Source organism: Loxodonta africana, unplaced genomic scaffold, assembly GCF_030014295.1.
Source record: "Loxodonta africana isolate mLoxAfr1 unplaced genomic scaffold, mLoxAfr1.hap2 scaffold_126, whole genome shotgun sequence".
NCBI classification, from domain to species: Eukaryota; Metazoa; Chordata; class Mammalia; order Proboscidea; family Elephantidae; genus Loxodonta; species Loxodonta africana.
Window position 1 is genome coordinate 220,058 of NW_026974887.1, and position 144,179 is coordinate 364,236.

Sequence of the window (144,179 nt, forward strand, 5' to 3'; positions counted from 1 at the left end):
CCCATCGCCTCAGCCTATGTGGGTGATCTCTCTAGAAGCATTGTCTCTGCTGCTTCCATTCTCAGATGGAGCATGAGAACCTTGGCAGGGCTGGGAACACCATAACGTGGTTTGTCTACTTGTGTGCCTGCATTACCCTTTGAAGTGCTGCCACCTACCCCAGGGCATTATCAAGAAGCAGGCCTCACCCCTTCCCAATGTGTAGGTCTCTGCTGTCTGACTCCCACTCTTCCCCTGGGTTCCAGTTCACTCAGTGTGATTACTCCAATGAGCTGAGACTCTTACAACAGACTCTTCAGAGTCTCGAAGTTTCAGGGCTTTAACTGTGTGTCTAATTACCTCTTGAAATGAGGTAGGGAAGGTTGAAAAACATAGGAAGATTTTATTTTGAATTTAATGTTTCAATAAAATTTCTTGCCATGCATTTTCAAATGGTTCTGCCTAACAATTCCCTCTGTTCTCTTACAAGATGCAGGACAATGAAGAGGGAATGTTTGTTGTGTCATAATCTCCAGGATGCAAAGTGCACATGGGGTCCATTCCCCCCGATGCTCACACTTGAGCACCACACCCACATGGAATCTCTGCAAGTGTTACTGAGTCCCTCACACATCCACAGTGAACAACTTTCAGATTCTCATAAGCAGGAATTATTTGTGTCCTAAGACGAGGAACTCCTTGGAGACCCTACTGTGTCCTACAGGGTCACTGTGAGTCGGAATCGACTGCATGGCATCAGGTTTTGTTTTTGCTTTTTGGGGGGTTGGTTGATGTCAGCTGCAGGATAGAGTTTAAAAAAATGTTGACAGCATAGCAGGTAAAACCAACCAAATGAAACTGAAATGAAATGTCTTTTTCACACTTACTGACCTCACAGTTCCTTCAAAGAGTTTACTTTCCACTGGGTTCAGAGGCGAGAGACACAGCTTGGGACACCTCCAAAATGATACGTCTCCCTCCTGATGTTAGGTAACATTACATACTGTTTGGCTGGTTTATCATCTGACTGTTCCACAAAAATAGAAGGCCCATGCAGGCAGGACCTTTCTGCTGTGTTGGTCAGAGTATCCTGGTTCCTGGCACCTAAGAAGCTTCCAAAAATGATATGTCTGATTGAATGAGTGGGTGGGTTTTTATAAAAACCATGGAAGAGTTCTGTTTATGTAGTTACAATAGTGAAAACAGGCATAAGGAAATGGAGACTAGGACTCGTATAACTCAAAGTTATGTATAATGAAAACAGAACTTGTTAATGAAGAGATAAAAAAATAAGATGTATTAGTAGAATGTACCCCTTCACTTTGGCTGGAGAAAGAGGTGGTAAAATTGGGTTGTTTTCGCCTACTGATTCATAGGTTGTATATATTTAATTGAAATGTTAGTCTTTCGGGAGTCACAAATATTTCTATTGAGATATAATTCACCCGCCATAACATTGCCTTTTATAATGTGCACAATTCTGTGGTTTCTAGTATATGGACAGAGTTGTGCAACAATCACCACTGTCTAGCTTCAGGATATTTTCAGTACCCTGTAAATAAACGCCCTGCATATTAGTAGTCATCCTCATTACTCCTTTCCTTCAAGACGTACCAACTGCTAATCTACATTCTGTCTGTGTTGGTTTGTCTGTCCTGGATATTTCATGTAAATGGAATCATGTACCACGCAGTCATTTCTGTTTGGCTTCTTTCACCTAGCATAACGTTCTCAAGGTCTGTCCATATTGTGCCATGTATTAGTACCTGATGCCTTTTAATGGCTGAGTAATATTCCGTTTTACGAGTATACCACAGTTTATCTATCAGTTCATGACTTTTGGATTCTCTCCACGTTTTGGCTATTTATAAATAATTCTACTATGCAAATTCTTTTGTAAGTTATTATGTGAACGTGCTTCAGTTGTCCTGGATGCATACCTAGGAATGGGATTGCTATCTTGCATGCTAACTCTATGTTTACCTTTCTGAGCAAGTACCTAACTGTTTTCCAAAGCGATTGGATCATGTTACATGTCCACCAGCAATGTATGAGGGTTCCAGTTTCTCCACATCCTCACCACTTGTGTTGTCCATCCTATTGATTTGAGCCATCTTAGTGGTTTTGAAATAATAGTGCGTTTTGGTTTTGATTCGCATTTCCCTAATGACTAATGAGGTTGAGCTTCTTTTCATGTGATTATTGACCATTTCTATACCTTCTTTGGAGAAATGTCTATTCAAATCCTTAGCCTATGAATTTTTCTTCAGATTTTTACCTGTATTTTTGCTTTCTTCATATAGTTTTTGATATGCCTAACATCTATATCTGTATCTTACCAGTTTTAACCTTCACAGCTTTGGGATTTTTAGAAAATCTTTCTCTTTTACCAATAAAAAGCAAAACAAAATCTCTCATAGTTTCTTCTGAAATTTCTATGGTGGCATATTTTACTTTTGAATATGTGATCCTTTTGGAATTTCGTTTCCTGAAAGCTGTGAGAAAAAGGATGAAAATATTTTTACAGGTGATCTAAATGATTACCAAATTGCTGCAAGCACTCCTTTTTGCCTTTTTGCATAAGCCATATCTTAACTGCATTTTCCCATATTCCATATGCAAAAACATTTTTACAGAAGGAGGCCCGCCATTTCCAGCCATTTCATTTTAAGGTTTTGCTTTGCTGGAATAGAAATCCCTTCGATACCTTTTCTACACAGCTGTTCTCATAGCCAATAAAAATTTTGTGTGAGTAGGACTCCTGTGAATTTATAAGATGAAGTTGAATTTTATAACTGGTTCCATGTGGTGCAGCCCAGCAGAAGGACAGACAGAAGCAGTAGCTCCAGAGGGAACAGAAGCTATAAGAACATGAGCCTCTAGAGATTTGCTGCTGCATTTCACAGAAAGCTCTAGACTTTTCTTTATAAGCTTATCATTATATATGGCCATCACCTTAGAACAGACGAGAATAGTGCTTTTTAAGTGAGGCATTCAGGACAGGACTGGAGAAAAATGTAGAACAAAATCCTAATTCAAAAAAAAAAAGCAAAACCCAGAATTGCTAGCTTGACAGAGACTGGAGAAACCCTGAGAATATGACCCCCAGACATCCTTTTTTAGCTCAATAATGAAGTCACTCCTGAGGTTCACCCTTAACCAAAGATTAGACAGGCCCATAAAACAAAATGAGACTCCTGGGGCATACCAGCCCAGGAAGAAGGACTAGAAGGCAGGAGAGGACAGGAAAGCTGGTAATAGGGAACCCAAGTTTAAGAAGAGAGGGTATTGACATATCTTGAAGTTGGTAAACAATGTCGTAAAACAATATATGTCCTAACTGTTTAATGAGAAGCTACTTTGCTCAGTAAACCTTCATCTAAAGAACCGTTAAAAACAAAAGTTAGGCATTCAGAAGGAGGGTGTTCATTCCCTAGGAAATAGTTAGACTTATGTGTTCTGGTGAACATATGTACCCATTTCTACTGGGTATGTATCTAGAAGTAGAATTGCTTGGTCATAGAATATATGGATGTTCACAGCTGTAGTAGATATGGCCAAAGCATTTTTAAAGTGGTTGTACCAAATTACACTTTCACTAGCAGTAGAATAGAATTCCAGTTGCTCCATGTTCTACCAAATAGTTGGTGTTTCCATTTTTTTTTTTTTTATTTTAGCCATTCTGGTGTGCAGGGTTAGGATCACATTGTGAGTTTTTATTAGAATTCCTCTGATAACTGATGTAGTCCCTTTCCATATGTATGCTGGCCATACAGAAATCTTTTATAGAGCGTTCAAGTATTTACTTGGCTTTCTATTGAATTCTTCTTTTTTTTTCTTTATGAATCATCCTTTGTATATTCTGGAACCAAGTTTGTAGTAGGATGTATGTATTGCAAATAACTTCTGCTTCCACATGAATTCACCCTTGTAGCTTGTCATCAACTTTCAAATTAAAAAGCATGCCTTTTACAAAAACAGGCAAATGTATAGAGACGAAAGTTTATAAGGGTTCCCAGGGGCAGGAGGGAGGGAATAAAGGGGTGTTATTGCATATGGAAACTGAGTTTCTGTTTACAATGATTGAAAAATCACACTGATTAAGGGTAGGGTTGCACAACCGATTAATTCCTTTTAATAGTGTGTACACCTGTACAACTCGTTCACTTGGCAAAGGTTTGTGTTATATTTACATCAACAACAAAAATGTATAGCTGCTGAGGCAAAATGATAGTACTGAATTGATGAGATGTATTCTTTTATTATACTCTTCTCTATTTTCTCATTTGTTTTTATAAGAAGTTACTGTTAAAATCAAAGGAAATAAAACGTTTGCATGATGAAAGTGGACAGCAATGACTATTCCACCCATTGTGTCCCTCTGAAGTTTAAATGAGGAACTACATGCCTCCAGCAGACGCCCAGCCTTACTTAGCACTCAGGAAATATTCATTTCTCCCTCTCCTCTGACTCATGGTCTTCTCCCCTTGTTTATTTGCTCTTTTCTGTTTCCAACTGGCTGCATATGACCACCAGGCTTCCTGACTCCATCATTCTGCTTTCCATACCAATGTTATTGTAACCTTGGGATCTTGGGCAGTGGTGAAAGTTACACACTGTCCCTGCTATTACGAAGGGGACAAGGCAGTGCAGGTGGGAGGGGCAGTGGGGAAATTCGGCTTAGAGAAAGGACAGACCACCTTCCAGGAACCACACTGACCTTCAGAGAGCTTTGTTGGCTGTGGTTCACCTGGCCAGCTTGTAGGCGTCAGGGTGCCCTAGGGCTCGGTGTTTAGTCCTCTCTCTCTATTGACACCCTCTGTCTGGAATGCCTCAGTGTGTCCACAGCCATTGGTCTGTAGCTGAGGACGTGAGATTTACACCTCCAGCCATTTCAGCTCCTCCTGGGTGCAGACTTATAGTCAAATATCAGCTTAAATCTCTGTATCGGCCTCTTCATGTATAAAATGTGCATTATAATGGTACATTCCTCATAGGGCTATCATGCAGAACAAATATCTTAGGAAAGGAGAAGCCCTTACAAGAATCCCAGCACCAGCGCATGTACTCAGTAAGTGTTAGCTGTTAGTATTATTACCTGACATCTCCATGTGGATATCTAACAGCTATGCCATGTTATCAAGGCCACGAAACAATTCTGGTCCCAACTCCATTCCACACTTATCAGTGAATTTCCCAAGGCTTCAGTGATGGGAGTCTGTGTGTTTTTCCACACAATGGACATGGGTGCGAAAGGTTGGCCAGGGTCTTCATAATAAGCTGCTCCAAAGTTCATATGAGTGGCCATTGAGACAAGTTACAACCAACTAATGCGGGAAAAAAATAGAACCACTCCTAGCTGCTCATGCTAGTATTCTCAGTCCAGAATATCTGGTGAGGGCACTATTATGGACTGAATTGTATAACCCCAAAAGGTATGTTGAAATCCTAACCGCCGTACCCGTAAATGTGACCTGATTTGGATATAGAGGATTTTAAAATTATATTAATGAGGCCATACCAGTGTAGGGTGGGTCCTAAACCTAGTCCCTTCTGAGTTATATAAACAGCAGAATAGACGCAGACACACTCAGTGGGAGAGGAAGACAGACAATGGAGCAGATGCACCTACAAGACCAGGAACACAAAGGGTGGCTGGAAGCTGCTAGAAGCTAGAGTAGACATGAGCCATACCCTGAATTGAGGCAGGTAGCCTCCTGAACTGCGAGAAAATAAATTTTTATTCTCTAAAGCCACCCAACTGTGTTATCTTTTTTTTTCCTACGGCAGCACTAGGTAACTAACACACATACCTGTGCTTATAAATCCAGCCCAGTGTAAAATAGTGCTCTCCCCTCCGTGGTCTAACCCACCTGGATCCCGCTGTTTCCCTGTCAGTGTCCTCTGCTTTCACTGAGAGCTGTGACAGAGTTGTCTTGATGCCGCTGCATAGACATTAACTTTATTTTTTACTTTGTATTTATGATTAACTAATATTAATTCTAATATTTTCTATGGTTTTTAAATTTTTCTGTGGAGACATTCCTATAATCTATGAATAATAAGAGTTATACGTTTTCTTTTTGTACTCCAGTGTTAAATATTTAATAGAAATAATGAGAGAAAGCATCCTTATTGCTAATGAATATTAAAGAGAATGTCCCATATTTCACCAGGAACTATCATGCTAGTTGTAGTTTTCCACATTCGGGAACTCCTTTTCTGTTCCATGTTTGCTCAGAGTTCTTATGTCTCAGTGTGGTTGGATTTTATCACTGCCTTTTCACCGTCTCTTGAGGTGAGCCTATGTCTTTTCTTCCTTAACCTACACATGTGGTGAATTAAATTGTTAAACCTTTAATGTTCACTCAAGCTTGCATCCTTTAAATAAACCCCTTTGATCATGGCGTATTACCTGCTTTATACCTTGCTGGATTTCTTTGCCAGCATTTTATGTAGGTTTTTGCATCTCAATTGCTTACTATGCTTGTCCTGTAACTCCTTTTACACCTTCCTTTTCTAATTTGGTATAAATATTAAAGTAGCCTTAGGGAACAAGTTGGGAAGCATCTCATAGTTTTCTCTTCTTTAATGACTGTGTACAAGATTGAAATGATCTGTTTTTTGCGTGTTTGCTGGAACCTGCCTGAAAGTGATCTACCAAACCCAAAACCAGTTGGCCATTGAGTTGATTCCATCTTTGTAGGGAGATCTTGAACTACTGACCCATTTTGTGTAGTGATTAAAGGCCTCTTCTGATGCTACTTTACTTAGAAAATTTTCACTGCATGTTTTAGGCTGTTAGGATTTCATCTTTAAATATTATGTGGTTATCACTGTTTTCCGCCTTATCCAGGTCAATTAATCCCAGATTTTCCGTTTTCCTGAAGTGAGAGTGTGTATCTACTCCTGGTACCAATTCCCTAATCTAAGACTTATTTGCAAAGAAAGATACAACCCAGCCTTGAGTCCATAATGTGAGGTTACAGTCTCATATTATGTGATTTTTTTTGTAGTTGTTTTTTTGTTTTGTTATTTTTTTTCTTTTACATATTCCGTAATTGTTCTTTTTCTTAAAATTTTTTTATTTACTTTTTTTTCTTTTTTCATTTCCCACCTATCTAGCAGTTTTAGGAAACCTGGTGGAGTAGTGGTTAAAAGCTACAGCTGCTAACTAAAAGGTTGGCAGTTCAAGTCCACCGGGCGCTCCGTGGGAACCCTATAGGGCAGTTCTACTCTGTCCTTTATGATCCCTATGAGTCGGAATGGATTAGACAACAATGAGTTATTGGTTCTAGTGCTTTTAAGGTTGTGCATTTCAGGTTCAGGTCTTTAATCTAGCTGAGAGCCAACTCCGGGTTCAGTGTGGTGAGGTGCTCAGTTGCATCTGTGCATCAAGAGAAGGCGCTTCAAGAACTAGGGGAGAGGGCGGCAGGGATGCTCAGAGAGGGGCACCCGGGAGAGGTGCGGGGTCCTGGGCAGCCCTACCACAAGCTGGCGGGGAGCAGGAAAGAGCTGGCTTCAGGAGCCTTTTGTGACAGTCCCAGCCCACCCATCCCCACCCACACCTAAGACTGGCCAGACTGGCAGGTCCCAACAGAACTCGGGGACCCTAAGGCCATAGAGGGCGAGACCCAGGGTACATACCTGAGCCTGATCACAGCGCATATGATGGGATAGGAGGGCAGAGGAGGCATATGGGGACTTGGGTCCAGACAGTGGACACAGAAGGGTGAGAACTTGTGGTTAGCGTCAGGATCTGAACGTGGAGGCCTTCGAGATGCACTTCCTGGAGGAGAAGGTGAAGCCACAGAGGCCACACTGCCTGGCACCCACCCTGTCCCCTTCCCAGGGCCCCAGACTGGACTCACCGCCTGCGCTGCCCTAGGAGAGCTCCCCATGTGTGGTACTCTTAGTTTGAGGAGCAAGAGAGCCCGCCCTGGTCTAGGCTAGGGAATTTATTTCCTTTGCTCTCATCATGGGTGTGAGCGGACTCTTGTCTGCACAGACGAAAGACGAATTATCAAAATCAGCTCAAGACTCCAGATTTGACTTAGATATCATAAATTAAAACAGAGAAATACAACTTTAGCAATAAGTGCCTGCCTGGAGCCCAAGTTGCATTAAAAAACAAAAAAACCTGAACAAGATCCCAGAGGGAGTGAGTGATAGGAGCCTCCTTCTTTTGCCGCCCTCCTGTGGTCCCAATCTTTCTCTTTTCCCACCTCCCAAGACTGTATCAACTACTCTGAGATTTTTAGAATAAAGATACCCAGGAATATCACTGCTCCCACCCTGTGAGGATTTCCCCAGTGCTGGGTTAGACTAAGACTGAGAATCCTCCAGAGGCTTCCGGGTCCTGTGTACTGGACGATCAACACACCGAGGTTCAGAGCCACTTCATTTTTCCTGCAATTGGGCATGACCCCAGGACATGTCTCTGAGAGTGCTGACACTTCCAGAAGCCAATGACCCCCTCACTGAGTTTCTCTGTCTTGGTCTCAGGATCAGTCAGGACAGCTTGTCACCTCAGGAGTGTTTCTGTTGAAGGAAACCTAAGCAGAACTATGGGTTTGTCCCTCACACCCTGCAAATCTGCCTCCTCTGAGTGGGGCGAGGAGCTACTGAAACATTGAAATCATTAAAACTAGCAGAAGCCACAGCCCATGGTACTGGGAGGGAGAGAGAGGTGGAGAGGTATAAAGACCCAGTTGTGAAGGCGACCAGCGGCCAAGATGTCCGAAGCCGCAAAGCTGACAGAAGCTGAATGGCCTCAAACCCGCTGCTCCTGAGCCCATTTCTTCTTTCAATGGCAAAAGCCTTTCCCTGCTCTTATGCGACTGGGCTGGAAGGGCCTTTGACTTATAACATGAAGCAGCCTCCAGAGCCTCTTGGGGCAAGTGATGGTCAAGGAGGCTCTGCCCAATCCCACCCTGCCCTTCCCAGTTGTCAGAGGACCAGGAATTTCAGTCTTCCAGCTCCTGGGCTGATCTAGTGACTTGTAACAGGATTTCACTGGACCTCGAAACTTTGGAAGATGGGAAATACTGCCTGGGTCCTGGTCTCATTACAGAACTTACATACAGGATAAGAAGAGGAGTTTGGGGCTTGACACCTGACATCTTAGCAAAGGTTTCAGTTTGTTTAGGAGGGAAGAGGTAAAAGAAGGCAGTGTCTACTATGTTCTTTTCCATGTGTTTAGGAAATCCTCACGAAGAGCCTCTCAGGTTAAGGAGTGATGGGAAATGCCTTGGTTTACTCTTAAAATTTGCCCTTGAGGCATTTTCTTCATGGAGGGCATGTAAAATGTTGTCTATTCAAGGAAACACTCTAATTCTTATGTAGACTTTGTACAGAATGACTATGTATGAAAACTAAACTTGGTACTTCAGCAAAGAGGTTACTTCTCAGGGAAGGCCCATGGGGAAGTTTGTACCAAATTCTGCGGTGCTGCCATTATTCCAAGGAGCCCTGGTGGTGCAAAGTTTAAGTGCTTGACTGCTAACCGAAAGGTCAATGGTTTGAACCCACCCAAAGGCTCAAAGGAGTAAACATCTGGCAATCCTCTCCCATTAAGCTTAAAACTCAGGAAACCCTGTTGGGACAGTATTGCCTTCACTCTGGGCCTCAATGACTCAGAAATCCACTCGATAGCACCTAGCAACAAGAACAACAAGCCATTGCTCCCAATGTGCCTGAAACGCCTCTCTGGGGAAGGCCGGCCTTCAGAGCCAGCTCATGGCCACATCGGAATTGAGACTCATTTTTTGTTACCACACCTTATTTTGGGTCCCAAAATTTAGTTTCCATTTTATTCACCAGACTTGACTACAGACATCTTTCAGATATTGTCAAAATTAATTCTATTCTCTAGTAATGATTTTCTGTCAAGAGTATGTTCCCAAGCATTTCCAAGAGACTGGAAAAACTTTCCAAAGAGTCATGTCCAGCGCCATGTTGTGCAGTGACTACAGTATTAACACAGTATATTTACCCACATAGTTCCCATGTTTTCTGCTTTCCTGAAATACGGGTGAAATTCCAAGTCTACCTCCTGAAGCACTTCCATTAGAGTCTCGTTTGGGAGAAGTCTGGTGGCGATGAATTCTCTCAGTTTTCCTTCGCTAAGAATGGCACTATTTTTTCTTTACTCCTGAAGGTAATGATTGGATATAGAAATCTGGGGTAATGTTTCTGATCTTTCAGTGTTGAAAAAATGTTTTTTCACAACATTTCAGCCTCTGTGGTTTTCTGATAATGAAGAAAGAGTCAGTGAAATTATTTTTCCCATGTGAAATCTATTGTTTTCTCTCTAGCTTCTTCCTGGGTATTTTGTTGATCTTTGTTATTCTGCAGTTGATTATGATGTACTGTATTTTTGTGCAAATAATGCACACATTATAGATATTCTTTGCCAACTGAGCCTTCCCCTTCCCGGGTACTCTTATGAGAATGGTGCCTAATTTTATTTATTTTTTTTATATGTTGGTGTAAAAAACTAGCATAGCATACTTGCAAATATGCCGGTTTGGGGGGAGGGGAGCGTGTGATTTGCAAAAAACACGTAACACAATATTTGCATAAAAATATATTTTCACATAGAATTCTTTAGGATTAACCTGTTGGGGTTTGCTGACCTTCTGAAGCTGTAAGTTTACGTCTTTCATCAAATTTGGAAAGTGTTTGCCCAGTATTTCATCAAATATGTTTTCCTACAGCACACATTTTCTCCACTTCTTCTGGAGTTCTAATAAATAAACAGACTTTTTCTCTAATTCTTGAGGCTCTGTTCATTTTTTTCCATATTTTTTCTCTCTTTTCAGAGTAAATATTTTAAACTCATCTTTTTTTCTCAGTCATCACCATTCTGCTCTTGAAACTATCAAATGAATTTTATTTCTACCATGTATTTTTACCATGTAAAATTTTCCTTTGCAAATAGCACCTATTATCTTTCCATTTATTTAAAAAGTGTCCGTGTTATTTCTTGGAGAATGATTAGAATAGCATTTTAAAATCTGTGTCTTATGATTTCAAGACTACAAGTCTGGCTTAATTTTATGAGAATTTTTTTCTTTTTTGTTTTTAGCAGTCTATTGACCCAGTTATGTTCAGGCTCCAAGTTCTGTCCCATCTTCTGTATTCTATGGTTCAAATGTAAGTTCAATTTTTGAAGGCTTTGCAGCTGTATTCAGATCTAATCTATGTGAGCCCCACTCAGTCTGGAACCTTGATGGTGTTCTAACCCATAGGGCGCCTCTTAAAGGATTTGATAATGCTTCTTAGAGTCAGGGCAATGCAGATGCATCTGGGGGGTGAACCAGGATTTCATAGCAAGTCTGCAGAATCTCTTTCTTGCACAGTCTCCTCTCTTTATTTCTCTGCTGCTGTCTGAGTTCTGAAGGAGTGCTTTCCTGGCCCACTGGCAGGAATGCTGGGGCTTTAATCTCTTCATTCTGTTGTACACATAAGTGACTGGTTCTACCTATGGGGCCAAAGCACTGGATGGACAACCAGCCAAAAGGCTGGCAGTTGGAACCTGTCAAGAAGCACCTCAAAAGACAAGCCTGGTGATCTGCTTTTGAAAAGTCTCAGCCTTTGAGGTAGAATTGACTAGGTGCCAGTTAACAGCAGAGAGAGAGAAAATGTAATGGAGCTTTCTCTACAATATTTGGTTCTTCCATACTCTGGTCAGAGAGAAGGATTCTCCTCTGCCAGAGTTTCAGGTGTCTGCCCACCTGCCCACCTGCCCGTCTCTCTCCTTTATGGACCCTCTATCCCATTTATATGAGAGAGGGCTTCTCTTGGAGCTATTTCTGTCCACAACGGATGTGCAGCTCTGGGATTTGGGCTCATTTAATTTCAACCTCTGGAATGTTCATACTCTTTGTTCTGGTTTCCCGCCACCTCCCCAATCCACCTTCAACAGTTTCCCTTGCAGAATCCTCAGATAGAGTCCCATGCATTTGTCCAGATACTTAGCTGTCAGATACCAGCATAGCCACCGGGGAAGTGCTGGTTGTGGTTGAGGGGGAGGGACTGTACACTGAAGGAGCTGCAAGATCTGGCTGCCTTGTGTGAGCAGGACGGGGGTGTGCTGAGGGACGAGTGCTGAAGGTGCTGAGTCAAGGGGAGTTTAATATAAAGTTGGGTCAAGGAGAGTTTGTTGACAAGGATTTATTGCCGTAGCAAGGGTTCTGGAAATGGGTTTAATATGCTGTGGGATTGCTTTTGGAAGGTTGGAAAAGGCAACGGCCCAAATTCTATGAAATCGAAATGCCAGACCTACTGTGTCGGGTGTTGGAAGAAGAAATAAAAGCCTCCAATATGTGGGCATTTCTTGGAGGTCCTGAAGGACACCCATTTCATCAAAAGAATAAGGAACGTGGAGATGAGGGGAGCACCAGCAACATGGAGCTTATCCAATATGTATCCTTTGCAGGGGGTCCCTGGGTGCCACAAACAGTTAAGTGTTCTATACTAGCTGAAAGTTTGGAGGTTTGAACCTAACCAAAAGAACCTCAGAAGACAGTCCTGACGATCTGCTTTTAAAGGATCACAGCCTTGAAAACCCTATTGAACACTTGTACTATGCCCACATGGGGTTGTCATGAGTTAGAAATGACTTGATGACAGCTAACAAGAACAATTCTCTATAGGATCAGGTTTTAGTGGGAGCTGGGCTGCCTAGTAGCAATGTAAATCCCAGCTGAACAGAGGCCAGGTGGAAGTACTTAACTGTCAGAAACAAGTCGTGTGTAGATTACCATAAAGGTCAGTAGCTCAGAGTATTAGTTATCTCTTGGTGCATAACAAATTCTCCCCAAACTTATCAGGTGTGAGATAAATGGAAAAATATTAAACCCATTCCGATAAATTTGGAACTAGACAAAAATTTTGCTATCACTCAACATAGTTTTTAGGTGAAGGAATAAACTAGAAAATTTAAATAACTAGTACAAGTATTAAAAGAGATATTTAAAATAATGATGATATAATTATATACCTGCATAAAAGACAAATGCATCAAAATCAATGGTTTCTCTCCAGTATAGAATAAGGGTCTAAAATTGGCAAGGGTGGGAAGGGCAGACCGTTCTCTTTCCCTTACTACTTGACTGTACCACACTGTGTCCAAAACTGTAAAATATTTAGCAAAACATTGTTTTAACCAGAGCAGCAAAGGACCTCTATGAGGGAAAACAGTGTATTAAAGTACATAAAATGAAACCTGAATATATGCAAAAATATGCCATATTTTCAAATGGAACGTCTTGTCGATTAAATGGAGGTCCTTAAAACTAATATATAAGTGGAATGCATTTCTAGCCAGAATATTAAGATAGTTGTTTTTGAACTGTATACAGTAATCATATGCTACAAATACTACAGTAGATAACAAAGAATAGATAACAAAGAATATTCCTGTTGTTACGAGACTTGGAGGCAATTTTTGACTCAAAGCCATCCCATTTGACTGCCCCATAGGGTTTTCTAGGTTGTAATCATTATGGGAGCAGAACACCAGGTCTTTCTCCCTTGGGGACACCTGGTGGGTTCGACCTGCCACACTTTCTTTGGACTAGCAGTTGAGCACTTAATCGCTGCAAAACCAGGGCGGTTTTACCAAAGTAAAACATGAAAAAGCAGGATAGTGACAGGTGTCTACCTCTTCGGGTAACAGAACAAATTGATATTACATAGCATAGAAGCTGACAAGTCGACCAATGAAACAAAATCTGTTAAGAAGTCACAATAACTTACAAAGGTCGTATTTCAAGAAAATTATATTTATTTAATAAATGGTGCTGACTCAAGTGATCGTTCTGGGGCACAAAGCTTGCAAAAATGTGATACACAAATCATAGATTTGGGAAATCATGTGAAATGGAGATGACAAGCCTTAATAACAATTTCCATTTTACACAGAAGGATAAAAGTTATGCACTTGAACAATGAGCAGTGAATTCAAACAGTTCATTCAGAGTAAATCCACATGCCCAGTAAACATAGTCCAAGTTCAGAAAATATCAAACTGCCAGTGAAACTGGCACAATTTGAAAATCAGCACCACCTATAGCTGGCTGGGCTGTGGGGAGAAGGATGCCCTGAGAGGTGGCTGGAGAGGTGCATTATGGCAGCCTCTAGGGGAAAGATATGGCCATGACTCTGTACTTTTAACATTCTTTGAATTGGAAATCTCACTCTGTGGAGTCTATTCCACAGAAACAAATCCTGTAGTACACAAAGGATAGTTATTATTAATATGACGAAACTTTGACTGTCCATTGATGGTGGAATGATAGATAACTTATGGTAAAGCTACATCCTCAATAAAACAGGGAGTCATTAGAATGAAAAAGAGTTGTAGTAGTTGAGTGGGAGAAATCTCTATGAAGTATTATGGAAGTATTACTGAAACAATCAAGGTGCAGAGAAGTGTATATAAAATGAGCACATCTGGGTTAAACAATATCAATTGTTTGAATATGCTTGAATACCTGTGTATGTTTATGTGTGTGTATAAATGAGAAGACGAGGGTACATGCAAGTCTGTGTGGGCTTGTTTAAGCAAGGATAGGAGAGACTACTTACCACATTGTTAACCTGAATTACCTTGGATTCACTTGTGGGAAAGAACAGGGGGAGGAGAGTTAGAACATGCAGGAAGAGTGGACTTAAAAAGCATGGATGATAATGTTTCCATTTTAGTGGTGTTATGTATGGACAAATAAATCTGTCTTGAGCAGAGAAAGCCAGAATATTCCTTAGAAGTAAGGATGGCTTTGGACATCTTATCAAGAGGGACCAGTCCCTGGAAAAGGACATCATGCTTAGTAAAGCAGAGGTCCAGGGAAAAAGAGGAAGACCCTCAATGAGATTGATACAATGGCTGCAACAGTGTGCTCAAATATAGCAACGATTATTAGGATTGCAGTGACCGGCCGAGTTTTGTTCTGTGGTGCCTAGGGTCACTGTGAGTCAGAACTGACTTGATAGCTTCTAACAACAACATGTACAAGTCCAGATAAAGTGTACTGAATTGATATCATCTATTTAAATTATTCATGTAAGTTAAAGACCCAAAAATATAGTGTTAGTGCCATATCTAATGACTTACAGAGAATCAAGGTAGAATGTCAAGTGAAAGAAGGGGCAAGAGCAATGTGGATAGAGTGAGACCAAGTTTCCATAAAAGCAAACATCCCAGCAGATGTACTTGTGTACCTGTGACTGTGTATATGTGTCCCTGCAGAGAAGTGTAGGGAAGGACACATATGTGTCTATTAACATTGGATACCTTGTGGGAGTGGGAGCAAATTACATACGAGGGTGGGACCCTGACATAACTTTTTTGTCATACAAATCTGTAATCTCGAAAATGTAATAAAAAACAATTTCAGAACTTTGGAAGTTGATAAACATCATAGATACATGTATATTTTAATGTGTTTCGTTAGATATTTTAAATAGGTGAAAATTTTCTATAATGACAGACAAAAGATTTTAATCACTGGAAGGAGAGCACACCACAGACAGTAATAATCAGATCCAGTGCATTTCTTCTTGTTCTTGGAACCAGTGAGCTCTTCTGGTCTCTATAACTGGAAATGACCAAAAATAATTTTGGGAAGTCAGTAGAGTTACCCCTCAAACACGTTTGCAAGCACATGTCTACAGCTAAATGTAGAAGGCTGGACACCATGTGCGATTCACTAGGTAACTCATGAGGCTCCGGAAAATTCTCTTTCCTGGATGTGCTGGTACCACCTCCTCCCTGCCTTGACCCACTGTATAACCCGCCTTTGTGCATTCGAGGCCCTTTTCAGGTCTGAGCCTAGAGCATAGAGGACATCAACCGGGAAAGTAGCTTTTAAGAAGAAAGATGTTGATCAAAAGACTTCAGAAAGCAGTACCTCCCCAGCCAGCCTCTCCCCAGCCTGGGAATGCCAACCCCTCCCACCCTGATACCTCTGAGAATCTCTGATTTTTTGTTCTGGATCCTTAGGAGACTGCAGAATTTACCTGGTCTGAACACCTTGGCTCTTCTCTGCCTGTGGCCCTCTCCCTCACAGGAGCTGTCTCTGTCACTCTGAGGCATACACACAGGACAGACTGTGGATGGAGGTGCCCATCCTAGAGGTCCTGCCCTCCTTTCCTCTGCCCTCTGAGGTCTCATCGCCCAGAGAGATGGATACATCCCTGTCATGTCCAGGGCTTCCCCACACCTGGGATTTGATGTTGTGACTGAGACTTGGTCTTTTTTGTCCACTGTTGAGCCTGAGCCTGAATTTCCCTCTTCACATCCATACCTGTGTTCTCGCTCTTCTCCCCAGGTTAAGAACCCTCTCCTCTCTTTTGCTTCTTTCATCTCAGATGGCCTTTTTCTTCCAGTTCTTTGACCTCGGGACAGAACAGATTTGACCACGGAGGGGGGGGGGGAATTAACGAGATTTATTGACGTGTCAAGAACTGGAATGTACAGCTTTATTTAAAGGAGAAGAAAAAGTTCCAAAGCTCTACCCCTTACCCGAGGACATACTCTACAAGAAATACCCTGTAAGCACTGGATCAACTCTTATCCAGAAATGGTTAACACCCAGGGGGATTTTTCTACACCACCTCCCACTTACATTCCCCTAATGAGGCAACAACAATGCATCCTAATCAGAACCCCAAATTCACCCTAGGAGACCAGAAGACATGGCTGGGGTGAATTCATTTTCCTTCACCGGGCCCTCCTCTCCTCCTGCCAAGCCTTACCTCTTTCTCTGCCTGTATGCTGCTGGGAAGGGACCCAGAGTCCTTGGTTTAGGGCTTTATGCCCACTGCTCACCTGCAGGCAGGTTTCCTGACACCCTGCCATCTCTCTGATTCTTTCTCCTCCAAAGAACTCACTGATACCCCCTTCACCATCACACCTCACCAGGGTCCCCCTTAGCCTCCCAAGTCCCACTGAAATCCCATTCCCCTTTCCCTACTTACTCTGTGCTCATCCTTAGGGGTCCCAAGACCTCACCATCAAGATGAGGCCTGTCCTGTCCTCTCCTGGGCCAGGGGAGCCTCTGAGGGGACCTGGTGTCTGTGTTCAGCTATCTGGGGCTTCTTCCTTAGGGCTGGAGGTCTTTGTGCCCTTAGGGTGGAAGGCTGGTGGTCACAGGGGAAGGAGGCTAAGATCTTCCAGGGGAGCTGGGTTAAACGAACCTGAATGGAGGTCTCTCATGAAGGGCCCTCGTTTCCAGCCCAAAGGCCCTGCTCCTCCTAGTCCCAGGGTGCTAGCAGGTCTTTAGGTCCTTCCCCCTCTGGCCTTGGTGCTGCACCTTCTGCGGCCTGGCCTGCCTCTGCAGCCTGTCCAGCTGGTGCCTCAGCCTCTTCAATTCTTCTCTCTGCTTCTCCAGCTGCTCCTCCAGGCGCCTGCAGACTGCTCTCATCTCCCTCACCTCCCTCTTCTTGGAGGCCATCAGGTAACGCCTGGCCAGCAGGTGGCAGCGTTGGGGCCTCCCCTGGACTGAGCCTGGCAGCGGCCTCTCCAGCAGCTCTTGAAAGAAGACCCGGCAGCTGAAGCTCTGGCTCACACCATGCGCCGCGTGCGCAACCAGGGCCTCCCGGGACTGGAACAGGCGGCCGCAGGCCACGCAGCGGAAGCCGCGCTCACGGGTCACCAGCCACTCCGGGGTGGCTGCGCGGGGGCTCTCCCCATGCTTCTCCCCTTGGTCGGTGGGGTCCGAAGTACAGGTCTGGGGCCCCTCCTGCCAGGGCTCCAGGGTGCTGACCAGGGACTCAGTGTTGGCCAGACTGGGGGCAGAGCCGATGGTGCTCTCCTCAGAGAGCTCAGCCTCAAAGACCTGGGGCATCTTGCCCACGGGGGCAAAGGAGGTTTTGGTCTGCGAAGCGACCGCCGCCCCCTTGACTGTGCGCATCTGGGTGAAATATGCGCACCTGACCCATTGTTTCTCTGAAGTAGCCCTGTAGCTGGAGGAGTGAGAGGTCTGCTCGGTAGAAGATGAAGGAAAAGGGCTCTCTGATGCTTTTGGAATCTTCCTGGGCCTGGAACTTGGGCTTTTTGCTTGGGATGTTGTTGATTCTTGGGCATTTTCCTCTTGGATAGAGACCTCTGAGAATAGTAGATTTAGTTGAGCTTTCAGGGTCCTTATCCTCACCTGTGACCCCAAAGCTTTGGTCATAGGGACCCCTGGAGGCCTCTCCATCACCATATCCTCCACCTCTGCAGACCCCATGGTTTCTTTCTTCTTCCCCAGAGACCCACCACCCTTTGGGGGCACTGCTGTGGAAGACAAAGTCTCCATTGTAAAGTGGCACTGTTTATGGTAGTTCATTTTTTAAGAAATTATTTTTCTTTAATTCCACATTTATTGAATTCCAATGAATTTGTTCCTTCGGAACTTAGAAATGACCTCATTCCCCTGAAACTTCATAATAAATGTGTGACGTCATTGAAAGAAGTTTTCTATGAGGGTGATTTTCTTAGTAAATTTGGGGTGTAAACGCTCAAAGGAGAGCAATGCTCACCTCTTTTCAACCTCTTTTACTGAAAGGCTGTTTTACGGAGAAGTTATACTTAAAGAGAAGAATGCGTATATTTAGTTAAGACTCTTACGTGTATACCTCTTTCTTGTACCCTTCTTAACCAAGCTACAGTAGGGGATTAAAGTTGCTTTTCTCGGAATAGAAGCCCTTGTCCTTATTAGAGGAACTCCTTCAGCGTGAGGCAGAAAGAGATATCCGTATCTGAGAACCTGATGCCAGAAACCTCAGACAGACAGCACACAACCACCTTAACTGGGTGTGTCTGGGTGGGTTGCCTATGTCAACCTAAAGGTCTGTGTATGTTTGTGAATATGTGGGAAAGACTGTAGACTTCAGGATCCAGAAAGAGATAGAGCTAGGTCATGTGTGTTGGATGGAGGGAAAGCTCCAAAGACAAGATCCAGAAACGGAACCTGCCAGCAGTGTGTTAGAGGGGTACAGAGACCAAGGAGGGAGCAGGAAGCAGGGCTCAGCTACCAAAGGGCAGAATGGGGCAGCAACAGAAAAGACAAAGGTGGTACACTAGTTGGAGAAAGGATGGAGAACTGGGAATGATAGCAGAAACTGAGGTTAGCTATAGTTGGAATTTGAAAATTCTTTCTTGCTAGGCTTTGAAAACATCATGCTGATTGAAGAAAGTTAGTCATAAAAGGACAACTACTGTATGATCTTACTTGTATGAAATAAGCAAATATATAGAAACCGAAGATTATTGGGGGTTGCCAGCTGTGACAGGGAGGCGGGAAGGGTCTGAAATCTTTCACTGTCTCATCTCATGCTGTCATTCTTAATCTCTTTATACTCTCAATACTTTTTCTTTTTAAATTTATAACATTTCTATTACTTAATCACCATATAACTTGAGTTTTAAATTCAAAAAAAGAGAAATGAGTAAGAGAAGGTGCCACTGTGCAATACTTTGTGTCAGCTAGGCATCAGGGAACCAGAGTGACAGAATGCACTTCTTCTTTGCGGAAAGCTTGAGGAGAGTCATGGCAGCTACAATGACCATGTCATATAGACACTCCAGTAAAAGGGCTGGTTAACTAGAACTTTGGAAATTGGGTGAGTGGGTAGAAAGGAATGCATTGCAGAGAAACTGAAGATATATATGTATGTACATATATGTGAATTAAAATAACTTTGTGTAGCTAGTAATTGGCAATGATAATTCATCATGGATTTCTGAGCAGAAGATCCAGGTAATGATACCTGACTTCAGGAAAGTTTGCTTTGGCATTATTGTGCACAGAACACCCAAGGAAGAAATACAGCCCCTCAACGGGAGCTGATGCACTGCTTCAGCAAATCTTAGGATATAAGTTTAGAAGAAAAGCATCATCTCCCGAAGGTCATAAAAGTTGTTTGTGAGTATATACTAGATTTTCTTTTATTTTTTTTTATTGTGCTTTAAGTGAAAAGTTACAATCCACGTCAGTTTCTCATACAAAAACTTATGTACACATTGTTATGTGACCCTAGTTGCTCTCACTGCAATGTGACAGCACACTCCTTCTCTCCACCTGTGTTCCCTGTGTCCATTGAACCAGCTCCTGTTCTCCTCTCCCTCCTCACCTTGACTCCAGATAGGAGCTGTCCATATAGTCTCATGTGTCTACTTAAGCTAAGAATCACACTCCTCACCAGTATCATTTTATGTCCTATAGTCTAATCTTTGTCTGAAGAGTTGGTTTCAAGAATGGTTTTAGTTTTGACAGACAGTGTGGGGGTCATGACCTCTGGGGTACCTCCATCTCAGTCAGACCGTTATGTCTGGTCTTTTTACTGGAATCTGAGGTCTGCATCCCACTTTCCTCCTGCTTCATCAGGGATTCTCTGCTATGTTCCCTTTCAGTGCAGTCATTGGTGGTAGCCAGGCACCATCTGGTTCTTCTGGTCTCAGGCTGATGGAGTCTCTGCTTTATGTAGCCCTTTCTGTCTCTTGGGCACCCCTTGGACACAGTCCCCTGGAGGGACAGTGGCAGGGCTGGCAGTAGCAGTCAGGATGCAGTTTCCTCCGGGGGAGACAGCAAGTCTCACAGTCTACTCACAACTCCGGAACCAGAGAAGAGCAGTGTTGTTGGCAAAAGCTAAGTACTTGCATTCGTTTTACTGTGCGCTCAGCCCCCAAGACAGCTTCAGTAGCTGTAGATCTCCCTGCACCTGAGATAGGTGTTGCTGTGCAGCCTGAGCCATTCTCCTGGCCTTGGAGAAGGAATAAATTAACAATTGGGGGAAAAGATAATCTGCCAGCTCCACTAAGCTGGGAAGCTCAGGACAGAAGAAGCTCCTTTCCAGGCACAAATGCTCCATGGACTTTGAATACCTTTCACCCCTGCATGGACCTGTGTAGGCCCATTTCGGTAGATTAGGCCCTTGTTACTGCAGTGGTGTATGTGCTGGGTATCCAACTTCAACTGTTTCACCTTCTGGTGGAGAGGTGTGTTTTTGATGTTTGACACTGCTCTGCCTATTAAACAGGGTCCTCACCTACCTACGTTGGGGGCCTGAGGACTGGTGGCTCCACCCACATCATCTAGACACCCACAACAGGGGTCCAAGGATAACAGGTGCCTCCCAGTCCTTACAAACAAAAGCGTAGGGTGCCTGTGGTCTGACTGCAGAACCCACCTACCTGTGCACTATAGAAACAGAGGTGCACTTTCCTCACAGATACTTGGGAGATGGTTCTCAGCAACCGTCTTTGTTCAGAGTGTGACCCCCTGCTGCAAGCAGATACCTGTGTCTACAACAATCACCCCTCCCCATATAAGACTATAGGACGTGAGGACCTACAATTGATGACCAACTACCTAGACACCTGAGCTGAATCTATACAAGAAAAGTGAATGGACTCCTAGGCTCATATACCTGGTAACAGGTCGAGCCATCTGGTGACAGGATGTTAAATCTTGAAAGTTGCAAATGATCAAGCAAGCTCACTCAAGCAGCCTATTTGGGCATATCAAAACAAAACAAAGCAAAAAGCTAGGATACAGTAGGCAAAAGTAAAAAAATAAAATAAAATAACTTATAGATGGCTCAGAGACAGCAGTCAATATCAAATCACATAAAGAAGCAGACCATGATCACTTCAACAATCTCTCAAAACAAAGAATCAAGGAATCTTCCAGATGAAGGTGTTTTCCTGGAATTACCAGATGTAGAATACAAAAGGTTAATATACAGAACTTTCAAGAGATCAGGGAGATCAGGCAAAATGCAGAACAAGCCAAAGAACACACAGATAAAGTAGCTGAAGAAACTAAAAAGTTTACTCAAGAACATAAAGAAAAATTTAATAGGCTGCAACAATCCATAGAAAGAAAGCAATCAGGAATTCAGGAGATTAACAATAAAATTACAGAATTAGACAACTCAGTAGACAGAGGAACAGTATTGACGAAATGGAAAGCAGAATTGGTGAGATTGAAGATAAATAACGTGGCACCAATATATTTGATGAAAAATCAGATAAAATTATTTTTAAAAAACATGAAGAAACCCTAAGAATCATGTGGGGCTCTATCAAGAGAAATAACCTATGAGTGATTGAAGTATCAGATTAGGGAGGGATAACAGAAAAGACAGAGAGAATTGTTGAAGATTTGTTGGCAGAAAACTTCCTTGATACCATGAAAGATGACTCATTGAACCCCACATAAGGTAGATCTCAAAAGAAAGTCACCCAGACATATTATAAAGAAACTTGCCAAAACCAAAGACAAAGAGAGAATTTTAAGAGTGGCTAGGAATAAATGAAAAGTCACCTACAAAGGAGACTCAATAAGAATAAGCTCAGACTACTCGAGAGAAACCATGCAGGGAAGAAGGCAATGGGATGACTTATATAAAGTGATGAAGGAAAAAAATTGCCAGCCAGCATCATATTATATCCAGCAAAACCGTCTCTCAAATATGAAGGTGAAATTAGGACATTTCCAGATAAACAGAAGATTAAGGAATTTGTTAAAAAAAAAAAAAAACCTACAAGAAGTACTAAAGAGGGTTTTCTGATAGAAAATCAACAATATCAGATATCAACCCAAGATTAGAATGCAGGACAGAGCAACCAGATATCAACCCAGGCAGGGAAATTACAAAAATAAATCAAGATAAAAAAATGCTCAGAACAGGGAAACAGTGATGTTATTATGTAAAGGATGACAATACTAAAATAATAAAGAGGGAGTGAAAAATGTAGTCATAGATCTTTCACACACAGAGATAGTCAAGGGGATAGAAAGATGTAAAAGTTAGGTTTAAACTTAGAAAAATAATGGCAAATATTAAGGTAACCAAAAAGGAGACTAACAATCCTACACATCGAAATAAAATACAAGAAAAACATAACAACTCGGGAAAAAAAAAAAATCAACAATGAATAAGAGGAAAAGACAATATACAAAGAATAACTACTCAGTACAAAAAATTAAGCAGAAAAAAGAAACTCGACAACATACAAAAAAAGATATCAAAATGATGGCAGAAAACTCATAACTACCATAATTACACTGAATGTAAATGGACTAAATGCACCAATAGAGACAGAGAGTGAAAGAATGGATTAAAAAACACGATCCATCTATATGCTGCCTACAAGAGACACTCCTTAAAGACACAAACAAACTAAAACCAAAGGATGGCAAAAATATATATCAAGCAAACAACAATCAAAAAAGAGCAAGAATGGCAATATCAATTTCTGACAAAATAGACTTTAAAGTTAAATTCACCAAAAAGGATAAGGAAGGACACTATATAATGATTAAACAGACAACATACCAGGAGGATATCACCATATTAAATATATACACACCCAATGACAGGGCTTCAAGATACATAAAACAAACTCTAACAGCATTGTAAAGTGAGATACACAGCTCCACAATAATATTAGCTGACTTCGACATACCACTTTGGTGAAGAACAGAACATTCAGAAAGAAGCTCAGTAAAGACATGGAAAATCTAAATGCCACAATCAACCAACTTGACTTCACATACATATACAGAACACTCCACCCAACAGCAGCCAAGTATACTTTCTTTTCCAATGCATATGGAACATTCTCTGGGAGAGACCACATATTAGGCCATGAAGCACACCTTAACAGAGTCCAATACATCAAAATATTGCAAAGCATCTTCTCTGACCAGGAAGCTATAAAAGTAGAAATCAAAAACAAAAAAAAAAAAGCAGGGAAATGAAATCAACCACTCAGAACCTGAGCATACCTTGCTTAAAAACGACTGGGTTATAGAAGAAATTAAGGATGGAATAAAGAAATTCACAGTATCCAATGAGAATGAAAACACTTCCTACCAGAACCTTTGAGACACAGGTAAAGCATGCTCAGAGGTCAATTTATAGCAATACATGCACACATTCAAAAAGGAGAAAGGGCCAAAATCAAAGAATTATCCCTACAACTTGAACAAATAAAAAGAGAGCAACAAAAGAAACCCTCAGTCATCAGAAGAAATTAAATAATAAAAAGTAGAGCAGAATTAAATGAAATAGAGAACAGAAAAAAAAGTTGAAAGAGTTAACAAGACCAAAAGCTGGTTCTTTGAAAAAATTAACAAAATTGCTAAAACATTGGCCAAACTGACAGAAGAAAAAAAGGAGAAGAAGCAAATTACCCAACATCACAACAGACCCAACTGAAATTAAAAGAATCATATCAGATTAGTATGAAAAATCATACTCTAACAGCTTTGAAAACCTAGAAGAAATGGATGAATTTCTAGAAACACATTGCCTACCTAAACTAACAGAAACAGAGGTAGAACAATTAAATAAACCCATAACAGAAGGAGAGGTTGAAAAAGGTAATTAAAAAAATTAAAAATCTCCCAACAACAACAACAACAAAGCCCTGGCCCTGACAGCTTCCCCGGTGAGTTCTACCAAACTTTCAGGGAAGAGTTAACAGTACTACTAGTAAAGGTATTTTAGAGCATTGAAAAAGATGGAATACTCCCAAACTCATTCTATGAAGCCAGCATATCCCTGATACCAAAACCAGGTAAAGACACCACACACACACACACAAAATTACAGACCTATATTCCTCATGAACTTAGATGCAAAAAACCTCCACAAAATTCTACCCAATAGAATTCAATAACATATCAAAAAAATAATTCACCATGACCACATGGGATTCATACTAGGTATGCAGGGATGGTTCAACATTAGAAGAACAATCGAAGTAATCCACCATATAGGTAAAACAAAGGACAAGAACCACATGATCTTATCAATTGATGCAGAAAAGGCATTTGACAAAGTCCAACACCCATTCATGATAAAAACTCTCAGAAAATAGGAATAGAAGGAAAATTCCTCAACACAATAAAGGGCATTTATATAAAGCCAACAGCCAACATCACCCTAAATGGAGAGACTCTGAAAGCACTCCCTTGAGATGGGGAACCAGACAAGGATGCCCTTTATCACGACTCTTATTCAACAGTGTGCTGGAGCTCCTAGCCAGAGCAATTGGGCCAGATAAAGAAATAAAGGGCATCCAGATTGGTAAAGAAGAAATAAAAGTATTTCTATTTGCAGATGACTTGATCTTATACAGAGAAAACCCAAAAGAATCCTCAAGAAAACTACTGAAACTAATAGAAGAGTTCAGCAGAATATCAGGATACAAGATAAACATACAAAAATCAGTTGGATTCCTCTACACCAACAAAAAGAACATCAAAGAGAGAAATCACCAAATCAATGCCATTTACAGTAGCCCCCAAGAAGATAAAATACTAGGAATAATATTGTAACCAGAGACATAAAAGACCTATACAAACAAAACTACAAGACACTACTAAAAGAAATCAAAAGAGACTTACGTAAGTGGACAAACATACCTTGATCATAGATAGGAACACTGAACATTGTAAAAATGTCTCTTCTACTGAAAGCGATCTATAGATATGCTGCAATTCCAATCCAAATTCCAAGGACATTTTTTAATGTGATGGAGAAACAAATCACCAACTTCATATGGAAGGGAAAGAGGCCCCAGATAAATGAAGCATTACTGAAAAAGAAGAACAAAGTGGGAAGCATCACACTACCTGATTTTAGAACTTATTATACCACCATAGTAGTCAAAACAGCCTGGTACCGGTACAGCAGCAGACACATAGACCAATGGAACAGAATTGAGAATCCAGACATAAATCCATTCACTTATTAGCTGATATTTGATAAAGGCTCAAAGTCAGTTAAACGGGGGAAAGACAGCCTCTTTAACAAATGGTGCTGGCATAACTGGATATCCCTCCACAAAAAAATGAAACAAGATCCATACCTCACACCATGCACAAAAACTAACTGAAATGGATCAAAGACCTAAATATGAAATCTAAAATGATAAAAATCATGGAAGAAAAAACAGGGACAACACTAGGAGCCCTAATACATAGCATAAACAGTACAAAAAACATTACTAACAATGTACAAGCACCCAAAGAAAAATGAGATAACTCCTAATAATCAAACACTTATGCTCATCCAAAGTCTTCCCCAGAAGAGTAAACTGATTACCGACAGACTGGGAAACAGTTTTTAGCTATAACATTTCCGATCAGCATCTGATCTCTAAAATCTACATGATAATGCAAAAACTCAACAACAAAAAGACAAATAACCCATTTTAAAAATGGGCAAAGGATAGGAACAGGCACTTCAACGAAGAAGACATTCAGGCAGGTAACAGATACAAGAGGAAATGCTCACAATCATTAGCCATTAAAAAAAAAATGCCATTAGAGAAATGTAAATCACAACTACAATGAGATACCATGTCACTCCAGCAAAAAAAGGCTGCCATTAATCCCAAATCACAAAATAATAAATGTTGGAGAGGTTGTAGAGAGCCTGGAACATTTATTCACCACTGGTGGGAATTTAAAATGGTACAGCCACTTTGGAAATCAATCTGGCACTCCCTTAAAAAGCTAGAAATAGAACTACCATAGGATATGGCAATCCCACTCCTTGGAATATATCTTAGAGAAATAAGAGCCTTTATACGAACAGATATATGCACAACGATGTTCACTGCAGCACTGTTTACAATAGCAAAAAGATGGAAGTAACCAAGGTGCCCATCAACAGATGAATGGATAAATAAATTGTGGTACATTCACACGATGGAATACTTCACATAGATCAAGAACAATGATGAATCCATGAAATATTTCATAGCTTGGAGGAATCTGGAGGGCATTAGGCTGAGTGAAATTAGTCAGTTGCAAAAGGACGAATATTGTATGAGACCACTATTGTAAGAACTTGAGAAATAGTTTAAACAGAGAAGAAAATATTCTTTGATGGGTACGAGGGTGGGGAGAAAGGGAGGGAGAAGGATATTCGCAAATTTAGATAGTAGACAAGAACTATTTTAGGTGAAGGGAAAGACAACATACAATAAAGGAGAGGTCAGCATAACTGGACTAAATCAAAAGCAGTTTCCTGAATAAACCAAATGCTCCGAAGGCCAGAGTAGCAGGGGCAGCATTTGGGGGACCATGTTTTCAGGGGACATCTAGGTCAATTGACATAATAAAATCTATTAAGAAAACATTCTGCATCCCACTTTGGTGAGTGGCGTCTGCAGTCTTAAAAACACTATCAAGCGGCCATCTAAGATGCATCCATTGGTCTCAACCTACCTGGAGCAAAGGAGAATGAAGAACACCAAAGATACAAGGTAATTATGAGTCCAGAAGACAGAAATGGCCCCGTAAATCCGAGACTACATCAGCCTGAGACCAGAAGAACTAGATGATGCCCGTCTACAACCGAAGACTGCCCCGACAGGGAACGAAACAGAGCATCCCTGATGGAGCACGAGAGCAGTGAGATTGCAGACCTCAAAGTCCCATAAAAAAATCAGACTTAATAATCTGACTGAGACTAGAGGAACCCTGGAGGTCACGGTCCCCAGACCTTCTGTTGGCCCAAGACTGGAACCATTCCCAAAGCCAACTCTTCAGACAGGGATTGGACTGGATTATAGGATAGAAAATGATAGTGGTGAGGAGTGACCTTCTTGTCTCAAGTGGACACATGAGACTATGTGGGCAGCTCCCGTTTGGATTGGAGATGAGAAGGCAGAGGGGGACAGAAAGTGGCTGAATGGACACGGGGAATACAGGGCTGAGAGAAGGAGTGTGCTGTCTCATTAGTGGGAGAGGAACTAGGAGTATATAGCAAGCCATATACAAATTTTTGTATGAGAGACTGACTTGATTTGTAAAGTTTCACTTAAAGCACACACACACAAAAGATGGAAAGAATACACAGAGTCACAGTACCAAAAGAAATGGTCGACTTTCAGTCGTTTCATGAGGTGGCATATGATGAAGAACTGGTAGTAGTGAAGCAAGAAGTCCAAGCTACACTGAAGGCACTGGTGAAAAACAAGGCTCCAGGAGCTGACAGAATACCCACTGAGTTGGTTCAACAAACAGATGCAGCACTGTACATGCTCACTCCACCATGCAAAGAAATTTGGAAGCTAGCTACCTGGCCAACAGGCTGCAAGAGATGCACGTTTGTGTCCATTCCAAAGAAAAGCGATCCAACAGATTGTGGAAGTTATCAAATGTAAATCATAGTATTAGTAAATATGGTAAACAAACAAACAAAGAAACTCTATCTACTCTACAGTGAATATGACATTCTATCCCCAGGAGATCTAGTGAGTTTATGATGTTTTTGTTAGGTGCTGTTGAGTCAGTTCCAACTCATAGCGACCCTGTGTACAACAGAACGGAACAGTGCCCAGCCCTGGGCCTTTCTCATTGCTATGTCTGAGCCCACTGTTGCAGCCACAGTGTCAATCTGTCTCATTGAGGCTCTTTGTCTTTTTCACTGACCCTCTACTTTACCAAGCACGATGTCTTTTTCCAGGGGCTGATTCCTCCTGATAATATGTCCAGAGTACGTGAGACCAAGTCTTGCCACCCACCTTTCTAAGGAGCATTCTGGCTGTACTTCTTCCAAGACAGGTGTGTTCATTCTTCTAGCAGTCCATGGCATATTCATTATTCTTCACCAACAACATAATTCAAGTTTCAGTTCTTTTGCCTTCCTTATTCATTGTCCAGCTTTAGCTGCACATGAGGCGACTGAAAATATGATGGCTTGGTTCAGGCACACCTTAGTCCTCAAAGGGACATCTTCGATTTTTAACACTTTAAAGAGGTCTTTTGTAGCAGATTTGCCCAATAAAATATGTCATTTGATTTCTTGACGGCTGCTTCCATGGGTATTGATTGTGGATCCAAGTAAAATGAAATCCTTGACGACTTCAGTATTTTATCTGTTTATCGTGATTTTTTTCTTGTTCCAGTTGTGAGGATTTTTGTTTACTTTATGTTGAAGTGTAATCCATACTGAAGGCTGAAGTCTTTGATCCTCATCTTCAAATCCTCTTCACTTTCAGTAAGCAAGTTTGTGTCATCTGCATGTCTAGGCTGTTAATGAGTCTTCCTCCAATCCTGGTGCCCCTTCTTCTTCATAGAGTCCAGCTTCTTGGACTGTATGGATTATATGTTTTTTTAAAGACACTGAGTTTTTGGTAATTTACTACGGTAGCCCTTGAAAATGAATACAGAGCCCTTCACCAAGGACAAGTCAAGTTAGCACCAAAAATGTTTTTTTTAAGGGTAGCCACGTAGCATGAGACATGGCAGTTTTTAAAAGTATGAAGTAAAACTTTCAGCTTTGACAAAGAAAGGGCTCCTCTAAGTCCAAGTTCTAAGTCCATTGCTGTTGGGTCAATTCTATCTCATAGCGACCCTAAAGGACAGAGTAGAATTGACCCATAGGGTTTCCAAGGAGTGGCTGGTAGATTCGAACTGCTTGGATAAGTATTGTGAAAAAATACAACCCTGACACACAACTTTTCTGAGCTTAGTATTAAAACAAAACAAAACAAAAAAAAGTTGGTATCGAGTGGATTCTCACTCATAGGGACCCTACAGGACAGAGTAGAGCCTCCCCACAGGGTTTCCAAGGAGGGACTGGTAGATTCAAACTGCAGACCTTTTGGTAGCAGCCAAATGCATAATCATCGCACCACCAGTGGCTTTCAAATCAGCTATAGGCTGATGATCTTCAAATTCTTAGAACCTGGAAAACCTCACAGTGGTATCCACAGCTGGGAACTGTTCTCCACACTTGGATGACCTCAGACATCCAAATCTAACTTGTCCGGAAAAAAATCTTTTGGTCATTTTCTCAAGTTTGTTCCTCCATGGTTTTCCACATGGTAGAGAATGGCTCTGGTGACCATGCGCTCATGGTAGCCTGAATTCTAGAAGTCACCTTTGATTCTCCATTCCCCTCATCCCATACATCTGATCCACCAGCAATTCTTGGCAGCTCAAGCTCCAAAGTTCACCTGAAGCCTGCCCACTGTTCCCACCTGCACTGCCACCATCACTGCTCACCCTGACCACTGCAGAAGCATCCTCACCAGTCCTCTGTATTTGCTGTCTTCAAGTTCTCCTGGGCTACAGTTAATTCCTGGGACACATTCTTTCTCAAGACCATTGAACAATAGAAGGAGAAGGGCATTTAGTTGTATGCTACCTCCTCCGCTTGAGCTGCATGCCCCTCAGAAATCACTTTTCACTGTCCACTCTATAATGTCTCTATTCCAATTTCCTGTCTTTGGCCGCACTGCTTTGATAGCGTGCATGCATATGTGCTTCAGGGGTCATGTAGACAGATGCCCTGGAGGAATTTTTCTTAGTACAATCATGGTCGTGTGCCATCAAGAGATTCTGACTCATATCAACCTTGTATGACAACTTAGAATTGCCTCACAAGGTTTCCTAGGTTGCAGTCTTTATGGCGCAGCCCTGGTGGCACCGTGGTTAAGAGCTCGGCTGCTAACCAAAGGGTGGACAGTTTGAATCCACCAGTTGGTTCTTTGCGGAAAGACATGGCAGTCTGCTTCTGTAAAGACTTATAGCCTCAGAAACCCTATGGGGCAGTTCTGCTCTGCCCTATAGGGTCACTATGAGTTGGAATTGATTCAACAGCAACTGGTTTGGATTTTGTTTGGTTAGAATCTTTACGGGAGCCCATCTCCAGATCTTTTCAACCCCTGAGCTGGTGGGTTCCAACGGCCCACCTTTCAGTTAGCCAAGCACTTAACCGTTGCACCTCCAATACTTAACTCTGCGCCGGAGAGGGCCCTCTCCTGACGTCTCCTGTCTCCTCACCCCGTACACCTAGGCCTTGTCCTTGCTTCTAGACCCCACCCTCCCCTCTGGAGACCCAACTCCCCCACGCCCGCCCCACACCCGGGCCGCTGGGCGGGGCCGGCAGCCATGTTCCTCGCCGTCCAGCCAGTTACTCCCGGAAGTGCTGGGACGGGTGGTGAGGGGCCCGGGCCGGATGGCGCGCCTTAGAGAGGATACTGTTCATGCTGCGTTCCCTGCCGTGTTCTCTGAAAGGTATGAAACTCCGACACCTGGCTGGAGGGACCGGCTCCCAGACTGAACAAGCCCGGCCCCTCGAAGGTGTGGAGGGAAGGCGCCAGGAGGGAGGGTCCCAGTGCCAGCATCCCGGGGGCTCCAGAGGTTGGAGAGTCCGGACGTTGGGTTAGCAGCTCGCATCGCCCCCTCAGGCGTACCCCGTCCCGAGTGATCCCCAGGGGCGGACGCGGCACGGGGGCGGGCGGACGCAGCCACTCTAGGGTCTGCGAGAGGGAGCCTCTGGCCCGGGAGACGCAGCTGGTCTGCAAAATTTGCAGCCCCGTGGATTTGCGGGGGGCGGGGGTGGGGGTCCAGCCGCGGGATCCAGCTGCGGAGTGCCCTCGGGCCTGGGGGCTTGAAGGGCTTGGGGAGAAAGGCCGTGTCCAGGGCTGCGCCCAGGTCCCTACTCTGCCCGGGGCGGGTTTGCGGGCCAAGCTGGGGGATGGGGGCCTGCCCACCCCGCCCCCCACCTGCTCCCTGTGCCAGGGGGGAAACCAAGGCCCAGAGTTCGCCCGGGGGGGGTGAGATTCCAGACTGAGGGCGGGGCACTCGCCCCCATTCCTCCTCCCACCCCCACCAGACTCCGTAGGGTGCCACGGACAGGGGAGAGAGGGATCCCCTGCCCAAGGCTCTGCTGCCCCTTACTGTTTTGGGCACTGTGCCTGGGAGGCTGAGGCACCCCGCGCCCGCGCCCGCGCCCGCGCCCGCGCCCGCGCCCGCGCCCGCGCCCGCGCCCGCGCCCGCGCCCGCGCCCGCGCCCGGCTGGTCTACTCTCGGGGCTGGGGCGTCGGCGCGGCCCCACCGGGAAAGGAAGGGGTCCTGGGAATCTGTGGAGCAGCGCGGGGATCCTACTCCTTGTGGATGCAGCAGCGATTCAGTGTCTGTTAACAGTGTGGATGCCGGGTCCCGCTCCCCCTCTGCGTGGCAGGGGTGGGGTAGCAGGAAGGGGTCCTGAGCAACCATGTTGTTTGTTAACTTAAACGTTTGTGCGGCGCTGTGTACCGGTCGCTGTGGACGCGGTCTCTGGTGCTGAGGGGATTTGAGGGTTCCTCACACTGGCGGGATTTGGAGCCTCTACCCTGGTGGCAGTAGGTTTAGTGGGTTACCCTGGTGGCGTAGTGGTTACGTGCTAAGGCTGCTAGCCAAAAGGTTGGCAGTTTGAATCCACCAGGCGCTCCCTGGAAACTGTGGGGCAGTTCTACTCTGTCCTATAGCGTCGCTATGAGTCAGAATTGACTCGATGGCAACGGGTGTGTTTTGTTTTTTTTTTTTAGGTTGGAGATTAGGTGTCTCTCAGGCTGACATTTGAAAGTCTGGAGCTGACGGTTTATGAGGGTTTCTAAGGGTTTTAAGCGCTCCGGCCATGGGCACCAACCCGATCTTCCAGCACCTGCGGACGGACCGCCCCCCCTCCCCCCCCGGGGGATTGGCTGCTCTGGGACCCGGAGCCCAGAGGGCGGTGAGAAGCTGACAAACGTGAGTGATGTCCTGCAGGCTCCAGTTGGCGGGGCAGCCCTGCTCACATGGTCTCAATACCGGCAATCCGGCAGTCGGCTTCGTGCCTGGGGGTGGTTTCCGAATGTTCCCTCGTGTCCCCCGACCCGTGCGGGGCGACAACTCTCCCCTGGGCGGGTACCTAGTAGAGGCCTGCAGGGCATCAGGGTATGGAGGGGCAGAGCTTGGGCGGGGAGGGCGCGGCCCTGCAGGTTCCTGTACATGACCACGGCAGGGGGGTGCGGGTCGTGAAGGCTGGACCTGGTAGAGGACCCACTAGGTCGCACAGAAGGAGTGGGTTAGGATAATCATAGCATTAACGGGAGTATTGAGAGAGCGCCCTGGGGCGTTGGGTCCCTCGGGAAGAAAAGCTTCTGCTGTCGCCACTGGAGCGGTACCCAGGTCGTCCGGGCTTAGGTCCAGGAGGTTCCCATGCTCAGAGGGCCTGGTGGGCAGAACAGAACCGGCGGTGCGCGCGCCCTCTCGCGGCCTTGCACCGAATCGCTGAAGTCCAGTGTCAGGCGATTCTAAGCCATGGTTTTGGAACTGAATAGTGAAGCAGAGCAAATGATGCAGTGCCTTGATGGGACCGGTGGAGACAACAAGAAGCAAAGCACAGCTCAAACTTCAAAATTCCACTGAGTGTTAGTAGGATTTGGAGGAAGAAAATAGACGGAGAGTCGAGAGGCCCAGAGATGCAGAAGGGTTAGAGGATTAGGGTTAGGGGTTAGGGTTTGGTGTTAGGGGTCCAGGTTTGGGGGTTAGAGGTTTGGGAGTTAGGTTTAGGGGTACAGGTTTTAGGTGGTTGGGGGTTGGGGTTAGGGCTGGGGTTACTAGGCTCGGGCACAAGTGGTTTAGGGTTAGGGTTAGAGTGAGGCTGAGATTGATTCCCCAGTCTTGTGTACCGTCTTTCCTTCGCCAGAGTTACCACCGATCTGTTGTTTGGTTGGAAACCCTGGTGGCGTAGTGGTTAAGAGCCACCGGTGCTAACCAAAGGTCTGCAGTTCGAATCCACCAAGCACTCCTTGGAAACTCTATGGGGGCAGTTCTAATCTGTCCTGTAGGGTCGCTATGAGCTGGAATCAACTCGACAGCAGTGGGTTTGGTTTTTTTGGTTATTGTTTAGTTGGCTTTTCTCTACCCGCTCTTCGTCTCCCTGGTGAACATCAAGGATTGTTTCTGTGCGTAAATGTTTTCATGAGTTTTTATGATAGTGGTCTCTTACTGTATATGACGTTTTGTGATTGACTTAGTGTGATGCGCCCCAGATTCATCCATGGTGTGAGATGTTTCGGAGATTCATCATTGGTCTTTATTGTCGTGTAGTGTTCCACTGTGTATGTACCGTAGTTTGTTTATCCATTCCTCTGTGGACGAGCACTTAGGTTGTTTCCATCTTTTTGCAACTGTGAATAATGTTGCAGTGAACACGGGTGTGCATGTGTCTATTCCTGTGACTGCTCATGGAAACCCTGGTGGCTAGTGGTTAAGTGCTATGGCTGCTAACAAAAAGGGTTAGGGTTTGGGCTTAGGGATGTTAAGGTTAGGGTTGTTAGAGTTAGGGTCGTTAGGGTTTGGGGTTAGAGTTTAGGGTTAGGGTTTTTTGGTTGGGGTTAGGTGTTAGGGTTAGGTTTAGGGTTTGAGGTTAGAGTTTGGAGTTAAGGTTAGGTGTTAGGGGTTGCAGTTTGGGGTTTAGGGTTTTGGGGTTTAGTCGTTAGGGTTTGGTTTAGGTTTTAGGGGTCAGGGTTTAGGTTTAGGGTTGGGGTTGGTGTTGGGTCTGTTTGGGATATGTGGTTTGGGGTTAGAGGGTGGGTGTTAGAGGGTTGGGGTCTAGAGGGTTGGGGGTTAGAGATTGAGGGAGTTAGAGGGTGAGGGGTTAGAGGGTGAGGGGGTTAGAAGTTGAGAAGATTATAGAGTGAGGGAGTGAGAAGGTGAGGGTGTGAGGGGGTGAAGGTTAGGATTTAGGGTTAGAGGGTTTAGGCTTAGGGTTCAGAAGCTTGGGGTTAGGGGGTTAGGGTTTTTGGGTTCAGAGGTTGGGGTTGGTGTTGTGGTTAGGGTTAGAGAGTTAGGGTTAGAGGGTTAGGCTTAGAGGATTAGGGTTAGGGCTAGGGCTTAGGGGTTCAGGTTTAGGGGTTTGGGATGGGTTTGGGGTAAGGTTTTAGGGTTTAGGATTAGAGGGTTAGGCTTAGGGCTTAGAGTTTAGGGTTTTAGGATTTAGAGTTTAGGGCTTAGGGCTTAGAGCCTAGGGTTTAGGGCTTAAGGTTTAAGGCTTAGAGTGAGCGTTAAGGCTGGGGGCTGGGGTTAGGGTTTAGGGTATTAGGGTTAGAGGGTTAGACGGTTTAGTGTTTAAGCTTAGGGTTTAGGGGTTAGGGGTTGGAGTTAAGGGTGTTAGTGTTTAGGGTTTTGGCGTTTAGGGTGTTAGGGTTAAATGTGTTAGGGCTAAGGGTGTTAGGGTTTTAAGTGTTATGGTTTAGGGTTTAGAGTTAAGTGATAGGGTTAGGCTTAGGCTCATTCTTAGGTTTAGGGCTAGGGATTTGAGGTTTAGGGTTTGGGGTTAGGTTTGGAGGTTGGGGTTAGGATTAGGGCTAGGGTTAGAGGGTTAGGGTTAGAGGTTAGAGTTAGAGGGTTAGGGTTTCGGATTAGGGTTTCATGTTAGCGTTAGAGGGTTAGGGTTCGAGGGTTAGGGTCATTAGGGTTAGGGTGGTTAGGGGTTAGGGTTAGGTGTTAGGGTTTAGGGTTTACGGTTAGGTTTAGGGTTTGGGGTTTGGGATTTGAGGTTTGGGTTTAGGGTTTGAGGCTTAGAGTATAGGGTTTAGTGTGTAGGGTTTTGATGTGTAGTGTTTTGGGGTGTAGGTGTTTAGGTTGTAGAGTTTAGGGAATAGGGGTTAGGGTTTGGGTTAGGGTTAGAGTTTAGGGCCTTGGGGGTTAGGACCTAAGGGCTTAGGGTCTTAGGGGCTTTGGGGCTCAGGGCTTAGGGGCTAGAGTTAGAGGGCTAAGGCCAGAGGGCCCGAAGGCCAGAGGGCCAGGGTTATGGTTTGATTCCTGGCTGGCAATTTTTTTCCTTCAATATTTTGTGTAAGTCATCCCTTTGCCTTCTTGCCTGCATGATTTCTGCTGAGTAGTCCAAGTTTTTTATTATTTACTCTCCTTTGTTGGTGACTTCCTTTATCCCTAGCCTCTCTTAAAATTCTCTTTATATTTGATTTTGGCAAGTTTGATTATTATGTGTCTCGGTCACTTTCTTTTGAGATCTACCGTATGTGGAATTCGATGAGCATCTTTCATGATATCAGGGAAGTTCTGCCAACAAATCTTCAACAGTTCCCTCTGTATTTTCTGTTAGCCCTCCCTGTTCTGGTACTGAAATCACTCATAGTTATTTCTCTTGATAAAGTCCCACATGATTCTTTGGATTTCTTCATTTAAAATTCTTTTATCTGCTTTCTCTTCAAATATATTAGTCCCAAGAGTTTGATCTTCCATCTCAGTAATTCTGCCTTCCAATTCCTCAATTGTGCTCTTATTACTTTCTATTGAGTTTTCTGACTCTGTAATTTTATTGTTAATCTTCTGAATCTCTGATTGCAGTCTCTCTATGGTTTCTTGCAGCTTATTAAATTTTTAACTATGTTCTTGAGTAACCTTTTTAATTTCTTCAGCTGCTTTATCTTTGTGTTCCTTGGCTTGATCTGCATTTTGCCTCATTGGAGAAATCCTTGGGCCCTTCACTGGCACGCCATGCAGCTCCACGACGTCCACTCCTGGCCCTGACATTTGGCCGGTGCCCCACTGAACATGTGCTCCGGAGCCATGTTTCTCCACCCATCACTATCATTCTGCCACCAGGGGATATGTGAGTGTGGGAGTCACCATTTCTCACTGGCAGCAGCATCACAAGTCACTAGACTTCCAGGTACCCGCAGACGTAGGCTGCCTTCTGCCTCAGGAAACGTCCCGAATCCTTTATACCAGACGCTGACACTGGGCCACTGGTGGACATTCATTTTCATCCACACAGAGGTCTGGGTGAGGGTCAGCAGGCCAGGTAGGTGAAGTCAAGGCCAGGTGGGCGGGACTAAGGTTTCTTTGCCATCACCATGGAGAGAGTCTCCCCACCGGAAGAGTGGGCAGAGCTTATGATGGGCCTGGTGACAAGACTTAGCCAATGGCAGAGATCCAGTCCACCAGGCAGATGACACAGGGTCCTCCATTGTGACCTAGGACACCTAGTGGCCAAAGGATTTGAGCACACCCTGGGAAAGGCTATGCAGGCACAAGGGAGCCCCTGGTGCGGACTGCTTCACGGCATTGGCAGAGCAAGCCAGGGTCCAATTTTCCCACTTTCCTCAGGATATCAGTATGCAAGACATCCCCACTCACCATCTCTTGCCTCTCTCTCTGTATGTGTTCATTCTCTGAAATCTCTTCTTTCTCCCCCCATGCACTTCACAGCTTGGAGTGCCTGATAGAATGCCTAGAGACGAAAGAGCAAAGGGAGAAGGCCTCTGGCTCTACTGGTTGCCCATGGGCAGAGAAGATCTGCTAGTCTATCTGGAAGGTCTAGAGAGTAGTCATTGATTGGGGAGCTACATCACGGGTGGACCCTGGCCAGGTGAAGCTTGCTGACACGGGGCAGCCTCTCCGGAGACTACTAATTCCGCTGATAACATTCTATGCAAATACCCGGGTGAGTGCCATGGGCAGAAAACATTGACACATACCTGCCAGAGGCCTATTCTGGGTCTGAAGAGTCCACCCTGGTCTCCAGCAACTCATCATCTCAGCACACACTTTGCCTGCACGCATGGAAATTGCCTCTCTCAACGAATGTCTTCACCTGCTAGGAAACACACGAAGTCACTCAGCCAAAGGAGAGCACAGGCAAAGTCAACTGAAGCCCGTATTGTCAAGATTTTGCTTCTGTTGGGGCACAGCCCCCGGTGGCACAGTGCATGCGCGTCACTTCTCCAAAGACAAGGCCGAAATCCGGGCATCCAGGGCCCCAGCAGTCCAGAGTCTGCGCATGGCGGCATATGGATCGCCTCTTTGCCACATACAGGAGGGAGGCCTGTGCCCTAGACTGGCTCCGCTAGAGCTCCACGACCTCAGCTATTTTCCCTGACCTTTGGCCCGTGCCCTCATGATTGTGTGATCTCTAGTTACACTTCACCTCCGACCACTCTGAGTCCGCCACCTGCGGATACCTGAGTATGGAAATTAACATCTATCACTCGCTGCAGTGTCACAGGTCGGTCACTAGGTGTCTAGGCTCAGACTGACCTTGGCTGTCTTCTGCCCAGGCAACTAGCCTAAGCCTTCAAAGGAAATGAGGACACGTGGTCACTGGCCGACATCCTTTAACCAACACTGAGTCCCTGGTCAGCATCCTGGAGTCCTGGCAAGAAGAGCCAGGCACCTCCAGGAGCATCTGGAGCAGGAGACAGGGGCTGAAGAAGCTACCACACCTACTGGTGCTGCTACACATGTGGGTGACCTGGCTGCAGAGATTGCAGGCATGGCCTCAAGGTCAAAGGAGAAAGCACCTGAAGACGTGCTAGGACTCTTAGACTGAGAGAAGCAGGATGTCTGGACTGCAAAATATGCACCCTTCAGGGAAGAAGTTCATTCAGGCTTCTTAAACCCACCTCACCTGGAAAATCCATCCTCTTTTAGCCTTGTGCCCCTTCCACGCCCCCTCTAGTACAAAGAGAGATGCAGCCCTACGGCACCAGGGTGGAAGAAGCCCCAGGATAGCTGTCCGAAGACATGAGGTCCACTCAAAAGCTTCCCCCGCCAAGGAGAGAAGAGGACAAGACTCACCTGCAGATGAGGTCTCAGGGCCCTGAGAATGAGCATAATGTTTGTAAGGAAAGAGAAATGGGATTTCAGTGGGACATGGAAGTCTGAGAAAGAGCCTCTGCAAAGATAGCTCTAAGGGAGGTGTGATTGTGAAGGTGGGCTGGTCACTGAGTTCTTTGTAGTACAAGGTACCAGACAGAAGCCAGACTCTGGGGGGAACCTGCCTGCCGGTGAGCAGCGGGCATAAAACCCTAAACCAATGAGAATCGAATCCCTTCCCAGCAGCTTCTGCACAGATCAGTGATGTTTGCTTGGTCTTTCTCTTTTCTGTGGTCTAACCTGATCTGTTCTGAGATCAGAGAGTTGGAATAGAAAAGCCTGACTGAGATGAAACGAGCAAAGAGAAGACAAGGCCTCCTAAATCTGGTGAAGACAGAACACAGATAACCAAAGGTGAGGATGGGAAGAAACAGATTGAGTTCCAAGTCCCATCCACAGTATCCCAGGGCCTGGGAATCCCTGGAAGTGCCAGAGGTGTGTACTCCCTGGGAGATGTGACCCCAAGTGTCAGAGGAATCCCTATGGAGCAAGGAAGGGAGGGCAGGGCCTCTAGGATGGGCACTTCCATACAGGCTGCCCATGTGAATTTCTCAGAGTGACCGTGACAGATCCTGAGAGGGACAGTTTGAGGCAAAGGAAAGTAAGTTTTCTGAAGAGGGGTGAATTCCACAGTCTCCTGATAATGAAACAGAAATCCCGTCCTGCTCAGAGGTACTGAGTAGGAGGGATTGTGAATTCCCATCCTGCACAGAGGTTGGCTGGGAAGTTCGACTGTCTAAAGACAATGTGGCCAAAGTCTTCTTTATCTTTCAAAGATATATCTTCAACTTCCTGCAAATTCAATCCTGAAAAAAAGCCTAGAATATACAAGTGTGGGTTTTTCAGGAGAGCAACAAGGGGAGAAGGTGATAGTGGCATATCAGAGAAGGAGAACAATAGTCTAAGGGTCCCTGTGTTACTTAACGAATCAAGTATTCTTCCTTACCTGTAGACATGCAAATTCAGTAGATGTTTTAGCAATAACTGCATTAATCCTCACAGAATTCTTTTTGGCCATTTCGAGGCATAGAGACCAGAAGAAGTCATTAGTTACAAGAGCAAGCAATAATTCGCTGGTCTGAATTTTGTTCAATTTCTGTGTTTGCCCTTCATAGATGGATAAAAGTCTCTGAATCTGGCATTGAAGACAGTGTTTTCTCTATTGTTATGGATTGAATAGTGTCCCCCAAAATGTGTGCCAACCTGGCCAGGCCATGATTCCCAGTATTGTGTGGTTGTCCTGCATTTTGTGATCTGATGTGATTACTTATGTGTTGTAAATTCTAACCTCTGTAATGTTAATGAGGCGGGATTAGAGGCAGTTAGGTTAATGAGGGAGGACACAATCTACAGGATAAGGGTGAGTCTTGAGTCAGTCTCTTTTGAGATACAAAGAGAAAAGTGAGCAGAAATGAGAGGGACCTCATACCACCAAGGAAGAAGTGCATGGAGTGGAGCATGTCCTTTTGACCCAGCGTCCACGCGCTGAGAATTTCCTAGGCCAGGGGAAGATGGATGACAAGGACTTTCCCCCAGAGCCACAAAGAGAGAAAGCTTTCTCCTAGAGCTGGTGCCCTGACTTCAAACTTCTTGCTTCTTAAACTGTGAGAGAATAAGTTTCTGTTTGTTAAAGGCATCCACTTGTGGAATCTCTGCTATAGCCACACTAGATAACGAAAAAACACATATATCAAATAGTCAAAAAAAAAAAAAGGTTTCAAATACACACACATACACCTATGATGTTATTAAACTTTAAAAAGTTTTACATTCTTATAACACATTTAACAAGAGATTTGTATACAGAAGTTATAATAAGAGCCATCCCCACATAAGTATATTGTACCTGCTCCCCCAAAGTGTCCAGTGTCCAAAGATACATATGTACCCTTTTACACACTTCTTTTTGCCGGGACACATGTAAGTACATTCATTTGTTTGTTTTTATGGAAATTAGGTCACACTCTACCCATGTTTTTCTCTGAATCACTCTTCACTTGACAATTTCTCATGGTTCCTCTAAATCAGCAGACATGGAAGAAGCACTCTTTTTGGTTCTTCCTATTTTTAACTCCCACCACTCTTCTGTCAGTTTGTTGTACTGTGGTGGCTTGCATGTTGCTGTGATGTTAGAAGCTATGCCACCGGTATTTCAAATACCACCATGTTCACCCATGGTAGACTGGTTTGAGTGGAGCTCTGGATTTAGACAGACTAGGAAAAAGGACCTAGTGACCTATTTCTAAAAACAACTGGCCAGTGAAATCTTACAAATAGTACTGGAACACTGTCTGATTGAATGACAGAGGATAACCCCTTAGGTTGGAAGGCACTCAAAATATGAGTGGGGAAGAGCTACCTTCTCAAAGTAGATCCCACTTTAATGACGTTTCCTGATGGGGCACAACTCATAATGAGAAGAAACTGATGCAAATATCCTTTAATAATCAGAACGTGAAATGAAGGAAGTATGAATCTAGGGAAATTGGAAGTCATCAAAAATGAAATGGAATGCATAAAGGTCAGTAATCCAAGGCATTAGTGAGCTGAAATAGCTTGGTTTTGGACATTTTAAACTAGACAATGATATGTTCTACTATGCCAGGATTGAGATACTGAAGAGAACGGCATCATATTCATCGATAAAAAGAACATTTCAAGATCTTTTCTGAAGTAGAACACTACGATCAATAGGATAATATTCACAGGCCTACCAGGAAGACCAGTTAATAAGACTATTATTCAAATTTACACACAAATTATGAATGTGAAAGATGAAGAGGTTGAAGGTTTTTACCAAGTTCCGCAGTTTGAAACTGATCAAACGTGATGCATTCATCAATCAAGATGTACTGATAATTACGTAATTAGAATGCGAAGTTGAAAACAAAGCAGACAAATCAGCAGTTGGAAAATAAGGTATTGATGATAGAAATGACAATGAAGCTTACATGATAGAATTTGGCAAGACCAATGACTTATTCATTGCACATACCTTTCGTCAGGAACATAAATGGTGATTATACTCGTGAACCATTCCAGGCAGAATAGATAGGAATCAAATTTGTGGAAGGTGATGATGGAGAAGGTCAATACCATGAGTCAGAATCAGGCCAGGGGCTGACTTCAGAACAGATGATCAGTTGCTCATATTCACGTTCAAGTAGAAGCTGAAGAAAATTAAAACAAGTCCATGAGTCAAAGTATGCCCTTGAGTATATCAAACCTGAATTTAGAGACCATCTCAAGAATAGATTTGATGCACTGCACACTAATGATCGAAGACCAGATTAGTTGTGGGATGATAGCAAGGACATCATATATGAAAAAAACAAAAAGTCATTAGAAAGACAGGAAAGAAAGCAAAGACCAAAGAGGATGTCACAAGAGACTCTGAATCTTGCTCTTGAATGTACAGTAGCTAAAGAGAATGGAAGGAAAAATAAAGTAAAAGAGCTCAACAGAATACCTGAAAGGGAAGCTGGAGAAGACAAAGTATGATAATAATAATGTGAACAGATCTGGAGTTAGAAAACCAAAAGGGAAGAAAACACCTGGCATTTCTCAAACTGAAAGAACTGAAGGAAATATTCAAGCCTCTAGGTGCAATACTGAAGGAAGGATTCTATGGGCAAAATATCGAACAACACAGGAAACATCAAAAGAAGACGGAAGGAATACACAGACTCAATACGCCAAAAAGAATTGGTCGACGTTCAACCATTTCAGGAGGTAGCATTGGATCAAGAGCTGATGGTACTGAAGGAAGAACTCCAACCTGCACTGAAGGCATTGGCAAAAAACACGGCTCCAGGAACTGATGGAGTACCAAATGAGATGTTTCAACACAGGGACGCAGTGCTGGAGGCGCTCACTTGACTATTCCAATATATTTGGAAGACAGCTACCTGACCAAATGACTGGAAAAGATCTATATGTGTACCCATTTCAAAGAGAGGTGGTCCAACGCAATGCGGAAATTATCGAGCAACGTCATTAACATCCCACGCAAGAAAAATTTTGCTGAATATAATTTAAAAACAGTTGCAGCAGTACACAGACAGGCAACTACCAAAAATTCAAGCTGGATTCAGAGGAAGACATGGAACGTGGGATATCATTTCTGATGTCTGATGGATCTTGGCTGAAAGTAGAGAATATCAGTAAGATGTTTACCTATTTTTGTTTCCTATACAAGCACACTCAACTGTGTGGCTCACGACAAATTATGGATAGCTTAGCAAAGAATGGGAATTCCAGAACACTTAACTGTATTCATGCGGAATATCTACATAGACCAAGAGGCAGTCATTTGAGTAGGGCAAGGGGATACCGTGTGGTTTAAAATCAGAAAGTTATGTGTCATGGTGGTATCCTTTCACCATACTTACTCAATCTGTATGCTGAGCAAACATTCTGAGAAGCTGGTCTCGAAGAACAAGAACATGGCATTAGTTTTGGAGAAAGATTCACTAACAACCTATGATATGCAGCTGATACGACCTTGCTTGCTGAAAGTAAAGAGGACTTGAAGCAGTTACTGATGAAGAGCAACCACTACAGCCTTCAGTATGGATTACACCTCAACATAAAGAAAACAAAAATTCTCACAACTGGACCAGTAAGCAACACCATGATAAACAGAGAAAATACTGAAGTCATCAAGCATTTCATTTAACTTGAATCCATAATCAATGCCCACAGAAGCAGCAGTCAAGAATTCAAACAATGTATTGCATTGGGCAAATCTGTTGCAAAAGACCTCCTTGAAGTGTTGAGAAAGAAAGATGTCACTTTGAGGACTAAGGTGTGCCTGAGCAAAGCCATGATATTTTCTATCACCTCACATGCTTGAGCAAGTTAGACAATGAATACGGAAAACCGAAGAACTGATTCATTTAAAATATGGTGTTGGCAAAGAATACTGAATATACCATGGACTGCCAGAAGAATAAACAAAACCATCTTGGAAGAAGTACACCAAGAATGCACCTTAGAAGCAAGGATGGCGAGACTTCGTCTCACGTGCCTTGGACATATTTTCAGGAGGGACCTGTCCCAGGAGAGGCTCATCATGCTTGGAAAAGCTGAGGGTCAGAAAAAAAGAGGAAGGCGCTCAACAACATGAACTGACACAATGGCTGCAAGAATGGGCTCAAACATAGCAATGATTGTGAGGATGGTTCAGGATCAGGCGGTGTTTCATTCTGTTTTACACAGGATCGATGGCATCTAACAGCCACAACTAACATATGTATGCATATATATATGTATGTGTGTATGTGTGTGTGTGTATATATATATACCCATTGCCATCGAGTCGGTTCCAACTCATAGTGACCCTACAGGACAAAGTAGAACTGCCCCACAGAGTTCCCAAGGAGCGCCTGGTGGATTCGAACTGCTAACCTTTTGGTTAGCAGCTATAGCTATTAACCATTATGCGACTAGGTTTTCCATATATATATATTCTCTTCACTAGTTTTGCATCTCTAGAGATCCCAGCTAAGACATTTGGTACCTACTGTGGTTCTAGAGGAACCAAATCTTAAGGATGAGTTTTCTGAATTGATTCTCAAGTCTGGCTAGTCTTAAAGGCACTGATGACTGTCTCCAGTAGTAAACAGGCTATTGCTAATCCATGGTGGGAGGTGACAATAGAAATACGCAAAATACTACTACCACTGGATCAAATATTTGTGAGAGACAAGGCTCTGCCTGATTACATATTTGATACTTTTCTATAATTTTGTCAGAATAAGAATAATAAGGAAGCTGCTTGGTTAGTCCTGCTTTTGCTAGTCACACTGGTGAATGAAAGAAATGGGCTCAAAGCTGAAGCACCACATACAAGATCTGAAAGCTGCCACTTGTGCCCAGAAAGAAAACCATATTTCTTATAGTAACAAGGCTAATGCTGCCAAAAATAAACTCAGATTCTTATCATAAGAGTGACTGAATTAAAGCGCCAGTTGAATATCCAGCCTCAAATGGTGTCTGAAGTTAGAGTGAGGGCACTGATTGGGAAGAAATGGGATCCTGAAACTTGGGATGAGGACATATGGGCAGACAGTCAGGAAGCGGGGGACAATGAACCTCCAATTTCTGTTGAATCGCTCTTCCTAACAGAACCAGACCTCTTACTCCCATCTGAAGAGATTCTCTAATTTTGCCTGCTAAGGCACCCTTCCCAGTAAAACAATTATCCCTTCCACCTCCATCTAATGAGATTACCCTCAGCTGTGCCTGAAGTGTCTTGTTTGAGTTATCTCCTGGGGTGGTATCTGGGGCATTGCCTGGGGCATCACCTTAGGCAGATGTCTTATAAGACACGGCTGAACATCCCACTGCCACTGCCCATTTTTGCTTCTAGACCTATACCTAGACTTCAGTCCCAACAAGCCCCAAAAGGTGAACTATGAAGTGTGACCCAGGAGAAGGTATGCTAAACTCCAAAAGAACTGCTTGATTTTTCTAATACATACATACATACAGAAACCTGGTGAACATGTGTGGGAATGGCTATTATGGGTGTGGGATAATGGTGCAAGCAACATAAAGGTGGATTAGTCTGAGTTTATTGATATAGACCCAGGAAGCATAGATTCTTCATTCAGTGTTTCAGCTTGAGAGGTTAGAAAAGGACGTCATAGTTTATTTGGTTGGTTTACTGAAGCATGGATTAAGTGGTGGCCTACAATAAATCAAGTGGAAATGGCAGATCTGCCATTGTATACTGTAGGAGAAGGTAACCAAAGGCTGAGGGAAACTGGCAGGTTAGAATGGATTTATTAGGCTGGACCCACAGACCCACACACGGAGTGCCCAGAGGGCTTTCTTTGTACCATAGCGGTGAGGTACAAATTTGTGCAGCAAGCCCCAGCATTATTGAAGACTTCTGTGGTTGCTATTTTATGTAAGTAAGAGTCCACAGTGAGAACTGCCCTAACTGAATTAAGACACCTAACTACAATGCAGTTGACTGGACCCCGTGGTGGTAGCAGCCAAGTGGTGGCACTCAATCAACAAAGACAAGGTGGGTGTGGTTACCATAACAGACAGTAGAGTCAAAGCAGTAATCAGAATAGTCTGCTCACATGGATTTATGGCAATGGCTACTTAGTCATAGTGGCCCTGGGAGTGAAAGAGCTGGGAAATGTACATCTCCTGGTACCTAGTGTCTTAGATATCTAGTGCTCCTGTAACAGAAATACCACAAACGGATGACTTTAACAAAGAAAATTATTCCCTCACAGTCTAGGAGGCTATAAGTCCAAATTCAGGGTGCCAATTCCAGGGGAAGACTTTCTCTCTGTCACTCCTAGGGGAAGGTCTTTGTCACCAATCTTCCCCTGGACAAGAAGGTTCTCAGCACAGGGATCCTAGGTCCAAAGGATGCACTGCTCCTGACACTTCTTTCTTGGTGGTACTGAGGTCCCCCTGTCTCTCTGCTCTTTTCTCTTTTATATCTCAAAAGAGACTGACTTAAAACACAACTTAATCTTGTAGATTGAGCCCTGCCTCCTTAACATAACTGCTTCAAATCTTCGCTCATTAACATCCTAGAGGTAGGATTTACAATACATTGGAAAATCACACCAGCTGACAAAATGGTGGATAATCGCACAATACTGGGAAGCATGGCCTAGTCAAGCTGATATATACATTTTGGGAAGACAGAGTTTAATCCGTAACACCTAGTATGCAGCTATCCACCTGTTAATGCCTTTTTCTCCACACCTGTTTGGAAGTATCACCAGAAACAGTGTGCCTTCTCTCTGACCTAAGTATATAAGGACCAAATAATATAGAGGAATCTCTGTTACATTTTCTCCATCTTACCAATATTTGGCCTCATAGGCAGACCCAGTCACTTAATTGCACGGCAGAATGAAGAGATTAAAGCCCCAACATTCTTGCCAGTGGACAAGGAAGGTAGCTGCTCAGACATCAGAGAGCCTCAGAGAGACAGAGACCAGGTGGCTCAAGAGAGGGATACCATAAAGTTGTTTTTCATACCCCCCTCCACTCCCATAGTTGCATATGCTTTGCTCTGACTCCAAGAAGTAGATCAATCCTTTGAGAACTGCATTATGGGTTAGAACACCAACAAGGTCCCAGACTGAGTGACACTCCCATAGATTACAACCAAATATCATCGCAAAGTCTTCAAAATCTGAACTGACATCTGAGCCACAGCATCCAGAAGTTGGGAAAGAACCTGCAGCCTGAACATAACTGGGTCAAGTGATTGCTAAAACAAACAACATCAACATTTTCTGTAAGATTGAAGTAAGACATAGTCTTGGAATCATAGACAAAAACTTTAAAAAGCTACTTTAACCACGCTCAAAGAAGTAACGGGCACACCTTAGAAAAATAGAAAAATACATAGAAACCATTCACGAATGAAAATTTTAGACAGGAAAAATAGAGATAAAAAATTCACTTGATCAGCGGAATGCTGTTGACAGACAAAAGGATCAATGAGATGAAAATAGTTCAATTGAAAATATCCAATCTGAAAACAGAGGACAAATATTGAAAAAAAAAATGAACAGAGCCTCAAAAAAATCCAAAAATATCTAACATTTATTTACTGGAATTCCATAAGGTGTAGAGAAAATATGTGGTGTAGAAAAAAGTATCTAAAGAAATACTGGCTCAACACTTTCCCAATTTGTTGAAAGACATAAACTTACAGATTCAACAAGCTATGCAAACTCCAACAAGTTAAACTCACATAATTTTACGCCCAAATGCCTCACTGTCATTTGTGGAATAACAAGGACCAAGAAAATATCTTCAAAGAAGCTAGAGAGAAAACAACTCATCTCACACAGGAGAAACAATTGGAATGACTCTGTATTCATCATCAGAAGCCATGGAGGCCAAAAGGCTGTGAAAACAACATTTTTTCAACACTGAAAGAAAAGAAACATTAACCCAGTGTTCTATAGGCTGTTATTTCCTTCATGAGTAAAGGAAAAATACTGACATTCTCAGGTGAAGGACGCTTAAGAGAATTCATCGCCACCAGACTTGTTCTAAATGAAACACTAAGGAAGTTCTTCAGGTGGCAGGCTTGGAATTTCAGGAATTATGGAAAGCAACAAAGTGGAAAGTACCTTCTGAAGTTTGCCGTTCAGCCAAAGATTAGACAGGTCTATAAAACAAACAATAACACACGTGAAGAAAGTGTTTCTTAGTTCAATCGTGTGTATGAGACCAAAAGTGCAAAACCTGCCCAAAAGCACAGAAAAGAGGGCAGGATGGAACAGGAATCATGGCGGATGGAAACGGGGAACTGGAGCATAGAAGAGAATACTGACACATCATGAATATTGCCACCAATGTCACAAAACAATTGTGTATAAATGGCTGAACAAGAAAGTAATTTGCTCTGTAAAGTTTCAAATAAAGCACAATAAAAAATTTTTAAAAAGTGGTAGGTATCTGGGTAAACATATTATGCCAACCCTGCTGTCACTGCACAACATGGCGCAGGACTCCCCTCTTTGGAAAGACTTTCTAGCCTATTGGAAACACTTTGGAATATACTCTTGGTGGCAAATTAGTATTAGAGAATGGGATTATTTTGAAAATATGAGATGTCTGTACTCATGCCTGGTGAATAAACTGGATAATAAAATTTTCAGAGCGAAATGAGATGTTCTAACAGAAAAATAGGCCTGAATTCCCACGTGGGCCATGAGCCTACTCTGAAGGCCTTTCCCAGAGAGGCATTTCAGGCACTTCTAGAGCAGCAGGAGCACTGGGGAATGCATGTATCAACCTCCCCCAGGGCCTTCTCTGAGGAGTAAGTACCTGCTTTAGTACTAAGCTTAGGGGTTCATAAATAGTCATTCTGCATAAGGTCTTCAGGTTCAAGTCTGTAATCCAGCTGGGATTCTGTGTGTGCTGCATCTCTGCATCAAAAGAACATACTTCTAGAAGCAGAATGCCAGGAGAGAGGCGGTTGGGCAGTTGGGGGTGGGGGGTGCTGCGCAGACAGGGGTGCCCAAGGGAGGCACAATATAGTCATTCTGCAGCAGGTCTAGTCATTCTGCATAAGAATTAGAATGCTTCTGTCAATGCATAATAGTTTACATACAGGACATAAACAAAGTGACTGAAGGACAAAGTTGAATAGTAAACCAAGCCACTCCCTGTCAATCCTTACCTGAGAGGGTCTTCATCAGGACTTCTGGGGATGGAGAACTACACAGTAAACGCTGATTTATTTTACCTCTTCCTTCCTCAAGAAACAGGAACTGGTGTTAAGATGTCAGGTGTCAAGCCCCAAACTCCTCTTCTGGTCTGTATTTAAGCTGTATAATAAAACTGGGATCAGGCAATCAGCCGTGAGCAGACAGACCCAGAGTATTCCCAGTGCCCCACATCTTTGAGCTCCAGTGAGATCCTGTTCTTAGTCACTAGATTAGCAGAGGAGCTGAAAGACTGAAATTCCGTGTTTTAAGGCAACTTGGGCTTCAAACAGTCACTTATTGCTAAAGTCATATTTCTCTGTGTTAATTTATGATCCTTAACTCAAATCCGGAGTTTGGAGCTCATTTTGATAACTCCTCATTAGTCTGCATAGACTAGATTCTGCTCACAGTCAGTGATGACAATGGAGGAAACAAAGTCCCTAGCCCAGAGGAGGGACTGCTCCCCATATTTGGGGAAATGCCCCTGGGAAGCATCGGCGAGGTGCACTTTGGCCTCTGTGGCTTTGCCTTCTGCTCCTGGAATTGCACCCTGGGGGCCTCCATATGCAGACCCAGAGTCCGTGGGTGACCACAGCTCCCCCGTTCTGGGTCATCGTCCGGACACACGTTGCGATATGCTTCCTGCCCTCCTTTCCAGCATAAGCGCTGCGATCACAAGTGGCAGAACCAGTTCTCAGGTCCAGACCCTAGACCTTGCCCTCCTCGGCCTTAGGCTTCCCCTAGTCCTGGTGGAACCTGCAAGCCTGGCGGATGCGAGGTTAGCACCCGGCTGGGTGGGCTTGGGCCTGTCTCAAAAGGCTCATGGCGCACGCAGGTTCCTCCTCCTTGGAGCCTGTGGGCTTGCGGTGGGCAGCCCGGCATCTCCTGCCTCCCTCGGGCGCCCTCTCTGGGCAGCAGCTCCCCTCCCCCTACCCCACCAACCACCCAACAGTCGCACTGCCTGCTTTCTGCTTCTAGAAGCGCGTTCTTTTGATGCACACATGCAGCACACACAGAAGCTCAGTTGGATTACAGACTTGAACCTGAAACGCACAACTTTAAAACTACTAGACTGGGGGGGGTGGGTATTGGCAGTGAAAAAAGGAAAAAAAAAATAAGAAAGAGAACAATTACAAAAAAAGTATTAGAAGACTGTATCCTCACATTATGGACTCAAGAAGGTTGCGGATAAACAACTGCATAGATAGCATACTGTTGTCTCTTTGCAAATAAGTCTTAAATGAGGGAATTTGGTACCGGGAAGAGTTGCAGAGCCTGACTTTGGGGAAATCTGGGATTGATGAATTGCCTTGCATGAGGCTACAAGCCCTGATAATCAATATTTGAAGATGAGATTCGAGCAACCTAGAACATGCATCAGAATTTTTTCTAAGTAAATTAGCACCAGAAGATGCCTTTAACCACTAAATAAAATGGGTCAGTAGTTCAAGATCTCCCTACAAAGAAAATGGCAGACCTAGATCGTTTCCAGTCAGGTTCCAGCAAACATGCAAGAAACAGTCATTTTAATCTTGTACATAGTCAACAGAGATTAGAAAACCATGAGATACTCCCCTAACTTGATCCTTAAGCCTAGTTTAAAAATGATAACAAATTTTAGAGAAGGATGGTAGAAGAAGAGTTAGAGGACAAGCACACTCAGTAACTGAAATGCAAAACCCTACGTAAGATGCCAGCAAAGGAAATCCAGCAAAGTATAAACCACGTAACATGCCATGATCAAGGCGGTTTATTGTAGGCATACAAATTTGAGTGAACGTTAAAGATTTAGTAATTTCACTCACCACATGCATAGGTGAAAGAAGCGAAGACATATGCTCACCTCAAGAGATGGGGGCAAAGCAGGTTGATAAAATCCAATCACACGGAGAGATAAGGACTAGGAGCAAATATAGAACAGAAAAGGAGTTCCCGAACGTGGAAAACTACAACTAGCATGATAGTTCATGGTGACGTGTGGGACATTCTCTTTAAAATTAATAAACAATAAAATAAGGGTGCTTCTATCATTACTTTTATTAAACATTGAACACCGGAAGTGTAAGCTAGTACAAAAAGAGAAAAAGTATAAATGCTATTCATAGATTATAGGACTGTCTCCATTGAAAACTGTAGAAAATAATGGAATTAATAGTAATCATAAATAAAAAATAAATTGAAATTTCAATGCATCAGCATCAAGCTGACTCTGTCATAGCTCTTAGGTGAAAGCAAAGGACACTGATAGGGAAAGAGCAGGTTTGGGTGGTCTAGACCAAGGAGGGAAGAAAATTATTCTGCACTGGGCTGAACTTATAAGAACGGGTATGTGTGTTAGCTACCTAGTCCCTCCATAACAAAAAATAACACAACTGGGTGGCTTTAAAGAACAGAAATTTATTTTCTCACAGTTTAGCAGGTAGTCGTTCGAATTCAGGGCATGGCTGTAGTGGGAGGTCCTTCCTTGTCTACCTCAGCTTCTAGTAGATGCCAGCAATCATTTGTGTTCCTGGCCTTCTAGAAGCATCTGTCTTCTTTGTCTGTCTTCCTTTTCACCTGTTTGTGTCTGTGTGTATTCTGCTCCTTTTATAACTAAGAAGAGTTAGGCTTAGGACCCACCCTACATTGGTATGACCTCATTCACATAATAAAAGCAGGCCCCCTCTTTCCTAACAAGGTCAGATTTACAGGTACAGGGGTTAGGATTTCCACATACATTTTGGAGGGACACAATTCAATCCCTAACAGTCGACTTACCAGATATTCTGGATTGAGAGTACTCGCATGAACAGCTGAGAGTGGTTCCAATTCTTTGCTACATTTGTTGGCTGAAACTTGTCTCAATGGTCACCCAAAGGAATGCTGGAGCAATTTATTGTGTAGGACCTGGCCAACCATTCCTAATCACATCCATTGTGTGGAAAAACACACAATCCCATCACCAAAGCCTTGAGAAATTCATGGATAAGAAAAGAATGGTGGTTGGAACCAAGAATTGTTTCATAGCCTAGATAACATGGTGTAGGTGTTAGATATTCACATGGAGATGTCAGGTAATAAAACTTCACCCCACACGGAGATGTCAAGGATAATACCAACAGCTAATGTTCATTGAGTACCTACACTGGTGCCAGGCACTCCTGTGCTTTTCCTTTCATGTTTGCTTTCATGATGGCCATATGAGGAATGTATCATTATAATGCATAAAGAGGTCAATACAGAGAGTTAGGCTGACATTTGAATATATGAGTCTGGACCCAGGAGGAGTTTGAATGGATGGAGGTATAAACCTCACGTCCTTAGCTACAAATAGACAGCAGTGAACTCACTGAGGCATCCTAGAGGGAGGGTGTCAACAGAGAGAGGAGCAGGCACCAAGCCCAAGGGTACTCGGGTATCTAGAAGCCTGCCAGGTGAACAGCAGCCAACAAGCCTCTCTGAAGTCCAGTGTGGTTCCTGGAGGGTTGTCTGTCCTTGCTCTCAGCTGCATTTCCCCAGTGCTCCTCCCACCTGCACTGGGTTGTCCCCTTCATGACGACAGGGACAGTGTGTACCTTTCACCACTGTATCTGCATAACATAGACTATTTCTGGCCCATGGAATATACTGACTGAAAGAAAAATAAACAAACGATAAGTACGTAAAATCCTTCGTAGTTGATACCTTGGGATACATTAAGGGGCTTCATGAGTAAGAGGGAGAAAAACTGATCAGGGCTGCTTCTGAGACCATCTCTTAGGCGTAAAGAGTGTTAAACAATAATTAAACAAAGAGATTTAATGACAGAGATGTATGTTAAAAAGATGTAAGTATACGTTGAAGATTACTAGAAACATGCACATTTATTATTGCAACTATAGTCAAATCGTTAAAAAACATATACTACATGCACACAGAATATTATAAAGTAATTTAATGCCCTCATTAAAAAAAAAAATTTATCATGAGAAAAGACTAATGATGAATGAAAATATCAGGATATAATATCCGTGTTAATATACATAAATGTGTGCGCTAATACACACATGAAACCAGTTGCCACTGAGTCAGTTCTGATTCATGATGACACCACTGTACCAGAGTAGAACTGTACTCCATAGGGGTTCCAATGGCTGAGTTTTCGGAAGTAGGCTGCCAGACCTCTCTTTCACAGCAATTCTGGGTGGACCTGAACTCCAACTTTCTGTCAGCAGCTCAAGATATTAACCATTTGCATCAACCAGAGACTCTAATACGCATACATGCCAATGTAAGTAAGATAACAGACATATCGGAACGTTAATAATTTATTCTATGCATTACGTATGTTTTCTTGTTATTTATTGCATACTTTCCCATTGCTTCCAAGTTTTTGAGGAATAGAATGTACTTCTGGAAAAATTCATGAGAGATTTTTAAGTAATGAAATAATTAACAGAAACAGAATGAGTAAATCTGTGGCAAGGCAGCCCATGAACCCAAGATTACAGTAACACTGGTATGAAAAGGAGAATTGTGGAGTCCTGAAGCTCAGTGGTCCCATGCATGCATCAGGAAAGAGGGAAGAGCAAATAAACAAGGAGAAAATACAGTGAGCCAGAGGAGTGGGAGCCCTCTGTTGTGGGCACAGTTTTCTCATGAAACTTTAGATGGACACAATGGGTGGGATTATCCACTTCCATCACACAAACATTTTTATTACCCTTGATTTTAACGGAACTATGTTATAAAAACAAATGATAAAATAAAGTATAATAAAAGAATAAATCTCATAGTGGACTACTATCATTTTCCCCAGCCACTGAGGAGGGCAGGAGACACACACAGGAAAGAAGATGGAGCAGTGTGAAGAATCATGCCTAGGGAAGTAGGCAGCCGTGCAGGACCAACTGGAAGAAATGGCACATTTTTTCTGAGACCTACTCCAGCTCATAACAAATTATGGATAACATGGGGAAGAATGAGATTTCCAGGACACTTAATTGTTCTCATGAGAAACCTGTACATAGAAAAAGAGGCAGTCATCTAAACAGAACAAGGAATACTGCATGGTTTAAAGTCAAGACAGGTGTGCATCTCCATTGTATCCTTTCACCATACCTATTTGACCTGTATGATGAGCAAATAATCCGAGAAGCTGGGCTGTCTGAAGAAGAATAAGGCGTCAGGATTGGAGGAAGACTCATTAATAACCTGAGATATGCAGATGATACAATCTCGCTTGTTGAAAGTGAAGAGGCCGTAAAGCATTTACTGAAGAAAATCAAAGACTACAGACCAACAGCCTAACAACAGGACCAATAAGCAACATCATGACAACGGAGAAAATGTTGACATCACTAAGGGCTTCATTTTACTTGGATCCACAATAAACACCCACGGAAGCAGCAGTCAAGAAATCAAACGACACATTGCATTGGGCAAATCTGCTGCCAGAGACCTCTTTAAAGTGTTCAAATGCACAGATGTCACCTTGAAAACTAATGTGCGCCTGACTCAAGCCATGGTGTTTTCAGTCACCTCATACGCACACGAAAGGTGGGCAATGAATAAGGAAGACTAAAGAAAAATTGAAGGCACTGAATTACGGTATTTGCAAAGAATATTGAATATACCACGGACTGCCAAAAGAATGAACAAATCTGTCTTGAAAGAAGTACAGCCAGAATATTCCTTAGAAGCAAGAATGGCGAGGCTTCATCTCACATATTTTGGACATGTTGTCAGGAGAGATCAGTCCCTGGAGAAGAAAGTCATACTTGGTAACAAGTGGCCACAACAACCAGCTCAAACATAACAACGACTGTGAAGGCGACAATAGGTAGTTTAACATACATTTTGACCCATACGAATTAAAATTTAAACAATTATTTCATGCCTTTTTGTAGCGGTTTCAGAATATACAATTAAAATAAATGTAAACAATTAACAGAAAAAATCTCTGAAAATAAAATTTAATTTTTTTAAGTCACTGCTCCATAGCCCAAATCTAAATGGCTTGATATAAAGCACTGGTATTTGTGATTCACAAAAAGCAGGTGCCAATTCCTGAACTGAAGTGACAGGAGAAACTCCCCATGCTGTTAGAGCCCTGAGTATGGGCCCTAATCCAATAATCTGTCCTCATTAATTCCTTTTCATTTCATCTCTGTGAAAGAGGGGAGGGAGAAGGTGAGAGAGGGTTACATGTGCCTATTCTGTTCTTTAGCATCTAGTTCACTGCCAGGAACAACTATTCATAAGAGGCTACAAAACATTAAAGTACAAATAAGGAGGAAAACCTCCTAGTATATATATGTATTAGGTGGCACAAAGAGTTAAGTGCTCAGCTACTAACTGAAAGGTTGGCAGTTTAAATCCACTCAGTTGCCTTGGAAGAAAGGCCTGGCAATCTACCTCCAAATGGTTACAGCTATTGAAAACCGTATGGAGGGCAGTCCTACTCTGAAAACTCACGGGGTCGTCATGAGTGAAAATCTCCTCAACGGCAACTGGACTGGTAATCTATATATGGCATAAATGTTGGGAAAATTAGTTTCTGAACATATACACGGCATACAGAATACACTGCACATTAGTATTATGTGCCAAAACCCACTGTCATCAAGTCGATTCTAACTCATAGTGACCCCAAAGGACAGAGTAAAACTGCCACATAGGGTTTCCAAGGCTGTAAGTCTTCACTGAAGCAGACTGCCACATCTGTCTCCTGCAGAGAGGCTGGTGGGTTCGAACCACTGACCTTTCAGTTAGCAGCCAAGTTCTTTAGCCACACAGCCACTAGGGCTCACTGCTGTCATGTACAGTGATTACATAAGCAAATTCTGAAACAAACTGCCTGGGTTTAAATCCTAACTCAATCTATCAGCTGGTTGATCTGGGAACGTTACTTTACCTCTCACTGCCTCAGTTTCCCATTTCTAAAATGAGTCTTATTCAAAAGGTTGTTACGCAGGTTAAATAAAACACACAAGGCACTTAGAAAAAGGCCTTACACACAGAATGAACACAATAAATGTTAGCTTTCATAATTATCAAGGGAATACAAACAGCTTAGTTGAAGAAACTTCCATTGAGAAATAGTTGCGTTCCAAAATTCATGTGTAAAGTCATTTACATCAACTGTTAAAGTTGTATGTTTAGATTCAAGTGATTACTGAGGTATGATCTTGAACAGAGTTCAGGGGACTATACAGGCTGACTCTGCATGCCCTTCTCCTGCACATCCATTCCATCTCCCTTGGAGCCCAGACATCATGTTATCAATTAAACCCCTCCCACACTGGTGGTGTAGTGTTTAAGAGCTATGGCTGCTAACCAAAAGGTCATCAGTTCAAATCCACCAGGCGCTCCTTGGAAAGTCTATGGCACAGTTCTGCTCTGCCCTATTGGGACGCTATGAGTTGGAATAGACTCAGTGGCAATGGGTTTTTAATGGGTATGAGTTAACTGTTCAGTGCTTAAAGACATACCCAAAGCAACCACGAACACAAAAGTATAGTAAAAAGTTCTTATTTCAGAATAGCAAAACCTTTTTCTAACACAGTGGTGAATTAGGGTGGACTGTGTATCAAGAGGAGGCCTGGTGGCATAGTGGTTAAGAGCTCAGCTGCTAACCAAAAGGTCAGCAGTTCGAATGCACCAACTAGTCCTTGGAAACTCTATGAGGTAGTTCTACTCTATGCTATAGGGTCTCTATGAGTTAATATCAACTAGGGTCTGTACGGGTTGGAATCAACTTGATGGTGACAAGTTTGATTTGGTTTGGATTAAATTATGACCCTAAAAAACGTGTGTTTCAACTTAGTTAGGCCATGATTCCCACTATTGCCTAGTTGTCCTTCATTTTGTGATTGTAATTTTACTTTAAGAGGATTAGGGTGGGATTGTAACACCACCCTCACTCAGGTCACCTTTCCCTGAGGTGTGGCCTGCACCACCTTTTATCTCGCAAGAGGTAAAAGGAAAGGGAAGCAAGCGGAGAGTTGGGGTCCTCAGACTATCAAGAAAGCAGCACCAGGAGCAGAGCATGTCCTCTGGACCCAGGGTCCCTGCACCTGAGAAGCTCCTTGACCATGGGAAGGATAAGGACAAGGACCTTCTTCCAGAGCCGAAAGAGAGAGAAAACTTTCCCTTAGAGCTGATGCCTTGGACTATTAGCCTACTTTAATGCGAGGTATTAAATTTCTCTTGGTTAAAGCCATCCACTCATGGTATTTCTGTTACGGCAGCACTAGATGATGAAGACAGTGGGTAAAGGTGGAAGGGGTGGATGAAGGACAAAAAAAGAAAAATGGACAACAAGAGAAATATAAGAATTCAGAGAACTGTGAAAATTTAATTCCTGAATATACTTTCTTTCTCCTCCCTGTAACTGTAAGGACTTTTCTCATATACAGCATATATAAGTAAATCCTTGCAATATTTAAAACACTTAGATTTTTGTAAAACTCATTCTCTGAAAACTCATGGTGGCCCCATTAATTTGTGGCTTAAAAACAACTCAGAACTAAAAAGAAGCATAAATAAATAAATAAAGGCACTGCTGTCATTTGCGGGTGATGTTCTTTTCCTGCTATCCACAACCCACACACTTGGGAGTTAATTTTCCAGGGTCAGTGTTCACAGACCATCCTCTTTCTCTCACCCCCACCCCACCACCCTTAATTATTTAGAAAAGGCAGGGCCAGTCAGTGCTCCAAACATCAAGATTTCTCTCTAAAATGCCAACTCGCACTTGGGGAGCAGGCTACATTCTCAGCTATCAGCAATTCCACTAGCCCCTGCAGACAAGGAACATGTCTCCACTGAACTGCTCGTTGTAATTAAAAAAAAAAAAAAAGTAAAAAACTGTTTCTTAAAACCAGAAAAAAAAAAAAACAGGCATTTCCCTATTACCCACCCACCCCACTCTCCCACACCGAGTGCTCCCCTCACCACACACACACTCAAATATTTCCTACCAAGGGTGTGTCCCAAGCACGGGGTCTGGCTCCGCTCTTCTTTTACACCCCTTGGAGGCCTCTGGAGAAACCATACCTTTGGTTGGCAATTCCCTGAACCCTGCCTATTCAAGCTGGCACTTATTCAAAAAGGCAGGTGAGTCTTCAAGTCAGGTTTTTAAAAGGAGTTTAAGAGGAGCCAGGTGATATGCTTACTCACCCTCAAGTTTCTCAAAGGTAATAATTTCTTGAGATGTTTACAATGTCTCAACTATGGGTTAATTAAATCCCTTAGGATGGTGGGCATAGGAAAATCCTGCATCTCAATGCCCCCCACTTTGAAAAAAAAGAGGGGGAATCTCCAAAATTACAAATTTGAATTTCTACATACTTGATTGAACTAAGGAGTAAGTTCCTCATGTGTGTTATTCTTGGTTTGAGCTTGGTGGTGCAGTGGTTAAGAGCTCAGCTGCTAACCAAAAGGTCTGCTGTTTGAATCCAACAGCTGCTCCTTAGAAATCCTATGGGGTAGTTCTACTCCGTCCTATAGGGTTGCTAAGAGTCAGAATTCACTGGATGGCAATTGGTTTGTTTGTTTTTCAATCTTTGGCTGAAAGGTAGACTTTGTTATCAATTTATTAAATCAACTGGTAATTTGCTGGATATTTCTCATACAGGAACTTATGATGTCTTCAAATCCAGCCAATCAGGTTTAGGAAGAGAGAAACTTCTCTACCTTAGCCTCCCTGCCACTCCCACACCTTTTTCATTGATTTCCATGCCCTGTTTAAGTAACATCACTCATCACTTCTCACTGTCTAGGTTATCTGACCCAATTCATGGCAGTCAATTCCACCTGAGCCCTAGGATACCCTCATTTACATACTCTGCCCTGTTCCTTCACCAATGGCTGACCTCACATCTCCCCTTGAATGTCTACTAGGCATCTGAAACTTAATGTGGTTCAAATAAAATTCTTCGTCCAAGTGTCTTATCTACCTCCCAGTCTTCCTTATCTCAGCAAATGTTCTCACTATCCTCTGGATTGTTCAGGACAAAAACCTAGAAATCATCCTTGATTTCTCTCCTTTATTCAAATCTTGCATCCAATCCATTGACACATATTCTGGACTCTTGGCGCTACCTTAAAATAAATCCTGACTCTATCCACTTCTCACTACCTCCACCTTACAGCCACCATCATCTCTTGGTGAAAACTGGACTCCGTGCCACCGATCTTCCCTCTTACAGTCTACATAACAGCATCACCTCAGTGGCTTCTCATGGCAATTAGGAAAAATTCCCAAATCCTTCCCATGGTCTTTCATGATGCGGGGCTTGCCCACCATACTAACCTCATTTCCTAACAGTCTTCCCTCGGTTCACTCCACACTAGCCATGACTTATTTCCTGAGCTTCCTCAAAACATGCCAGAACACTTGGTTATTAAAGGGCCTCAGAAACAACTCTTTCCTTTATTGGCAATATCCTCCCTCCAGAACTTCATACAGCTATTCTCTCCTTTGATATAGGTCAGTTATCTCCTCAAATATCCTGATCCCATAAGCCTTTACTAACTATTAATCTAAAACAGCTCACCCCACTCATTCCCTCACATGCAACTCTGTCTTATTTTCAAAATATTTAGCTCTCCTTGACATTTTTTGTTAATTATTACCTGTAAATGTATTTTTTGTGGTTGAGAATATATGCAGCAAAACATACACCAACTCAACAGTTTCTACCTGTACAATTTAACGACATCGGTTACATTCAAGTTGTGCAACCATTCTTACCCTCCTTTTCTGAGTAGTTCCTCTGTCATTAGCATAAACCCACTGCTCCTTAAGGTTCCTATCTAATCTTTTCAGTAGCTGTTGGCAATCTGATGCCATATAGACAGTTCTTAAAAGAGCATATGCTCAAGGTAGACCATTTTTATTAGTTAAGTAGCTAATGTTCTGGAGCCCTCGTGGCACAGTGGTTAAGTGATACGGTAGCCAAGCAAAAGAAGAGCAGTTTGAATCCACCACCTGCACCTTGGAAACCCTATGCGGCAGTGCTATTCTGTCCTACAGGGTCTCTGAGTCGGAATCAACTCAATGGCAACAGTATGGTGTTTTCTTTTTTATACTTCAGTTTTAAGATGATTCAAGGGAAGGCTTTTGGTGTAATGTTTAAAGATTATCTCACGGCAATAGTTTCAGGAGTTCATTCACCCTCAATGGCTCCAAAAAGTCTAGGGTTCATGAGAATCTGAAATTCTGTTCTGCATTTTCCCCCTTTTGATCAGGGCTTTGCTATGGACTCTTTGATCAAAATGTTCAGCGACAGTAGCCGGGAACCTTCTGGTTCTTCTGGTCTCATGGCATGCTAGATGTTCTTTTAAAAAACATGAGTGGATGCTGGAGGTTATCAAATACTTATTTTATTACACCTATTAGTATAACCACATTTATTTTTCCTGTACATATGGCAAATTATACTGATTCATTTTTGAATGTTAAACTAACCTTGAATTCTTGGGATAGACCCAACTTGGTCATAATATATTCTTCTTTAGAGTATTGCTGGATTTGTTTTGCCTATTTATTTTTATATTTTGCATCTATGTTCATCAGTGACATTGGCCTGTAATTTTCCCATCTTGTGCTGCTCTTGTCAGGTTGTGGTATCAATATTCATTCTACAAGCTTTATAAAATGAGTTTGGGTATATATTTCATTTTATATTGAAGAATTTGTGAAGTATTTCTTGAATATTTGGCAGAATTTGCAGGAAAAGCCATCTGACATGAAGTTTTCTTTCTGAGAATAGTTTGAGCTCCAATTCAATTCTATTAACAACTGTGGAATTACTTTTGCTTCCTGTTTCTTCTTGAATCGTTGTTATTAACTTACATGGTATGATACGTTTGCCTACTTTACCTAAATTTGCAAATTTATTAGCTAATATGGTTCATAACATTCTCACATTATCTTTAAGTTCTGCAAGATCTGCAGTCATTTTCTTTCTAATTCCTGATATTCGTTATTTATACCTTCATTCTTTTTCACTTGATCAATCTTGCCTAAAGTTTGTCAATTTTACTAGCATTTTCTAAGAATTAACTTTAGTCTTCGTTGATCGTCTGTTGCATGTATCCAATCATTAATAGAAACAAAAATTCCTATGAATGTTTGTTTCTGTTTTTTTCCCAACATTTTGAATGGATGTTTAACTCACTTATTTTTCAAAATTTGTTCTTTCCAATTATATTTTTAAGGCTATAAGTTTCCTATATTATATTGTCTGTACTGCACCAATTTTTATATGTACTATGTTCATAATTGTTCACTTCAAAATATATTCTAATTTTCATTATGATGTCTTTTTTAATGCCTAGTATTTTAAAATATCCAAGCACATGGAGATTTTGTATTTTCTTTTTCTAAGATGGTTTTTTTTTTTTAATTATGCTGTACTTACACAGTATCCTCTATATTATTGCAGACTCTTGAAATTTGTTGAGACTTGCTTTATAACACAGTATACAGTTAATTTTTATAAACACTATGTATGTGCATGAGATGAATGTATATTCTTTAGTGGTTAGATAATGCACACACATACACATATATCAATTTGGTATTTTTATACATGTTAAATCTTCTGTATCCTTGACAATTTATGGACTTCTATGTTTCTGAGGGGTGTGTTAAAAATCTATTATGATGCATGATGTCAAAAGGAGCCCCAGTAGTGCAGTGGTTAAGCACTCAGCTGTTAAACCTTTTGATTTGATCCACCAACTATTCCACAGGAGAAAGATATGACAGTTTCCTTCCATAAATATTACAGCCTTAGAAACCCTTTGGAGAAGTTCTACTCCATCCTATAGTCACTATGAGTCAGAATTGACTCAACAGCACATAAGAAAAAATGTATGATGTGATGGAAACTGAGCAGTACGAAGGTATAAGAATTGAACCTACATCCAGGGTCAAAGGATGAAGGACAGAGAAAACAGCAGAGACATCCAAAAGCTTGGAAAAAAGGGGGCTGAGAGGACAATGGTTGGTGGTTTAAGGGCTTTGAAGGGCTACCACATATACTGAAGAATCTGAAGTGCAATATTCTTGCCTAAGGATGAAGACATGCTCATAAAGATCCTGACAAAGCTTTAGGCTTGCACCTCTGGCTGATCTTTGGGCTCCACGGGGGCAGGAAGTGAAGGCTAAGGCAGAGTTTTAGGTGCTCTTGCTTAGCACTGAAAGAACACCCCAGTTCAGAGCCAATCTGCAAAGACTGGGATAATGTTACTTTTTCTTTTTGGCTACAAGCATTTAAAGAAATCACTGTCAGGTCATGAACTGACTGCTGTCATAACAGAACAGAACTTCAGTGTCCACACATGAGAAGACATACAATCTTTGCAGAACTAGTTTGGAAACATCACTAAGCAAATGGATGACTGGCCCTCAACAATTAAAAAAAAAAAAAGCAAACCCTAATGACTGGAGGGACTCTGATTTCCAGAGTTACATTATAATATTTAAGATATCCAGTTTTCAACACACTATTTTAAGTCATAAAAGGAAAAAGAAAAGGATGGTTCATTTGTTAAGAAGAAAGAAAGAAGAGAATGAACACAAAGCATCCCTAAGGAAACACAGATATTGGGATTACTAGACAAAGATTTTAAACCAATTGTCTTAAATTTCCTCAAAGAGCTAAAGAAACCATAGACAAAAAAAAAAAAAAAAAAGAAACCAAGAGAAGAATGTATGAACAAGTAGAAAATATTAATAAAGAAATATTATACAAAAGAACCAAATAGAAATTATAGAGCTGAAAAGTAGAATAGCTGAAATAAAATTTTCATTAGAGGAGCTCAACAGCAGATTTGAGCAAGAAAGCAGGAAAATGTAAACTTGAAAAAGCACAACTGAAATTGTTCTAACTGAGGAGCGTAAAGGAAAAAGAATGAAGAAAATGAACAGAGCCTAAGGGACCTGCGGGACAACATCAAGCATACCAATATACTCATTAAGGAGTCCCAGAAAGGAAAGAAAGATGAAAGGACAGAAAGAATATTTGAAAACGTAATGACTGGAAGTCTCCCAAATGTCATCTAGATATCCAAGAAGCTCAATAAACTCAAAGGACAATAAATACATAGATATCCACAGAGAGACATAATCAAAATGTCAAAAGACGAAGACAGAAACTTGAAAGTAGCAAGAGATAAGTGACCCCTAATGTACAAGAAGAGAGTCTCAACAAGTTTAACTGTTGATTTTTCATCAGACACCATTGAGATGAGAAAATAGTGGGATGATGTATTTAAGATACTGGAAAAAAAATACAGAAACAAAACTATGAACCAAGATGTCAGTATCTAGCAAAACTATCTTTCAAAAATGAAGGGGAAATTAAGACATGCCCAGATACACAAAACCTGAGGGAGTGTGTTAGCAGCAGAACTGCCTTATGAGAAATGCTACAGGGAATCATTCTGGCTGGCATGGAAGGACACTAGACAGTAACTGGAAGCCATAAAAAGAAACAAAGACTCCGTAAAGGTAACTACTTAGATAAAACAAAGTCAGTAATATTTTTATATCACGCCTCTTTTTTTCATATGTGATTTAAAGCACGAATGCATAAAAATACTTACACATCTCTCTTAATGGACACACAATGTATAAAGATGCAATTTTTGTACCAGCAACGTAAGTAGGGGAGGTAACTGAGCTGAATAAAAGCAGAATTTTGTATACTGTTGAGGCTAAATTTGTATTAATTAAAAGAAGATTGTTATAAATATAAGATATTAATTGTAATCCTCATGCTCACCACTAAGAAGTTAAAAAATATAAGGAAAGGAAACAAGGAGAGGATCAAAATTGTACACTTGAAAAAAAATCAGTCAAACACAAAAGTGGACAGTAGTGAAGAAAATGAGAAACAAAATACGTATATGACCTACTATTACAAAGTAGAAGATATAAGTCCTTCCTTATCATGAATTGCTTTAAATATAAATAGATTAAATTCACAATTGGGATCATTAAAGTTGTGTGTTAACTTTGTTGGACCATGATTCTCAGTGCTTTGGCAGTTATGATGTAGTTTAGCAGTCGTAAAACGATGCAATCACTTCCATGATGAGATGTGATATAACGTGATTACCTCCATGATGGGATCTGCTGTGAGTAGCCAATCAGATGTAAGGGAGTTTCCTCAGGGGTGTGGACTGCATCCAATATAGGTGGACTTTCTGGCAAGGCTCTTGAGCTTTTGCTCACTCTGAATCCTGCAGCTGGCTCCTCTTCATCTGATCTCAAGTTTTTGGGACTTGAACTCTCAGCTTACCTTCCAATTTTGGGATTCATCAGCCTCCGCAGTCTGTGAGCCACGGGCTGCCAGCTTACCTGCCGATCTTGAGATTTGTCAGCCTTTGCAGCCTGTGAGCCACAGACCTGTTGTATGACCTGCAGATCTTCAGTTCTGCAGTCCCTGCATCTATGTGAGTCAGGAGAAGCCACCAGGCTGACCCATGGACTTGAGACTTACCAGCCTCTACAGCCTCGGGAGCCATTTCCTTGATATAAATCTATTTATATATAAATACATACATATATATACATCACTGGTTTTGCTTCTCTAGAGAACCCAGCCTAAGATACCAATTAAAAGACAAACACTGGCAGAATGAATAAAAAAATCATTCAATTGCTATCAAGCTGATCTGACTCATGGTGACCCCTCGCCCCATGTGTGTCAGAGTAGTAGTGACACACAAGTGTGTCAGTTCAACGGCTAATTTTTCAAAAGTAGATCGCCAAGCCTTTCTTCCGAAGTGCCTCTGGGTGGACTCAAACCTTCAACATTTTGGTTAGCAGCTGAATGCATTAACCGTTTGCACCTCCCAAGGACTCTATGTTTATTTCTGTATTACTTGTCTTTATACTATATACATACACACACACATAGACATCCATGAGTGGTTCATACAGATGCTTTGGACTTCGACTAGCAGGGCTCTATTAATTATTGATAGAAAAGTACTGATACCAATTACAAATGCGTATTTGTCCATTTCCCCTTTCAGATTCATTAGTTTTTGTATTTTGGAGCCCTGTTGTTAAATATGTACACATTTAGGATGGTTGTATCTTTTTGGAGAAGTGAACCTTTATTATGTTATGTCCCTACCTATTCCCAATAATACTCCTTTTTCTGAAGTATAATTTGTCTGATATTAATATAGTACTGCAGTAGAACTGGATAATTTTCAACCATTTCAAGAGGTAGCATAAGATCAAGAACTGATGGTATAAAAGGAAGAAATCGAAGCTGCATTGAAGGCATTGGTGAAAAAACTATCCTCTCTCCACCATCTTCACTAACTCTGACACCAACTGTCCCTCACACAGCACTCCCTACTTCTCTGCTGGGTTCAATAATTCATTGCAACGGCCACACAGAGCTCACAGTCCATATTCATGATTATGGGGTTTATTAGGGAAGTAACAGTTATAACTCGGGCTCAAAGACACTCAGGATACAGTTCTTCTATCAGGACAGCCTCTTCCCTCCTGTGCTCATAGGTGTGCCTCTGCCTGGCCTTGGGCCTCTCTCCAAAGGCACTCAGCTTTCCTTCTCCCTGGGCCAGCATCTCCTATAGCCGGGTCCCTGTTGCTTGGTCTCTCCTGCCATGGCATCTTACCGTCTTCAGGGTTACAGCTTCCTCTCTCTATCTCAGTCTCCTGCTTCTAGGAGCTTCTCAGTGCAGGGATCTCAGGTCCATAATATATGCTCAGCTCCTGGCTGTTCTTCCTTGATGGGAGTTGAATCCTCCTCTTTGCTCTGGAACTGGTTCTCTTTGAAGGGAAAACTAAACAATCCCCTTGGTGAGCCACAATTACCCTATCACACAGTCCTGCCCAAGCACCAGGGTGGATGTTATAAGACCATGGCTAGGAAGGCCACACAAAGTAAACAATCACATCACAGTACCTTGGACTCATTTTTCGAGTGAAGTATCAAAAATCCCATCGGAACGGATTGGTAAAGAACATAATCAATGGCAAGAACATTTTCATAATTATGTTTTCTGTATTTGGAAGAAATCTATAGCACTATTCTTATTTTGCCAATTCACAGGGATCACAGAGATTAGTGGTAGATATTGCAGTACCAGAAAACTCTCTGGTGAAACAGTCTGTGAGCAGTCTTACAAACGTGGATATTCCACCACAGTCAAAAGAATGACGTTACATTAATCATCAAAGAGAACATTTCAAGATCTAGCCTGGAGTACAATGTTGCCACTGATAGGCTAAAATCCATACACTTACAAGGAAGACCAGTTTATATGACTCTTCAAATTTATGCACCAACCACCAATGCCAAAGACAAAGAAATTGAAGATTTTAAACAACTTCTGCAGCCTGAAATTGATCAAACATGCAATCAAGATGCATTGATAATTACTGGTCATTAGAATGTTAAAGTTGGAAACAAAGAAGGAAAAGTAGTTGAAAAATACAGCATTGCTGATAGAAATGATGCCAGAAATCTCATGACAGAAGTTTGCAAGACCAGTGACTCATCCACTGCAAATATTTTTTTTCAACAACATAAACGGCAGCTATACACGTGGACTTTACCAGATGGAATACACGGGAATCAAACTGACTACACCTGTGGAAAGAGAAGATGGGAAAACTCATATCATCAGTCAGAACAAGGCCAGGGATCGATTGTGAAACAGACTGTCAATTGCTCATATGGGAGTTCAAGTTGAAACGGAAGAAAAGTAGAATAAGTCAAAAAGGGCCAAAGTATGACCTTGAGTATATCTCACCTGTATTTAGAGACCACCTCAAGAATACATTTTATGTGGTAAACACTAATGACTGAAGACCAGGTGAGTTGTGGAATGACATCAAGGATATCACACATGAAGAAAGCAAGAGGTCCTTTAAAAGACAGGAAAGAAAGAAAAGACCATAATGGATGTCGGAAGAGACTCTGAACGTTGCTCTTGAATGTCGGGTAGCTAAAGGGAAATGAAGAAATGACGAAGTAATAGAGCTGAACAGAAGATTTCAAAGGGTGGCTTGAGAAGAAAAAGTATTATAATGACATGTGTTAAGATCTGGAGATGGATAACCAAAACGGAAGAACACACTCAGCATTTCTCAAGCTGAAAGAACTGAAGAAAAAATTCAACCCTTGAGTTGCAATACTGAAGGATTCTACGGGTATAATATTAAATGACGCAGGAAGCATCAAAAGAAGATGAAAGTAATACCCACAGTCACTATGCCAAAAAGAATTGGTCGACCTTCAACCATTTCAGGAAGTAGCATATGATCAGAAACCGATGATACTGAAGGAAGAAGTCCATGCTGCACTGAAGGAATTGGTGAGAAAAAAAAGCCTCCGAGAATTGACGGAATACCAACTGAGATGTTTCACCAAATGGATGCAGCACTGGAATCACTCACTTGTCTAATCCCAAGAAATTTGGAATACAGCTACCTGGCCTATGAACTGGAAAGGATCCATATTTACACCTATTCCTAAGAAAGGTGATCCAACCAAATGTGGAAATTATCAAACAATATCATTAATATCACATGCAAGTAATATTCTGCTAAAAATCATGCAAAAGCAGCTGCAGCAGTACATTGACAGGGAACTGCCAGAAATTTAAGCAGGATTCAGAAGAGGACATGGAAGGAGGGATATCACAGCTGATGCCATATTGATTCTGGCCAAAAGCAGGGAATACCAGAAAGATATTTAAACCTGTGTTTTATTGACTATGCAAAGGCATTTGACTGCTTGGGTAATAACAAATTATGGATAACATTGCGAAGAGTGGGAATTCCAGAACACTTAATTGTGCTGATAAGGAACCTGATCAAGAGGTAGATGTTCAAACAGAAAAAGGTGATACTGCGTGGTTTAAAGTCAGGAAAGGTGTGTGTCAGGGTTGTATTCTTTTACAATACTTATTTAATCTGCAAATAATCTGAGAAGCTGGACTTTACCAAGAACACGACATCAGGATTGGAGGAAGACTCATTAACAACCTGCATTTTGCAGATGACACAACCCTGCTTGCTAAAAGATAAGAGGGCTTGAAGCACTTACTGATGAAGATCAAAGACCGCGGCCTTCAGTAGAGATTGCACCTCAACATAAAGAAAACAAAAATCCTCACAACTGGACCAATGAGCAACATCATGATCAACGGAGAAAAGACTGAAGTTGTCAAGGATTTCATTTTATTTGCATCCACAATCGACACCCATGGAAACAGCAGTTAAGAAATCAAAAGATGCACTGCCATCAGGCAAATCGGCGCAAAAGACCTCCAAAGTGTTGAAAAGCAAAGACATCACCTTGAAAACTAAGATGCAACTGATCCAAGCCAAGGTGTTTTCAGTGGCCTCGTATGTGTGGGAAAGCTGGCTGATGAATAAGGAAGACCGTAGAAGAATTGATGCCTTTTAATTGTGTTGGTGAAGAATTCTGAATATACCATGAACTGCCAAAAGAAGGAAAAAATCTATCCTGAAAGAAGTATAACCAGAATGTACCCTAGCCTAGAAGCAAAGATGGCTGGCTAGACTACATCCTACGTACTTTGGACCTGTTTTCAGAAGGAATTAGTCCATGGAGAAGGATATCATGTACTATTTCTTTGGACTATCTAAGACCTGAAGAACAAAATCTCATGGTCCAAATTAACGTTTTTACTTACTAATTTTCAAATGTAGCCCTGGTGGAACAGTGGTTAAGAGCTTGGCTGAAACTAAAAGGTTTCAACCAGCCTCTCCTTAGAAGCCCTGCTGTGCAGTTCTATTCTGTCCAATAGGGTCACTGTTAGTTAAAATTTAATCCACAGCAATGAGTTATTTAATTTTCAAATATAAATTTTTTGTGTTTATGTCTAAATTCTAAAGTAAATTTTATTTTATAAACTTCCGGTTTTATAAATTTATTTTCTATTATTCAAATTTATTGTTATGGCAGAATCAAATTTAAAAAGTGACATTAATTTTCAATCCAGGCAAAATGAAACGGCAATAACTAAGTGCCGTACAAAAAAGGAAGCCTGCAGAAGATAAAAAGAAAATGATCTGTGAATCCCTAAAGACTATTCCAAAATTCGTTTTTAGAATGTAATAAATCAGCAGAGACTTCTTGCATTAAAGGTACGTGCTTAATGGGTGGGAATCATCTTACTAGTACCACTAGTGCTGAAATTAACGATGGCAATACAAATATAACCGAATTTGTTCCAAATTCTGCAACTATTTCTTGCTGTAGTAAAAAAAAAAGAAATTAGTAATGATCTAGAAAGTGAAACTAAGAATATGAAATTGTCACATCTGCAGACCCCATAAATAACAGAAATGCAGATCCTGCCTTGTGGAATAATTTTCTTCCAATGAAGTAAATTACTGGATCAAAAGAGGCCCAAGTGATTGTCAACATCACAGTTGTCCACTTGTAAATTTGTGTTGAAAATTCCTGGACGGTAAACAAAGTTCTGTAGCCAGAATTTTTTCTAGAGTGCAAAGTTAATGATGAAAATTATAAGAGGGAGTGGCTACTGCAATCTCCATCAGACAGCTCTGTGTATTGTTTTGTTTGCAAACCTACTAACCAAACAAACAAACCCCTCATCCTCATTTAATTCTCGAATTGTTACAGATGAATTTAGCAATTGGTGCAAATTGAATAGGATCGGTAAACATGAAAATAGTTCAATTCACAGAGATCATGTTATCATATTTAAACCAAACACATTGTTCTGGCTTAATTTATGAACTGGAATCACAAATTAATGAACATCAGTATTGAAAAGCCATTTTGTAATGTGTCTTTGTTGTCCTAACAATCACTGAATGTGGACTATCTTCGTGAAAAAGAAATGAAGTCTTTGGGTCCCCACGAAATGGAAAATTTTAAAGTTGGCTTCAACTTGTTGCTCATTTGATCTATTTTTAGCAAGTCACATCTCAAAATATGGTAACACAGGAAAGGGCAATCCATCCTATAATTCTAAAATAATGTGTAAAAAAATTATAATCTTGATAAGTGATGAAGTTCAATCAACTACTGTCAGTGAAATAAGTATAGCTCGATATTTTATTTTGTCTGTGGATTCCACTTCTGAGCCTTCTCATACAGGCCAGCTAAGTATTGTTTAAAGATCCGTATCTCCAACAGATAGAAAACCTGTGTGGTGATTTATCACGTTTGCTAGCTTAAAAAATCTAAAAAATCATACTGGTAAAGACATTGCAAAGCAAGTGTTTCACTAATTACGTGAAGTTTGCAAAATTGATTTTTCTAAGTGCAGAGACCAATCCTATGACAATGCTGCCATTACGTCACTGCATTATAAAGGCATGCAACAGAAAATTCTGGAATGTAATGAATATGCCATTTTCATACCAAGGTGCTGCATATTCACTTAATTTTGTAGGATGTATCACAATGGATTTTTGTAAAAAAAATGATTTTTTCTTCTATTCAGATATTTTACAAATTTTTTGCCATCTGTATTCACCGATGACCTCTTCATAGGAAATGATCAGCATTAAAATGTCTTTCTAATACCCACTGGGAAGCACATGCTATAGCAACGAGTGCAATCCTGGAATCACACACTCAGATTCTAGGTGCCACAGAGAATATTGCTGAAGACCAGTCACAAAAAGGAGATACCAGAACAGAAGCTTAAAACGTCACCAACAAAATGGAAACACAGCCCATATATTTATGTTTGTTATGTATAATAATATATTGCATCATTTTCATTTGATGAGTCAATTCTCCAAGATTGAGAAGTAAATTTATAGACATGCATGGATCTCTACCAGCTATTAACAAGATATTTACATAAGAGAATATTTTGAAAACACAATAAAACAAATACTGCCAAATACTGATTATCAAGCAGTTTATTGTTGCAGAAGCATTAAAAGAAACAAGTAAATGACAGAAATGCTCCAGAAGTATTGAGTGCCAGGGATCAATTTCACACAACCATCCTCACTGACACACCTGAATCTTGCATGAAATGAAGGGTGAAGATGTATGAAGTTCCTTCTGATATTTTTTTCCTTCTTAATGTGAATATAACTGATGAAGAATTCCTGAAGGTACCCAATAAACCAGCACAGGCTTATCCTGACGAGGAAACCCTGGTGGCACAGTGGGTAAGTGCTACGAATGCTAACCAAGAGGACAGCAGTTCAAATCCACCAGGCGCTCCTTGGAAACTCTATCGGGCAGTTCTACTCTGCCTTTAGGGGCGGGATGAGTCAGAATCGACTCGACGGCAGTGGGTTTGGTTTTTATCCTGATGACTTAAGATAAAGCTTTATGGAGAAGTGCTACAATTTCATTCTTACATTAGAATTAAGTTTAGAGATTCAAGACAAATTTTACTCATGTAGGCGTGTAAACCAAAAAACCAAACCCATTGCTGGTGAATTGATTTCAGCACATAGCAACGCTATAGGACAGAATAGAATTGCCCCCATAGGGTTTCCATGGAGCAGCTAATGTATTCAAACTGCCAAGCTTTTGGTTAGCAGCTGAGTTCTTAACCACTGCACTGCCAGTGCTCCAAATATACTCTGGCCCAGTAGTTCAAATGCAACAGCCGCTCCTTGAAAACCCGATGAGGCAGTTCTACTCTGACCTATAGGGTCATTATGCATCACAATCGACTCCAACCCAACAGGTTTGTTCTGCCTACTGCCTCATCCCTATTTCATTTTCTCAGAGATAAGTTTCTGTGATAGTGTCAGATTCAGGAATGTGATGAAAAATGTCTCTTGTAGGGGTGGGGACAAGATGGCAGAATAGTCAGATGCTTTGTGTAGCCCCTCTTATAACAAAGACCCAGAGAAGTAAATCGATTATATATGACAATCTAGGAGCCCTGAACATCAAAGGTGAAGTTACAGAATTGGACTTAGTGGCAGGGGGAGGGGGATATGGTTCAGAAGCAGTGAGAGGTGGACAGATCTGACCCGGCAGAAACCAGCACCCTGCAGGCTGGATTGAATAGCATGTGCGGTGACGCAAGCAGTGACGCTCGGGACATGTTTTTCACATCAGAAGAGACCGAGTGGTAGAAAGTCTACACAAGCCTCCAGAACCAGTGAAAAGCAGTGCTAAGTTGGCAAAAGATAAGTACATGCATTTAAAATGCCACACAAATCAAAAATCATCCCCTTTGGGAAGAACATCTCTCCCATTTATCTGCTTCCTCCCTCTCTGTTTTTAGTCTTAGACCAGCTTCAGCTATTTCTGGGTCCCCTGGGCCAGAAGTAGGAACTATCACATGCCCTGGAGCAGGAACAAACAACAAAAAATAATCTGCCAGCTTCCCTAAGCCAGGAACTCAGGGAAGTCACAGACATAAGGGGTCCAAAGACTCTGAGTGCCTTTCACCCTTGCATAGACCTGTGTGGGCCCATTTCAACAGCATAAGCCCTCATTAGCACACTACAACAGGGTATATACCTGAAGCCTGTTTTCAACTGTATCAGCTATAAAGTGGAGTGGCAGGTTTGGGATATTTGACAATGTTCTGCCAATTAAACAGGGTCCTCACCTACCCACATCAGTGACCTGAGGGTTGGTGGCTCCACCCACGTCACCTAGCCACCCAATTCAGGAGTCCAAGAATAAGTGGTGAATGCCAGTCCTTACAACCAACAGCATTGGGTGACCATGGTCTGGCTGCAAAACCCACACACCTATGTGCTCTAGGGAACAGGGACATGCTTTCCTCCCAGACACTCAGGGGCAGTCATTCCCCCCATAGTAGCCAGACACCTGTACCTACACCAATCAACCCTGTCTATATGCAGGACTGTAGGTGAGAGCCTAAACCACACACTTGGTGACCGACTATGTGGACAACTGAGCTGAATCCATACAAGAAAAGTAAAAGGGCTCCTAGGCTCACATACCTAGTAACAGCTCTGATCACCTGGTGACAGGATGTAAGAGCTTCAAAGGTGCCAATAATCAAACTAGCTCAACCAAGCAGCCTATTTGGGCATATTAAAATAAAACAAGAAACTAGGACACAATACAACAACAACAAAACCAAACCCAGTGCCATCAAGTAGGTTCCGACTCAGTATGCAAACATAAAATAAATGAATATAATAACTCATTGATGGCTCAGAGACAAGTGTAAATATCAAATAACATAAAGAGGCAGACCATGATGGATTCAGGAAGCTCCCAAAACAACAAATCAAGAAAACTTCCAAATGAAAAAAAATTCCAGGAATTACTGCAGGTAGAATTTAAAAGATTAATAGACCGAGCCCTTCAAGAGATCCAGGAGGAGATCAGGCAAAACGAAGAACAAGCCAAGGAACACACAGATAAAACAATAGAGGAACTTAAGAAAGTTACACAAGAGTATAATGACAAATGTAACAGGCTGCAAGAATCCATAGAAAGACAGCAAGCAAATCCAAAAGAGTAACAATAAAGTTTCAGAATTAGACAACCCAATAGAAAATGAGAGGAACAGAATTGAGGCACTGGAAGTCAGAATTAGTGAGACTGAAGATAAAGCTCTTGATGCCAACTTATTTGAGGAAAAATCAGATAAAGTAATTTTTTTAAATTGAAGAAACTCTAAGAATTATGCGGGATTCTATCGAGAGTGATTGGAACACCAGAATCGGGGCAGGGGGTGGAGGGATAACAGAAAACACAGTGAGAATTGTTGAAGACTTCTTGGCTAAAAACTTCGCTGATCTTGTGAAAGATAAGAAGATATCTATCCAAGATGCTTACTGAACCTCACCCAAGGTAGATGCCAAGATAAAGTCACCAGGACATATAATAATCTTGCTTGCCAAAACCAAATATAAAGAGAGAATTTTAAGAGTAGCTAGGGATAAACAAAAAGTCACCTATAAAGAAGGGTCAGTAAGACTAAGCTCGGACTACTCAGCAGAAACCATGCAGGCAAGAAGGACATATACAAAGCCCTGAAGGAAAAAAAAAAAAAAATTGCCTGCCAAGAACTATATATCCAGCAAAACTGTCCCTCAAATGTGACAGTAAAATTAGGACATTTCCAGATAAGCAGAAGTTTAGGGAATTTTTAAAAACCTAACCAATATGACAAGAAATAATAAAGGGAGTTCTCCAGTTAGAAAATCAATAACATCAGCTAACAACCCAAGACTAGAACACGGGACAGAACAACCAGATATCAACCCACGTAGGGATGTCACAAATAAATCAAAGCTAAAACACTGAAAATGTAGAAACAGAGACATCGATCTGTAAAAGATGACAACATTAAGAGAAAAAAGAGGGACTAAATAATGTAGTCATAGATCTTTCATATGGAGAGGAAGTCAAGACGATATAAAGAAATAAAAGATTGGTTTAAATTTAGAAAAACAGAGGTAAATGTTAAGGTAACCCAAAGGAAACTAACAATCCTACACATTAAAACAAGGAAAACATAAATTTTCGGCAAATACAAAAGCAACAACAAGGAAAAAGATGAAAGACTAAAAAGAAAAACGATTCAGCACAGAAAAAATTAATTAGCAGTAAATACAAAGGCAACAAAAATGAAGAGGATGAAAAGAAAATGCACAAAGAACAATGACTCAACAGAGAAAATTAAGTGGAATAAGGAAAATGTCAACAAGACATTCACAAAAAAGAAGAAAATGACAGCACTAAACTCATAACTATGAATAATTATGATAAAGGTAAATGGTTTAATTGCACCAATAAGGAGACAGAGAGTAGCAGAATGGATTAAAAAACATGATCCGTCTGTATGCAGACTGCAAGAGACACACCATAGACTCAAAGACATAAACAAACTAAATCTCAAAGAATGGATATATATATATATATATCAAGCAGACAACAATAAAAAATAAGAGTGGCAATATTAATCTCTGATAAAACAGGCTTTAAAGTAAAATCCGCCACAAAGGAAAAGGAAATACACTATATAATGATTAAAGGGTCAATATACCAGGAAGACAAAATCATAATAAATACTTACATACCCAATGACAGGGCTCCAAAACACATAAAACAAACTCAAACAGCATTGAAAAGAGAAATAGCTCCACAATAATAGTCGAAGACTTCAACATACCGCTTCTGATGACAGACAGGATATCCATAAACAAGCTCAATAAAGACACGGAAGACCTAAATACCACAATCAGCCAACTTGATCTCATAGACTTAAACATAACACTTCACCCAACGGTAGTCAAGTAAACTTTCTTTTCTAACGCTCATGGAGCATTCTTGAGAATAGACCACGTATTAGGCCACAAAGCAAGCATTAACAGAATCCAAGACATCAAAATATTACACAGCATGTTTCCTGACCATAAAGCCATAAAAGTCAAAATGCTGTCGTTATCATACATTTTAATTTCTTACATATTTTAAACCCAATAAAGTCTATTCTTATTATGTTATGCAGTCAGTAATCCTCTATTTTTACCCATTTCATTAACTTTCATTCCTTCTTGCATCTTAAGCCTTTTACCCTATTTTCTTTCTGCTTGAAGAATACCTTTGGAATTTTCTTTAATGTGGGCATGCTGATGTTAACTTATCTAGGTTTTGTTTGTCTGAAAACAAAAGGTCTTTGCTCGTTCATGAAGGATGTTTTTCCTCAGCATAGAGTTCTGGGTTGCCATGGATTTTCTCTCTGTAATTTAAATATACCATCTTATTGTCTTACGGTTTTCACTATTTCTGTACAGAAGTCATCGGTCAGTTTCTTTGTTTGTCCTTTAAAGATAATCTTTTAGTAGTGTTCAATTATTTGCTTTTTGTGGGGTTTTTTGTCTTTAGCTTCAGCAGTCCTACTATGAATTTCTTTGTATTTACCCTACATGGGTCTTATGAGGAAACCCTGGTGGCGTAGGGGTTAAGCGTTACGGCTGCTAAGCAAAAGGTCAGCAGTTCGAATCCACCAGGCGCTCCTTGGAAACTCTACGGGGCAGTTCTACTCTGTCCTGTAGGGTCGCTTTGAGTCAGAATCAACTTGACAGCAGTGGCTTTGTTCTTTTTTTTTTTTTTTTTTTTTGGTTTGGGTTTTGTAAGTCTTCTAGAATCTGTGACTTGATATCTTTAATCATTTGAGGAAAATTCTCAGCCATGATCTCAGTTTTTCTGCCTCATTCTTTTTCTTCCTTCTTAAAGTATTTTATGCTAGATATTCTCATTGTATTCTCTGTATCTTATTCCTTTTTATATTATATATATTTTTCCTTTTGTCTTTGCCTGTATTTTCTTCCAACATGTCTTCCAGTTCACTAAATCTCTCTTCAGCATTTGTAATCTGCTGTTATATACATACATTAAGATTTTAACTTCAGCTATAGTTTTCAGTTGACTTTCTAAGTTGATCTTTTTCGTAGTTTCTAGTTTTTTGCCAAATTTCTAAGTCTTGCCTTTATTTCTTTGAACATAATAGAGTTATTTCACTGTCTTTGTCTGATAGTTCAAATATCTAGTTTTTCTGTGGATCTCATTCTGTTATTTGTTGTTTCTACAGGTTTCACTCTTTTCTTTCTTTTTAAAAAAAATTGTTGATTATATTAGAGAGGCGAGGCCAAGATGGCAGAGTAGGGAGATGCTGCCAGTGATCCCTCTTACAAAAAAGACCCGAAAAAACAAGTGAAGCGATTATATTTATGACAAGCTAGGAACCCTGAACATCAAAGGCAAAGTTAGAAAATGGACTCAACGGCAGGGGGAGGGAGAGACTATTTGGAAGGGGAGAGGAGTTACTGGACCTGAATTGCCAGGAACCCTCAGGCACCATTCCCTGGAGCGACTGCAGTGAGGCTGGCAGTAGCGTTCCAGAGGCGCTTCACTCAGGGAAAGACAGCTAGTTGCACAGACTACTCACACCTCCAGAACAAGAGAAGAATGGCACTCTCGGCAAAAGCTAATTACTTGTGTTTATTTTACCACTCCTCAAACTCCCAAGCCGGTTTCAGTGGCCGTCAACTTCCCTGGGCCTGAGATAGGCCCCGGTAGCACTCTGAGCCATTCTTCCGTCCTTGAAGAAGGTATAAGTTCACAACTGGGGGAAAGATAATCTGCCAGCTCAATTAAGCTGGGGAGCTCAGGACAGAAGTAGCTCTTGTTCAGGCACAAACGGTCCATGGGCTTTGAATATTTTTCACCCCAGCATGGACCTGCGTGGGCCCATTTCAGGAGAATAGGCCCTTGTTGCCAGACTGCAATGGTTTCAGCTGGACGGTGGAAAGATGGGTGTTTGATGTTTGACACTGCTTTGCCTATTAAACAGGGTCTTCACCTACCCACATCAGGGGCCTAAGGACTGGTGGCTCCACCCACAATACCTGGCCACCTGTGACAGGGCTCCAAGGGTAAGTAGTACCGCCCAGAACTTACAACCAAAAGCATTGGGTACCCACCGCCCTTCTGCAGAACCCACCCGTGTGCTCTACAGAACAGGGATGCACTTTCCTCACAGACACTCAGAGCACAGCTGTCAGACCCCTGCCTTGATCAGAGCCTGACCCCCTACTGCAGCCAGATACTTCTGCCTACACCAATAACCCCTGCCCCTCTAAGACTGTAGGACAGAGCCTGTACCACACACTTTATGACCAACTACCTGGGCACCTGAGTTGAATCCATACAAGAAAAATAAATGAACTCCTAGGCTCCTATACCTGGTAACAGTGCTAGCCATCTGGTGATAGTACATTAGAGCTTCAAAGGTGAAAATAATCAACCTAACGCACTCAAGCAGCTTATCTGGGTATACCAAAACTAAACAAAGGAAGAAGCTAGGATACAAAAAGCAAGCATAAAACAAACTAATACAATAACTTATAGATGGCTCAGAGACAACAGTCAATATCAAATCACATAAAGAGGCAGACACGGGGGCAGGACCAAGATGGCTGACTAGGTAGAAGCTTCCGCTTATCCCTCTTGAAACAAAGACTTGAAAAAACAAGTGAATTAATTACATAAAGGACAATCTACAAACCCTGACCATCAAACACAGAGCTAAGGAGTTGACCTGAGTGACAGGGGAGTGAAAAGCCACACTGCAGCAGCGACCGCTTCCGGAGCCAGAGTCCCACGCCACAGCATTGAGCCCTCGCGGTTTCCTGGTGTCAGAGTGGTGGGGCTGATTGTGGCTTACTGAGACAGGGAAGCACGGATGTAGGCCTAACCTCAGGACCAACCTCAGAGGGGACCCAGGCAGCACACACAGGCTCCACACAGACGCGGCTGGCAGGGAAATGAAAAACCACGGGGAAGCAGCAACTGGTTTTGGAGCCTGGAGTGCAGCGCCCCAGAAAGGAAACCTTGGTGCTGGGTGTTGGACTAAGTGTAGGGGAGCTGATTGTGGCTTCCTGAGATGGTGTGAGCATGGACGCTAACCCTAACCCTCTGGGACAGTCTCAGCAGGGATACAGCCAGCACACGCAAGCTACACAACGCTCTGGAATCTCAGAAAAAACAGTCCTCACCAAACAACATAAGTAACTTTGTATATTTTGCCAGGCTACTCTCTTCTATATATCTGATTCCACCCCTCATTGCCCCAGCCAGCTTCATTAAGACTGGAATTCCCTGTGCCAGAGAGTGAAGTGCACTGCTCGATTTTTTTTTTCTTCTTTCTTTTCTAACCCATTCTCCTGGCCTGAGAAAAGTACCATTTAACAATCAAAGAAAAAATCCTTCCCTGACTTCCCTAAGCTGCAATTAACAATACAGAATCAGCTCCATCCAGGCATTAAGAGACCCATAGTCTTTGGCTTTCACCCTACAGGTAACTAGGTGGCTATTATAATGCAGAGGCAATTCTGATAGAGATCTGACCATAATTGTTTTAGCTCAGCAATGGAAAGGCAAGTTTTGGAGGTCAGATACCTCTGTACCTATTAAACAGAGCCCTCACTGGTCCACACCAGCGAAAAGAAGGCTGAAACTCCACCCACACCACCTAGCCACCTGCTAGAGGGGTCTGAGAATAGTGACGTCTACCCAAGTATTGGGTGCCTAAGATACAGCTGCAGAGCTCACCCACCAGAGCACTCTAGAGAATAGAGCCACACCTACCTCACTGACACTTGAAGGAAGGCTGTCAGCATCCTGCCCTCCTCGAAATGTGACCCCCTGCCACTAATAGAAACTGGCACATACAACCATCACCACTACTCCTCTAAGATAATAGGTGAGAGCCTACACCACACACTAGGTGACCAGCTATCAGGACACCTGAGCTGATTCTATTCAAGAATAGTGAATGGACTCATACACTTATATACCTGGTAACAGCTCAGGCAAGCTGGTAATAGGACGTAAGTGATTCAAAAGCTACAGCAATCACGATACCACAATCTAGTAGCCCATGTGGGTGTATTGTAACAAAACAAAACAACAAGACTCAGTGAGCAAATATAAAAGAAAATATTACAAAATCTTATAGATGGCTCAGAGACAGCAGTCGACATCAAATCACATGAAGAAGCTGACCATGATTGCTTCTACAAAGCCCCAAATCAAAGAATCAAAATCATTCCCGGATGTAGATACATTCCTAGAATTGCCAAATGTAGAATAAAAAAAAAATTGTATACAGAATGCTTCAAGACATCAGGAATGACCTCACAAATGAAATAAGGCAATCTACAAAAAAACCAAGGTATACACGGATAAAGCAGTTGAAGAAATCCAAAAGATCATTCAAGAACATAGTGAAAAAATTAATAAGCTGTAAGAATCCATAGAGAGATAGCATTCAGAAATCCAAAAGATTAACAATAAAGTCACAGAATCAGACAACTCAATAGGAAGTCAGAGGAGCAGACTCGAGGAACTGGAATGCAGAGTGGGGGAGCTGGAAGATAAGACAATTGACACAAATATAGTTGAAGAAAAATCAGATAATAGAATTTAAAACTATGAAGAAACCCTAAGAATCACGGGGGACTCTATCAAGAATAATTTGCGTGTGACTGGAGTTCCAGACAGGGAGGGGTAACAGAAAATACAGAGCGAATAGTGGAAGATCTGATGGCAGAAAAATTCCCTGGCATCGTGAAAGATGAAAAGCTATCTACCCAAGATGCTCATCGAACCTCATACAAGATAGATCCCAAAAGAAAATCACCAAGACATATCATCAAACCTGCCAAAGCCAAAGATAAAGAGAAAATTTTAAAAGCACCCAAGGATAAACGAAAAGTTACCTACAAAGGAGAATCAATAAGTTTGCACTACTCGGCAGAAACCATGCAGCCAAGAAGGCAATGGGATAACATATATAGAGCACTCAAAGAGGAAAAACTGTCAGCCAAGAATCATACATCCAGCAAAACTCTAAAACATGAAGGTGAAATTAAGATATTTACAGATAAACGCAAGCTTAGAGAATTTGCAAAAACCAAACCAAAACTGCAAGAATTACTAAAGGAAATTCTTTGGTCAGAAAATCAATAATATCAGATACCAATACAAGGTCACAGAACAAAACATCCTAATATCAACTCAGATAGGGAAATCACAAAAACAAAATAAGATTAATTAAAAAAAAATTACTCAAAACAGGGAATCATTGATGTCATTACGTAAAAGATTACAACAGTCAAAAAAGAGGGACTAAATACAGGAGGCATAGATCTTACATATGCAGAGGAAACCAAGGTGATATAGGGTGAAACAAGTTAGGTTTTTACTTAGTCAAACTGGGGTAAATATTAAGGTAACCACAATGAGGTCTAACAATTCCATACTTCAAAATAAAAACCAAGATAAACATAACGACTCACCAAAATAAATTCAACTACTATAAAAGGGAGTAACACACATTCTACAAAGAAAACTCAACACAAAAAAGTAAATGGAAAAATGAAATTGTCAAAAACAGGCAACAAAATGACAGCACTAAACTCATACTTATCTATAATTACACTTAATGTAAATGGACTAAATTCACCAATAAAGAGACAGAAAGTTGCAGACTGGATAAAAAAACACGATCAGTCTGTATGCTGCATAAAAGAGACACACCTTAGACTTAGAGACACAAATAAACTAAAACTGAAAGGACGGATAAAAATATATCAAGCAAACAACAATCAAAAAAGAGCAGGAGAGGCAATATTAATTTCCAACAAAACAGACTTTAAAGTTAAATCCACCACAAAGGATAAAGAAGGACACTACGTAATGATTAAAGGGACAATTTACCAGGAAGATACAACCATATTAAATATTTATGCACCCAATGATAGAGCCGCAACATTCATAAAACAAACGTTAACAGAATTAAAAAGTGAGATAGACACCTCCACAATTATGGTAGGAGACTTCAACACAACACTCTCGGTGAAGGGTAGGAAATGCAGTCAGAAGCTCAATAGAGACACAGAAGATCTAATTGTTACAATTAAACAACTTCACTTCATAGACTTATACAGAACACTCCACCCAACAGCTGCAAAGTATAATTTTTTTTTTAGTGCACATGAAACATTCTCTAGAATAGATCACATATTAGGTCATAAAACAAGCCTTTGCAGAATGCAAAACACTGAAATATTACAAAACATCTTCTCTGAACAAAAGACCGTAAAAGTAAAAATCAATAACAGAAAAACCAGGGAAAAGAAATCAAATGCTTGGAAACTGCACAATACCCTGCTCAAAAAAGACTGGGTTATGGAAGACCTTAAGGAGGGAATAAAGAAATTCACAGAATTCAACGAGACTGAAAACGCTTCCTATGAAAACCTTTGGGACACGGTGAAAGCAGTGCTCAGAGGTCAATTTATATCAATAAAGGCACACATATTAAAGAAGAGCCAAAATGAAAGAACCGTTCCTACAACTTGAACAAAGAGAAAGAGAGCAACAAAAGAAACTGTCAGGCACCAGAAGAAAGCAAAAAATAAAAAGTACAGCAAAATTAAATGAATTAGAGAACAGAAAAACAATTGAAAGAGTTAACAAGGCCAAAAACTGCTTCTTTGAAAAAAATTAACAAAATTGATAAAACACTGGCCAGACTGACTAAAGAAATACAGGAAAAGAAACCAATAACCCGAATAAGAAATGGGATGGGCCATATCACAACACATGCAACTGAAATTAAAACAATCATATCAAATTACTACAAAAAATTGTACTCTAACAAATTTGAAAACCTAGAAAAAATGGATGAATTCCTAGAAACACACTGCCTACCTAAACTAACACACACTGAAGTAGAACAACTAAATAGACCCATAACAAAAAAAGAGATTGAAAAGGTAATCAAAACACTCCCAACAAAAAAAAGCCCTGGACCTGACGGCTTCACTGCAAAGTTCTACCAAACTTTCAGGGAAGACTTACCACTACTACTGAAGGTATTTCAAAGCATGGAAAAGGACGGAATACTACCTAACTCCTTCTATGAAGCCAGCATAACCCTGATACCAAAACCAGCTAAAGACAACACAAAAAAAGAAAATTACAGACCTATATCCCTCATGAACATAGATGCAAAAATCCTCAACAAAATTCTAGCCAATAGAATTCAACAACGTATCAAAAAAATAATCCACCATTACCAAGTGGGATTTATACCAGGTATGCAAGGTTGGTTCAATATTAGAAAAACAATTAATGTAATCCACCACATAAAAAAAGACAAGAACCAAATAATTTTATCAATTGATACAGAAAAGGCATTTGACAAAGTCCAACACCCACTCATGATAAAAACTCTCAGCAAAATAGGAATAGAAGGAAAATTCCTCAACATAATAAAGGGTATTAGTACAAAGCCAATACCCAACATCATCCTAAATGGAGAGCCTGAAAGCATTTCCCTTGAGAAGGGGAAACAGACCAGAATCCCCTTTATCACCGCTCTTATTCAACATTGTGCTAGAGGTCCTAGCCAGAGCAACTGGGCTAGACAAAGAAATAAAGGGCATCCAGATTGGTAAGGAAAAAGTAAAATTATTTCTATTTTCCAACGACATTATCTTATACACAGAAAATCCTAAGGAATCCTCAAGAAAATTATTAAAATAGAAGGGTTCAGCAGAGTTTCAGGTTACAGTATAAACGTACAAAATCAGTTGATTCCTCTATATCAACAAAAAGAACATTGAAGAGGAAATCATCAAATGAATACCATTCAGAGCAGCCCCCAAGAAGATAAAATACTTAGGAATAAACCTCACCAAAAACTAAAACCGCTATACCAAGAAAACTGCAAGGTACTACTGCAAAAAAACAAAAGGAACCTACGTAATTGGAAAAACATACCTTGCTCATGGATAGGAAGACAACATTGTAAAATTGTCCATTCTACTAAAAGCCATCTATAGATACAATGCACTTCCGATCCAAATTCCAATGACATTTTTTAAAAAGATGGAGAAACAAATCACCAACTTCATATGGAAGGGAAAAAAGTCGTGGATAAGTAAAGCATTACTAAAAAAGAACAAAGTGAGAGGACTCACTCTGCCTGATATTAGAACCAATTATACCACCACAGTAGTCAAAACAGCCTGATACTGGTACAACAACAGACACATAGACCAATGGAACAGAATTGAGAATTCAGATATAAATCCATCCACATATGAGCAGCTGATATTTGACAAAGGCCCAGTGTCAGTTAATTGGGGAGAAGACAGTCTTTTTAACAAAAGGTGCTGGCGTACCTGTATATCCATCTGCAAAAAATGAAACAGGACCCATACCACACACCATGCACAAAAACTAACTCCAAATGGATCAAAGACCTAAACATAAAATCTAAAACGATAAAGATCATGGAAGAAAAAATAGGGACAACATTAGGAGACCTAATACATGGCATAAACAGAATACAAAACATTACTAAAAATGACGAAGAGAAACCAGATAACTGGGAGCTCCTAAAAATCAAACACCTATGCTCATCTAAAGACTTCACCAAAAGAGTAAAAAGACCACCTACAGACCGGGAAAAAGTTTTCAGCTAAGACATCTCCGCCCGGCACCTGATCTCTAAAATCTACATGACTCTGCTAAAACTCAACCACAAAAAGACAAACAACCCAATTAAAAAATGGGCAAAGGATATGAACAGGCACTTCACTAAAGAAGACATTCAGGCAGCTAACAGATACATGAGGAAATGCTCTCAATCATTAGCCATTAGAGAAATGCAAATCAAAACTACAATGAGATTCCATCTCACTCCAACAAGGCTGGCATTAATCCAAAACACAGAAAATAATAAATGTTGGAGAGGCTGTGGAGAGACTGGAACACTTATACACTGCTGGTGGGAATGTAAAATGGTATACAACCACTTTGGAAATCAATTTGGTGCTTCCTTAAAAAGCTAGAAATAGAACTACCATACAACCCAGCAATCCCACTCCTCGGAATATATCCTAGAGAAATAAGAGCCTTTACACAAATAGATATATGCACATCTATGTTTACTGCAGCACTGTTTACAACAGCAAAAAGATGGAACCAACCAAGGTGCCCATCAATGGATGAATGGATAAATAAATTATGGTATATTCACACAATGGAATACTACACATCGGTAAAGAACAGTGACGAATCTGTGAAATACTTCATAACATGGAGAAACCTGGAAGGCATTATGCTGAGTGAAATTAGTTGCAAAAGGTCAAATAGTGTATAAGACCACTATTATAAGATCTTGAGAAATAGTTTAAACTGAGAAGAACATATTCCTTTGTTGTTATGAGAGGGGGGAGGGAGGGGGAGTAGGAGAGGGGTATTTACTAAAGAGATAGACAAGAACTACTATGCGTGAATGGAAGGACAACACTCAACACAGTGGAGGTCAGCACAACTGGACTAAACCAAAGCAGTTTCCTAAATAAACTGAACGCTTCAAAGGTCAGCAAAGCAAGGGCACATGTTTGGGAACCATGTTTTCAGGGGACATCTAAGTCAACTGGCATAATAAAATCTACTAAGAAAACATTCTGCATCCCACTTTGAAATGTGGCGTCTCGGGTCTTAAATGCTAACAAGCGGCCATCTCAGATGCATCAATGATTCTCAACCCACCTGGATCAAGGGAGAATGCAGAACACCAAGAACATAAGATAATAACGAGCCCAAGAGACAGAAAGGACTACATGAACTAGAGACTACATCATCCTGAGACCAGAAGAACTAGATAGTGCCGGGCCACAACCAATGACTGCCCTGACAGGGAACATAACAGAGATCCCTTGAGGGACCAGGAGAACAGTGGGATGCAGACCCCAAATTCTCATAAAAAGACCAGACTTAATGGTCTGACTGAGACTGGAAGGACTCTAGTGATCATGGCCCCCACACCTTCCGTTTACCCAGTACGGGAACCATCCCCAAAGCCAGTTCATCAGACATGGATTGGACTAGACAATGGGTTGGAGAGGGATGCTGGTGAGGCGTGAGCTACTTGGTTTGGGTGGACACTTGAGACAATGTTGGTATCTCCTGCCTGGAAGGGAGATGGGTGGATAGAGGGGCTTAGAAACTGGCAAAACGGCCACAAAAAGAAAGAGTGGAAGGAGGGAGTGGGCTCTCCCATTGGGGGGAAAGTAATTGGGAATATGTAAGAAGTTGTGTATAAGTTTTCATGTGAGAGACTGGCTTGATTTGTAAACTTTCACGTAAAACACAACAAAAATTATTGAAATAAAAAAAAAGCTGACCCATGATTGCTTCAACAAGCTCTCAGAACAAAGACTCAAGGAATCTTCTGGATGAAGGTGCAATCCTGGAATTACCAGATGCAGAATACAAAAGATTAATATACAGAACTCTTAAAGACATCAGGAAGGAAATGAGGCAAAATGCAGAACAAGCCATGGAACACACAGATAAAGCAGCTGAAGAAATTAAAAAGGTTACTCAAGAATATAATTAAAAATTTAATAGGCTGCAAGAAACCATACAGAGACTGCAATCAGAGATTCAGAAGATAAACAATAAAATTACAGAGATAGAAAACTCAGCAGAAAGTAAGAAGAGCACAATTGAAGAACTGGAAGGCAGAATAACTGAGATTGAAGATAAAGCACTTGGGACCAATATATTTGAAGAGAAACCAGAGAAAAGAAATTAAAAAATGAAGAAATCCAAAGAATCATGTGGGACTTTATCAAGAGAAATAACTATGAGTGATTGGAGTACCAGAACAGGGAGGGCTAACAGAAAATACAGAGGGAACTGTTGAAGATTTGTTGGCAGAAAACTTCCCTGATATCATGAAAGATGCTCATCGAATTCCACATACGGTAGATCTCAAAAGAAAGTGACCAAGACATATAACAATCAAACTTGCCAAAATCAAATATAAAGAGAATTTTAAGAGAGGCTAGGGATAAAAGAAGTCACCAACAAAGGAAAGTAAATAATAATAAACTTGGACTACTCAGCAGAAATCATGGAGGCAAGAAGGCAATGGGATGACTTATATAAAATATTGAAGGAAAAAAATTGCCAGCCAGGAATCAAACCATAACCCTGGCCCTCTGGCCCTCTGGCCCTCTGGCCTTAGCCCTCTAACTCTAGCCCCTAAGCCCTGAGCCCCAAAGCCCCTAAGACCCTAAGCCCTTAGGTCCTAACCACCAAGACCCTGAACTCTAGCCCTAACCCAAACCGTAACCATATACCCTAAACCCTACAATCTAAACACCTACACCCCAAAACACTACACACAAAAACCATACACACTAAACCCTATACTCTAAGCCCGAAACCCTAAACCCAAACCTCAAGCCCCAAAGCCGAAACCCAAAACCTAACCGTAAGCCCTAAACCCTAACACCTAACCCTAAACCCTAACCACCCTAACCCTAACAACCCTAACCCTAACGACCCTAACCCTAACTACTCTAGCCCTAACCCTCGAACCCTAACCCTCTAATGCTAACCTGAAACCCTAACCCAAAACCCTAACCCTCTAACTCTAACCCTCTAACCCTAACCCTCTAACCCCAACCCCCAAACCCAACCCCAAACACTAAACCTCAAATCCCTAGCCCTAAACCTAAGAATGAGCCTAAGCCTAACCCTAACACAACCCTAAACCCTAAACCATAACACTTAAAACCCTAACACGCGAAACCCTAACACCCTTAGCCCTAACACATTTAACCCTAACATCCTAAATGCCAAAACCCTAAACACTAACACCCTTAACCCCAACCACTAACCCCTAAACCCTAACTTAAAGCCTAAGTCATCTAACCCTAATACCCTAACTCTAAACCCTAAAACCTACACCCTAACCCCAGCCCCCAGCCCTAACCCTCACTCTAAGCCTTAAACCCTAAACCCTAAGGCCTAAACCCTAGGCTCTAAGCCCTAAGCCCTAAACCCTAAGTCCTAAAACCCTAAACTCTAAGCCCTAAGCCCTAAACCTAACCCTCTAACCCTAAACCCTAAAACTTTACCCCAAACCCATCCCAAACCCCTAAACCTGAACCCCTAAACCCTAGCCCTAACCAGTAACCCTAAACCTCTAAACTATACCCCTAACCCTCTAACCCTAACCCTCTAACCCTAACCACAACACCAACCCCAACCTCTGAACCCCCAAACCCTAACCCCCAACCCTAAGCCTCTGAACCCTAAGCCTAAACCCTCTAACCCTAAACCCTAACCTTCACCCCCTCACACCCTCACCTTCTCACTCCCTCACTCTATAATCTTCTCAACCTCTAACCCCCTCACCCTCTAACCCCTCACCCTGACTCCCTCAATCTCTAACCCCCAAACTCTAAACCCCAACCCTCTAACACCCACCCTCTAACCCCAACCCACAAATCCCAAACAAACCCAACCCCAAGCCTAAACCTAAATCCCTAAAACCTAACCCAAACCCTAATGACTAAACCACAAAACCCTAAACCCCCAAAACCCTAAACCCCAAACTGCAACCCCTAACACCTAACCTGTAACTCCAAACTCTAACCTCAAACCCTAAACCTAACACCTAACCCCAACCCAAAAACCCTAACCAAAAAACCCAACCCTAAACTCTAACCCCCAAACCCCAACCCCTAAACCAAACCCTAAGGACTCTAACTCTAACAACCCTAACCCTAACATCCCTAAGCCCAAACCCTAACCCTTTTTGTTAGCAGCCATAGCACTTAACCACTAGCCACCAGGGTTACCATGAGCAGTCACAGGAATAGACATATGCACACCCGTGTTCACTGCAACATTATTCACAGTAGCAAAAAGATGGGAACAACCTAAGTGCTCATCCACAGAGGAACGGATAAACAAACTACGGTACATACACACAGTGGAACACTACACGACAGTAAAGACCAATGATGAATCTCCGAAACATCTCACACCATGGATGAATCTGGAGCGCATCACACTAAGTCAATCACAAAACGACATATAGAGTAAGTGACCACTATCATGAAAACATTTACGCACAGAAACAATCTTTGATGTTCACTAGGGAGACGAAGAGTGGGTAGAGAAAAGCCAACTAAACAATAACCAAAAAAACCAAACCCACCGCCGTCGAGTTGATTCCAGCTCATAGCGACCCTATAGGACAGATTAGAACTGCCCCATAGAGTTTCCAAGGAGCGCCTGGTGGATTTGAACTGCAGGCCTTTGGTTAGCACCGGTGGCTCTTAACCACTACGCCATCAGGGTTTCCAACTAAACGACACATATGTGGTAACTCTGGTGAAGGAAGAGACGGTACACAAGACTGGGAATCAACCTCAGCCTCACTCTAACCCTAACCCTAAACCACTTGTGCCCTAGCCTAGTAACCCCAGCCCTAACCCCAACCCCCAACCACCTAAAACCTATACCCCTAAACCTGACTCCCAAACCTCTAACCCCCAAACCTGGACCCCTAGCACCAAACCCTAACCCCTAACCCTAATCCTCCAACCCTTCTGCATCTCTGGGCCTCTCGACTCTCCGTCTATTTTCTCCCTCCAAATCGTACTAACACTCAGTGGAATTTTGAAGTTTGAGCTGTGCTTTGCTTCTTGTTGTCTCCACCGGTTCCATCAAGGCACTGCATCATTTCTTTGCTCTGCTTCACTATTCAGTTCCAAAACCATGGCTTAGAATCGCCTGTCACTAAACTTCAGCGATTCGGTGCAAGGCCGCGAGAGGGCGTGCGCACCGCCGGTTCTGTTCTGCCCACCAGGCCCTCTGAGTATGGGAACCTCCTGGACCTAAGCCGGGACCGACCTGGGTACCGCTCCAGTGGCGATAGCAGAAGCTTTTCTTCCCGAGGGACCCAACGCCCCAGGGCGCTCTCTCAATACTCCCATTAATGCTGTTATTATCCTAACCCACTCCTTCTGCGAGACCTAGTGGGTCCTCGACCAGGCCCAGCCTTCAGGACCCGCATCCCCCTGCCGTGGTCACGTACAGGAACCTGCAGGGCCGCGCCCTCCCCGCCCAAGCTCTGCCCCTCCACACCCTGATGCCCTGCAGGCCTCTACTAGGTCCCCGTCCAGAGCAGAGTTGTCGCCCTGCACGGGGTGGGGGGACACGAGTGAACATCCGGAAACCACCCCCCAAGCACGAAGCCGACTGCCCGTATTGAGACCGTGTGAGCAGGGCTGCCCCGCCGACTGGAGCCTGCAGGGCATCACTCACGTTTGTCAGCTTCTCACTGCCCTCTGGGATCGGGGTCCCAGAGCAGCCAATCCCCCCGGGGCGGGGGGGGGGCAGTCCGTCCGCAGGGGCTGGAAGATCGGGTTGGTGCCCATGGCCGGAGCGCTTAAAACCCTTATAAACCCTCATAAACGGCCAGCTCCAGACCTTCAAAAGTCAGCCCGAGAGACACCTAATCTCCTCCAACGTAAAAAAAAAAAAAAAAAAAAAAAACACGCTGCCGTGGAGTCAATTCTGACTCACAGCGACCCAATAGGACAGAGTAGAACTGCCCCACAGAGTTTCCAAGGAGCGCCTGGTGGATTCGAACTGCCAATCGTTTGGCTAGCAGCCTTAGCACTTAACCACTACGCCACCAGGGTAACCCACTGAACCCACTGCCACCAGGGTAGAGGCTCCAAATCCCGCCAGTGTGAGGAACCCTCAAATCCCCTCAGCACCAGAGATCGCGTCCACAGCGACCGGTACACAGCGCCGCACAAATGTTTAAGTTAACAAACGACCTGGTTGCTCAGGACCCCTTCCTGCTACCCCCACCCCCGGCACCCAGAGGGGGAGCGGGACCCGGCATCCACACTGTTAACAGACACTGAATCGCTGCTGCATCCACAAGGAGTAGGATCCCCACGCTGCTCCACAGATTCCCAGGACCCCTTCCTTTCCAGGTGGGGCCGGGGCCAAGCCGACGACCCAGCCCGGAGAGTAGACCAGCCGGCGCGGGCGCGGGCGCGGGGTGCCTCAGCCTCCCAGGCACAGCACCCAAAACAATAAGGGGCAGCATGGCCTTGGGCGGGGGATCCCTCTCTCCCCTGTCCCTGGCACCCTACGGAGTCTGGTGGAGGTGGGAGGACGAATGGGGGCGAGTGCCCCGCCCTCAGTCTGGAATCTCACCCCCCCGGGCGAACTCTGGGCCTTGGTTTCCCCCCTGGCACAGGGAGCAGGTGGGGGGCGGGGGGACAGGCGCCCATCCCCCAGCTTGGCCCGCAAACCCTCCCCGGGCAGAGTAGGGACCTTGGCGCAGCCCTGGACACAGCCTTTCTCCCCAAGCCCTTCAAGCCCCCAGGCCCGAGGGCACTCCGCAGCTGGATCCCGCGGCTAGACCCCCCCCCCCGCAAATCCACGGGGATGCAAATTCGCAGACCAGCTGAGTCTCCCGGGCCAGAGGCTCCCTCTTGCAGCCCCTAGAGTGGCTGCGTCCGCCCGCCCCCGCGCCGCATCCGCCCCTGGGGATCACTCGGGACGGGGTACCCCGGAGGGGGCGATGCCAGCTGCTAACCCAACGTCCGGACTCCCCAACCTCTGGAGCCCACGGACTGCTGGGACTGGGACCCGCCCTCCTGGCGCCTTCCCTCCACACCTTCGAGGGGCCGGGCTTGTTCAGTCTGGGAGCGGGTCCCTCCACCCAGCTGCCGGAGTTTCATACCTTTCAGAAAATACAGCACAGAAAGCAGCACGAACACCGTCCGCTGTAAGGCGCGCCACCTGCCCGGGCCCCTCACCACCCGTCCCAGCACTTCCGGGAGTAACTGGCTGGACGGCGAGGAACATGGCTGCCGGCCCCGCCCAGCGGCCCGGGTGTGGGGCGGGCGTGGGGGGGTTGGGCCTCCAGAGGGGAGGGTGGGGTCTAGAAGCAAGGACAAGGCCTAGGTGTACGGGGTGAGGAGACAGGAGACGTCAGGAGAGGGCCCTCTCCGGCGCAGAGTTAAGTATTGGAGGTGCAACGGTTAAGTGCTTGGCTAACTGAAAGGTGGGCCGTTGGAACCCACCAGCTCAGAAGTTGAAAAGATCTGGAGATGGGCTCCCATAAAGATTCTAACCAAACAAAATCCAAACCAGTTGCTGTTGAATCAATTCCGACTCATAGTGACCCTATAGGGCAGAGCAGAACTGCCCCATAGGGTTTCTAAGACTGTAAGTCTTTACAGAAGCAGACTGCCATGTCTTTCTGCAAAGAACCAACTGGTGGATTCGAACTGCCCACCCTTTGGTTAGCAGCCGAGCTCTTAACCACGGTGCCACCAGGGCTGCGCCATAAAGACTGCAACCTAGGAAACCTTGTGAGGCAGTTCTAAGCTGTCGTACAGGGTTGATATGAGTCAGAATCTCTTGATGGCACACAACCATGATTGTACTAAGAAAAATTCCTCCAAGCAGCTGTCTACATGACCCCTGAAGCACACATCCATGCACGCTATCAAAGCAGTGCGGCCAAAGACAGGAAATTGGAATAGAGACATTATAGAGTGGACAGTGAAAAGTGATTTCTGAGGGGCGTGCAGCTCAAGCGGAGGAGGTAGCATACAACTAAATGCCCTTCTCCTTCTATTGTTCAATGGTCTTGAGAAAGAATGTGTCCCAGGAATTAACTGTAGCCCAGGAGAACTTGAAGACAGCAAATACAGAGGACCAGTCAGGATGCTTCTGCAGTGGTCAGGGTGAGGAGTGATGGTGGTAGTGCAGGTGGGAACAGTGGGCAGGCTTGAGGTGTACTTTGGAGCTTGAGCTGCCAAGAATTGCTGGTGGATCAGACGTACGGGATGAGGGGAATGGAGAATCAAAGGTGACTTCTAGAATTCAGGCTACCATGAGAGCATGGTCACCAGAGCCATTCTCTACCATGTGGAAAACCATGGAGGAACAAACTTGAGAAAATGACCAAAAGATTTTTTCTGGACATGTTAGATTTGGATGTCTGAGGTCATCCAAGTGTGGAGAACAGTTCCCAGCTGTGGATACCACTCTGAGGTAGAGTAGTTTTCCAGGTTCTAAGAATTTGGAGATCATCAGCCTATAGCTGATTTGAAAGCCACTGGTGGTGCGATGATTATGCATTTGGGTGCTACCAAAAGGTCTGCAGTTTGAATCTACCAGTCGCTCCTTGGAAACCCTGTGGGGAAGCTCTACTCTGTCCTATAGGGTCCCTATGAGTCAGAATCCACTCGATAGCGACTTTGTTTTGTTTTGTTTTAATACTAAGCTCAGAAAAGTTGTGTGTCAGGGTTGTATTTTTTCACAATACTTATTCAAGCAGTTCGAATCTACCAGCCACTCCTTGGAAGCCCTGTGGGTCAATTCTACTCTGTCCTTTAGGGTCGCTATGAGATAGAATCGACTCAACAGCAGTGAACTTAGTCTTAGAGGAGCTCTTTGTCTGTCAAAGCTGAGAGTTTTACTTCATACTTTTTAAAACTGCCATGTCTCATGTTACGTGGCTACCCTTACAGGAGCATTTTTGGTGCTAACTTGACTTGTTCTTGGTGAAGGGCTCTGTATTCATTTTCTAGGGCTGCCATAGTAAATTACCAAAAACTCAGTGTCTTTAAAAAAACATATAATCCATACAGTCCAAGAAGCTGGATTATATGAAGAAGAAGGGGCATCAGGATTAGAGGAAGACTCATTAACAGCCTAGACATGCAGATGACACAACCTTGCTTACTGAAAATGAAGAAGACTTGAAGCGCTTGCTGATGAGGATCAAAGACTTCAGCCTTCAGTATGGATTACACTTCAACATAAAGAAAACAAAAATCCTCACAACTGGAACAATAAACAGAAAATACTGAAGTTGTCAAGGATTTCATTTTACTTGGATCCACAATCAACACCCATGGAAGCAGCCATCAAGAAATCAAATGACATATTTTATTGGACAAATCTGCTACAAAAGACCTCTTTAAAGTGTTAAAAATTGAAGATGTCACTTTGAGGACTAAGGTGTGCCTGAACCAAGCCATGATATTTTCAATCGCCTCATATGCATGCTAAAGCTGGACAATGAATAAGGAAGACAAAAGAACTGAAACTTGAATTATGTTGTTGGTGAAGAATAATGAATATACCATGGACTGCTAGAAGAATGAACACACCTGTCTTGGAAGAAGTACAGCCAGAATGCTCCTTAGAAAGGTGGGTGGCAAGACTTGGTCTCACGTCCTCTGGACATATTATCAGGAGGAATCAGTCCCTGGAAAAAGACATCGTGCTTGGTAAAGTAGAGGGTCAGTGAAAAAGACAAAGATCCTCAATGAGACAGATTGAGACGGTGGCTGCAACAGTGGGCTCAGACATAGCAATGAGAAAGGCCCAGGGCTGGGCACTGTTTCGTTCTGTTGTACATAGGGCTGCTATGAGTTGGAACTGACCCAACAGCACCTAACAACAACATCATAAACTCACTAGATCTCCTGGGGATAGAATGTCATATTCAGTGTAGAATAGATAGAGTTTCTTTGTTTACCATATTTACTAATACTATGATTTACATTTGATAACTTCCACATTCTGTTGGATCGCTTTTCTTTGGAATGGACACAAACGTGCGTCTCCTGCAGTCTGTTGGCCAGGTAGCTAGCTTCCAAATTTCTTTGCATAGTGGAGTGAGCATCTACAGTGCTGCATCTGTTTGTTGAACCAACTCAGTGGGTATTCTGTCAGCTCCTGGAGCCTTGTTTTTCGCCAGTGTCTTCAGTGTAGCTTGGACTTCTTGCTTCACTACTACCAGTTCTTGATCATATGCCACCTCATGAAACGACTGAAAATTGACCATTTCTTTTGGTACTGTGACTCTGTGTATTCTTTCCATCTTTTGTGTGTGTGCTTTAAGTGAAATTTTACAAATCAAGTCAGTCTCTCATACAAAAATTAGTATACAGCTTGCTATGTACTCCTAGTTCCTCTCCCACCAATGAGACAGCACACTCCTCTCAACGCTGTATTCCCCGTGTCCAGTCAGCCACTTTCTGTCCCCCTCTGCCTTCTCATCTCCCCTCCAAACGGGAGCTGCCCACATAGTCTCATGTGTCCACTTGAGACCAGAAACTCACTCCTCACCACTATTTTTTCTATCCTATAATCCAGTCCAATCCCTGTCTGAAGAGTTGGCTTTGGGAATGGTTCCAGTCTTGGGCCAACAGAAGGTCTGGGGACCATGACCTCCAGGGTTCCTCTAGTCTCAGTCAGATCATTAAGTCTGATTTTTTTATGGGACTTTGAGGTCTGCATCTCACTGCTCTCGTGCTCCGTCAGGGATACTCTGTTTCATTCCCTGTCGGGGCAGTCTTCGGTTGTAGATGGGCACCATCTAGTTCTTCCGGTCTCAGGCTGATGTAGTCTTGGATTTACGTGGCCATTTCTGTCTTTTGGACTCATAATTACCTTGTATCTTTGGTGTTCTTCATTCTCCTTTGCTCCAGGTGGGTTGAGACCAATTGATGCATCTTAGATGGCCGCTTGATAGTGTTTTTAAGACTGCAGACGCCACTCACCAAAGTGGGATGCAGAATGTTTTCTTAATAGATTTTATTATGTCAATTGACCTAGATGTCCTCTGAAAACATGGTCCCCCAACTGCTGCCCCTGCTACTCTGACCTTTGGAGCATTTGGTTTATTCAGGAAACTGCCTTTCATTTAGTCCAGTTATGCTGACCTCTCCTTTATTGTATGTTGTCTTTCCCTTCACCTAAAATAGTTCTTGTCTACTATCTAAATTTGCGAATATCCTTCTCCCTCCCTTTCTCCCCACCCTCATAACCATCAAAGAATATTTTCTTCCCTGTTTAAACTATTTCTTGAGTTCTTATAATAGTGGTCTCATACAATATTTGTCCTTTTGCAACTGACTAATTTCACTCAACATAATGCCCTCCAGATTCCTCCAAACTATGAAATATTTCACGGGGGGGGGGAGGGAGGGAGAGTGTTTTTTTACTGATTAATTAGTAGGTAAGAACTGCTTTAGGTGAAGGGAATGACAACACTCAATACATGCAAGGTCAGCTCAATTGGACTGGACCAAAAGCAAAGAAGTTTCTGGGATAAAATGAATGCTTCAAAGGTCAGCGGAGCAAGGGCGGGGGCTTGGGGACCATGGTTTAAGGGGACTTCTAAGTCAATAGGCAAAATAATTCTATTATGAAAACATTCTGCATCCCACTTTGAAATGTGGCGTCTGGGGACTTAAATGCTAACAAGCGGCCATCTAAGATGCATCAATTGGTCTCAACCCACCTGGAGCAAAGGAAAATGAAGAACACCAAGGTCACACGACAACTAAGAGCCCAAGAGACAGAAAGGGCCACATGAACTAGAGACCTACATCATCCTGAGACCAGAAGAATTAGTTGGTGCCCGGCCACAATAGATGACTGCCCTGACAGGGAGCACAACAGAGAACCCCTGAGGGAGCAGGAGATCAGTGGGATGCAGACCCCAAATTCTCATAAAAAGACCATACTTAATGGTCTGATTGAGACTAGAGGAATCCTGGCGGCCATGGTCCCCAAACCTTCTGTTGGCACAGGACAGGAACCATCCCCGAAGACAACTCATCAGACATGAAAGGAACTGGACAGTGAGGGGGAGAGAGATGCTGATGAAGAGTGAGCTAATTATATCAGGTGGACACTTGAGATTGTGTTGGCATCTCATGTCTGGAGGGGAGATGGGAGGATAGAGAGAGAGGGAAGCTGGCAAAATTGTCACGAAAGGAGAGACTGGAAGGACTGACTCATTAGGGGGAGAGCAAGTGGGAGTACGGAGTAAGATGTATGTAAACTTATATGTGACAGACTGACTTGATTTGTAAACGTTCACTTGAAGCTCAATAAAAGTTAATAAAAATATATATATATTAATGGTCACCTAATGGTATTAAAAATATGATATTCAAGTCAGCTATTATAGAGACATCTTTGGTTTAGGGTCTGTAAAAACCAATATGCCTATTGTTCATAGGAGACACCTGTGATATCTCACTGGTTTCTAGTCATGTTTGTAGAGCAAGTCAAAGTTTCACCCAAGCTTCTGTCAGTACTAATTATATAAAATACATATGGGTTGGGACGGGTGTATATCATCACCATTATCATCAGCAAAAGCACTTTTTTTGCATTATCACTAAATCAGTTAAAATTTGTGTTAACTGGGTTAAAAAAAAAAAAAAAAACCTGAGTTCAAACTTGTATAATAATTACAGGTGCATGAACCCCTTCTAGAATAAATAAACAATTGACCTAATTAGACAACATCTGGTTTAATTCATGCTCCAGAAATAACCACGACAAATGGGATTACTGTTATTGGTGAAATGGTTAGGTTATATCCTTAGAACTGGGCTTGAACTCTATCCTAGTTGATTGACAATCCACAAGTTTCATTGACTTAAAATGTGGGGATATTTCTCATTTATAATACCTCTTGGGTGTGAGTCAAGTGCAAATCTGCTCTGTATTATCATCTTTTCTAATTTCATTTCTGGTTAGCAGCTCTTATGTTAGCCACTATCATGGCAAATGCATAGGAATATGGATGGAACCAGGTAAATGGCACTTAATTCTTCTGTTTGAATGTGGAATCTTTCACTTCATTCATATTCCATTTGCCCAGCAAGTCATATGGCAAATCCTGACGTGAAAGAGATGAGAAATACCCCGCTACTCAGGATGCACCAAGGATAACCCTTTCCCTTGTTTCTAGGTATAGTGAATTAATCATATACTTCATATACCATTAGGTCTGTATTTGGCTTCCATATCATGTTCCTATATTAGTCATGGAATCGACTCGAAGGCACTGGGTTGGGATATTAGTCAGAATTTTACTACAATAATGATGCATAAAAGACAACCACAAAATCTTAGTGACAAGTAATAAAAAGTATTTCATGCAACTCTACAGATCAGCTAGGTTTTGAGTTCAGGTTGTTTCCATGCATCTCTTAATTTCCTTGGACAAGTTGAAGGGGCGGCAGACACTTGAGGCAAGTTCATCTCATGGTAGAACTTCAAGCTTTCAGAGGAGAAGTCTCTTACAGACTAGGCTGGGAAACACCACACTCACACTCATATCCACATTCCATTAACCAAGTAACATGGCCAAGACTAGTGTCAATGGGTCAGGAAATATACTCCTCCCATGGAGACAGTGTAGGTCTGTGGGGGGGGGGCAAGCAGGGGAATAATGTCAATATTTGGTGACTAATAATCTAATCTACACAAGTTGCATTCACTCATCCAAGAAATACTTTCTGGACACAAATATTTTTTTCAGATACCAAAGCAGGATGTCAAAGTATATGCATTCTAGTTGTTGTTAGCTGCCATCAAGTTGGTTCCGAGTTACGGTGACTTTATGCATCATAAAATGAAAGATTGCCATGTCCTGTAACATCTTCATGATCTTTGGTATTTTGAGTCCATTGTTGCAGCTATTGGGTTAATCCGTCTCACTGAGGGTTTCCCCCATTTTGGTTGGCTCTCTACTTTACCAAACATGGTACCTTTTTCTAGCAATTGGTTTTTCCTGATGACATGTTCAAAGTAAGCAATTTGAAGTCTCACCATCTGTCATGGATTGAATTGTGTCCCTCCCCCAAAATATCTGTCAACTTGCCTAGGTCATGATTACCTTGTGTGATTCTATGATTGCCTATCATTTTACGATCTGATGTGGTTTCGCTAAGTGTTGTACACCCTATCACTATGATGTAATAAGATGGATTAGCAGAAGTTATGTTGATGAAATGTATAAGATCAGGTAGTGTCTTAAGTGAATCTCTTTTGAGATACAAAAGAGAGAAGTGAGAAGAGAGACATGGGGGCCTCATACCACCAAGAAAGGAGTGCTGGAGCAGAGCATGTCCTTTGGGTCTGAGATTCCTGCACTGAGATGCTCCCAGACCAAGGGAAGATTGATGACAAGGGCATTCCTCCAGAGCAGACAGAGAGAGAAAGCCTTCCCCTGGAGCTGACGACTGAATTTGGACTTGTAGCCTACTAGACAGTGACAGAATAAATTTTTCTTTGTTAAAGCCATCCTCCTGTGGTATTTCTGATATAGCAGCATTAGATGACTAAGACACCATCCTAATTTCTAAGGTACATTTTGGTTGTATTTCTTCTACGACTGAATGAGTTAACATTCATTCTATTGGGAGTCTATGGTATATTCAACATTCTTCATCAACGCTGGAGTTTGCATGCATCAATTCTTTTTCTAGTAGTAGATAGACAGAAATAGATACACATAATTACATATATATAGTTAGATGGTGCCTTGCTATCTGAAGAAAAATTTAAAAAGTAGGGTAAAAGGACAAGATAGTAACTGGTTCAGGGATGAAGTCTCTCTATCATTTCTAGAAGCAGACTGCTCAAAGCAAATGAACTGGCTAAAGCCCTAAAATAGAAGAAACCTCAGCAAAATATAGCTGTAATACAATGAAAGAGCCCAGTGATGTAATAGGAATTGAGGAGCATACAATAATGGAGGCCAGGTGGAGTTGGGCCTTGAGTTTAGTTTTAAAAGCTTTCCATTCAACTCAGGTTTTTGTAAAATTGAATAGAACCTTAATAAAATCTAACATACTTTAAATGGATTATTCCATGTGCTTTATGGTACAAAGATGGGCACAGTAAGACCATTTAGATAGATATTACAAAAGTACAGGTGAGTAAGTATGATGACTTGAACCATCAAGTATGGAAAATAGCAAAAGTAGCAAAATCCTGAAGACAATGAGCAAATGCTGAATAATGCATTCTTTGAGAGAACAGTGGAGTCAGGGATGCTACTAAAGCTTTGGTTGAATAAAGGCATCATTTATTGATAGGATGAAGATTGAGCAGGAAAATATCTTGGAGAGCCTAATCAACCTTTAAACTTCAAATAAGTCAATTTTGAATACTTAATATATATCCTCATGGAGATATTAACTTGGAAGTTGATATTCAACCATAGATTTCAGGGAAGAGATTCTATTTGGAGATATAAATTTGGTAGTTGTAAGCATAGAGATAGAAATTAAACAATGACATAAACTAGATTTAGTCAAATGAGAAGTCTGTTTATTTAAGTAAGGACACAGCACTGTTCATTTCTTACAAAATGTCAGGTATCTGGTAGGGGCTGTTACTTATTTTTTAGTACTACTCTAGCTACTATTGGGCCTTTACATACCTACGTAAGTTTTAGAATTAGTTTGTCATTTTCTTTACAAATTTTGTTGTGATTTTTATTAGATTTGCATAGAATATATAAACAGTATTGGTGGAATTTAGTCTTCTTAACCATTAACTTTCTATATCTCAAGAATTATTGAGATCTACCTTCATGTCAATATTATAATTTTATCCATGAAATCCTTGAGTGGATATGTGTGTTCACGAGTGTAGGAGTGTGTGCATGCATGTGTGCGTTCATATACACGCGTGTAAGTCTGTTCACAGATATACATTAACAAAATATAATCAATAAAATACCAAAAAAATACTGAATAGAAAATACCTAAACTAGAAAGCTACTGAACTAGTAAAATCCAAAGCAAATCACTGTCATATAATTTTTATGTTACTTTTATCAAAATATCAAGAAACTTGCAATTCTTATACTTTGTAATATATTTCAGACACAGGGCCTAGTGAGGGTAAGGCATTTCCAGGGGCAATCTCTAAGTTCAGCCTTTCCCTATCCCAAATTTCAAGACGAATAGATGTTGATGAGTCAGCAGAAATGTCTCCCCCTCTTGTCTGGCTTTCATATTTGCGGCGCCTGAAAGCATTCTGTACCTTGTCTGCTGCACCCTTGGACTTGGACCCTGGCGCACGTGCCCTCCTCTGCCCCCCTTTTGCGATGCTTCTGTTTAGACAATGGAGAATACAAAATAGAACAAAACCGTGAGATTAATAATAATCATACAAATTCTAGTTGCATGACCAAGAACAAGTTACTTAACCTCTCTGAGCCTCAACTTTGTCATCTGTACAATGGCAGTAATAACAGTAACAGATTCAATAGAAGTAATAGGTCTTGACGTTGTGAGGATTAACTAGTTGCCATCCAACTGATTTCATCTCATGGCAAACCCATGTGTGTCAGAGCAGAACTGTACTCTGTAGGGCTTTCAATTGCTGTGACCTTTTGGAGGTAGATCACTAGGTCTTTCTTCTGAGGTGCCTCTGGGCAGATTGAAACCACAAATATTTTGGTTAACAGCAAAGAGAGCTTAATAATTCGTGCAACTAGGGACTCCCTGTGAAAGTTAAGTGACTTATTGTAAACAAAATGTGTAGAACACTGCTTGGTATATTGTAGTTGCTACTTAATTGTTATCAATATATCATGAATATTTATGGCATTATCACTGAAACATTTGATAACAAAGAGAACAAAAATATAAAGTTGGACAAGTCTCACTTATGCATATTATTTAACACCATAAATAAAATCCCAGAAAATGTGTGCTATCAGTAGATAAAAAGATACTGTATTTTAAACATATATTTGTAATTACAAAATTCCTAAGATGGTCCTACAATAGGACCAGTACAGTCATCCATTCATTAAAAAATATTAAGTAAGTGCATATTGTTTGTCAACTGCTGTTTCAGGTCCCATAGAAATGGAAGTAAACCATCAGACAAATTCTCTACCCATCAGAAACTTACATTCCAATGTAGAAATACACAAAAATGCATATACAAATAGAGATACAGTAAAACTCAAAGTAATGCTAATGCTTACAAAATGAGCAAGGCATTGAAGTAGAATGTTAATTTATAGGTTAAATTAGTTGGTCAGCAAAGTCCTTTCTTAAGAGTGGTATCTGAGCAGAGATCTGAATGAAAGGGGAGAGACAACCAACAGGAAAATATGCAAAAAAAAAACAAAAAAAAAAATACTAGGAGAGAGAACCAACCCCAGTACAAAGGCCTGGAGGCAATGAAACAAAACAAGGAGGATGCACAGCAGAAATCAAGGGAGAGAGGGGTGCTCTGTAGTGAGGTGAGAGATATGTCCAAAAGATTATCATGGCAGCCTAAAGGACTTGGATTTATCTAAAATCTTTGAAAAGATTTGATCAGAGAGACATGTCACCTGAGTAATGTTTTAAGAACTTCTCCCTGGTTGTTGTCTGATTAGACTCTAGAGGGAAAAATTGAAAGTTGGGAGAGCAGTTAGGAGGCCCTTACAGTGTCTGAGCAAGCTGTAATGGCAGCCAGGCCCAGGGTGTTGGCAAGGGAGTAATTTAGAAGTGGGCAGATATGGAATCTATTCTGAAGATACAACCAACAGAAAGTGTTGTATATAAGATGTTAGAGAAAGAGAGAAGTCAATGAATACTCCAAATTAGAGAAAAACCCCAACATCACATCAGTGGAGGAGAAACATTTTTGGTAAAAAATAATACAAATTCCCATAGAACACTAAATACAAACATACTAATTTTTTTTAATAGTCTAGAAGAGGCAGAAAAAAATCTGTAATATGATAAAATGCATACATATTTTAAATGGAAAATAAAACACTGTTAATGTTTTCCATCAATGTTAGAATCAAACATTAAGGATCAAATACTCAACACTTTTCTTGGAAATCGTAGATCTGGATATCAACACTGGAACCAAAAATATCTTACCTTTGAAAAGCTAGCAAAAACGAATGGTATTTATGTATGATATAATCATCCTGAAACACTATTAGACTCAACTGAAAAATCATATAAACTAAAAAGAATGCTCAGAAAGTATAATTGGCACCCCATTAATATAGATAAAGTATAACCCTGAAGAGTTATAAATTTTATTTTCTTATAAAATCAAAAATGCAACAAAATTTATACATTTCCTAAATATAAATTATCAATTTATATTTAGGAAATGTATTTGGCGATATTTATATAAAACATTTTTGCCTTGAACGCCACTTAAACCAAATGAAACCCATTGTTATTGAGTTGATTCCAACTTACAGCAACCCTATAAGAGTGATGTAACTGCTCAGTAGGACATTCTTGCTGTACTTCTTCCAAGACAGATTTTTTTCTCCTTTTGGCAGTCCACAGTACATTAAATATTCTTCACTAAAACCATTATTCAAAAGCACCAACTCTTCTTTGGTCTTCCTTACTCCTTGTCCAGCTTTCACACACATATAAGGCAGTTGAGAACACCATGGCTTGGATCAGGCACTCCGTAGTCCTTAAAGTGACATCTTTGCTTTTTAACACTTTAAGGAAGTCTTTTGCAGCAGATTTGCCTAAAGTAACACGTCATTTGATTTCTTGAGTGCTGCTTTGATTGTCTCTCCAAGTAAAATGAAATCCTTGACAAGTTCAATATTTTCTCCTTTTATCATGACGTTTCTTAGTGGTCTGGTTGTGAGGATTTCTGTTCTCTTTATGTTGAGGTGTAATCTATAATGAAGGCTGTGGTTTTTGATCTTTATCACTAAGTGCTTCAAGTCCTCTTCACTTTCAGTAAGCATCGTCTTGTCATCTGCATATCACAGGTTGTTAATGAGTCTTCCTCTAATCCTGATGCCAAATTCTTCTATACAGTCTGGCTTCTCAGGTTACTTGGTCAGCGTACAGATTGAATAAGTATGGTGAAAACAGAGAAAACAAAAATCATCAAAACTGAACCAATAAGCAGCATCATGATAAACAGAGAAAAGACTGAAGTTGTAGAGGATTTCATTTTGCTTGGATCCACAATCAACACCCAGGAAAGCAGCTGTCAAAAAAATCAAATGTCTTATTGTATTGGGCAGATTGAGCTGCAAAAGAGTTCTTTAAAGTGTTCAAAAGCAAAGATGACACTCTGAGGTCTAAGGTGGGCCTGACCCAAGCCATGGTATTTTCCATCGCCTTATATGCATTTTTTTTTTTTTACATGCATGCAAAAGCTGGGACAATAAATAAGGAAGGCCGAAGAAGTACTGACACCTTCGAATTATGGTGTTGGCAAAAAAATATTGAATATACCATGGGTTACCAGAAGTAGAAACAAATCTGTTTTGGAAGAAGTATGACCACAGTGCTCCTTAGAAGCGAGGATGATGAGGCTCTGTCTCACGTACTTTGGACATGTTATCAGGAGGAACCAGTCCCTGGACAAAGACATCGTGCTTGTTAAAGTAGAAGCTCAGCAAAAAAGAGGAAGTTCCTCAATGAGATGGATTAACACAGTGACTGCAACAGTGGTCTCCAACATGGTGACAACTGTGAGGATGGTGCAGGACTGGGCAGTGTTTCCATCTGTGGTCCATAAGGTCAGTATGAGCTGGAACTGATTAGACCCACCTAACAACAACAACACAACAGCAACAATGTACGGCGAGCAATTTCACATGGGTTTCACTACGTCTTTGATGTGGTGGTTGACAGGTGAAATGGTGCACTGTAGATTAGTGGGAAGGCACAACTGGACCCATGCATAACCTTGCTTATTGGGTCACAGGCTGTGACAGTAATAATTCCTGCTTAGGAGAATTTGAAAGCTGTTCATTGTGGACGTGTGAGGGACTCCGAAATACTTGCAGAAATTTCCAAGTGGGTGGGGTGCTCTAGTGTGAGCATCGGGAGGAATGGACCCCACGTGTGCTTTACATCCTCTGCAGATTATGACACAATCAAACATTCCCTTTTCACTGTCTTGCAAATTGCAAGAGAACAGGGGGAATTTTTAGGCAGGACGCTTTCAAAACACATGGCAAGAAAATTTATTGAAACATTAAATTCAAAATAAAATTTTCCTATATTTTTCTTCCTTCCCTGTCTCATTTCAAGGAGGTAGTTGGACTCACAGGGTTGAACCTCTGAAACTTTGAGACTCTGAAGAGCCTGTTGTAAAAGCCTCAGCTCACTGGAGTAATCACACTGCGTGAACTGAAGCCCAGGGGAGGAGTGAGAGTCGGATAGCAGAGTCCTAGAAATAGGAAAGGGGTTGGCCCTGCTTCTTGACAGTGCCCTGGGGTAGACGGCAGCACCTCAAAGGATAATGCAGGCACATAGGTACACAAACCCCATCATGGTGTTCGCAGCCCTGCCAAGGTTCTCCTGCTCCAGCTAGGAATGGAAGGAGCAGAGCCAATACTTCTAGAGAAATCACCCACGTAGGCTGGGGCAATGGGTGTTTTGAAGCCTGTCTCCAAACCTTGGTCCTTCATTAGACCCCAGGAATTATTGCATATCTGGATGAGGAGGAAACCTAAAAATAAGTAAGGTGAAAATCCACCACCCCGTCCCCCCCCCCCGCCCCCCAATTTTGTAAGCAGGCTGCTCTGAGCTGGAATTCAGTTTATTTAAAGAAATATCATGCTTTTTTTCACACAGGATTTTATGCAGATTCACACTTATGATTCATATTATTCATTTATCCATTAAGTCAACAAAGATTTACTGTATACTGACTACATGTCAGACCCTATGCCATGTACTCTTGATGATAAGATAACTCAGAGAAGGTCCCTCATTGCCTGATCAGAGAAAGAGCCAAGTTAACCGTTGTATCAGTTGTGTATTGCTGTGTAACAAATGACCCCAAAATGTAGCACTTAAAAGAACAACCACTTACTAAGCTCAGAGTTATTCTGGTTGTCAATTTGGGGATCTTCCTATCTGGGCCAAGCACAGTGACTCGCAGCAGGCCTTCCTCATGTGTCTACAGTTCGCTTCCAGGTCAGCTAGGAGCCATTTCGTCTAAAATCAACTCAGTGAAACTGCTGGATCCTCTCTCCAATGGTCTCCCACCATCCAGCAGGCTGGCCTGGGTCCGTTCCCATGGGTTCTCAGGGTTTAAGAGCAACAAAAGGGCAAGTCTCAATGCAAAGTCCTTTCAACTCTCACCTTGTATCCGGTTCACTACTATCTTAATGGCCAAAGCAACCGTAAGGTCAGCCTCAAATGAGGGTGCAGAAAGACTCCTGCTGCTGAGGAAAGGCGCTCCAGAGTCTCACAGAAGGCATGGACACAGAGAGAGGGAGAATGTGTCGACCTTCCTAAAATCATCTGTGGCAAGTAAATGTAATTGTGTTTTATGTGGTGGTAAAGGGCATCTTAAATACAAAGGTGTACAGAGGAAGAAGTGAACAAATTTACCAGGAAAAGGGTCAGGGAAGATCTCAACTAGGAAGTGATGCCTGAACCAAGTTGGGAATATGGTTGGATAGTTAAGGGATGACAAAGGCCCAGAATCCAGGAAACCCCAAGAATTCTCTAGAGGCTTCAGTACGAGGTGAGGGATGGCTTGATGAGAACATTCTGAGGAGACAGAGTGAAGCCACTGGAGCATTTGTCAACAGGCACAGATCGTCTTTTGTTCTGTTTTCCAACCAGTCCTCCCTCCTATACAGTTGGGAGTCACACAAAACGAGCCCCTAGCATCTTCGTGTTGTAATTTCTATTTTCTACCGAGAAGTCAGCACCTCTCTCGTCACCTCCCCAACTTTCCTAATTTCTTCCATAATAGATCTCCCCATTTCCAGGATCTTTTTCTAAATGGCATCCAAAACAAAAATAGAGTCTGGAAGAAGCAGAGGTCATGGGCTTTCCCAAGTCAACTCCTAAACCTCCTATTCTGGCTGCATAAAAGTCCTGAGTCTTAGGGCTTTTTGGTGAGGCCATAAGCCTAACCTGTTCCAACAGGGTCAGTTCTCTTCACCACATACTTCACCAGGGAGAGTAGGCCAGGAGATGGGAAGGGGGACAACATCTCCTAGTCAGAGTGAAGAGCCTGTGTGAAGCCTCAGAGGCTAAGGAGACCTGAAAAGGGTGCAGAGTGGATGTTGTATGACCAGGGCTGGAGAGACGATTCAAACTGAGTTAAATGAGAGGATTTGGTGGAAGCAACTGCCCTTCACACTATTTTCATTCCCTGTATGCTCTCTCTCCCTCCCAAGGGATGGTAACCTCTTTGAGTGCAGAGAGAAGTTTTAATTTATTTTTAATATATAATCTCCCTCCTCCCAGCCCCCAAGCCCCTACTTCAACAGTTGCCATATTTTCCTTGCTGCCCAGCTTTGCTTCAAACTGGGCCCATAGAACCGAGCAGTGTCAACAATGATGTCACACAAGGGCTATGGAAGTCTTGGTGCTCGCTCAGATGTCAACTGCTCTTTGGAGAGGGTGTCGATCTGAGGTCTCCTGCAGGAGAGTGTCTTTAGATAGCAAATCCAGGAAATTCAGGGCTACATCAGAGTCTCCAAGTCATGAAAGATTCAGATATCATCAGTAACTGGGAGGAGGGATAGAGATCCTTCAGAGTACCATTATTTTTTGGATGTCTTCACCCAGACAGGATGAATCAGTGATAAACAAAGAAGAGGCCTTTCTCTAAGACTCTAAATAAGGGTGAGAGGAAAAATCTCCCAGATGGGTGAGAGCTAGGGAACTAGGGGATCTGATTTCCACAGAAATCAGAGCTATGACAGGAGAAGATGAAGGATTTGAGGTGAACAGATAGGGTCATAAGGAGGATTGACCTAAGAAAGCATTTCCTGTCATTTAGTAGATAATTCACCAAAGTTTGTAATGTCCATGGGAAATGCAGGAATAAATCAATGATCAAACTTAGGATTCTGAGAAATTTCTGGAATAAGTGCAGAAATAATACTCAATTGTTCTGGCCTTTAAACCTGATGGAAAGGAAGGAAGCCAGTGTACAACTGGGACAGAGAATGTAGGACTGAGGAAAGGGTGGTGAGGGAAAAGTGTATTGCATTATTATATTTTCTAATGAAATGGAATGAACATACTATGTGAAGAACTAAGAAAATTTTCAGGAGGTTCTAGGAGTGGGTGGTGTGAAGAAGCACAGGGCCCACATCATTGTGAACCATGCAGCCCCAGCCTGTTAGGGCAGAAGAAGGTCTTTCACACTCCTTCCCTAGACCCAGGAACGCGCCTTTTCCTCCTATGTCTCCTCCCCACCTCTCCCCAAGGACCTAAATCCCTCACAGCAAAGATAGCTACAGGATAGAATTTTTTACATTCCTACTTGACTTAACCTGAGCTTCATCTAGGATTACTAATTTCCCACTGTATCATAGGCCAGTTTTGTTGCTCTCCCCACTACCATTATCTCTGCTGCCCCCTAGCCTATGCTGCCCTCCCCTGGCCGTGCTTCCTGCTCCTTCCTGGTTTTCTGACACCCTCTTGACAAGTCCCCCATCCCATCTTCTGTCTGTCCCTGGAGCTTTCACTCCCCTCCCAAACTGCTTCCATTCATTTCTTCGTTAACTCACCAATCCTTCCTTCATATTCAGAAATGTGCACAGACCGTTAGGCTGACATTACAGCACACCCAGACACACTCAGGTGAGGTTCTTGTATGTTGCCCACCTGAGGTTTGTGGCATCAAAACTCTCAGAAATGGACATCTGTTTCTGCATCACCCTGAAGGAGTGCTTCTCATAGCAGCATGGTAAGGACCTTCTGTTCAGAAAAGGGCAATTTTAACCTTCTACCCTGGGTTGGTTAAGGATACAAGGAGAAGCTTTATATGCATATAAAATACAAATTTTTCTAAGTATGCTTCCTCCTATAAATACCCTTCCCTTAAAAGAAGGCTGAAAAAAGTTTAAAAAGTGATGACAATTTCTCCTGTTTCACTGTTTACACTCTAAATCTGTTATGAAAATCACTTTCATAGAAAATGTCTCTCAGAGAAGTCATGTGTGATTATGAAAGATCAGGCAAATGAGGTCATTTTCAAGTTCCAAAGGAACAATTTCATTTGGCATTCAACAAATGCCAAAAAAATTAATGTGGAGACCCTCTCTTTGCAATAGAAATTATCAGTGTATTATAGTCCTTTGAAAGACTATAGACTTCTGTTATGAAGTGCTAATATCACAAAAGATTTCCCAGAGGAGACTTGGTCTCCCACAGTGATGTTCCCCAAAGATGGAAGGTCCCCAGGGAAAAAGGAAGAAACCACAGGTCCTGCAGAGGTGGAGGACAGTGATGATGGAGAGGCTCCCAGGGACACCTGAAACCAGGGTCTTGGGTCACAGTTGAGAACTCAGTGCCCAGAGGGTTCATGTAAGTTAACTCTTTATTATCAGAAGTCTCAACCCAAGAGGAAAGTGCCACTCAAGCTAGAATATCGGAAGCAAAAAACGTAAGCTTCAGGTCCAGGAAGACTCCTTAAGAATCAGAGAGGTCTTCTTTCTCAGCTTCCTCTGAACAGATATCTCACTCATCAAGCTACTCCAGAGAAGCCATGAGTCAAGTATGTGTATTTCACCCAAGTGTGTACAGTTAAGGGGGTAGCCGTGGTCTGGCAGACCAAAACATCCCATGCCTCCGTAGGCAAGATGCCCCCAGTCTTGAGGCCAAGTTCTCAAAGACAGCCCCATCGGCTCTGCTTCCAGTCTACACAATACCTAAGCCTCGGTCAGCATCCTGGAGTCCTGGCAAGAAGAGCCGGGCACCTTCAGGAGCATCTAGAGGAGCAGAGACAGGGGCTGGAGAGACTACAGCACCTACTGGTGCTGCTGCAGATGTGGGAGACCTGGCTACAGAGGGTACAGGCATGGCCTCAAAATGTGGGCCCTTCTGGAAAGACGTCCTTTCAGGCTCCTTTCACCCACTGCACCTGTAAAACCCTCACATGTGCCTTCCTCCCCACCCCACTCCACCCTCTTAACTGCATGGAGAGCTCCAGCCCGAGGGGGAACTGGATGGAAGAAACCTCAGGACAGCTGACCATAGACACCAGGTCTGCTCAGAGGCTCTCTTGGAGAGGAAAGGACAGGCCTCATCTGGATGGTGAGCTCTTGAGGCCTTGAGGATGAGCACAGCATTAGTAGGGAAAGTGAAATGGGATTTCAGTGGGACTTGGGAGACTGAGAGGGAGCCTCTGTAATGACAGGTCTAAGGGAAGTGTGATGGTGAAGGGGGCATCACCAAGTTCTTTGTGGCAGAAGGAGCCAATGAGACAGTAGGCTGTGGGGAAACCTGCCTGCAGGTGAGCAGTGGGCATAAAGCCCTAAGCCAATGACAGTCAATTCCTTTCCCAGCAGTCTTCACACATAATCAGTGACACGTGTTTCGTCTTTCTCTTTTCTATGGTCTAGCCTGAACTGCCCCGAGATCAGAGAACTGGAAGAGAAAAGCCTGACTGAGATGAAAGGAGCAAAAGAGAAGGCAAGGCCTCCTAAACCTGGTAAAGACAGCCAGAGTACAGATAACCAAAGGTTGAGGGTAGGAAGGGGCAGCTTGAGGCCCAGGCTCTGCAGGCCCAGAAAAGCCCAAGTCCCATCCTCAATATCAAGCTCCAGGGCCTGGGAAGCCCTGGAAGTGCCAGAGGTATGTCCACCCTGGGAAATGAAACCCCAGTTGGCACAGGGAAGCCCTCAGGGGTAAGGAAGGATAGACAGGGACTCCAGGTCAGGCACCTCCACCTGCAGGCTGTCCTACTTTTATTTCTCAGAGTGGAAGTGAGGGGTCCTATATGGGACTGGTTGGGGTTGATGGCAGCAAGGGTTCTGAAGTGGGTAAATTCTGCAGTCTCCTGATAAAGAAACAGAAAGACTGAAATGCTCAGAGATACTGAGTGAGAGGGGTCTTGCATTCCCATCCTATGCAGAGGCTGCCTGGGAGGTCCACCTGTCTAAAGACCTTGTGGACAAAATCTTCTTTATCTTTAAAAGATGTATCTTTCCAGTTAACTTCCTCTATGTTGAGTCCTGAAAAAAGGCCTACAATGTATACCGTGGGTTTTCCAGTAGAGCAACAAGGGGAGGAACGTGGTAGTGGGACATCAGAGAAAGAACTGTCTAATGGTCCACTTGTTACTTAATGAATTGCACATGGTGTCCAGCATTCTTCCTTACCCCGAAGACATGTACATGCAGTAGATGTTTGAACAATGACTGCATTAATCCTGACAGAACTCTTTTTGGCCATTTCCAGGTATAGAGACCAGAAGAGGTCATTAGCTCCAAGAACAAGCAAGAAATTTGCTGAGACCTTTGTTCCATCTCTGAGTTTGCTCTTCACCCAGTGGTGAAAGTCTCTGAATCCAGTATTGATGACAGTGTTTTGCCTATATAAAATAACAGCCAATAAAACTGTTTTAAATATATACATATATATATTTCTATGATTTTTTTTTACTTTGAAAACTCTTGTATTCTTATTATAACACATTTAACAACACAGATCTTTATAAGAATTATAATAAGAGCTATCCCCACATGTGTAAATTTTACCTGCTTCTCCAAGGTGTCCATGTTCAAAGACACATGTGTACCTCTTCACACATTCCTGTTTGCTGGAACACATATGCATAGTCACAGGTACACACGTAGCTTTATGGTTTGTTTGCTTTTCTGGAGATTAGGTCACACTCTACCCACATGTTTCTCTGCACCATTCTTCACTTGACAATTTATCTTGGTTCCCATAAGTCAGTAGCCATGGCAGTAACGCTATCTTTTTGGTTCTTCTAATTTTTAACTCATATATAAACGGGAACATACCAAAAAAACAAAAAACCCGAACTCACTGCCAGCAAGTTGATTCCGACTCATAGTAACCCTATAGAACAGAGTAGAGCTGCCCATGGGATTTCTAAGGAGCAGCTGGTGGATTTGAACCACCAATCTTTTGGTTAGCAAGCGAGCTTTTAGCCACTGTGCCACCAGGGCAGTACACACTGTCAACAGTCACATACAACTCTACAGAAATGAAAAGACATATCATCAATGCTTTTGAAGCATACTGTTTCTATATGTTTTAACTCTCCTCTGCCTGTCTTTTCCGACAAGTGAATCCAAGGGAATTCACACTAAGAATCTGTTAAGTTTATCTCATTATCCTTGCTTAAACCGTTAAACAGTTATAAAACTCTGCAGATTCCCTATTTAAATTACACGTTCATGAAGAAACGTGCATTTTCTTCCTGAAATAATACGATAAATTCACATTATCAAGGTTGAGGAAATCAGTGTTGTTTCCATGTCCCAGTGGTAGACATTAATTCAGCAGTCAATTAACAAAAAATGTTTTAACAGAATTATTTAAACTGTGAATTCCTCTGAGATTGAAAATATACCAAGTATAAATGCAACACTTTGCACTGGGTTTTCTCCTCATAGAGAGATAGTATTTCTTTCAAGTTTATTTTTCATGTCCTTTGGTACTAAGTACTTCTCTTTAAGACCTCAACTAGAAGCTGGGAAGGCTTATCTCCTGAGAAGGAACCGAAGAGATCTCACTTACTGACAGAAAGATGGGGCCAAACCAGATCTCAGGGATGACAATCCCTTTTGTAATGGGCCCAAGAACTCACATGCATTATATTTGATTTCTCTGAGATCCAGGTCAGTCATGGTGCTTCCCAAACTTCACTGTGCACCCAGATCACCTAAGGATCGTGTTAAAATGATGAGTCTGAGTCAGGAGGTCTGGGTTGAGGCCCAAGAGTCTACATTTCCATCAAGGTTCCAGGTGCTACCAGTGCTGCTGGTCCCTGGATCCCAGCCTGAGGAGAGAGGTCCTAGAATATCCAAATGAAGAATTCAGATTCAAGAAGATTCAGGGAATAAAGAAGAAACATCTACATCAATTCAACTGGCCATACCTCTGAGAGGGGTGGGGATCAAAAGTGCCTAGAGCAACCATCCTTCATTCCCAAACCCAACCGGGATATCAGAGCAGTAGCCAGAGCCATGGCTGGGTTCCCAAAAGCTCCTTCCTGTGCTCAGCCCACCAAGGTACAAAGGAGAGTAATACGGATTGGTGAAGTCAGAAGTGGCCGAGTCTACTTCTATCATAAGCACGGGTGTGAGTGTTGACCTCAATACACGCAGGCCCAACTTGTGACTCCCTCCTTCTAGACCTGGTGAGGCTCCATGACCTATGATCAGCTCAGAATTCTTCCATAGGAGACACCTCTGAGACAAATTTGATGAGAAGATCTGTGGCCTTGGGATTTTCTGATGGGGTTGGTGTCTGTTTTGGGGCGCAGATTTGACACGGGGGGGCCTTTCTTTCTTTCCATGGGGCTTTCTGACCCTTGCTGACATCGCAAGATCAGATGCAGCGAGTGCCCAAAAGAGCAAAAAAGAGGGGATGTTGGTTGGGCCTGGGTGAGGGGTGTCAACTTGAATCTCAGTGGTGGGAGGGGGACATGGAGCATTTCACGTGCATGTCTCCAGCATAAAGAGTAGTTAGGAAATCCCAGTCTACAGCTTTGGCTGCAAATGAGAGGCATGGAAAGCCCTGGAATCACCAGAGATATGACAGTTGTGCCTCCATTATTGGGAGAAGAGATAGCAGAGAGTTTCCCTATTCGAGCTGTCTTTCTTTGGATTCATGCATCCATTCCACAAATATTGAACTACCTAAAACATACTACACTAGGAAGTGTTCTATCTATGATCGGGGGATATATCAATGCATAAAGCACACAAAAATTCCTGTCCTCACTAAGCTTATAGTCCAGTGGAGAGACAATAGATAATAAATGTAATAAACTAGGAAATATTTATTATGTTAGAGGTGATAAGTGCTAGTAATAAAATAGGGCACAATTAGTGAAGGTGACAAAGACTTCCTCCAAAACTGATAGAGAAAGCCTTCCCCTGGAGCTGACATCGTGAATTTGGATCACCAGCCTATTAGACTGTGAGAAAATAAATTTGTCTTTGTTAAAGCCATCCTCTTGTGGTATTTCTGTTGTAGCAGCACTAGATGACTAAGACAGAATTTGGTACCGAGAGAATGGGGTGCTGCTCTAACAGATACTTAAAATGTGGAAGTGGTTTTGAAACTGTAAATGGACAGACTCAGAAGGAAGTGAGGAGAACTGGTAACACCGGAGAAGGTACCGATGGTGAGAAACAGCAGCAGAGGACCAGCAGCAGCAGGGAGCCAGGAGCAGCACACCCAGGAAACCAGGGCCAGGCAGTGCTGAAGTCAACCCAAGAAGCGAGAGAGCTGAGTGCCTGTGTGCTGGAGGATTCCTGGCAGAGTGGAGTGCCTCCAGGCACTTATCGGGGGAGCTACTGAGCTTTGGAACACTTGCCCCAATAGGACAGATGTGGGCATAAGGCCAGAGGGCCAAGAAGCCAAAAAGCAGAGGTTAAAAGAGACAAGGAACACTGTAAGCTGAGCTGCCTTAGTCTCAAAAGGTATAGCCTTGACCTCTGGGATTTCAAAGTGGAGCCATGACTTCTGGTGTTTCTAAGGGTGGAGTCGCCACTCAGATGGACCAGGAGAATGGTATGACTAAAGTCGAGGGAGCAGAGTTGCCATCAAAGTGGGTCAGGAAGGCAGAGCTGAACCCCAGGGCTCTGGGGCCTCCGCTCAGAATCTGGAGAGTGTGGCCAATACCTAGAGTCTAGAGGGCTGGGCCATTGTGTAAATGGTCTCAGAGAACAGAGGATTATTTGCAAAGCCTTTAGGGATAATGTAATGTGTTCTGTTAACTTGCTTGGTGCTTGTTATCCCTTCTATTCTTCTAGTTTCTCCATTTGTAATGGAAACGTACAGCTTGCACTTGTCCTGCCACTGCATTTGAAAACAGAAAACTTATATTCTAGATTTCACAGATGAAGAGGAATGTTTGGATTTTAGACTAGGAGTTGATTTAAGACTTTTGCTGTCATATGATGGGGTAAATACATCTTACATGTAGCAAGGACATGAATTTGGTTGGGGGGCAAAGGGTGGAATGTCATGGATCAAACTGTGTCTTCCCAAAATATGAGTCAACTTGGTTAGGCCATAATTCCTAGTATTGTGTGCTTGCCCTTCATTTTGTGATTGTAATTTTATGTTAAAGAGGATTAGGGTGGGATTGTAACCCCCTTACTAAGGTCACATCCCTGATCCAATGTAAAGGGAGTTTCTCCGGGGTATGGCCTACACCACCTTTTCTTTTCAAGAGATAAAATGAAAGAGAAGTAAGCAGAGAGTTGGAGATCTCATAACACCAAGAAAGCAGTGCTGGGGTTCCTGCACAGAGAAGCTCCTAGTCCAGGGGTAGATTGGTAACAAGGACCTTCCTCCAGAGATGACAGAGAGAGAAAGACTTCCACTGGAGCTGGTGCTCTGATTTTGGACTTTTAGCCTACTAGGGTATGAGAAAATAAATTTCTCTTTGTTAAAGCCATCAGCTTGTGGTATTTCTGTTACAGCAGCACTAGATGACTAAGACAGTTAAAGGTGATAAGTGCTAGTAATAAAAAAGGGCAGGGCTAGGGAGCATGTGAGTGTGAATGGGAGGGAAGAGTTTCCCTGGTTGCAATTTTAAATGGGTGGTCAGGGTAACTCTTAATGAGGAAATGGATTTTGAGCAATGAATTTTAAATGGTGAGCTAATTAGTCACATCTAAATCCTAGATTCTGGGGGCCAGAGGTGGTGCTGGAATGGGCCAGGACATGGGCAGAGCTGTGAGCTCATCTCAGGGAACCATGGAGATTTCCCTCTCGATATGGCTATGCTGTGCCACCTTGAAATAGGCTATAGGATTTCAGGGCTGGCCCCAGGAAAATAGGTCATCTCCCCATCTGCGCACTGCATGGGTTTTCCCTCTGATTTTCTCCTCTTGGGCAGCAGACACCCGTTTTGAGAAGCTGGGCTAAGGGAAATGCTCTCCAAACCCCTCTATAAGGTCACCTGGTTTTTTTACTTAACCAGAAGCAGAACCTAGGTATTCTGGTCAAAGGCATGTAGGATGCCGAGTGGGCCCCAGTGGTGGTATAGACGGACTGATCCTCTTTTCTCAGTGATAGCTTCATAACACGTTCATTCAGGGGCCTGGCCCTGGACTGCTCCCTGTGTGGGAAGGACTATTCTGTGTGGTCTCTGTGATGATCCCTGATTACTTCTGAGGAGCTCGGGTTTATAGGCCATTTTAGGTGCCTCTGCTATAATCTGCCTTCTGGTGACTCTTCTCCATTGGGTTTTTGCTTTTTCTCTATTCACTGAGAGAGATCTTAACATATTCTGAATGCCTATCCTTAGGTAGTTATGTTCATTGCAAATATCCCCACCCACCCCCCCCCCGAGTTTGTGGCATTTTTTCCCCTTTTTCAGTAAGAATGAAAACTTCATTGGTTTGAAAAATACTGAATTTAAAAAGTGCCTTTCTTGCAGGATTTTCTAAGAATTCCCATATTGTCTCTTAGTCACACTCACAGCAGAGGCCTTGGCAATGAGACATTGGGCAATATCATTCTGGACCCCAAATGAGCAGTGTTAACAGAAAAACGGGACTGAATTCCCATGTGGCCAGGAACCAGGCCTGAAGGCCTTCCCCAGGGAGGCATTTCAAAGATGTCTGGAGCAACGGGTGTGCCTCCCAGGGAATCGTGAATGAACCTCTCCACAGGCCTGCTTTGAGGGGTCCCCACTCACTTATGTACCAAGCTTAGTGCTTAAAATGTCATCATTCTGCTTACAGTCTAGGTAAGAATTAGAATGCTTCCCTGAGGGGAAAATTCTTCATATGTGCTCCATAATCAAAGCACCTCGGGACAAAGTTTAAAAGAAAAGCAAGGCACTTCCCACCAGTCCTTAACTGAGAGGGTCTTTGTGAGAATTTCGTGAGACTCACGGAAAAGGACACAGTAAATGCCGCCTTCTTTTCTCCTCAAGAAAAAAAAAAAACTGGCGCTAAGATGTCAGGCATTCCACAATCTCCTCTTCTCGTCCCGTATCTAAGTTTTCTAATAAAACTAGGAACCAAGCGATCAGCTGCTGTGAGAAGAGAACCCAGGAGTATGTCCAGTCTATGTCATGTTTGAGCTTCAGTGAAACCCTGTTTCAAGTCATTAGATCGGTGGAGGAGCTGGAAGGCTGAAACTACTGGCCCTCGGACTTGCGGGAAGGACGGAGTGTGGTTGACAGGGCCTCCTGGGCTATTCTTTGCCCCAAGAGGCTTTGGAGGCTCCTTCGTGTTAAAGCAAAGGCCTTTCAGGCCTAGCCAATAAGAGCAGCGAAAGACTTTGAAAAGACTTTGAAAGAAGAAACGGACTCAGGAGGGGCAGGTTTGAAGCTTTTCGTCTTCAGTCAGCTTTCTGGCTTCAGGTCACCCTGGCCCCTGGCTGCCTGCAGAACCGGGCCTTTCTAACTCATCCACCTCTCTCTCCCTCCCAGCTTTCCCTCAGCACCATGGGCGGTGGCTTCTGCCAGTTATGATGGTGTCCTTTCAGTAGCTCCTTGCACCTTTCAGAGTGGGCAGGTTCTCAGGGTATAGAGCACAAACCCACAGTGTCCTTCAAAACCCAAACCTACTGCCATCAAGTCGATTCCAACTCATAGAGACCCTGTACAACACAGTAGAACTGCCCCACAGGGTTTCCAAGGCTGTAAATCTTCACAGAAGCAGACTGCCACCTCTTCTCCTGTGGAGTGGCTGGCAGGTTTGAACCACCAAACTTTTGGCTAGCCGCTGAGCACTTTAACCACTGTGCCACCAGGGCTCCTTACAGTACCCTTTGTTGTCCTTTAGCAGAAACACTGCTGAGAGGACATGAGGCCTGACTGATCCTGAGGCTCAGATGGGGAGAACCCGAGGAGTGGGTGGGAGTATTGACTTCAGAAAATCTCAGCTTCCTCAGGGTCAGGTCCCTGGGATCAAGCCCGAGTGTTGGAAAACTGAAGTGGTTCTGAACCTCAGTGTGTTGAATGTCTAGTACACAGGCCTGGGCAGTCCCTGGAGGATTCTCAGACCTTATTCTGGCCAGCACTGGGGAAACCCTCACGGGGCGACGAAAGCAGCAATATTCCTGGGGATCTTTATTCCAGGATCTGAACTCAGTTTGTACAGTCTTGGGAGGTGGAAGATGAGAAAGTTAGGGACCAGGCAGAGTGTCAAAAGAGGAGGCTCATTTCACGTCCTTTGGATTCTTGTTTCATTCCCCCCCTCCCGCCTTTTTTTTAGCAACTAGGGCTCCAAACAGGCATTTATTGTTTCGAGCTCATTTTGTTAACTCTGTCTGAGCAGAGAACAGTCTGCTCACAGCTAGTGATGAGAATGGGGGAAACAAATACCCTAGCCCACTCCAGGGCAGGCTTTGCTGCAGGAAATCCTTGCAGCTTAGCTCTGCTATCTTCTTCTGTCTCCCCTAGACTGAGCAAAGCAGAGGGGTGTGCGGGAAACCTGCCACAGCCATTCTCAGTAGGGGCCTGCTCACAGCTGACCTCTAAAATAAAGCCTTCCATTGTATCAGGACCAGAATTGCCTGAAGAGCTTCTTAGAAGTGTAGATCCCTAGATACCCCCTCCCCAAATTGCTGAGCAGCTAGGGGCCCATGAACCACTCTCTAGCACCTTCCATGGGGGTCTTCCAGGGTGGGGTCTACAGTGGCAGAGTCATGGGAGGGTGGGGGCAAAAGAACTGATAGATGTCACAGGAGCCAACAAAATGGAGGTGGGAGGAAAAGAAGAAAGAACTAGATAGGGCTGAGAAGAAAATCTAGGAAAACATGTCATTGGAAAGAAACCACCCAACTAAAATCATGGGACCTCGTCCTGGGAGTGCACAGGCTCAGGACCTCAGTGCAAAGCAGCTTCATGAGGCAACTCTCCCTGCAGCTTCTGTTGCGGAATGCCAGGCTGGTGGAAAAACAGTGCAAGAAATTCAGGCTGACAAAGGGGTCACATGCAAGAGGAACTGCTGCCAGGGCTTGGCCTGTAAGCACCACTTCACCCTCCCCGTGCGGTGCTGCAGCTCTGGGAGCCTGGGGATCCCCACAGTCTGATCGTGGCCTTCAATCTAGGGGTGATCCCTTGGGAGGACTCTTCCCAGTGCGGTGCAGGCGGTGAGTCCTGACTGGAGAGAGGGTCCACCTGACAGGGTGGCCTCTTTGGCCTGGCCTTTTCCTCCTGGAAGTGCACCCCCCGGGGTTTCCTATGGATGGATTTAGAAGCCCATGTGTGATCGCAACTCACTCACCCGTGCCTAGCGTCCTAGGGATACCCAACAGCTGACTGATTCGCAGCGGAAGTGCTGCGGGCCCGGCGGTGCACGCGGAGCTCCTGAAGTCCAGGTTCTGGGCCACCCCCTCCGTGGCATTGGCCTCCCCCTAAATTTTAGTGGTAGCAATGAGGAGACTGGTGGGGGAGACCCAGAGGGATGAGGGCAGGGGCTGAAGCCTGGCTGGCAGGCAGGTATGAGAGGAGCTGGCCCTTCGCCAGAGGCACCGGACCCAGGCTCAGGTCCTCTGCCAGCCCTGCTGGGCGCAGGACTCCGTGACGCCCTGGAGTGCTCCTCTCCCCGCGCGCAGCACCCACTGTGGTTGGCCCAACCGCCCCAACTGCCTCTCCCTGCCTTTTAGTTTCACAATGTGCGTGTGTGTGTGTGTGTGTATAACATTTTTGTGTTTTAGGTGAAAATTTACATAGTAAATTAGTTTGCCATTCAGCAATTCATACACAAATTGTTCCCTGACATTGGTTGCAATCCCGGCAATGTGTCAGCACCCTCCCCATCCCCACCCTCCTGAAAAATGTGTCCTTTTGATGCCCACATGCAGCTGGACACCACAACATACCACACACAAAGGGAATCTCAGCTGGGTTTCAGACCCAGACATAAAAGCACAACTTTAAAACAATTACGATACGGTATGAAAAAGAAATTAAGTAAAGACAAAAATAGAAAATAAAAGAATATTTGAAGACAGTATCCTCCCTATTTTGGACTCAGGAGCCTGTGGGCACGACACTGCTTGGGTGGCACACTGTTCATTTCTTTTCAGAAAATACAAAGTCTGAGAGGAGGGAACTGGTACCAGGAGTGGATGCAGGAAAGGACCTTTGTGGAAATGGGGAGAATCTGGGATTGATCAATGGGTTTGGATAAGGCTGAAAAGAGTGAATATCCACATAATCTTTAAAGATGGGTTTCTAGCAGCCTAGAGCACACATTGGAAACTTCTCTAATAAATTATTGCCAGAAGATTCCATGAAGCAAAATGGATTGTTGTTGTCGCTACTTGCCGTTGAGTCGAAAATGGATTAGAGTTAAAAATCTTTCTGCAAAGAAAATTACAGGCCTGGTTGGCTCTCAGATTTCATGAAGCATGCAAACAGTTAATTTTGGTCTTAGACAGGATCCATCAAAGAATAGATGAAGATGAAACTCTCCCCAACTTGCCCACGAAGCTAAATGCAATCATGGTCGGCAAGGTCAATGTGTTTGTTATCTACTGGTGCGCAACGAATTATCCCAAAACTTAACAGATGTGGGATAGACTACAAAACAGTCCATTCATTTTGATAAAATTCACAACTAAACAAAGATAGCTATAATTACTTCTATCCCAGAATATAGTTTTGACGGTGAATGAATAAGCCAGAAATTTTAAATAACGAGGGTAACTATTAAAAGATTTTAAAACTTTTTTAATGCTGATATAATTGCAAACCTAGAGGACGAATATAAAATTGCTGATAAAGTGGCAGGATATAGGACATATATACCAAAATCAATGCTATATTTTCGACCAGAAATAAGCACGCGAAAAAATGGAAATGGGAAGGATAGACCATTCTTTTTTCTCTGCTATTTGATTGTACCAAATAGTGTCAAAAACAATAAGATACTTAGGGAAATGTTTTGATAGAAACGGTAAGGAACCTATATGAAGAAAATAATCTACTGAAGTAAATAAAACAAAACCCGAATGAACGCAAAAAAATATGCCTGTTCTCCCAAACGTGAAGACTTGTAAAATAAGTCAAGTGTTTCAAAACTAAGATATATATATAATGTGATTCCCATTGGAATATCAAAATAGTTGTCTGTTGAACTGAACACAGAGTAGAACTGCCACTTAGGGTTTTTTTCTGAGGGGGAAGGAAGGGGGCTGTAATTTTTCCAGAAGCAGATTCCCAGGTCTTTCTCCTGTAGAGCTGCTGGGTGCGTTCGACCCGCCAACCTCTCGGTTAGCAGCCAAGTGCTTAACCATTGCACCGCCAGGGCTCCTTATACCAAAGAACAGACAATTGAAATATGAAAAAGGATAGTAAGTGCAGCCTTGTTTCATTGAATAATAGAACATATTAATACATTATACTAAACCAAAAAACCAAACCCATGCTGTCGAGTCGATTCTGACTCATAGTGACCCTATAGGACAGGGTAGAACTGCCCCATAGTTTCCAAGGAGCGCCTGGTGGACTTGAACTGCCAACCTTTTGGTTAGCAGCCATAGCTCTTAACCACTGCGCCACCAGGGTTTATACTAGGAACTGAGAAATACACCAATGGAACAAAATAGAAAATTCATAAGGAGATCCTAATAACCACGAAGACAGAGTTGATATTTCAACTAGGCAAAATTATGATTTACATAATAAATGGTGCTGACTCAACTGATTGTCCTTATAGAAAAGTGTGCCAAAATACCACATGGATTTACAAATTTAATGTATAAATCAACAACAATCCTAACAGAAAATTACGAAGTTACATGTAAGATTTTCTTAACCTATATAGGAAATCCAGAAATTCTAAGAGAAAAGGTAGATGTAATTGAGCATAAAACATTTCAATTATTGAAGAGAGGAAAATATCACTCGCAAAAAAAAAAGAAAAAAGAAAAGATAAACAAGCAAAAGATTTAAAAATTTGAAACGTAGATGACAAAGGACTAATAACTATTCCTACTTTAGATGAAGGAGACACAAAAATTTGGCATTTGGAAAATGAGCAATGATTTTTTTTTAATAATATTTTATTATGTTTTTGGTGAAACTTTACGCAGCAAATTAGGTTCCTGTCTGACAATTTCTACAAAAATCATTCAGATCTTTCACAGCGTGTCAACAGTGTCTTTAATTGTGTTCTGGTTGTTCCATTTCCAGTACTCTAGTTTCTCTGCCCCCTTATCATCTCGTCTTTGCTTTAGAGTAATGGTTGACATTTTGGCTGCATATAATGGCTTTTTAATGGAGTGCCGTACTGATGGATAATACCCTTTATTTTGTGTGCCAGTCTGCTATTTCGCTAAAAGATGAACTCAGGGAATAGTTTCAGTACAAGGTTTAAAGAGTATCTCAGGGTGATAATCTCAGGGAGTCCTCTAGTCTCAACTGGTCCAGTAAGTCTGGACTTTTTAATAACCTGAGTTCTGTTCTTCATTTTTCTCCCACTTTTTCAGCATCTATGTATCGTGGCCCTCATCAGAACTGTTGGTAATGAGCAATTACCGACCATTCAGAAAATATCCAAATCCCCAATAAAAATAATCAAAGTTTCAAAAACACTGATAGTTAAGAAAATGTCAATCAAAATCCCAGTGAAACTGGCACAATTTAAAAATCAACACCACTTATGGCTGGGTGGGCTGTGGGAAGAAGGATGCCCTCAGACATGGCTGGAAAGGTGCTGTCATGGATGGAATTATGTCCCCTCCAAAAGGTATATATCAATTTGTCTGGGCCATGATTCCCAGTATTGTGTAATTGTCCTCCACTTTTGATTGTAATTTTACGTTAAAGAGGATTAGGGTGGGATTTTAACACCCTTACTATGATCCAGTGTAAATGGAGTTTCCCTGGGGTGTGGCCTGCTCCACCTTTTACCTTACAAGAGATAAAAGGAAAGGGAAGCAATTGACCTGAGATTCCCACACTGAGAAGCTCCCAGACCAAGGAAAGAGTGATGACAAGGACCTTTCTCCAGAGCTAGCAGAGATAGAAAGGCACCCTGCATTTGGATTTGCAGCCTACTAGACAGTGAGAGAATAAATTTCTCTTTGTTAAAGCTATCCACTTGTGGTATTTTTGTTAAAGCAGCACTAGATGACAAAGACAGGTGCGTTACTACAGGCTCATAGGGGAAAGACATAGACATGGCTCTATACTTTTTAAAACATTCTTTGAACTGGAAATGTCACTCATTAGAATCTACCCCACAGATACAATCCTAGAGTATATAGTAACCCTACAGGACACAGTAGAACTGCCTCATACAGTTTCCAGGGAGCAGCTGGTGGATTTGAACTGCCAACCTTTTGGTTAGCAGCTGGGCTCTTAACCACTGTGCCACCAAGGCTCCATGTAGTATATGCAAAGGATGGTTATTGTTAAAGACAAAAAAGGAAAAATAAAATTATTGCCCATTGATGATGTGATATTATGATAAAATTTTAATGCATAATATTCAAATATTCCAGTAATATTAGAATAATAATATAATAACCATATCATATAATAATATATGGTAGTCATTAGAATGAAACAGAGCTATAGAAGATTAGTAAGTGAAATCACTGTGAAGTATCATTGAAGAAAAAAAAGCAAGACAGAGAGAAGTATATATATAAAGTGAGCCCCTATGGGTAAAACAATAACAAATAACCAAATGTATTTATATAAGCATATAAAAAAATTTTTTTATATGTATATATATATATGTCCATAAATGAGTAGATGTGGTTATTTGCATGTATGAGTATGATAGTTAAGCAAGAATAATAAGATAGAACACTTACCTGATTGTTGATATGAACTATCTTAGATTCAGTTATGGGAAGGGACAAGGGGTGGGGAGCTAGAACATACTGAAAAGACTATGCTTAATCGACTCAATGGCAGCAGATTTTTTTAAAGATCATAGCTGCTATGTGTTTTCATTTCTGTAGAGTTATATGAAAGTGTATAGGTTGCACATTGTCATTGTTCCCATTTATTTACATTCTTTGTGTATAAATACGAGTTAAAAAATTAGAAGAACCAAACAGCATTAGTTCCATATCTACTGACTTACAGGGGAGCCATGATCAAATGTCAAGTGAAAAAAGGGGCAAGGAGCAATGTGGGTAGACTGTGTTGAAGGTTCTGTAACAGCAAACATGCAAATAGATCTACATGGATACGTACAACTGTAACATGTGTCCCAGAAAAGAGAAATGTAAGGAAGGACACACATGTGTCTTTGAACACTGGACACCTTGGGAGAGCAGGAGCATCATACATATGTAGGGATGGCTTGTATTATAACTTCTTTACAAATTTGTACTGTTACGTATGTCATAATAAGATTATAAGATATTTGCAAGTCGTAAAATATGACATATATGTTTTTAAAACTATTTTTTTATGTTGTTGTTGTTGTTAGGTGCCATCAAGTTGGTTCCGACTCATAATGACCTTATGTACAACAGTAGGAAATACTAGCCCATCCTGCACCATCCTCACACCTGTTGCTGTTTGATCCCATTGTTGCAGCCACTGTGTTAATCCATCTTGTTGAGGGTCTTCCTCTTTTTCTTGTAGGAAAAAAAACAATCTTTAATGTCAGATCAGAGATTTTAATCCCTGGATAGAGAACACAAACACAGACTGTACAAAAGTCAGACTCTGCAGATTTCATGTTTGGTATATGGAGCCAGTGACCTCTTCTGATCTCTATCCCTAGAAAGGACCAAAAAGAATTCTGCGAGGCTCAATACAGTAACTCTTAATGCATGTAGACATGTATACGCAAAGATGAGGGCTGAATACCATGTGCAATTGAGTAGGTAACGCAAGGCACAAAGAAGAGTCTTCTTGTCAGGTATGCTATTACCATCTTCCTCCCCTCATTGCTCTACTGGAAAACCCACCCTTGAGCACTCCAGGCCTTTTATCAGGACTCAGTGGCAATGGGTTTGGCTTTGGTTTAAACTTAGAGGAAGTTAACTGGGAAATTGCTGCTTTAGGATAATGAAGACTATGGCCATAAGTCTTTAGACAGGTGGACCTCTTCAGACACCTCTGCCCACCTTGTAAACATCAGGCCCCTGGCAGTTCTGTACCTCTGAGAACCGTAGGCTTTCCTTTTTCATCCTCTGGTACTGGCAGAATTAATCCTGTCTCAAAGCTCTCGCTTCTGTCTGCCTCTGACCCCGTCCCTCGCAGGAGCCATTACTGTCACTGAGAAATATACACAGGGCAGCCTGTGGATGGAGATGCCCGTCCTGGAGGCCCTGCCCTCCCTTCCTTGCTCCTGAAGGCTTCCCTGTGCCATTTGGGGTCTTATCTCCCAGGAGGGTCAACATGCCCCTGGCACCTGCAGGGCTTCCCAGGGCGTGGGACATGATGATGTGTCTAAGACTTGGGCTTTTTTGTTCATTATACAGTCTGGGCCTGAATCTGCCCCTTGCTGGCCTCACCTCTAACCATCTGTGTTCTCCCAGGGTTAAGAGGCCTCGTCTGCCTTTGTTCCTATACTTCCAGCCCAGTCTTTTTCTTCCGGTTCTCTGACCTCAGGATTGGCCAAATTATACCACAGAAAAAAAGAAAGAACAAGCTAGTGTCATTGATATGTGCAAAATCAAACAGAAAAATCTTTTTTAAAAGAAAAAAAAAAGTTCCCTTACATCCTAGGAACTCATCCTTTGCATGAGTTATGCAGACACTACTAGATCAACTGTTACGCAGAAAAGGGTGACACCCAGGAGAGTTTTTCTAAACCATCTCCCAGTCCAGTCCAAAGAGGCCCAGTACCCAGTGCCGCCAAGTCGATTCCGACTCATAGTGACCCTATAGGACAGAGTAGAACTGCCCCATAGAGTTTCCAATGAGTACCTGGTGGATTCGAACTGCCGACGCTTTGGTTAGCAGCCCTGGCACTTAACCAATACACCATGAGGGTTTCCTCCAAAGAGGCAACACTAAATCACAGCAATAAACCCAAATCCCCCCAGCGAGGGCAGTAGACTTGAATGCGGTGAGCTCTTTATTTCACCACCTCCTCCTCTTTGCCCAACCAGGACCTCTTCCTTTCTATGCTTGGAGGATGATGAGAAGTGACCCAGAGTCCTTGGTTAGGGCCTTATGCCCACTGCTCACCTACAGGCAGGTCTCCCCACAGCCTACTGTCTCTCTGGTTCCTTCTATGCAAAAAACTCAGTGACACCCCGTTCACCAGCACACTTCCCTTGGAGCTGTCTTTCCAGGGTCCCCCTCAGCCTCCCAAGTCCCACTGAAATCCCATTTCTCCTCCCCCTCCTTATGCTGTGCTCATTCTCAGGGTTCTGAGACCTCACCATCCAGATCAGGCCTGTCCTCTCCTCTCCTAGGCTAGGGGAACCTCTGAGCAGACCTGGTGTCTGCAGTCAGGTGTCCTGGGGCTCCTTCCATCCAGGTCCCCCTAGGATTGCAGCTCTCCATGCACTTGGAGTAGTTGGGTTGGGGCACAGGCTGGGAGGAGAGGTTCTTACAGGGCAGGTGGGTTAAAGGAGCCTGAACAGAGGCCTTAACAGAACAAAAACCTACTGTCTTGTTGATTTCAATGCATGGTGAACCCAGGTGTTTCAGAGTAGAACTGCACTGCACAGAGTTTTCAACGACTGTGATAGTACAGAAGTAGATTGCCAGGCCTTTCTTCCGTGGGCCACATATCTTTTGGGTAGCAGCTGATGAGACAACCCACATTTCCCGGCACAAATGCCCTGCTCCTCCCAGTCCCAAGTTGCTAGCAGGTCTTCAGGCTCTTCCTCTTCTGCTGTGCCCCCACCCTCTGTAGCCTGGCCTCCTCCCTCTGCAACCTCACCAGCTGGTGCCTCAACCTCCTCAGCTGCTCTCTCTGCTTCTCCAGCTGCCCCTCCAACTCCTGCAGATGGCACTCCTCTCCCACACCTTCCTCTTCTTGGAGGCCATCAAGTGGCCTTGGCCAGCTGGTGGCCGCCTCTGGGCTCGCGTGGGGGTGAGGGTGGCAGTTCCTTTTCCAGCAGCTCTTCACACAGGACCTGGCAGCTGAAGTCCTGGCGCACTCCATGCTCCACGTGAGCCACCAGGGCCTCCTGGGACTTGAACACAAGGCAGCAGGCCAAGCAGCGGAAGCTGTGCTCATGGGTCACTAGCCACTCCGGGGTGGCTGCGTGGGGGCTTTCCCCATGCTCCTCTCCTCAGACGCTGGGCTCGGTGGTGCGGGCCTGGGGCCCCTCCTTCCAAGGCCCCAGGGTGCTTACCAGGGACTCAGTGTTGGCCAGACTGGGGGCACGGCGACGGTGCTCTACTCAGAGAGCTCGGCCTCAAAGACTTGGGGCATCTGTTCCACGGGGGCAAAGGAGGTTTTGGTCTGCCAGGCCACAGCCACCCACTTGACCGTGCGCACCTGGGTGAAATATGCACACCTTACCCATCGCTTCTCTGGGGTAGCCCCTTAGCTGGATGAATGAGATGTCTGCTCAGCGGAAGCTGAGGGAAAAGGCCTCTCTGATGGTAGTGGAGTCTTCCCGGCCCTAGAGCTTGGGTTTTTTTGCTTGAGATGTTGTGGATTCTTGGGCATTTTCCTTTTGGATAGAGACCTCTGAGAATAGTTAATTTATATGAGCTCTCATGGCCCTGATCTTCAGATAGGAGCCGAAGGCTCTGGTCTCAGGAATCCCTGGAGGCCTCTCCATCACCAGCATGCCCCACCTCTGCAGACCTCGTCCCTTCTCTCTTTCCACAGAAGCTACCATATTTTTGGGGGCATTGCTGTGAGCAATAAAATCTCTGCAAAATGGTACCAATGATAATAGCCATTTCCAAGCAGTGGATTCTGACTCATGGCTACACCATGTGTTACAGAGGAAAGCTGCACTCCATAGAGTATTCTTGGCTGTAATCATTATGAAAGCAGAAGCAAGGCCTCTCTTTCAGGACGCACCTGTGTGAGTTGGAACCACTAACCCTTCATTTATCTGTAGAGAGCAAACGGTTTGTGCCACCAAAGGTCCCCTCCTAGTGATAGTAGTGCCTTGTAACAAAAGTTCATGCCCTTTGAAAATAGTATTGTGGGGTTTCATATTTGTAAACAAAGAATCTTCAAGTTAATTTTTTCGTGGCATTGATATGTTGAATGCCAAGTGAATTTCCTCCTTTGGAACATGTAAATGTCCTCATTTCCCTGAACCTTTTTAACAGTCTGAAACTTCTCCTAAAGATTTCTTCTACGCCGGTGATTTTCTTACCATATTTAACAAGTCAACTTTCAAACAGGAGAAATGCTCATCTCTTTTAACTCTCTTTGAAGGGACGACTTTTTATAGAGGTGCCGTACCTAAAGAGAAAGAAAATTTGTATACTTTGTTAAAAGTTTTACATGTATACCTCTTCCTTCTACCCTTCCTAAGCAAGCAACAGAGGGTTAAACTAATCTTTCTGTAAACAGACGTCCCCTCTACAGGTCCATCTTAGATGAACTCTTTCAAGGTCCTCAGGCAGAAAACAGATGACTACGTATCTGAGAGTCTTGATTCCACAGATGTCAGTGGTCAAATACAACTACCTCACCTGGGTGTGTCTGGGTGGGTTGTCCATGTCAGCTTAAAGGTCTGTAGGTTTTTCTGTATCTGAGGGAAGGACTGGAGAGCTCAGAGAGAAGAAAGAGATGGAGGTAGGTTGTGTGAGTTGGACGGACAGAAAACTCCAAGGTGAGACACAGGATAGAGAGGAGGGACCTCCCAGGAGTATGTTAGAGAGATACAGAGACCAAAGAGGGAGAAGAAAGCAGGGCTCAGCCACTGTAGGGAAGCACAGGAGAAAAGCAGAGAAGAAAAAGGGGTGGGTGGTGGAAGAGGTTATAGTATCAGGGTGCGCCACCAGGATTTACAGCATAAGCTCAAGTTCAGTGTGGTAAAATTTTAAAACTTCAAGTCTAAATAGAACTTTAGAACTTGGAGGAAAAGGGCAAGTCCCTGAAGCTCAGGCAGCAAGTCATGCCCAGACCTTCTGCTGCCTGAGTCCAGGCTGGGAACTGTTGGGGCTCACAGCGACCGGGAACTCTGGGTCAGCGTGGGGTACTGTGTTCTCTCACACCACCCACTCCCAAAACTCCTCAAATACCTTTAATTCTTTTAGTTCATCACATGACTTATCAATTCGATCTCATTAGAACATATTAAAAATAAGTACAAGTCTCCATAACCACCGTTCTTCCTGGCCCTTCACCCACTGCCCTAGGTGACCACTTGCCTCCTTCAATCCCAGAGATAGAAGCAGGAATACCATAGGCCTAAAATATTGAGTGTCTTCTCCTCCCTACTCTGAAAAACCCTCAGGTTACAGTAGAATTTTATGATTAACGAATTTATTCCTTCACATTACCGACTTTGCTTAATTGTCTACTAAATGGCAGGAAGTACTTTCTCAACAAAAACCTTAGTGACCCTGTCATCCTACATCAAAGGCTTCATCTTCTCTCCTTGTGGCCTTCTTTTTCGGGGAAATACAACCCCTCACGGCCAGCTCTAATTGATTGGGAAGAATTTTCCTCCCACCTCAATTCTTAGAGAAAGGCCTCTTCGTTGCATCCCGCCGCTCCATCCCTGGGTAAAGATGAGCCAAAAAGGATGGTTTTCTGAAGGAGGTTTCTCCCTCCTCCCAGTTAGAGAAGATGTCCCAAACTCTCACTAGCTGGACGACTTTGATTTAGGAAACACTGTCTGGCAACTGGTAGCTTAAGTCGCTCTCCCACAGAAGACCTCAGATCAACAACCTCTCCAAAGAGCCGTTGGGATCTGAGTGAACACCATGGCTTCCAGTAACTCCTGTGTGACATCATTGTTGACATCTCTCAGTTCCAAGGGCCCATTGTGAATCCATACACGGCAACAAGAAAAATGTGGCAACTCTTCTGGCAGGGGTTAGGAAGTTATTTTAAGGGAAATAATATAGAAAGAATGAATTGAACCTTTCCCCTGCCCTTAAACAGGTTGATATCCATTGGGGTGACTTGAGAGTCCAGGGAATGATAACAGTATAACGGCCGTTGTTCCCCAAGCCACTCCTCTGACACTGTTTGAACCACTTTGCTCCAGTCCTAGAAACACATGTCCACTCTGAAGCCCTCGCAGGCCTCCTTTGCAGCTGAGGCTTCACATAGGCTGTTCTCTTTGAATGGAAGATGTTCTCTCCCCTCCCTTCTTCTCCGTGGTGAACCATGATGGTGAAGACAGCAGACCCCAACCAAACTCCTGGGCTTGAGTCCCAGTGTCTCCATATACCTGCCATATGACCTTGGATGAGGCATTTAACCTCTCTATGCCTCACTCCCATCACCTGTCAGATTAAGAGAACTCTATCTTTCTTATACCGTTGTTGAGAGGATGTCACCTTTAACAACAATGACTGCCACAGACTAAGATTGTGTGAATGCTCACTGTTAGAGAAGGCCTGGTGGTGCAATTGTTAAGTGTTGGCTACTAAGGAAAAGGATGTCAGTTCAAACCCAATTAGTGGCTTCAAAGCAGAAAGAGCTGGCTATCTGCTATCATAAAGATTACAGCCTTGGAAACCTCATGGGGCTGTTCTACTCTGTCACGTGGGGTCAGTAGGAGTTAGGATCGAGTTGATAGAACATAGCAACAACAACAACATTGTTATACTTCATGTCACAGCTTGCTAAGTCTGCCTAAACTACTTGATATTCGTGCTCTAAGTATATCAGATCAGTCTATAATCCCTACATGATAACACTCCCCCTCCCCACCCCACTCAACTGTTCACGTGAGATCCTCATTTAAAAATCTATCTCCTTTAGAAGGATTATAAGCAACTTAGGGGCAAACACAAGGTCTGCCTTATATGTGTAGTCCCAGAAAGTAGGATAGTATCTGACATGTAGTAGATACTTGACATATATTAGTTGGATCAATGAATGATGAGTCCCCCAAAAGACCCATCCTTTACAGAAAATCAGTGCAGAATAGAACTCTTTGATGTGGTGCCTAAAGGCACCATCACTCATGGGTAGGCTGTTGACCCAAATTCATTGACCTTCCTGGCTCTGAGACCCAGAATATGGTACACTTACCCCCTTCCCATGCTTTCTCTTGGGCCTTCTGGAAAAGGGTTAGCATTATGGCCTCACAGAAAAGCAATGAGTATAAGGACCTCCATGGTCAACCTACGTGGGAGGCCTAGCAGAGCCCTCAGGAAAAAGCCCACTGTTCTCTGCTTTGCTGCACATTTGATTTTGTTCTAGAGGGCTATTTAGAAAAGTAACCAGTAAAATTGTTGAAACCATTTGAGAAGGGGTTTTAGAAAGTTTTGTTGGTGAACAGAAGCGAATCTGATAACTTGGAGGAAAACGAAAGCTCTCAGATGAGGAAGAGAGGGGGATTGTTTTGTGTGACTGCAAAGGGTAGAACCGGGACAAGCATCTCTAAACACAAAAGGACAAAAGAAGATGTTTCTTGCTCAGAAATGCAGCAAAAATGCCCCAATAGCTTCACCCTGTCTCCTCAGAATTTTTATGTTCATGATACCCATCACCTTGCACTGCGGCCTCAGGAGAATACTTGGGGTTTCCTGAATATATTGGGCCATTTCCTACTTTTTAACTACTGATATTTCCACATTTGGTTCAGCATCACTTCCTGGTAAACTCTTTTCTGACCCTACTACTGGTATAACTCCTCACTTCCTGCTGTGTACTCCATTGTGTTTTAGAAACAATTTGCCATAGCTCAGAACACACTTGATTTTATTTGCTTCTTGTGATTGATTGTAAAAGTGGCCACTCATTCTTGCTGCCTCTGTACCTGTGCCCTTTTAATGTTTCAAGCATCACTTCTTGGTTGAAGCCTTTCTTGACACTATTCCTGGTAGAATATCCTACTCCCTGTTGCTGTTGTCTTTAGGTGCCATTGAGTCGATTCCGACTCATAGCGACCCTATGTACAACAGAACTACGTCCTACTCTGGGAGATTCTTGTACTCAAGAAATTCCTTGCCATAGTTCAGAAAACACTCAAGCGCTTTTCTTTATTGTACCTGAATACAGTATGGCCACATATTTTTCCTGTTTGTTTTCCATGCCTTTGGAAAATGACCTGGAAGCTGCTTTCATCAAAAGCAGAAGTCTGTTAACCTCTTGAATTGCAACTGAACTCATGACACCTTTGGCCATTGGCCAATACCAAACCTGATAGAAGAAGAGAACTGAAAGGACTTGGGCTTTGGGGCTTGCCCTATAGCTGCTCTTAAAACCCTGGAAACTCATGGGTTTGAGCCAAGGCCAGTGATTTACGTCTTTCATCAAATTTGGATAGTGTCCGGCTGTTATTTTTGCTTCTGCACCTTTCTCTCTCTCCTCTATTTTTGGGATGACCATGATGTGTTTCTGGGAGAAAAATGTGGCAGCTTGCTCCCATAAAGATTTACAGCCTTGGAAACCCTATGAGGGTGGTTCTACTTTGTCCTACAAGGTTGCTATGAGTTGGGATCGACTCAACGGCAATGGGTTTGGTTTTGGTGTGATATGTTTATTGGTGTGTTTGATGTCCCACGGGAACCTCAGGTTCTGTTCATTTTTCTTATTCTTTTTTCCCCCTTCAGACTGGATAATTCCAAATGCCTTGTCTTCAAATTTGATGACTCTGTGTTCTGCCTGTTCAAATCTGTCATTGAGCCACTCTAGTGAATTTTTATTTCAGCCGTTGTGTTTTCAGCTTCATAATTTCCATTTGGTTCATTTTTATAGTTTCTATTCCTTTATTATAGAAACTATGTCATCATGAGTGAGACTATATCATAGAAACTATAAAAATGAACCAAATGGAAATCATGAAGATGAAAAGCACAACAGCTGAAAAAAAAATTCTATATCTTTATTAGAGCCCTGCTGGTGCAGTGGTTAAGAGTTTGGCAGCTGGAATCCACCAGCTTCTCCTTGGACACCATATGGGGCAGTTCTCCTCTGTCCTATAGGGTCACAATGAGTCAGGTTCAACTGAATGGCAACCGGTTTGATTTATACCATTGTGGACATTTTCTGTTTGTTCATACATTGTTCTTGTGATTTACCTCTTTATTCATGGCTTTCTTTATTTCATTGAGTATATTTAAGATATTTGATTTAATGTCTTTGACCAGTAATTCCAATGTCTAGGCTCCCTCAGGGATTGTTTCTGTCAGATATTTTTCTTTACTTTATAGGAGCCATATTTTTCTGTTTTTTTGTATGCTCTGGAATTTTTTGTTGAGAAATGGAAATTTTGACTATTAAAATGTGGCAGTTCTGGAAATTATATTCTCTCCCTCATCATGGTTACTGCTGTTGCTTGTTGAGGGCTTGAGCCATCCATTTGCAAAGTGGATTTTTAAATTATGTATGTAAAGTCTATATTTCACCTGTGAGTGGTCAGTCAAGCATCTGTTCCATTATCTCTGTGGTCAGTTTGTGACCTTACAGATATTTCCTTAAATATGGAGATTTTTTTTTAAGGTGTGTATATCTCTTTAGAAGCCCTGTTAGCACCGTGGTTAAGAGCTCGGCTGCTAATCAAAAGGTTGGCAGTTCAAATGCAACAGCTGCTCCTTGGAAATCTTATGAGGCAGTTCTACTCTGTCCTATAGGGTTGCTGTTGGTTGGAAATGACTCTATGGCAGCATGTTTGTTTTTTTGTTTATATCTCTTTCAGCCACTGGATCCTGAAGGGGCTAAAACAGGGCAAAAACATCCTCAGTGTTCCCTCAGGTAACCCCCTGACCCACCAAAATGTACAACTCCAAATTTTTGGAGGACAAGGTTCTTATAGTCCATGGTGGCATCAGTTAGCCACTCCAAGAATAAAAGCTACTGCCCACATGTCTGTGGTCATGCTGAGGAATGGGTGGTGTTAGCTGGTTCCCCCATGTTGCTCTCTTACTAAAGCTCAGCAGCCACTCTCTTCATCGAGTAGTTCTCTGGTTGCCCTAAGTATCTGATTAGGTTGCAGACCACTGAAAAGGATGATTCTGACTTTTTTTTTCAAGCTTAATGCTGTTTTGCTGGAAAGACCAATACTTGGTGCTTTCTACTCTGCCATTTGCCATTACATTAAGTTTTTTCAACTATATTGTTTTTCGCATCACATTCACTGTCACTTCAAAAGTAGGATGAGGTGTCATTATTTGCTGAGCCTTTTTGAGTAATTACACTACAAATCAGGTCTCATGCCCTACTGACAGCTCAGGAATCAATGTTCTTGGTTGCCTCTCCCAGTCTTATACTTGCATATTAATTCCTTTAAAAAATGATTTTTCTATGGCTATTTTAGTGGACTTTAAGGAATTAAAGGAGGTAAGTATGTGTATTCAATCTTCTGTCTTAAAGTGGAATCATTGACCTTGCCCATTTATTAATTGGGGATTTTATAGTAACCCCGATTGAGGTATAAAAAAATATATAGCTTCTGTTTATTTAACTTTAAGTTTGCCTTTATGAGTGATACATTTTTATTTTACTTTAGGTGAAAGTTTACAGCACAAATTAGTTTCTCATTCAAAAATTTATACACAAATTGTTTTGTTGCCATTGGTTTCAATCCCCACTATCTATTAGCATGCTCCCACTTTCCCTTTACACCTCAGGTTTCCCGTGTCCATTCCTCCAGTTGACCTGAACAGGTGATGCCCATTTGGTGTCATACACTTGATTGAATTAAGAAGCATGTTCTTCACGTGTGTTATTGTTTGTTTTATAAGCCTGTCTAATCTTTGGCTGAAAGGTAGACTTTGGGAGTATCTTCAGTTCTGGGTTAGCAAGTGTCTGTGGGCCATAGTCTCTAATCTCTGGCTGAAGGGCGCACCTCAGGAGTGACTTCATTACTGAACTAAAAGGATGCCTGGGGACCATACTCTTGCAGTTTCTCCAGTCTCTGTCAGGCCAGTAAGTCTGGTCTTTTTTCGTGAGTTAGAATTTTTTCCTACATTTTTCTCCAGCTCTGTCTGGGGCCCTCTATTGTGATCCCTGTCAGAGCAGTCAGTGGTGGTAGCCTGGCACCATCTAGTTGTGCTGGACTCAGTCTGGTGGAGACCATAGTAGTTGTGATCCATTAGTCCCTTGGACCAATCTTCCCCTCGTGTCTTTGGTTTTCTTCATTCTCCCTTGCTCCTGAGGGGTGAGACCAGTGGAGTATCTTAGATGGCTGTTCACAGGCTTTTAAGACCCCAGATGATACTCACCAAAGTAGAATGTAGAATATTTTCTTTATAAGCTATGTTATGCCAGTTGAGCTGGATGTTCCCTGAGACCATGGTCCCCAGGTCCCTCAGACCAGTAATTTGGTCCCTCAGGGAGTTTGGATGTGTTTATGGAGCTATCATGACCCTGAGTTATACAGTTCTGCTGGTTTCCCCAGTATTTTGTACTCTTTTATCCTTCGCCAAAGTTACTACTTCTCTATTTGGTTATCTTTTCTTACACATAACTTATCACCTTTCTATTTTATGCCTTTGAGTATTTTAGAATGCACTTCCTCTTTAACAATTAAAAAATTAAGCAAAAATGCCATATTTCTTAAAAACTTTTTATTTTTTGTATTTTAAATTTAAATATGTGATCTAACTGGAAATAACTAGGTGTAAGCAGCAAGTCAATGGATCAAAATATTTATTTTTAGAGGTTATTGTTTAGGTAGTTACCAAATTGCCCAGAAAACTAGTTCTTGAATAAAACATCTCGTTCCTCTGCTCCCCACCATCAAACAAATTGAAAAGCATTTTCAGAAAAAGGAAGCCCACCATTCTCACCATTTCATTTTAAATATATTGCTTTGGTGCAAAATATACCCCTTCTCTTTTTTTCATTTATCCATCTGTGATCTTTTCTCTATTAAACTCACAAAAATTTTGAGGTGTGCGGAATTTTGCAAAATTAACAAGCAAGGTTGATTTCATAACTGGGTCTATGTGTTCCAGCCTCAAAGCAGGAGAGGTGTAAATAGAAGCCACAAGGATGTCTTAAGCCATGAGAACATGCTTCTCTGGGATTTGCTATTTTGTTCTACAAAGGGCTCTAGAATTTTTGTCCATATGAAGATAAATCTGTATATCAACTTTACTATCCACAGGGAGTAACACCCTAAGCCATAGGCATTTATATGGAATATATTCATGCCTTGGAGGTTATTTACAAGTATATGTATTTTGGTGAACATATATTTTCATTTTTGATGGGTATTTGTCTAGAAGTAAATTTGCTGAATTATAAATTATAGATAGTTTCAAATAATTGTTTAAAATGGTTGTACCAGTTTATACTCTCCCCTGCAGTAGATTAGAGTTCCAGTTCCTCCATTCTACTCAAAATTTGGGATTTAGTATCTTTTTCATTTTACCCATCCTGTTTGGTATGGGGTAGTATAATATTGTCACTTTATATTTGCATTTGTGTTTGCATGATGACCAAAGATGTCTAGCCCCTTTTCTTATGTTTATTGCTCACTAGGCAGGCCAAAGTGGGAGGTGAGGGTGAGGGCTGGGGTAGGAGTCAGAAATAACCTGCCATTTTTCCTTGTAGATCATATACTTCTGTCTGCTTTCCTAACTGGTAGCAGCTAAGCCCTGTATTAGAGATACTCCCACCACCATTCTGCTTGACTCATTTTTTTTATTAACTTTTATTGAGCTTCAAGTGAACGTTTACAAATCAAGTCAGACTGTCACATATAACTTTATATACACCTTACTCCGTACTCCCACTTGCTCTCCCCCAATGAGTCAGCCCTTCCAGTCTCTCCTTTCGTGACAATTTTGCCAGCTTCCAACTCTCTCTATCCTCCCATCCCCCCTCCAGACAGGAGATGCCAACACAGTCTCAAGTGACCACTTGATATAATTAGCTCACTCTTCATCAGCATCTCTCACCTACCCACTGTCCAGTCCCTTTCATATCTGATGAGTTGTCTTCGGGGATGGTTCCTGTCCTGTGCCAACAGAAGGTTTGGGGACCATGACTGCCGGGATTCCTCTAGTCTCAGTTAGACCATTAAGTCTTGTCTTTTTATGAGAATTTGGGGTCTCCATCCCACTGTTCTCCCGCTCCTTCAGGGGTTCTCTGTTGTGCTCCCTGTCAGGGAAGTCATCGATTGTGGCCAGGCACCAACTAGTTCTTCTGGTCTCAGGATAATGTAGGTCTCTGGTTCATGTGGCCCTTTCTGTCTCTTGGGCTCTTAGTTGTCGTGTGACTTTGGTGTTCTTCATTCTCCTTTGCTCCAGGTGGGTTGAGACCAATTGATGCATCCTAGATGGCCGCTTGTTAGCATTTAAGACCCCAGACGCCACGTTTCAAAGTGGGATGCAGAATGTTTTCATAATAGAATTATTTTGCCAATTGACTTAGAAGGCCCCTTAAACCATGGTCCCCAAACCCCGACCCTTGCTCCGCTGACCTTTGAAGCATTCAGCTTATCCCAGAAACTTCTTTGCTTTTGGTCCAGTCCAGTTGAGCTGACCTTCCCTGTATTGAGTATTGTCCTTCCCTTCACCTAAAGCAGTTCTTATCTACTAACTAATCAGTAAAAAACCCTTTCCCACCCTCCCTCCCAACCTCGTAACCACAAAAGTATGTGTTCTTCTCAGTTTATACTATTTCTCAAGATCTTATAATAGTGGTCTTATACAATATTTGTCCTTTTGCCTCTGACTAATTTCACTCAGCATAATGCCTTCGAGGTTCCTCCATGTTATGAAATGTTTCACAGATTCGTCACTGTTCTTTATCGATGCATAGTATTCCATAGTGTGAATATACCACAATTTATTTAACCATTCATCCGTTGATGGACATCTTGTTTGCTTCCAGCTTTTTGCTATTGTAAACAGAGCTGCAATAAACATGGGTGTGCATATATGTGTTTGTGTGAAGGCTCTTATTTCTCTAGGGTATATTCTGAGGAGTGGGATGTCTGGGTTGTATGGTAGTTCTATTTCTAACTGTTTAAGATAACGCCAGATAGATTTCCAAAGTGGTTGTACCATTTGACATTCCCACCAGCAGTGTATAAGAGTTCCATACTGCAGTTCTATGCCACCTGTATTTAGTCCCTCTTTTTGATTATTGTGATCTTTTACATATTGACTTCAATGATTCCCTGTTCTGAGCATTTTTTTTTAATTAATCTTAATTTGTTTTTGTGATTTCCCTATTTCAGTTGATATCAGGGTGTTCTGTTCTGTGACCTTGTGTTGTGCTGGTATCTGATATTATTGGTTTTCTGACCAAACAATTTCCTTTAGTATTTCTTGTAGCTTTGGTTTGGTTTTTGCAAATTCTCTAAGCTTGTGTTTATCTGTAAATATCTTAATTTCGCCTTCATATTTCAGAGAGAGTTTTGCTGGATATATGATCCTTGGCTGGCAGTTTTTCTCCTTCAGTGCTCTGTATATGTCATCCCATTGCCTTCTTGCCTGCATGGTTTCTGCTGAATAGTCTGAACTTATTCTTATTGATTCTTCCTTGAAGGAGACCTTTCTTTTCTCCCTGGCTGCTTTTAAAATTTTCTCTTTATCTTTGGTTTTGGCAAGTTTGATGATAATATGTCTTGGTGTTTTTCTTTTTGGATCAATCTTAAATGGGGTTCGATGAGCATCTTGGATAGATATCCTTTCATGTTTCATGATGTCAATGAAGTTTTCTGTCAGCAGATCTTCAACTATTTTCTCTGTGTTTTCTGTCCTCCCTCCCTGTTCTGGGACTCCAATCACACGCAAGTTATCCTTCTTGATAGAGTCCCACATGATTCTTAGGGTTTCTTCATTTTTTTAAATTCTTTTATCTGATTTTTTTTCAGCTTTGTTGGTGTTAATTCCCTGGTCCTCCAGATTTCCCAGTCTGCATTCTAATTGCTCGAGTCTGCTGCTCTGACTTCCTATTGCGTTGTCTAATTCTGTAATTTTATTGTTAATCTTTTGGGTTTCTGAATGCTGTCTCTCTATGGATTCTTGCAAGTTATTAATCTTTCCACTATGTTCTTGAATAATCTTTTTGAGTTCTTCAACTGTTTTATCAGTGTGTTCCTTGGCTTTTTCTGCAGTTTGCCTTATTTCGTTTCTGAGATCATCCCTGATGTCTTGAAGCATTCTGTAAATTAGTTTTTTATATTCTGTATCTGATAATTCCAGGATTGTATCTTCATTTGGGAAAGATTTTGATTCTTTTGTTTGGGGGTTGTAGAAGCTCTCATGGTCTGCTTCTTTATGTGGTTTGATATCGACTGCTGTCTCCGAGCCATCACTAAGATATACTAGTGGTTTATTCTATAATTGCTCACTGAGTCTTGTTTTGTTTTCTTTCAATATACATGGATGGGCTACTAGATTGTGCTGTCTTGATTGTTGTAGCCCTTGACTTACTTATGACCTATTACCAGCTGGTTTGGGCTGTTGCCAGATATATATGCCTGAGTCTATTCACTATTATTGAGTAGAATCTGATTTTGGGTCATCAAGTGTGTACTGCACCCTAACACCTATCCACCTTGAGAATTAGTGGTGACAGTTGTGTGCACCAGATTTTATTAGCAGCTGGGGTTCACCCTCCGGGGGGGGGCAGGATGCTGACAGGCTTCCCCCAGGTGTCAGTGAGGTAGGTGTGTCTCTATTCCTATAGCACCTTGGTGGGAGGGCACTGCAGCTGTACCTTAGGCCCCCAATGCAAGTACCTCTACTGATTGGTAGGTGTCACCCTCCTTAGACCCCTAAGGCCAGAGGCTAGGTGGTCTGGGGGAGCTTCAGCCCTCAGTTCCCTGTTGTGGGTCAGTTAGGGCTCTATTGAATAAGCAGAGATATCAGACCAGGGAAACTTGTTTTTCCAGAAAATCCGCTAAAAAAAAATGCAGTCAGATCCCTATCAGAACTGCCTTTGGATTATAACTGCCACCTTGTTCCCTTTAAGGATGAAAGTCCGAGATTTGGATCATGTTTGGCTGTAGCTAGTTCTGTGTTTTTAGTCCAATTAGGGATGGATTTTTGGTCCCTGGTTTTTTTGTGGTTCCTTCTCTCAGGCCGGAAGAATGGGTTAGGAAAAGACAAAACAAAAAAAAAAAGGGAAAAGCAAAGCTTCCACGGAGCCGGAGCCATTCTCCCTCTGGCTCAGGAAGTTCCAATGTTAATGAAGCCGCCTGGGAAGGGTGGGGGAGGGTTCAGAGAAACAGGAGAGTAGCACCCCGGAATATAGCCAAAGTTGCTTATCTTGCTTGGAATGACTATTGCATCTGAGATTCCCACGGGGTGTGTCGCCCATGTGTGCCGGCTGTGTGGAGATTGCCCCCGAGGGTCTGGCCTGCTGAAGCCGTGGTCAGATCCTCTGCTGCTAGTCCAAAGCCCAGCGTCAAGGTTCCCCTGCTGGGATGCCGCACTCCCGCCTCCAAAATCAGTCGCTGCCTCCTGGGGACTTCTCATCCCACCAGCCGCGTCACCGCGCCCCCCCCGCGGACTGGCTGGGGCCCCTCCTGGGGTTAGTTCAGGGGAGTAGGGCTGCGCCCGGTGCTTGCGCTGTGACAGCGCCCAGTCAAAAGCCCGGCGCCAAGGTTCCCCGGCTGGGATGCTGCACTCCCGGCTCCAAATCCAGTCACTGCCTCCCGGGGAATTCTCCCACCAGCCGCGTCGCCACACCACCCTCGCGGACCGGCTGGGCCCCCTCCCGGGGTCGGTTCAGGGGGTAGGGCTGCGCCCCTTGTTTGCACCGTCACAAGATTTTGTGTTCATCTCCCCTGGGCTCAGGCCTAAGCCCGGCGCCAAAGTTACCTGACTGGGACGCTGGCTCCAGGCTCCGAAAACAGTCGCTGGTTCCCCGTATTTGTTCGTTCTCCATCTCTAAATCTGTGTTTGTTGTTCAGGGTTTGTAGATAGTTATGTATGTGATCAATTCACTTGTTTTTCTGAGTCTTTGTTGCAAGAGGGATCCGAGGTAGCGTCCACCTAGTTCGCCATCTTGGCCCCGCCTCTCTGCTTGACTCTTTTAATGATGTTCTATTTTCTTTTTCCATGCATATCTCCTGGGCCCTGGTGGTGCAAAGGTTAAGTGCTCCCTGACTGAAAGGCTGGCAGTTGAAACCTACAAGGCACCTCCATGGGAGAAAGACCTGGCAATCTGCTTCCATAAAGATTGCAGTCCAGAAAAACATATGGAGCAGTTCTATTCTGTCACATCAGGTCACTATGAGTCAAAAATGACTGGATGGCACCTAACAACAACTTCCTCAGTGGTCTGACTAAATAATAGTAGTCAATTGATGAGATTTCCCCTTTAAGTATACTTTTCTCTAGTTTCTCGTTTGTTTCCATAAACACTCATTACTGTTAAGTCAGAGAAAATAAAACCTTTGCAATGTTAAAAGTGAGTAATAATACCTATCTCACACACTGTATCAATCTAAGGGTTAAATGAGGAATGACATGTGAACATAGCGGAGGGCCCAGCCTCCTATGTCACTCAGGGAATGTGTTCTTCTCTCCTCTGGCTCTCTCTCTTTTCCTTATTGCTCTACTAAGACCTTGAGGGCTATATATGGCTACAGGGTTCAGGACTTCACAATTCTGTTTTCCTTACCAATGCACTGTAATCTTGGGCTCATGGGCAGCCTCTCCACAGATGTAGTGCTTCCATTTCTATTCACTTATTTATTATTTAAGTCAAGGTTCCACCTCCAGCCATTTCAACTCCTCCTGGGCCCAGACTTATACCCAAATGTCAGCATAAATCTCTGTATCGACCTCTTCATGTATAAAATGTACATTATAATGATACATTCCTCATACAGCTATCATGCAGAACAAATATCTTAAGAAAGGAGAAGCTCTTACAAGAGTCCTGGCGCCACCAGTGCACGTACTCAATAAGTGTTAGCTGTTAGTATTATTACCTGACGTCTCCAGGTAGACGTCTAACGGTTATCACATGTTATGAAGGCCATGAAATAATTCTTGGTCCCAAGCCCTACTCTACTTTTATTAATGCATTTCTCCAGACTTCCATGATGGTAGTATGTGTTTTCTTCCACACAGTGGATATGTTTAGGAAAGTTTGGCCGGGTCTTACCTAATGAATTGCTTAGACATTTGAATGGGCAAACTTTGCTACAAGCTTTAGCGAACTAATGTAGCAAAGAATTAGAATCATCCTCAGCTGCTCGTGCTAGGACTCTCAATCCAGAATATCTGGTAAGACTATTGTTATGGACTGAATTGTGTCCCACAAAAATATGTGTTGAAATTCTAACTCCTGCAATTGTAAATATGACCCAGCTTGTAAATAGTGGGCTCCCTTTGTTATGTTAATGAGGCCATAACAGTGTACCGTGGGTCCTAAACCTAGTCACTTCTGAGCTAAGAAAATGTGTGGAATAGACACAGAAATACACACGAGGCAGAGGAAGGCAGACAGTGGAGACAAATGCCTCTACAGTGCGGGAACTCTAAGGATTGTTGGCAGTTTCTAGAAGCTGAAATAGAGGAGGAAGTACCTCCCCTCCCTGCCCGGAGCTATGCTCTGAATTCAGACTTCTGGCCTCCTAAACTGTGAGAAAATATATTTCTCTTTTAAAGCCACCCAATAGTCGTTTATTTGCTGTTGTTATGGTAACTCCTACAGGCACCAAGATGATAAATTTAGCCCAAAGTAAAATAATGTTCTTTCCTCCTTGGTATTCGTTGTTGGTGTTAGCTGCTCTTTACTCAGCCCCTGACTAATGGTGATGCTGTACATAATGAGATGGGACTGTTGTGATTCGTAGTGTGTTCACTGGCTGATTTTCAAAAATAGATTGCCACCTCTTTCTTCTTCATTCATCTTAGTCTGGAAGCTCTGCTGAAACCTGTTCAGCATCACAGCAACAAGCAAGCTTCCTCTGACAGATGGTGGTAACCGTGCGTGCGGTGCATGGGCCGGGAATTGATTGGGGTCCCCTGCATGGAAGGCAAGAATTCAACCACTGAACCACCCTGCCCCCTTCCTCCTCGGTGCGGCCCACCAGAATCCTGCTCTTTCCCTATCAGTGTCCTCTGCCCTCACGCGAGAGCATTGGCAGGGTCGGCTTCGGGCTGACGGATAGAAATTTGATTGATTGATTGATTTTTAATTGTGGTGAAAACACATATTCTTATTTTATATTTATGATTACCTACTGCTTTCCAGTCAATTCCAACTCGTAGTCACCCTGTAGGACAGAGTAGAACTGCCCCATATGGTTTCCAAGGCTGTACATTTTTACAGAAGCCGACTGCCACATCTTTCTGATGAAGAGCGGCTGGTGGGTTTGAACCGCCCATCCTTCACTCAGCAGCTGAACACAGAACTACTGTGCCACGAGGCTTCCTCGTATGTATGATTAATTTTTATTAATTACAGTACTTTCTATAGTTTTGAATTTTTTTCTATGGAGACTGCTCTGTAATCTACATATGATAAAAGTTATACCTTTTCTTTCTTTTTTTGTGTCTTTTTTTATTGTATGAGTTTAGATCTCCATTTTAAATGTTTAATAAAAATAATACAAAGCATTCTTATTTTATTGCTAATTTTAAAGGAAATGTCCAACATCTCCCATTAATACCGTATTAATTATAGTTTTCCAGGTCAGGCAACTCCTTTCCTGTTCCGTGTTTGCTCAGAGTTCTTATCTCTCACAGGGACTGGACTTTATCAACTGCTTTGTCCCATCTCTTCGGGTGACCCTATGTCTTTTCTTCTTTCACCTATACATGTGGTGAATTAAATTATTAAATCTTTAATGTTCTCTCAAACCTGCGTGCCTACAATAAACCATCTTGATCATGGCATATTATATGTTTTATTCTGTGCTGGATTTCCTGTGTCAGCACTTCACGTAGGTTTTTGCATCTCAGTTATTTAGTCAGCTTGTCCTGTAACTTTTCTTCTACCATCCTTCTGTAATTCGTTATCCTTATTAAACTAGCCTTAAGATCCAGTTGGAGGAGTGTCTCATGGTTTTCTATTCTTTGTTGCCTATGTACAAGTTTAAAATTACCTGTTCCTTGCATGTTTGATGGTAACCTGACTGAAAATTATCTAGGCCTATTATTTTCTTTGTACAGAGATCTTGAACTATTGATCCATGTTGTTTAGTGATTAAAGGCCTCTTCTGGTAGTAATTAGAAAAATTTCTGCTGCCTGTTCTAGGCTACTAGAATTCTATCTTTAAATATTATCTTGATTTTCACGGTTTTCAGCCTCATTCAGACCAACTAATCAATGCCAATTTTCCCCCCTTTTCCCAAAGTCAGCCTCTGCAACTATTCCTGGCACCAATCCCCGTATCTAAGTCTTATTTCCAAAGAAAGATATCACAGTGTGCTATCCAAGCAATTTTGTGTGCACAGGCTCCGTGAATCCATAATGTGAGCATATAATCTTCTAATACTTTTTTTCTAATTGTCCTTTTGCTAAAACTTTCTTTCTCTACTTTCTTTTTTCATCCCTTCCCTCCTCCTCCATCTGGTAGTATTAAAGTTGTGGGTTTTATGTTCAGGTCTTCAACCCAGGTGGGATTGACTCTGTGTGCAGTGCGGTGCCCAGTTGCATCTACGCAGCAAGAGGACACACTTCTAGAACCAGAAGGCGGGGAGGGCGCCGGTTGGGCAGTTGGGGGGGGCGGGGCTGCGCGGAGAGGGGCGCGAGGGTGGCGCGAGGTCCCGGACAGCCCCACCGCAAACGCGGGGCTGCTGGACAGAGCCCGGCCTCCTGTGCCTTTTGGGACAGGCCCAGCCGGTCCAGCACCTCAAGGCCCCAGACCCCCGCCAGGCTACAGGTCCCACCAAAACTCGGGGAAACCTAAGGCCATGGAGGCCAAGGCCCAGGGTCTGGCCCTGAGGACTTTTCCTGCCACGCTTGATCACAACGCTTATATACTGGGAAGGAGGGCAAGAGGCCTATCAGGACGTGGGTCCAGAGGACAGGAAGGAGGGGTGAGTTGTGGTCACCCATGGACTCATTGTCCTCCCATAGGAAGTCCACAGGGTGCCCTTCCAGGAGGAGAAATCAAAGCCACAGAGGCCACACAGCCTGGCTGCAGCCCCAGGCTGGACTCATTGCCTGCCCTGCTTCCCTGGGAAAGGCTCCCCAGGGGCCTCACCCCCAGGGGCCTCACCCCTAGTAGGCGAAAAAGCAGAGCCAGCCCTGGCTAGGGAAACTGTTTCCTCCCCTCTCATCACTGGCTGTGAGCAGACTCTTCTCTGTGCAGACAGAAGAGGAATTATCAAAATGAGCTACATACTCCAGATTTGAGTTAAGGATAATAAATTAACACAAAGAAATACGATTTTAGCAACAAATGTCTGCTTGGAGCCCGAGATGCATTAAAAAAAAAAAAAAAAGAAGAAGAAGAAGAGGGAAGAAAGGGGGAGAAAGGGAGGGA

At 42.7% G+C, this 144,179-nt stretch overlaps 1 protein-coding gene and 1 long non-coding RNA gene across 2 annotated transcripts; both read right to left on the minus strand.

Moving 5' to 3' along the window:
• Positions 1-7,272: 7,272 nt before the first annotated feature.
• Positions 7,273-29,759, minus strand: LOC135229187 (protein FAM170B-like). The gene is made up of 2 exons (XM_064278932.1): positions 16,293-29,759; positions 7,273-15,584 (listed from the first exon to the last, which is right to left on the minus strand). The coding sequence occupies exon 1, from the start codon at positions 18,315-18,317 to the stop codon at positions 17,256-17,258; it is 1,062 nt and encodes a 353-aa protein (XP_064135002.1). The 5' UTR covers positions 18,318-29,759; the 3' UTR covers positions 7,273-15,584; positions 16,293-17,255.
• A 2,109-nt stretch (positions 29,760-31,868) lies between these two features.
• Positions 31,869-90,855, minus strand: LOC135229189 (uncharacterized). Its single transcript, XR_010319961.1, has 5 exons — positions 90,746-90,855; positions 48,619-48,766; positions 41,431-41,605; positions 37,259-37,377; positions 31,869-37,011 (listed from the first exon to the last, which is right to left on the minus strand). It is a non-coding gene; the product is annotated as an uncharacterized LOC135229189 (long non-coding RNA).
• Between the last annotated feature and the right edge of the window lie 53,324 nt (positions 90,856-144,179).

Excerpts from the sequence above, each read along its gene's own strand:
- LOC135229187 (XM_064278932.1), bottom strand. The coding sequence starts at position 18,317 with ATGAACTACCATAAACAGTGCCACTTTACAATGGAGACTTTGTCTTCC.